Source organism: Notechis scutatus, chromosome Z (genome assembly GCF_049901735.1).
Source record: "Notechis scutatus isolate UNSWTSFEM ecotype Mainland chromosome Z, rNotScu1.2, whole genome shotgun sequence".
In the NCBI taxonomy this organism is placed as follows: Eukaryota; Metazoa; Chordata; class Lepidosauria; order Squamata; family Elapidae; genus Notechis; species Notechis scutatus.
This window is the reverse complement of record NC_142025.1, coordinates 139,382,274-139,519,911: the sequence shown is the minus strand read 5'-3', so window position 1 is coordinate 139,519,911 and position 137,638 is coordinate 139,382,274. Positions and strand designations below refer to the sequence as shown.

The 137,638-nt window shown below is 39.7% G+C and overlaps 4 protein-coding genes and 2 long non-coding RNA genes across 11 annotated transcripts; 3 read left to right on the top strand and 3 right to left on the bottom strand.

The window, feature by feature from the left end:
* Nucleotides 1-6,285: 6,285 nt before the first annotated feature.
* LOC113418598 (claudin-4-like) lies at nt 6,286-18,750 on the top strand. Of its 2 annotated transcripts, XM_026677580.2 has the most exons (3): nt 6,286-6,354; nt 9,910-9,963; nt 17,466-18,750. In XM_026677580.2, exon 3 carries the CDS (start codon nt 17,484-17,486, stop codon nt 18,126-18,128), a length of 645 nt encoding a protein of 214 aa, XP_026533365.1. In that variant the 5' UTR covers nt 6,286-6,354; nt 9,910-9,963; nt 17,466-17,483; the 3' UTR covers nt 18,129-18,750. The 2 variants fall into 2 exon arrangements, with proteins under 2 accessions (XP_026533365.1, XP_026533364.1); XM_026677579.2 differs by lacking the exon at nt 9,910-9,963.
* Nucleotides 8,016-34,893, bottom strand: LOC148129335 (uncharacterized). 2 transcript variants are annotated; one of them, XR_015746000.1, is made up of 3 exons: nt 34,622-34,893; nt 16,713-16,799; nt 8,016-11,225 (listed from the first exon to the last, which is right to left on the bottom strand). It is a non-coding gene; the product is annotated as an uncharacterized LOC148129335 (long non-coding RNA). The 2 variants fall into 2 exon arrangements; XR_015745999.1 differs by lacking the exon at nt 8,016-11,225 and adding an exon at nt 12,630-14,435.
* Nucleotides 29,436-34,893, bottom strand: LOC113418597 (claudin-9-like). Its single transcript, XM_026677576.2, has one exon. It carries the CDS (start codon nt 34,260-34,262, stop codon nt 33,606-33,608), a length of 657 nt encoding a protein of 218 aa, XP_026533361.1. The 5' UTR covers nt 34,263-34,893; the 3' UTR covers nt 29,436-33,605.
* Nucleotides 34,894-72,156: 37,263 nt separating this feature from the next.
* On the top strand, nt 72,157-114,527 carry GREP1 (glycine rich extracellular protein 1). 2 transcript variants are annotated; one of them, XM_026677567.2, is made up of 18 exons: nt 72,157-72,438; nt 77,996-78,052; nt 78,685-78,738; nt 80,065-80,109; nt 82,035-82,091; nt 82,985-83,014; nt 91,409-91,453; nt 93,360-93,392; nt 99,431-99,496; nt 100,863-100,916; nt 103,651-103,722; nt 104,268-104,348; nt 104,850-104,921; nt 106,886-106,939; nt 108,258-108,320; nt 109,128-109,211; nt 113,212-113,265; nt 114,077-114,527. In XM_026677567.2, the coding sequence occupies exons 1-18, from the start codon at nt 72,372-72,374 to the stop codon at nt 114,100-114,102; spliced, it is 1,014 nt and encodes a 337-aa protein (XP_026533352.1). In that variant the 5' UTR covers nt 72,157-72,371; the 3' UTR covers nt 114,103-114,527. The 2 variants fall into 2 exon arrangements, with proteins under 2 accessions (XP_026533352.1, XP_087802512.1); XM_087946386.1 differs by lacking the exon at nt 104,268-104,348 and having other exon boundaries at nt 72,162-72,438.
* LOC148129334 (uncharacterized) lies at nt 89,042-118,575 on the bottom strand. Of its 2 annotated transcripts, XR_015745801.1 has the most exons (4): nt 118,429-118,530; nt 107,094-107,183; nt 94,758-94,957; nt 89,042-91,525 (listed from the first exon to the last, which is right to left on the bottom strand). It is a non-coding gene; the product is annotated as an uncharacterized LOC148129334 (long non-coding RNA). The 2 variants fall into 2 exon arrangements; XR_015745802.1 differs by lacking the exon at nt 94,758-94,957 and having other exon boundaries at nt 89,277-91,525; nt 118,429-118,575.
* A 5,760-nt stretch (nt 118,576-124,335) lies between these two features.
* Nucleotides 124,336-135,885, top strand: PKMYT1 (protein kinase, membrane associated tyrosine/threonine 1). 2 transcript variants are annotated; one of them, XM_087946384.1, is made up of 8 exons: nt 124,336-124,550; nt 130,931-131,301; nt 131,825-132,315; nt 132,494-132,600; nt 132,780-132,952; nt 133,416-133,666; nt 134,712-134,810; nt 135,195-135,885. In XM_087946384.1, the coding sequence occupies exons 2-8, from the start codon at nt 130,933-130,935 to the stop codon at nt 135,421-135,423; spliced, it is 1,719 nt and encodes a 572-aa protein (XP_087802510.1). In that variant the 5' UTR covers nt 124,336-124,550; nt 130,931-130,932; the 3' UTR covers nt 135,424-135,885. The 2 variants fall into 2 exon arrangements, with proteins under 2 accessions (XP_087802510.1, XP_087802511.1); XM_087946385.1 differs by having other exon boundaries at nt 124,341-124,550; nt 130,931-131,100.
* Nucleotides 135,886-137,638: the final 1,753 nt, after the last annotated feature.

Genomic DNA, 137,638 nt, shown 5'->3' with positions numbered 1-137,638 from the left:
ATCTGGAGATCCGTCTGGAGAAGGTATAAAAGAGACTGTAACTTGGAATATCCAAGATGAAAAAATACAGATAATCCTTGACTTCCAGAATTACCCAACTAGCATGATCTATCCAGTTCTTGGTTTAAAATTTGTCTTAAAGGCTGGATTTACTCTGGAGCAGGGGCAAATTTCATATGTCTGCTCTTCTTCTCAAGTGGTCTTGTATAGGATTCTGTTACAGGTAGTCTTTGATTTAGACCACAATTGAGCCCAACATTTCTGTTGCTAAGTGAAGCATTTGTTAAGTGAGTTTTGCATTTTACAACCTTTTTTGTTACCTTTATTAAGTGAATCACTGCAGTTGTTAAATTAGTAGAACAGGTGTTAAGTGAATCTGGTTTCCCCATTGACTTTGTTTGCCAAAAGGTAAACCCCCGGGATGTACCAACCATCATAAATATGAGTCAATTGCCAAGCGTCTGAATTTTGATCATGTGATTATGGGGATGCTGCAACAATCATGAGTGTGAAAACTGGTCATATGTTACTTTTTTCAGTGTTGTTGTACCTTTGGTCACTAAATGAACTCTCCTAAGTCGAGGGCTACCTGTACTAAAGGACACAAATTCCATGTGAAATGAAAGAGAGAAAATGTAAACGATGTTGTGTGTCTGTGCAATGAAGAGGAGGAGGAGGAGGAGGAAGGACGTAATTGGTGTATATGAAGATAGTCTGCTTCTGTGAAGAAAAAAATAGATGGATGCAGGCTTGAAAGTGAAGCTGTATGTTTCATTATGAATGAAAGTGCTAAAATAGTTGCATAGATCATTTTCTATATTAATGAGAATAGGAATTAATTGATGGCTGGTGGTTTCCTATTGTGCTTTAGGGCAGGGGTCCCCAATCCTCAAGCCACAGGCCACTACCAGGCTGTGGCCTATTCAGCACCGGGGCCACATGAGAGTTTCAAAATTGTACATCATTTGCAACAGTCATTAAGAGAACCCATTGTTTCCTATGGGGCAATTTTGCCACCAATTAAAAATAAGTGCCAGTTTCCAGCAAAAAAAGTCATAAATTGTAATCACATGACCACGGGGCACTGCTAAATTGCCTTAAATGCCGGCCATTTGCCAAGCACCCAAAACGCAACCACATGACTATGGAGAAGCAGGGGAGAGTACATTAGGACTTCAGAACGGGGTCTTAAATAGATTTTCGGGTCTGTTGTAATTTCTAACAATCGCTAAACAACTGGTTGTAAGTCGAGGACTTACCTATAAGGTGTTTTTTTTTTAAAAAAAACAGATCCCCTGATCAAGAGGCAAAATTCTAGAGCAGTTTTTCTCAACTTTGGCAATTTGAAGGTGGGGTGGACTTCCAACTTCATGCTGGCTGAGAGATTCTGGGAGCTGAAGTCCACCTATCTTCAAGTTGCCAAGGTTAAAAAAATACCACCTCTCTAGGGATAAAAAGTTGTTTGTCTTTGAGTGGACTTTTTTTTTTTTTTTTTTGCCCTTATTCTCTCACAGAACCCATCGTTTGTTTTCAGTTTGAAAAACCCTGGGGTAGAAAGTCATTCTGAAAAAAGAATCTTGGTCAGCATTTCATGATCACCAGCCCTGGTCAGTCTTCCTGGAATTGCCTCTGAAGGGATCATTATGGCTTTATTTGTGATGCAAACTTAGGGGTATTATTTTTGCTATGGCGATTAATACAGCCACATTCCATGATCTTTTCTTCACAAACAAAATCTGATGTTTTTAAATTCTTGTTACAAAACAGAAAATAAAACTTGGTCCCGGGGAAAAATATAAAAGCTAATGTTAACTTTTATGTTTTTCCTGAGACCAATTTTTATTTTCTGTTTTGTAGCAAGATTCTGTAGCAAAACCATATTCGTGAGAAAAACGAAGTGTAGAGTTAAGTGTAGATTTAGGACTAACAAAATATTACAAAAGAACATAACCTCGTGTCATCTTTCATTAGTCTTGATGGTGAACTATGGAAAAATTGCAAGTTATTTCGCTATTCTGAGGCAGTTTAGTTGGTTTTTACCATTGGCTAAACATACTGTGGGTCTTAGGAAATCTCCTTTTGTTGATTTTCTCTAGGATGCTGTTGTTAAACCACCAGACATCCCACAGCTCATTCTCTGAACAGCTTCCACTTTTCTGTTCCTCCTCCTCCTCCTCCTCCTCTCCCAGAAATGAAAGGGCCGGATCTCTTAGCTTTTATACATTTGCAACATTCATTGTCATGCCCCAAAGGGGACAGTTTCACACCCACCAGGGGGGTTATTCAACTCCTGTGTGTGCATGCATGCTCTTGTGTATGTATGTGCACGCACGCGCGCACACACACACACACACACACACTTTCTTGTTCTTCAGAACCCCAAGAAACTGACACATTGGCTTGCATCCTGATCAAAGCCACAGTGCTACCTTTATCTAACCTAAGCTTATCACAAATACAAAATTCATAAATAAAGGATCCAGTGTTAAATCAATATTTCACTAAGGCAGGATTTGCACATTCATTCCGTGCTAAACCCGAACCAACCACGTTATGGTTCAACCGAATGAGGAAACACAATAACAATTTGGTACCCCTAAAGTCCTTAGCCTCATCTCAAAAGAGGGATATCTAACGTGACTCCCCAGTAAAGAAAAAGGAGCTATACTGGGTCACCAAGTATCAAGTGTTTTAACCTGCATATAGCTCTTAGATCCCTTGTTTGTTCCTCCCTGAAAAGGATTTGGGCTCCCAGCCCCCAACCTTCTTATTTACTTCCTTGTTGTCCCAGAAACTCAGGAATGTAGATCTCCAGTGGTCTCCAAGTTAACTCCTCTTTGTGTTCCTAAGCACACTTGAAGAATGAAGTCCCTTTGCAGTTCAAAAGAGCAAAGTGCTGGGGACACATCTTTAGGACTGCTCTCTTAGTTTCAGAATCCCCAGCCTCAAATGAAGGCTTTACCTGCTTTGATGACTTTTAAAGGGAGGGGATGGCTTCCAGCTATTTAAAGAAAAACTTCATGTTTGGAGGTAGAAATGAGAATCTCTAAGCAGGAGTCTTCTAGGAACCACTGAGCCTTCTGGAAGGGTTTGACTGGCTATAGATGTTGGATCAGATGGATTTTTGTCTGGTTTGACAAAGGTTATTTTTAAAAGAAGTAGGAAGACAAACTTCTTTTATTCCAGGGGTTTGCATACCCATGGATAATGGCATACCAATGGTAGGGAGGAGTTACTGACACACACAATTCACTTACATCTTCATATTTCAACTCACTCTCTCTCTCTCTCTCTCTCTCTCCCTCAGTCCGTCCCTCCCCCCGCCTCTCTCAAGACCTGCACAAGATATTTTGCTGCCTGAAGCAAAAACAAAGCACCCACCCACCCAGCTCATGCATAAAAGTTGATACCAACAGTCAAATCTTACTTTGACCATAACAAGTGGGCTGCCCAATTAGCCAGCTACCTTAGGGGCAATTTAGTGGGCACAGGACAGGCTACCTTGCTTTCCCCCCCAATTTCTTATTCTTGATCCCTGGACCCCACTACAGGTAGTCTTCATCTTACAACAATTCATTTAGTGAACGTTCAAAGTCACAACGGCACTGAAAAATTCAGATGCTCTGCAACTGGTTCATACTTACGACCGTTGCTGTGTCCCAAGGTCATGGGATCACCTTTTGCGACCTTCTCACAAGCAAATTCAATGGAGAAGCCAGGTTCATTTTAACAACCAGGTTACTAACTTATCAACTGCAATGATTCACTTAACAATGGTGGCAAGAAAAGTCGTAAAATGCAGCAAAACTCACTTAACAAATTTCTCCCTTAACAAGACGAATGTTGGATTCAGTTGTGGTCGTAAGTTAAGGACTACTGTATCTAACAGTAAAAAACTGTCCCATTTTGTCTAACGATAAGGCTGGACCTGATGACTCTCAAACCAATATTGTTACTGAAATACTTACGAATATAACCTGACCCATCACAAGACCCTCACTTGACACACCTGAAGCCCTTATGAACAGAAGAACACTGACATGCCCCCAACTTTGCTGAAGATGTTACCTAGTCTGGTAAATAAATGTTTGGAAACCAACCCACAAGTTCAGAGAACAAATCTTCACCTTCAAACATCATTACTATAGAGAGTTAGTTTGAAACATAAATCCATAGATTTGAACCTCCAAACTCTTATTTATACCTCTGCTCAATTCTACCATGTCTGAATAACAGTTCCTCTGAGCACATGAAGCACTAGAACTGCTGAGTTCCAAATCTTTTCTGTGCCATCAGTTAACCTGAAATATGGCAATAGCAGTAATATAGGGACATTTCTGGGAGGGTGGTGGTGGAGCCTTCGAGTTAGTTTTTGAGAGTGGGCAACTGTCTGGACAATTCCCTGCAGATTTTTTGGCCAGGCTTTTTTTAATTGGCCCCTTCCTAAATCTGAGAGATTGACTGGCCCAAAGTCATCCCACTGGCTTTGTACTTAAGGCATAACTTGAACTCAGTCTCCCAGTCTTTATATCCTGATGCCTTAATTACTCAACTCAAACCCCTTTTCTATAGTTCTTCTATAGAAGTACTTCTATAGTACTTCTACTTTTTCTATAACTCCTTCTCCTTTCCTATAGTACTTCTTTCCAAACGTTCTATCTACATGATCAAGGGACTTTTTTTCCCCCACAACCATCCTGTAAAACGGAACAATACAAGTACATTCATGCCGCAGATTGGAGAAACTGAGGCTGGAACAGTGACTTGCTTGTTGTCTGTACATTCAGGAGCCCTAATCTGAAGCCTTAGGCGAGGGGGCAGAGGTCCTTCTCTCATCATCTATACAAGGCAGTTTACCAAAACTCAATCCAAGGTTTTCTGACTGAAGGTCTCTTTGTAGCTGGGATGGATAGAAAGCTTTGCAAATAAATCAGTGAAATAACAGGACAAAGTCCCGAAGTGCCATTTATGGAATGAGTAGGATAAGAGCCATGTTAGTCTATAGTGACCAAAAAAAAAAAAAAAAAAATCAGGAAGTTCCTATGGCACCTTTTCTGGCTAATAAACTTCATTAAATTACCTTTTATTAACATTTGCTAGTTGGAAAAAGTGCGGCCAGACTTCTGATTTTATGGAAACTTTGGGTGGATGACAGATAGATAGATAGTGTTGGAAGAAATATCCTTCTGGGTTGAGTTCCAATTAGGGGAAAAGACACTGGAAACATGGAGGCTGTTTGGAAAGATAGTTTAATGGTAGACAGGATCACATGCCTTGGAGCTCTTGGCGAAGAAAAAGGGGAGAGACGCTGAGAGTCCCTGAGTTTTATGCCCTCTCTGCGCTTTGAACTTCCTGGGGCACAGGAAGAGTATCCTGATTGGTTGCTGTCAAAGGTCATAGCTAGCTTTGTAGATTGTCTGTGTGCTACGTTTGGTTGAAACTTGGTGGGTGATGCAATGAAGGGCAATTAAATGGCTCTGTCTGAAGGAGGTAGATCTTTGTTATGTAGAATTGACTGCCCCAGGCCTTAATGCCCATTATCAAAGAGGTTGGGGTGAGTTTCTGCCTGAGTTTCTACTTCTGTTTTAGGGGAAATATTCTGCCTTTTTAGTGCTTCCTAAAATATTTCATTGTTCTAGAAGGGTGGGTTTTAACTTCCAAGGATAGATAGATAGATGGATGGATGGATGGATGGATGGATGGATGGAAAAGGGGTGGCTGGGTAGACAGACAGACAGACAGACAGACAGACACACACACACACACACACACAAATAATGAACAGAAGTCATCTCAAAGGAAGAGGAGCCCCCCAAAAAATTGTAAATGAGGGTCATCAGAATTTATAAGTTTCAGAATGGCCATATTAACCTAGTGAGTCCAGTCGTGGCTTGCTTAACCTCGCTTATGAATAAAGATAACAGAGGACGTTCTGATTCAGCGCGAAACTAGTTCCTAGAAACGTCCCTGCTAACGATTCACTTGTTCCTTTTAATCTCTTCCTGTAAAGTTTTGGCAAGCCCCGCTGAAGCCCTGGATTCGTCCTTCGGCCACAGTCAACGTGAGGAACCGCGATACGAGTCCAAGCATGTTGCATCCAAACAGCCGACTCCCCCCGCGCGCCTCCCTCGTTCGCTTTAGGGTCTTGTTTCTCCTCTCGCTTCCTGTCCCAAGTCGCCAGTTTCACCTGTCGGTGACGTCATCACGGGATGGAAGGGGTGTGGTCTGGGGAGGGATGAGGGGAAAGAGAGGGATATATAGCCAGCCCCATATAGAAAGGTGCGTGCATTTATCCTTTGCAGCGTCCTATCCAGCTGTGGAAACGAACTTGAAACTTTACCTCTAACTGAACAGGTAAGAGTCGGGTCTTAATGAGGAAGACGGAATACTTGGCTTTTATGGTATGAACGGAATATATGTATATATGTATATATGTATATATGTATATATGTATATACACACACACACACATATACATATATAAGTAAAATATATACTCGAACCCGACACCTGCTTTTTTCCAGCTCAAAAGAGTTACTAGCGGAGCGTTTGGGACAACCTGCTGTTTTGAAAGTCAGGTAGCGCTCAAGCGCGCCCGTGCCTAATGCGCCTGGGTTGGTTTCTAAGGACCCCAAATGTACTTTGTGGGAGAGAGAGTTAACCTAACCAGCTGTGTTGGATATAGTCGTCGTTGATCTTCATTTATTTATTTCCTTCATATGTCTATTGATTTATATTGCCTCCCACCTCTAATTCGTGACTCTGGGCGGCTAGCAATATTCAAGATAATAAAAAGTATCCCGAAAAAAACACGAGGCCGCCGAGATTCAGGAATTGAAACTCAAGTGATCTTCCTTCTATAGGACAAAAACGGGCTTTAATCCCAACTAGTGAGTTTCGGACAATAGATCCTAAATGTATTCTCTCCTGTCCTTGGGTTTCTTTTATTTTCTCTTTCTTTTTTCTTCCCTTTTCTTTTAAGCGGATCCTGCCATAAAGCGGGAATAACGCTAGGTAGAAGGAGGAGGAGAATTTCCTTTCCTTTCCTGAGGAGTAAGAAACGACAGGTGTATGGGGGATCGTGCGGCGGGCAATTGCGTAAAACCCTGGCTCACCGCGTTCTTCTCTTTCTCCCATGGAAGAGACAGCCGTCCTTCCCTTTCTTGATCCGGGCGAGGGTTGGATGGTGCCCTGAAGTTTTGATGGCGCGCGCTAGTTTTGCAGGAAAAAAAGAAACCCTTTCGCCCTCGAGATGGGGGGAGGGGGCGAGTTTCGGTTGAAGGGCAAGGAAAAAGCCTGCAGGGCGTCCCCGCCCTCTTGTCTTCGCCCCCACCTGAGCCCCGCCCGAAATCATGCGTGAATCACTGGGGGGACCTTTGTTCTCTGGAGCGTAGCCACTCGATGACCGCGTGTCCCTTTTGCCTTGAAAGTTGGGTAGATGAACTAGTGAGATCGAGGTGACCGTTGGCGAAGGTTCCCTAAACTCCCTGTAAATAATTATTTATTTTCCACCCTAAGAAAATGATGCCTAAAGCTAAGGATGAAATCTTGAGTTTCTTTAGTTGCCTCTAACACACAGGCACAAACAGGCAGTGGCAATAAATAACCTATTCTGAATAAGTCGGGGAAAACAAAGGCCAGGGTCAATCCCTACCTGCTGTATTTGCACAAATGAAGGCGAATATACGTGTCCCAGGATAAATTGAATTTGGATCGGTCACCGGGACTGGAGATTTACTCTTTTGAGCTTCCAGGCTCATGCTGGAGCCCATTTTTCAAGGAACTTCTCTTGTATTTGACAACCTGTAGTGAAAACTATGTCAGGTTATTATTTTTTTAATGGATTTAATTGAGTAAACTGAATTCTGGCTAAGTGCATTTTGCAACTGCGCTCCTTGTGCCTGTTTGTAGTGGACTGTAGAGACTGTAGAGATGGTTTCAGAAAGTAAACCTCCAGGGAACAAATGCTTTGATTCTTCTGAAATATTTCAGAATCCTAAGGAAGAAATCCCGAGTTCTGTTCTGCAGTTATTTATTTAGCATATGGCATATCATACATGGACTAGCAAGATATATTAAGATTTCATCTGGATTAGTAAACACTCTTTTTCTGTTTTGCAGCTTCTCTGTTTCCTAGAAATGATGTTAGCTGGGATTTAAAAAGAACCAGGCATAAGCTCTTATATTAAGTGTTATACAGAGGTATTACAACAGGTGAATTCCTTTACACTTGTAGCTTTAAGCAAGGGCACACCTGTCTGAATAACCATCCTGCCTCTGAATCCTAAGCTAGATGAAAGACTTGGCCCAGTGCCTCTGTATAGCAGTAAAGTTCTTCCCATCAGAAATAACATAGCTTCTCTTAAATGAACTGCACTTTCTTCTTGAACAAAGGATGGTGACCATCTCTCTTTGTTACAAGCAATGGTTGCAAAGATGATATTACTGGCTCCCATTCTAGTTTTGAATTTGTCTTTTGATTTTTTTAACAATTGACCTTGCTCATAGATTGGATAAGTAGAATGGGATGCCATTCTAGTTACAAACAAAAAGAGATGACGTGGAACTGATCTTGCCACCATGAAGTAAAATGATACAATCTTGTAGCCTTAATTGAATTTTGCATTGACTATTAAGAACTTGAACTTGAGAGACAATATGAAACAGTGATTAAGAGACTGGGCTTGGTCCATGGTTCAAGTCTCCATTTAAATACTAAGCACTGAATAACCAGTATAGCTAACTCTAGCTTACCAACGTACCACACAGAGTTATTGTTAAGAGAGAAAAATATCTGAGTATATCTCATTGAGCTCCCAAAAATAAGGTTGGGTATAAATAGAATACAGTGGCAAAAGCAGTGGTTGTGTTGACATGACACAATGAGGCACAAGTTAGCCAACCAGTTTGTAACATATATGTTGTACAAATTGAAACCCATGTTCATGGTACAGTTCATGAGTCTAGAAATGAGATTAATTGCACAAAACCAAGGATGTCAAACTGGCAGCCTGCAGGCCAGATGCATCACATGCAGGCCACGCCCACTCCAGCTCCACGAATGGGAGAAACGTCACATGATCGCAACATGACCCTGTGAGTTTGACACCCGTGCATAAAACCATTATTCAGTTAACTGTGGGTATAAGCATGTTGTGTTCATCTTCTGGGTAGACAGCATTCAGTCTCTTCTCATATTAAAAAGAGGGAACCATTTTGAGCTCTATAACTTGATGTCTGCTTGCCTTTATATTTCTCTCATTTTCCTTCTTGGAAAAAATCTCTGGAAGAAACATATTAGTCAAAAAAAAAAGTGCTTCCAGATTCCTGACTTTGTGCTACCATGGTCTAACATGGCTCTCCTCACACAACGATTGGAACAAATTGGCAACCTACCTGGAGGAAGACTGGTGTATCTCAGCGTAGGAGAGGGGAAAGCGGGAAGATTGTAAATAAGCGTCTATCTTTTCTGTCCAAACACATCTACTTTCCACAGCTTTAACTGCAATTTTTAAGGAGTTTCATTTGCCACGAAACAACTTTGTTGAAGTTATTTCTTGAGGACAACTATAAGTGACCTGGGCATGGAGAGATGGAGAATATAATAATATAATTTCATTGCTATACCTGTGGGAGACAAACCATATGGACACAGAATGCTTTTGAGTGATGATAAGAATGCTTTATAGTCACCCACATGTGACTGTACATTCTGAGTAGCTTACAAAATTCAGAAACACAAAACACACACAAACACACAGCCCAGAATAAAACAACAACAAAAACCAATTATGTAGCGATGACAGAGACCCCCCAAATACAGGTAGTCCTCCACTTACAACCACAGTTGGAACCAGAACTTCCATTACTAAGTGAGTCGCAGCAAATTTTGCTACTTTTTTTTTGCAGTCATTTAGCAGATCTGGCATTCCCCAATAGACTTTATGTGTCAGAAGCCCCCAGGTAAGTCACAAATGGCAATGACATGATTATGGGTTCGCTGGGATGGTCATAAATGTGAGGGCCAGTTGTAAGTAAGTTCTAGTGCTGTCATAACTTTGAATGGTTGTAAGTTGAGGTTTACCTGCACAGGAATACACAAATATATAATCACTAAAAGGAACCACTTCTGTATATAAACAGCCTGAACAGATAACAACCCATAGTGGACTTTAGCTGTTCTTGGAAGTTAAGCAGCAGTATTAGCTCTGCTTAGGATTTGGATGGAGCTATTGAGAAAACAAAAAAATTCCTGGAAGAAAACTGAGGCAAATAACTAGATTATTTTACAGATTTTAAGGACTGCTTGCGTATATGGGTGTCTATAAACACTTTAGATAATGATGAAATCAGACCGAAGTATGCAGAAATTGAAGGAAAACTCACCACCACTTCTGATAAGGTGCAAGACACCTTATCTAGCACAGTGTTTTTCAACTTTGGTGGTTTGACATTGTGTGGACTTCAACTTTCAGAATTCTTCAGGCAGCCATGAATTTTGGAGTTGACATCCATATATCTTTAAGCCGCCAAGATTGAGAAATGTTTGTCTGGTAGATAGCAGTACCCTTGAAACAAAACTGCAATGTTATTGGTCTTTCCCCCACATCTCCCAAGGACTAAAGGCTTCAGTGGGAGCATGAGCCTTCAACGAGACATGTCACCCCAAAAAACAAACAAACCCCATTTTGTGCACCAGTGATTTTCATTGATAAAGTAGCCTGATTGCAAATCTTTGTCAAGGGCTCTAAAAGTGATAAAAAAGCAGCAGCAGAAATCATTCACTTCACAGAGTCCCTTGGTGTCCGTTTCCAATCTCAGTGTCAAAGAAAAATAATTAAAATCCAGGGTCATTCCTTTTTTTAAAAGTCATTCCACCCATTGATTTGGGGCAACCTGATCTTGGGGATGCGTTTTGTCCTGCCTGTGGTTTGCAAAGTTTTGAAACAAAGAAAACAAGTAGGACAATCAGTCAAACTAAAAAAAGAAAATGTGATTTTGCTTTAATTAGACATTGCAAATAGCCTGCCATAATGGGATACAACAAGTGAAATTGTCATTGTAGACATTGGTTGCTAATAAAGGATAATATTTGTAGACATTTGTTAGTTTTAACATTTCAGGGTTCAAGGATATCTTATCCATAGGCTTGTTTAAATATGTACATTTGTCCTCATCCTCCAGGAGTTGGGGTTGGTGGGTTTGTTTTTTTTGAGTGATCAGTTCTGTAAAAAAACAAAGGAGGACATTTTAAGGTGGAGTTATTTTCCCCCCAGCCTAAATCTTTTTTTCTGTTTTCACCATCTCACCTGAAATTAATTGTACTGCCAAATGAAATATGAGAACTATTTTTTGTAGTTGGTCTTATATTTTATATTTGAAAAGTGTTTCAAGTCCAAGGTTTTCTTATTTGGATGGGGGTGTAGAACTTCTAGATACTAGCCCCATCCTGATTCTTCTGCAGTTTTATTATTTTAAGCATATGAAGAGTATACTAAACAGGATACAGTACAATATGGCAGCTCAAATAAAAGTCTCCAAAGGCCCACTCCCGGCACCATTCATTTTGGATACTTGGACTATACTATTCTAGGAGTGTCATTTGCATAGATTACCAGAAGAATTTGCTTGTTATCCACCCTTGATCCCAGAAAGTTCATCCAAAGCATGGCTTTCATCCAATATTATTTATCGTGGTGTATTGTTTTTATAAATTTTGGGTGAGTCTTTCTTGCATAGTAGCATAGGGAAAGGCTTTTGGCCCACAGGATCTCTTCTTTTTTCTCTACATCCCTCAGCTGTGACAACTTGATACTGATATCAAAAGCAAAGCAAAACTCACAACAGCCAACATGGAGATGCAGAACAAAAGGGTTTTGAGAACAGGCTCAGCCTTAATCAGGTTTTCCTTCACTTAGTGTCATCCTGAAATATTTAACTACAAATATCATCAGCCGACTGATCTTAAGAATTACACCAAACATGCCTTGAAGATGCTTGGCTAGAACATATTTAGCCAATGGTTGAGTTCATGTAGTACATTAAGCCCAAACCAGGCCAATTATGTATATTAGGTCACTGGGTGAGAGGTTTTAGGGTTGAGGGACCAATTTGGAAGTCAAGGACCAAACTTAAGCAGGATTGACTATTTTTAAGAAAGGAAAAGGAGAAAGCCTCTGGCTGGGTATGTATCTCATGTCTAATAGCCAGGTCAACAGTTAACAGATACCTGCTATTTCCTCTGCTTAATGTTGCCAACCAACTCCAGATGACTCCCATACAGCCCTGAGGGCAAGGGATGATGCAGCTACTGAGACAACTTACAATGCAACTATCTTTGACCTGTTGCAATCAAAGGGGGGGGGGAAGGAAAGCTAATTGCACAAGAGCCATTTATATTCTAGGTACATGACTAATTGGAGGAAGAGTTAAAAAGCTCCTACTCAAGATGAGATAAAGAAAGAAAAAATAAATCAAGTGCCTGAGCTGGTCTTGGAACAAATGTTTGAGTGATGAGTTGGGGAAAACTTTGTATTTGAAGCCAAAACACATTTTTCCGCCTCCACCTTTAGGCTGAGTCAGACTTAGGCTGATTTCCCTGAGTCAAATGTCAACATCATTTTAAAAAAAAACAAACAAATTTTCCTCCTACAGGAAAAAGAAAGATTTAGCCGCCTGACTACCTTCCCTACCCATTTAAATAAATGATTCCAAATTTGTTTGGTTTTGCTGCCTATTCCTTTCTATATCCACTTTATTTTCTGAATGTGTTTTCCCATTCAATACTTCATTCTTAATTGTCATAAAATTATATTGGAGTGAAATTGTTTGCTAGGAGTGGCAGGATATCCCTATCCATTTAAAATGGCATCTAAAATGTTTTTCTGATCCTGCACTTTGGTGATCCACTAGACTTCACTTCCAGTGTTATAAGTGAAGAAGCAAAGTAGATTTTTTGCTATTAAAGGTTAACCTGACTCTCTTCCTATAAATCTACTATGGATGTGCATGAGATGAAACAAAAACAAGTAAGGAGGATAGAGACTTAGCACCAGGCAAAGCAAGCTACATGCTGATTCAGTTTTCTTCCAAGTCAACATTGGCAGATAGCAGTTCAGATCAACAGAAGTAAAAGAGTTTATTACTGTCAGGCCCAACACCACCTAGTGAAATCCAATCTGGTCCAAATCTGTATTTGCTTACAGCTAATAAACAGAATCTTGCCAAACTAAAGCAATAACCTTCTAACCTACTACATTTATCCTGAAAAATTCTAGTGTGTGGCTATCCATGAGTATGGATAGAGGTGCAGTGGTTAGAATGCAGTCCTGCAAGCTACTTCTGTTTTTTGCTGGCTGTCAGCAGTTCTGCAGTTTGATTCTCACCACCTCAAGATTGACTCAGCCTTCCATCCTTCTGGCATCAATAAAATGAGGACCCAGATTGTTGGCGGCAATATGCTGACTTTGTAAAACCACGTAGCAGTTTATGTCTTAACCGCTATTGCTATTACATATGATCCCCTGCCATGGTGATTTATATCATAAACTTCACAAAACTCACGATTTGTGTAAAAACTTAGTGATGTCTCCATTTTCTTTTTTTAACAATTGCAGCAAGTGTTAATTACTATTTCCCACTTGGTCAGTGATGATAGTAAAAGCCATGATAGTAAAATATCCAAATATCATATCTTTAATCTCAAATCTTTAATTCTCCATTTGTAGCAAATCTATGACCTACATAATTTGAGATCCTAATACTGTAGTGAAAAAAAACAAACCATTCCTTTCTGAATTTAAATTGACCAGGATCTAGAATTTTGAAATTCTTTTTTTTACAGTTTATTGATACATTTTCTCTTTACATACATAAATGATTTGTGAATTGCGTACTGTCTGGATCATTTTGCTTACATAATAATACTTTTCCAATTTCTTATAGCTAAAGAATTACAATTAATAAAGATGCTGGACCAGGAGCAGTAAAACCTGAGTTCAAATTCTCCCATAGGAATGTAACTAATTGTGTGACTTTGAGCCAGTCACTCTTTTGAGCTCTTGTAAGATCATTGGAAACCACTTCTTGGCCAAGAAAAAGTCATCAGGTGGTGGATGGACTTAAAAGACTACCAAAAAACCAGCAAAAAATTATTATTAAGTTCAATCAAAATGAGCAAAAGAAAGTGAATAAGACTTATGCAAAAGATATTTTACTTTTCCAAAAGAATTAATCAAGTAGGATGTTTTGAAAATCAGGAGATGGGTCACATAACCACAGAGATTATAAACTCTCAAAAGTATACTTATAGCTTTTTGGTAATTTGGACATGATTCTGAGACAGTATGATTCACCATGGGGAAAGTGTGAGCATAGCCTTGAAGAATTTAGCAGGTACTTGGCAAATTGACGAAATTAGCTTTTTAAATCATCAGCTGTGGGACATAATGCAAATTTAGAGAAATGAGAATGATGTGATGGAAACCCTTATATTCACATATACCCTAACTTTATTTCATAATCTGACTTTTAAAAGTTAGTTTGTAATTGCATCTGAAGTAACAGATTCTGATTTATTCTGCATTCTTGAAGGAGAATTATAAACCTAATTTAAATTTTTGGCTTGGCTGGGTGATGGGAGAATTTAAAAAGCATCATTTGTGGCTAGGATGCAATTACAGATTCATTTGCAAATTAAAGAGCAGGCAAATGGTTGAATTGGAGCACAGGATTTGCTCAAAGAATGGTAGAACAATGACTTTGCATGGCATGTGATAAAAATCCCAAATTTTTCAAGTTACAGTCTTACAGAGAAATGTCTACACTTTAATTGGAAATGGTTAAAATGTTGCCCTTTACCTGGGAAAATTAAGTTCAAATCTCACTTGACTCAGCCATTAATCTCCGTCATTGTTAGATTTACTTTTGAATCACCTTATGCACTTGGAGCCAGCTTGCACAGGGCCACAGAAGGTGATTGTTAAATGTTCAGGAATTTTGAGAGCAGGACTTGTGAGCGCAATGCCTAAAATGCCAATCAGCTATTTGATGATTTGCAGCCTAATGGTGGCCATGGAGCACAACCCAGTGAGGCAAGTTGGGCTGAATGATTGAGTGTCCTAGTGAATTCCCATGTTGAGCTGAGAGGACTTGAAACTGGGACTTCCATTATTTGCAAATACCACTGTGGCTTTACATGGCTAAGACTATTTATTTATACTTGCAATCCAGGTGGCTCCAGGTGGCCTACTGTACATGGCTTAACTACCTCCAAGTCCCAATAACACAATTAACATAAATAAATACCCAGAAACAATGATAAAACACATGCACACAAACCTAAGAAATTGGGAGTTGAATGCAGCTTCTGGCTATTCCAACTTTGTCTCCTCTAACGTAACATCTTTTTTTAAGTCAAAGATGCCTGAAACTGCATCTTTTACATATAAAATGTCCTCCTTGTGAAGGAACAATGGTTCCTGTCTCAAGGGCATATTATCAGAATGGGACTACTTATGCCAATGTTCAGAAAAATTCCTTTAATGGTTCGGTTGCCACAGAAAAGTTTATCGAATATATTTTCTAGACTTGCAAAATGCCTACCAGCTATCCAACTTTTAACCAGAACTGACTGGATCTAGAGTTGATCTCCAAAGGACAAGGAAAGAACCCTCCAGTTTCTTATTTATTTTTATTTATTTTATTTATCTGATTTGTCAATTGCTTACAAAATAATAGGTATAAGTATAAACATGAGTAAGAATACAGAAAATAAGTATGATTAAATGAGGACAATAGGACAGGGACGGGAGGCACGATGGTGCACTTATATAGATGCTTTATTCCATGGGAGGAAAAAGCAGCCTGGAATTTGGAGAATAAATGCTATTTTTAAAGAGTCCCTCCCCTGGGATGAGTGAGAGATTCTTAGTTTGCTGGGAAACAAACACACAGCTAATCCTTACTACTGTGGGGGGGGAGGTTGGCCAGGGAAAACCGGCTCTACAAGAGGGACTCTGTAACATTAGCATAATGGGCTCTGTAACTTTCACGAATATTGGCTCTTATGATCTCATCATTACCATTTTGTTTGTCTGAAGTTTTAGTCTTCAGTTTAATTATGTTTGCCTAGAGCAATGTTTTTCAACCTTAGCAATTTTAAGATAGGTAGACTTCAGCTCCAAGAATTACTCCTCCCCACACACACAGCATGCTACCTGGGGAATCCTGGGAGATTGTCCACCTATCTTAAAGTTGCCATGATTGAGAAACACTGTTTAGCTTCTCAAAGGTTTGCCACAAAGAAATTTTATTGGATTAGACCAAGGGATTTTTTTTTAACCTGGATTTAGGCCTGCCTCCCCAATCTGATACCCTCTAGAACAGGGGTGGGCAAACTTTTTGGCTCGGGGGCCTCATTGACTTTTAAAATTTGACAGATGGGCCGCCACCTGGTGTCAAAATGCCTGTCATTACAAGTCAAAATCAAATGAATGCAATCATTCAATCATTCACATCAAACCTTAATTCTGTACCAATCTTCAGCGGGCCGGATTAAAAAGACCAACGGGCCGGATGTGGCCCGCGGGCCGTAGTTTGCCCACCCCTGCTCTAGAAGCCAAAGACAAGATCCAAAAGCTTTACAAATCCCCATTTCTCCTTAGTAACAGAAAAAGGGAACTGTCCTACTGAACCCAAAGTTTTGGTCTTACCTCTTCTGGTTCACAGTAGTTGTGGACTTATCTTGTCCTGGATCCTCAGATGAGTGCATGCCAACATTCAATATTCTGACCTTTGACCTGGGAAGTATAGTAATGTGCATTATGCCCTAGTAATGTCTTTTACAGGATCATTTGGCATAATCTCCCTCTAAATCAGTAGCTAAATTAGTACCCACCAGCAAATCCAGGATCTTTTTACTAGATCAGATGCTGTATAGAGAAAACTGTGGGTGCCAAAGGAAGCATGTCTTGGTCCCTACAGCAGAACTGAACTACTTTTTATGTGGGGTAACACTTGACAAACTAAGAGGCAGTGATTGCAAATAGCAGCATTTGTGGGGTGGGAGAGACATCAAAATGATATTTGACTGGCCAACTGAAAGGCACAACCCTTGCACTGATGATGTTACCTAGTTAGGGTAATGAAACATCTGCAAGAAAACAAGCAAGCTCAGAGAGCACCAAGGACCCCATACAACCCTTGCACTAGATGCAAAGAAGGTAGGTTACATCCTGAAAATAAATTTGAATGAATTTTCCTGTCTTTTTTTTCTTTATTTGCATAAGATTATTTTAGATTCCTGTTAAGGGCTTTATGTGTTTCCTGTTTCAAAGTGGTGGGAAATCAATTGATAGTTATGGCAGCATCCTTGGCAAATATTACATGTAGTGATACGTTGCACTGTTATATTAGGGTAACATTTCACAAAATTCTTATGGTATATAATTGTTATTTCTCTTCAGGACTGCCTACCTTGAATCATGGTGTCAGCTGCTTTTCAGATCATGGGCATGGCCCTGTCTGTAGTGGGCTGGATTGGGGCCATCATCACGTGTGCCTTGCCTATGTGGAAAGTGACAGCTTTCATTGGTCCCAACATTGTGACAGCCCAGACCACTTGGGAGGGGCTGTGGATGAGCTGTGTAGTACAGAGCACTGGCCAGATGCAATGCAAGGTTTATGACTCCATGCTGGCTCTACCTCAGGATATGCAAACCGCCCGGGCTCTCATGGTCATATGTGTGCTTCTGGCCCTCTTTGGCCTGATGGTTGGCATCGTGGGTGCCAAATGCACCAACTGTGTGGAGGAGGAAGACACCAAGGCACGTATCATCATTGTCTCCGGTGCCATCTTTGTGACATCTGGAATCCTTTGCCTCATCCCAGTCTGTTGGTCAGCCAATACTATAATCCGGGAGTTCTACAGTCCATTAATTGTGGAGGCTCAGAAGAGAGAGTTGGGCTCGTCCCTCTACATTGGCTGGGCAGCAGCTGCTTTGCTGATCCTCGGAGGAGGATTGCTGTGCTGCAATTGCCCCAAGAAAGAGAGCAACAACTACAGTGCTCGCTACACAGCTGCTGTCTCTCAACCCCGCAGCGATTACCCCAGCAAGAACTATGTTTAAGAGAGTCGTGTCGTTGTGTTGATGCAGTCAGTTGCCATCCTGAAAGCTCATTACTGGTGGATTCCTTGAGAGTAGCAGAACTACGTAATGAACATCCCTATGGAGAACAGAGCGACCTGCTCCACAATTTCCCAACATTTCTGGCCCATCAGTATTTTTTTTTCTCTCACTGTTACCACTAACTAGATTTATTCCCACGTGTTTCAGCTCTTCTTTTGAAGAGAATCCTTGATTTGTGATAGAAGAATTCAGTATAGGTAGATAGGTATTGAATCAATGTCCTATTTTCAAGTAGTTTGTGATAAATGCCTCTGGGTGTTCTTGCCCCCTCCCCTCCATTGCACAATCCCAAATAGCCTGTAATGGCTTAGAGTCATATCCTGTTCAATAGGATGGTGTGGGGTGGGGTGGGGGGCAAAAATGGTTACTCTATATCTATGTTTTTGAAGCTGTGACATGTTGTACAGTATTTTATGAAGAAAGGGGGTGTGGCCTTTTAGACCTGTTGTTTTTAATTTTTTTGCAATTGCTGTTGCATGCATTTCATACCAAAAGCCAGTTTTTTCCTCTCTTTTTTTAAAAAAAAAATATAACCTGAATAAAATTAATGCTTTTGTATATAGCAGTTTGCCTTCGTCTTTTGTGTGCGTGTGTCTGTAACTCTGCTGCTAACCTGAGAATCTACTACTGGTGGGGGGAAGTCTTCTTTCTTTTTTTCAGGGTCATAGGCCCAAAACATTAATAGGATTCTTTCCATTTTATTGAATCTGAAGAGGAGGGTGGATGGTTTCACACAATAGGACATTCCCAAAGTAGAAAGGCTTGCATGGCAAGAGGGCAGAAGAGAAAGAATGATTTGTGTGGGAGGATTACACTCATACCAATTACATTTCTTTGCCCAACAGCAGGCAGAGAACCATGATGATGAATGGTTGAATGGGGACACCCCTACAAACATACTTTGTTGTGTTGGTTGTTATTGCTGGGTTCACAGATAAGTCATAATGTGATTTACAGGATTTCAACGTAGGTTGCCATGGCTGACTAGGAAATTCTGCCAATTGAAATCCACTTATCTTAAAGTTGCCAAGGTTGAGAAACACTGATCTAGAATGTTGTATGATCTTAGATATTTGAAGCTTATTCACTAGCCATTCCAGCCCAGTTAGGTGCAGCACCCAACCAACCTGGACTTAGCTCAAAGAGCTAAATGAGATTGATTCTGATCAGTAGAACCTTCATTAGATTGGAATGAACTATGGTCAAGAAAAGAACTGGTTGTGTATGAAAGCACCCAACCTCAGACTAATATAGCCTTACAGTACTTATATGTGCCTACTCTTCCTCAATCTGGGGTTACCCAGAAATGATGACTTGAACTCCCAGAATTTCCTAGGCAATACTGCTGAGAATTATGGGAATAATATGGAGGATGATCAGATGAGAGATGGCTGCAGTATATCACGAGTAGGCAAGCTGTTAATATCACATATGAGCCCAGTTTGAATCTGTTTACATGTTAATCCATGGTTTGTTTACTCAATAAACTACAATTGCCTAGGTTCACACCTGCTATGCTCTATGGCTGAATTTGCACAACATATTGCCGCAAAAACAAATAAATCTTATAGAAACATTCATAATAAATTACCATGATGCCAAAAAAATCAACGTGTAACGATATTGTGAATATGCTTCTGATTACATATTCACATTAGATATTACATAAGGTATTTAACCTTCTTTATTCCCTTGGAGTCATGCATGACCATGGATGTCTACAAAGTGTTGTCACCCAAACAATTCAAATTATATAATTTGTGGAGTGGCATTATGATGTAATGGCATCATCATATCTTCTACCAGTTTGCCTATGGCTACAGCTCTACTCATCCAGTACAATCATTGGGCAAAGTCTGGAGGTGATGGAAAGTATATTATGAAGACCGCTATGTTAGGTAAAGACATTTGTAGGTTACATCAGGAGCCCTCACTGAAAGATGTAATTTTTTGTAAAAGTAAAGGTTTTCCCTGTCCTGTCATTTCAGACTTTAGTGGGCAGTGGGCATCTCCATTTCTTAGCTGGGGGAGCCAACATTGTCTGGTTATGTGGCCATTATGACTACATGTTGAAATGCTGTTATTTTCCCACCAAAGTGGTACATATTTATCTACTCACATTTGCATACTTTTCAACTGTTAGGTATATAGGAGCTGGGACCATCATGCAGTGCACAGGTCTCAAACCTGCGTGATGAACTTTCCAACCAACAAGCCAGGTGTCTTAATTGCTGAGCCATCACACCCTCTTTTTTCATACATCACCCATTTTTTATACTGTCCACATCAAAGTAATATTGGGTTTTCAGAACTTTTTGGAGAATACCTTCCAGAATAACTAAATATTATCTATCAAGGGCATCTAGAGAGATTCAGGATAAAGAAGGCTAATTGAATTTCCAAATGAGGGAAAGTTCTCTCAATTCCAAGATTCATCTCTCTGCAAGAGAAATGGATTGAGCAAAAATCTGTATTACACTATATAGCAAGGATGCCCAACCTTTTGGCTTGTCTGGGCTGCATTAGGTGAAGAGCATAATGTACGAAAATATATCTAAAAATCACATAGAAATGTTAAAGGTTTACAGTCTTGTGGAGCTGCATTACAAGCTGTTCAAGGCCACATGCGGCATGGGCCATGGTTTGGACATGTCTGCTGTATAGCTTAGGATATTTGAAGATCATCATGTTACCAGAGGTTGCATTAAGTATTTTTTTTTCCATTTCTTTTAATGGGAGAAGCTTGCAAATTACTAGAATGGATCCTAGGGCTGGGAATTGGCCACAATCAATTCCCTAGATAATTGTGGTTTAATTAATTAATAAATCATGATTAAACAGTTTGTATAGTAGGACAGGATGCTAACCCAAGAGTTAGGTATAATGGTTATGGCCACAGATTAGAAACAAGAGATTGTGAGTTCTAGTTCTACCATAGACACGAAGCCAACTGGATGACCATGAGACAGTCACTCTCTCTCAGCTCTAGGAAGAAGGCAATGGCAAATCACCTCTGAAAAATCTTGACATGAAAGCAGCAGGAACTAGTCCAGGCAGTCAGTAGGAATCAACACTGCCTTGAAGGCACAAATTAACAAAAAAAAAATGTTAACCCAATCATTGTGTACAAGCTTTTGGCACCAAGGAGTCATGGATGGGTTACATGAAAAGAACTTTATCAGGCTTGAAACATTCAAGTTTATGGTAATGATTCTATTCCCCCCATGGGTCCCAGGCTAAGAATTTGGAGCACAATTTCTGAAGTACTAAACAAGGTCTTCACACAAGGGAATAATAGAAGGACAAGAAGTTCCAACAAGATTGCTGAGGTAGGCTTGGGTTCAAATGAATCTGTACATGGAATCTCAACCAGATGTTTCATCCAACAAGCCTTTCTCCAAGTGATACTCTACCAATTATAGCTTCAAAACTGTTGTTTGGAGGAAGCAGGAGCAAAAGAAGATAAGCAATCACATTGCCCCAAGGAAATATGTATACTCCTGATGAAGATACTAGAGTACAGTATGTAGCAAAACTACAGGAATGCAGAGCCTTGAGGCAAGGCTAGGTTTTGGAAGAATGTAGGGTTTTACCCAACATATTTTCACTAAAGTCATATTAATGACCAAGCAGAGATACCGGCATAAAGTGATGATAAGCACAAATAACAATAGAGCTAGTATGCACAAAATAGTTTGATTCACAGGAAACTACTGAGCAAATTCAAGCAGCAAAGTCAAGCTGGAGAACTAGGAATTGGCTAAAGCTGAGTATAGACAGAAAGGAATACACCAGAAACAACTTGAAGGAAACAAGTTGGTAATGGGGTTGAAGCAGGAACTTAAATAAATGTTGAAGACTGGAGTTCTTCATACAGGTATCACAGAACTGGGTGATTGCTGAGAGAAGACGAGAGAAAGACTAAATACCCATAAAATGAAAATATAGTTCAGAGCTGAAGGGGGGAGGGATTTTAAGTCATGCTAAATGTACCACTAAAGCAGCAGTTTTAAGCAACTGATTTTAGATGCCAAGAAAGGGCAGCACATGGTTAACTGTTTAACTAGTGGTTGTGTTTTTACTGCCAGGGAAGTGAAGCACTTAAAGATTTCTTGCCTCAAATTCCACAATGCCACAATGCACACACTTGAATTAGCAGAGATTGAATTTTCTAGTCTGCTTCAAGCAATAAAATGGCTCGGTCTAACCCCATGCTTTGGAATTGGAAAATATAATGGCTTTTAGTTTTGATGTTAACCTTCTCTTTTGCCAAAAAAAACGTGAGGTTCGGTGCCTCTCATTTTATCTTCAAGGAAATGTTATAAAGTAGACAAGGCTGAAAAAGAGATCTTGCCAGATTGCCCAGTAGGTTGGGTGGAGATTCAGGCTTGGAATTTTCAAATATTTCATTGTTGTTGCGCTTTCAAGTCAGTCTGACACCTGGCGAATGCCTGGACAACTCCCTACTGTTTTCTTGGCAAGATTTCAGGAGCGGTTTGCCATTGTCTCCTTCTTTGGGATGGGAGAGAGCAACCAGCTCAAATCACGCATCTGGTTTCATACCTAAGGTGGGACTGGAACTCACAATCTCCCAGTTTCTAGCCTGGTACCTTAACCACTGCACTAAACCGACTCTCATGATAACATTGAGCATTGGTGTTTTGTTTTTTTAATAAAGAATTTTTATTTTTAAAAACAAACATACACATACAAAACATAAAAACATAAAACCATCTTCCATTTTATATACATACAGTGTGTCAGTTGGTTGCGAGTCTTTTGTAGTAATTTACTCACAATTTATATCAGTTTTCACATTGTCGAACTAACATATGCTTATATATTTATCAGTTATTAAACATCCATGACTAAACTATTTATTCCATCATTTTATATGAGATGTTCCAAGTTTTATCTTAAAATTTATGTTAAACTTTCAACCAGTGGTTATATATGTCTCTATTATGTTTTATATCAATCTATTAAATTTCTATCACAAAATTATCTAGTCTATTACATTACCATGACTTTTTATGAACATTGAGCATTGTTGACATTGGCCATCATGAGAAAATTTTTTGGATTTCAGCAGGTAAATTTAAATGTAAATGTGTCAAAGGTCTTAGCCCAGCACCCCCAACCTCAGCACTCCAGAAAGGGGACTTCAACTCGCAGAATAATCCACAGCTGGGAATATGCAACTACTGGTAGTCCTCAACTTAGGATCACAATTCATCCCAAATTTCTGCTGCTAAGTGAAACATTTCTTCATTTTATGACCTTTCTTGCTATGGTTGTTAAGTGAATCACTGCACTTGTTAAATTAGTAACACAGTTGTTAAGTGAACAGTTATTAAGTTTAGTGTTGTTAAGTGAATCTGGCTTCTCCATTGACTTTGCTTGTGAGAAGGTAACAAAAGGTGATTGCATGACTCTGGGACATTGCAACCGTCATAAATATGAGTCTGTTGCCAAGCACCCAAATTTTGATCACATGACCATGGGGATGCTGCAATGGATGTAAGTGTGAAAAATGGTCATAACTCACTTTTTTCAACGATGTTGTAACTCACTAAATGAACGGTCACTAAATGAACTGTTGTATGTTGAGGACTACCTGAACTACTCTTGGGATTTGGCAAGCATAGGATGTTTTCAACCTACTACTGCTACGTGCGGGACTCAGCGTAGCAGAAGCAGAAGGTGGAATTAGAGGCAGTAACCCAACCATTGGTGTATTGGATGTAAACAACTAAGATGACATGGGACTGGCATTCCACCCCTCCTCAGTGCCACCCCCCTCAATTGTTTCCTGCTAAAGTTCCTCCCTTGGCAGTATCTTGTGCCTCACAAACCAACGTAGATAGAGGAAGCTGTACTCTATGCCAGGGGGGGCTGGCTTGTCCCTATGCGCCTGACTGTGGAAGGCTCAGCCTGGCACTGGAATGTACTGGTACCTCTCCAAGAAGCCAGGCAGGGATCTCGTCTTACAAGGGTCGACTTCTGGGCCCACATCCAAGAAACCTGAAGGGGAAGAGCGGGGGTGGGGGGGGAGCAAAACTATAGGTCTTGTACTTCTACATTCTGCTTAAAGGAAAGGGAAGCCAGTCAGCCAGGTTTTCTCCTCCTGGCCCAGATTCCTAGCATTTGAGTCTCTTCCAGAGAAATACTTCTAATCCAACTCCCCATCCTGGGGAACAGGATGTTTTGAGCAGAAGGATGTTTGGTAGAAAAGAAGCAGTCACCTGAATTATGGCATGATTGGATCAGGTTCTTCCTTGTATATTTCTATTAATTTTGGTAGATTAGCTTTTTTTCTCTTTGGCAACGCAGTGGAGGAGGAAAAGGATCAAACTTTACAGGTAGCCCTTGGGGCAAAACTGACTTAACAGCTTAGTAACAGAAAATTTAGGTTCAATTGTGGCTGTAACTGATGATTCACTTACGGAACCTAAAATTTCTCTTGCTAAGCAAGGCAGCTGTTAAGTGAGTTTTGCCCCATTTTATGACTTTTTTGCCATGATTATTACATGAATCACTGCAATTGCTAAGTGAATCATGCAGTTGTCAAGCAAATCTGGCCTCCCTCATTGACTTTGCTTGTTGGAAGCCATTTGGGAATGTTACAAGTGGTGATCACGTGACCCCAGGACAGTGCAACTGTCATGAATGCATTCCAGTTGCCAAGTGCCTGAATTATAGCCAGGTGACCATGGGGATAAGAGGTGGTATTCAGCAGATTCTGACTAGTTCTGGAGAACCGGTAGTGGAAATTTTGAGTAGTTCAGAGAACCAGCAAATACCACCTCTGACTGGCCCCACCCCCATCTATTCTCTGCCTCCCATTGAGTCCCAGCTGATCGGCTGGGTCTTCTTGTGTTTCCCTGCACAGGAGAACGGAGCTGGAAAGCAGGTTAGTGGGATGGGGAGGGAATGGAGATTTTGAAGTATCCTTCCCCTGCCACGCCCACCAAGCCACACCATGCCCACTAAGTCATGCCTACAGAACCAGTAGTAGAAAAATTTTAATCCCACCCCTGATGGGGATGCCGTAATGGTCACATGTTGAAAAACAGTCATAAGTCACTTTTTTCAATGCCAATTGTGACTTTGAACGGTCACTAAATAAATGGTTATAAGTCAAGGACTACCCATACTTATTTATTTCAGGAACCATAACCTGATTTGCTGTTTGTTTGATGCTATGTCCTCACTTACAAAGAAAAAGAAAAAGATGATGTGGAAGGCTGAGGAATTCTGGGAATTGAAGTCCACACATCTCAAAACTGCTGAAGCTGAGAAACACTGTTTTAAGGGATAAGTCTTATCTCTCGGTCCTAACAGTGGAAGCTGAAGAAAAAAATCAGCCCTGATCAGAGGTGCTATTCAGCAGGTTCTGACCAGTTCTGGAGAACCAGTAGCGGAAATTTTGAGTAATTTGGAGAACCGGCAAATACCACCTCTGACTGGAGATTTTACAGTATCCTTTCCCTGTCAGGCCCACCAAGCCACGCCCACAGAACCGGTAGTAAAAAAATTTGAATCCCACCACTGGTCTTGATTTGTGGGAAATGCAAATGTTCCTATAATTTACCACTCTCCCTCCAGCATATGAGGCTGACAAGATTTAGCTCATATTATATTTAGGTTCTCATGTTGTGTACTCTATAAACCAACTTTTGGTTTGGTTTTAGGGCATATGAACCAGCTTCATGTTAGTCATCCAACCAGGATTAAACAAACCAAGGTGAAGGGTGACGGAAAACCTGGCCACTCCTTTTAAAGGAAACGTTGCATTCTTTTATGCTCATTTAATTTCAGATTCTAGATTTAAATCATTCTTCTATGAAGAACACAGGAACTGAATTTTCTCTCCATGGGAAAAGCTATAGCTGGATTATCTTCCCTCTGCCACATATCAAGAAAATCCCTGGAATTCCCCATGAGTGTGATACAAAAGAATAGGTGTCATTGATGGTTATGCCCTGGCTGTTGAATGTATGAGAAAGCCAGGTAGAGACCAAGAGGCTTTGTGCCCCTTGGAAATCTGTGGAAGGGGGAAGAGGTCAGTAATCATCTACAGGCAGTCCTTGATTAGTGATTGGTTGCTTAGCAACCATTCAAAATTACAATGGATCTTGCCAAAAGCTACTTAGGTCCAGTTCTGGAGTTCTAATGACTGCATTATCCCAGTCTCATGAATGTACTGTGAGCACTCAGCAACCAGTTCATCTTTCCACGATCACCTGTCCATGATTTATAACATTTTTTTGCCAGTTTCTGGCCTTTTCAGCCAGTTTTCAACAAAAAAAAAACACCCCAAAAACAAAGGGAATACAATGATTCACTTAATGATCGTTACAAAAAAAGTCATAAAATGGTATTTGGTCATGTGGGTGGCTTGACTTACAACTGTCATGAGTTACAATGGAAATCCCTGACTCCATTACATCTGTAACTTGCAGACTATCTTTATGAAAGTAGGAAATGGCAAGATAAATGCTTTGATCTTAATTGCTGTGCCTTAGAACCAGCTTCAAATTTGAGCAAAATGCCTCTTGGTAAGTTCTTTCCTCTGTTAACCTGTGCTAGCAATGTGGCAAGCAGCAGTTGTGGTCTACACAGTGCCCTGTGGCTCTTTGGTAAGTACCTATGCATGCACACACATATATACTCAATTGCAATTTTCTATAATCATATAATAATTAATTATATAACATAATTATATAATTCTATAATAACTCTCTTTTCAGAATTGTGGGGAACTTAAAGAGATGGCAAAGAAAGTGAAACTCCTATGTAAATATTAATGGCCAATCTTGTTTGAGGGGTCACTGACAGCTATTCCAGTTATTATTTATGGTATATCATACATGGACTTGCAGCATATATTAACATTTCACCTAGATTAGTAAAACATAATAAATTATAAATTTTTAAAAGATTTATGTTCAAATATTAATGTCTGGGCCAGAGGTCTCCAAACTTTGCATCTTTAAGACTTGTGGACTTCAACTCCCATAATTCTCCAGCCAGCTGGGAGTTGAAGTCCATAAGTCTTAAAGTTGCCAAGTTAAGGAACCCCTGGTCTAGGGCTAGGCCATCTAACCATTGAAACACATCATTATTTATATTAAAAACAATCAATCAGAATACAGCTGGAAGGGGCCTTGGAGATCTTCTAGTCCAACCCATTGCTTAAGCAGGAGACCCTATACCATTTCAGATGAGTGACTGTCCAATCTCTTCTTAAAAACCTACAGTGATGAAGTATCCAGAACGGCAAGCTGTTCCACTGATTAATTGTTTTCACTGTTAGGAAGTTTCTCCCTAATTCCAGGTTGCTTCTCTCCTTGATTATTTTCCATCCGTTATTTCTTGTCCTGCCCTCTGGTACTTTGGAAAATAAATTGACCCCCTACTTTTCTTTGTGGCAGCCTCTCAAATACTGCTATCATGTCCCCCCTAGTTCTTCTATTCTCTAAACTAGCCAAACCCAAATTGTGCAATCGTTCTTCGTATGCTTTAATCTCTAGGCCTTTAATAATCTCTTTGCACTTTTTCCAAAGCCTCAATATCTTTTTCGTAATGTGGTGACCAAAACTGGATACAGTATTCCAGGTGTGGCCTTACTAAGGCTTTGCAATCAGGTACTGGACCTGTATATGCCCTCAACTTATAGCTGGTCATAATATGATCAAGTTTGACATAGGACTCTGCAGTCACACTGAGGGGAGGATACTACGCCCCCTTTATATACAGAGTCCCAGCAGGCACTATGTGAGGTGCAAATCCTATTCAGGATTATCCATTGCTGGTATAGTAGTTCAAAGCCTGTCACCTTTTTTGTGGGGTCATTTATATGTCTTCCTATGTCTGTTATTGGGCAGATGTTGTGCAAGTGCCAGTGGGGACTTCCTGATCTGATCTATTCCAGTATGGTTATGCTGATGCCATCCATGACTTATTGAGGTGCTCTTCTGAAGAACCAACTGGGAACATCACACACTTCACATTGTATATCTTTTGCCTGTATTTTATACCTTGAACACAAATGTAATTTAATCTGGAGCTCAGCTTCAAAAGTTTGATATTTGATCAGCTCTACCACCTTTTTCTTTTGATAGCAGGGCTTTGCCTGAAATATGCAAAGAATCAAAAGGAATGAAGTGTGCCTAAGTAAGCTTGAAATTATACCTGATTTTTTCCCCAAACTACCAGCCTCACCTTCTCTCTGTGGAGTGCAATATGTCTGTCTCCCTTTGCACCTGGAACCTCAGTCCCCCAAAGCACGTGCTGGGAAGAAATCCATTAGTTTTCAGGTACCAAGATTCTCCAGGTTCCTGCTCTGTACTTTTCCTCCTATATGCCAATCAACAAGTATAATATCTCTCCATTTGCATGCTCTGGTTTGGATAAATTGCTGGCATATTTTTCTACACCACAGAGTACAATCAATGGTCTTGGCAATTTGATATCCTCTCATTATGGTGCTTAATTTGAGGCTTGTTGCATTCTCTCTTTCCATCGTGATCAAGGAGCATTTTTCTCCTTTTTAAAATACATTCAACTTGGCTGAAAAGAAAGTGCTTCTGAGTATGTCCAGACTGCATTCAATTCTACTGAACAGTTTCAGCAGATTCAGGATTAAGAGTAGAACCAGTTTCAAAACCAGACCAAACTCCTGTATCTTTGTTGTTTTTTAAACAATTAAATGATTTTTACTTCCGATTCAATTGTGCAATTGCATTAGCCTTACTGTACATTCCTGTTTTGATTTGAAATATTTGAGGTTGAAACCGTAGGAGAGCTTAATTGTAGATCCACTATAAATACTCAAGATCAGGAACTACTAAGTCAAAAAAAAATTGCCATGAAATATTATTGTATTCTTAATATTCAGCATCAGTTCTGTGCAAAATGAAATACTGGGGGAAACACTTAACATTGGATGGCACCCTGCATGCCCATGACATACATAAGCCAAATATAGTCTTAAGGGCATGCGTTTGCCCAACGTGCCATACTTGGCTAAGTTTAATCTTGTTTTATTTTGTTCTGTTGTGGCTGCCTTGTGCAGACTGGTCCATTTGATTCAGTGTCCTGTGTCACTCTTAAATATGAGCTAACGTAAGTAAGCAAAATTAAGTGTATTCTGCAAAGCCTGCCCTCCATCCTTTGACAGACTTTTCCATTGATACCAAATCCTTTACTCCCCTTCCCTTCTTCAAAAAAAGTCAGGCACAATTAGGTTACAATTTTGTTTAATTAATCTGAATAATATGGTGGTTGTCGGTTAACACTTATACAGAACCCATGAAAAGGATCCCCATGATGTCTTCCAGCTTAAGATAATTGCCTTATTTGAGAACATCTTTGAAAAAAACAAAACACATAAAGCAAAACAAGAGAGAAATAAGAATCTTTTTCCAGGAAAAGTCCAACAGATTTGCAAGGCGGAATATCTCTGTAAAAGGAATGGAGCTTAATGCATTTGTTCAAAGTCCTATTTCTTTCTGATGAATTTTTTTCTATCCAGGTCTGAAGCAGGTGGTTGTAATAGGTAAAGATCAATGGTCAGGGAGGAAACAGACCCCTTTGTTTACCCAGGCCCCTGAGAATAGCCAAATCCTCCACTAATTATTAACCAAAGAGCAAATAGCGTCAGTCCAAAGCAATTTTAGGGTCAGGGTTCTTTCCCACCCACCCCCATCTGCTCAAAACAACTTTTTTTACTAAATCCAAACTAACTTCTTTGCTCCCAACTTCAATCTTCTTTTTCCTGCATCATCTTTACAGGGAATTCTGGCCTTTGTCCAACATTTACATCTTCCATGAATCATTCGTTATTTATGCAGGTTTGGGTTGGTTACCTTTTTTCTTCCCAGGTCTTCATGCATTCATTAAGTCTCCGATTCTTTTAGCCAGACATGCATTCATTCCTCTTGTGTTCGTTTCAGAATTAAATTCACCATTTTTCTTCAACTCTGTCTCTCTTTATTCTCTAAGTGCAGATTTTGACCAAAAAAAATGGCTTTTGTATCAGAGTAGCCAAAAGAGTTTATACAACAGCCAGTTCTTAGTGCCATTTTTGCTCCTCTCATTATTTAATTCGTCTGCTTCTTGGTCTATTCTCATAGCCTCATGCTCTTTGTACATCTGCCTACACAGACCCAGAGCTATATGTATTTATTTATTTGTGTATTTAAAAGGAAGACATCCAAGTGACTTTGAGCAACTTACATTTTAAAAAATAAGAAAATCATATAACAAGGGGGAAAATATGTACATTCAAGGGAAAAAATATATTAAGGAAACAACTGTCAAAGGATCTACATCCACCTTACCTCAAAGTCTTCAAAATATTTTGGAATCAGAGCCTTAGGGCAGGGGTGTCAAGCTCAATTTCACTGAGGGCCACATCAGACCTTGGGGCCGTGGCCAGGATGGGTGTGGTCTGCTTGACATCACTCATGTTGGGGGTCACCTGTGATGGCCCGAGCATTCTGGCAGGGAAAATAGGCTCTCGGGCTCCATTTTCGGCTATGACGACCTCTTGCAACCTTCTGTCAGCAAAAATGGAGCTCAGGAGGGCTGCCCTTGGTCCTTGTGAGCTCTGTTTTCAGCTGTGACAGCCTCCTGCAACCCTCTGTCAGCAAAAATGGAGCTCGGCAGATCTGCATGCAGCCCTCCCGATCTCCATTTTTGGCTGCAATGGCCTCCTGCAACCCTCTGCCAGTGAAAATGGAGCTCGGGAGGGCTGTGAGCTCTGTTTTCACTGGCAGAGGCACCACGGGCCAGTTCTTTGCTGTTTCCAGGATGGCCCTGAGGGCCACATCTAAGAACTCCATGGGCCCGATCCAGCTCCCAGGCTTGAGTTTGACACCCCTCCCTCAGAGATTTCTGGATGGGATGCTGTTCCAGAGGATAGGTATTGCAATAGAGAAGATATACCATATTTTTCAGACTATAAAACACACTTCCCCCCAAGAAAAGTGGGTAGAAATGTCTGTCCATCTTATAGAGAAAATACAGCCCATCTTTGGCCTCCCAAAGCCTCCGTGTGTCCTGGTTTTTCCCTCCCCAGCATCCAGAAGCACTCTGGAGACCAAAAGCTGGGGCATTTTTGGCCTCCCAAAGCCTCCGTGGGTTCCATTTTTGCCCTCCCATGGTATCCAGAAGCATTCTGCAGGCCAAAAATGGGCCTGCATTTGGCCTCCGGAGGCTTCCGGGGGTTCCATTTTTGCCCTCCCTGGTATCTAGAAGCATTCTGCAGGCCAAAAATGGGCCTGCATTTGGCCTCCGGAAGCCTCCGGAGGTCCCATTTTTGCCCTCCCTGGTGTCCAGAAGCACTCTGCAGGCAAAAAAAACAAGCCCATTTTTGGCCTCTGGAGGCCTCCGTGGGTCCCAGAGGGCAAAAACAAGACCCATGGAAGCCTCCAGAGGCAAAAAATGGGCCTGTTTTTGGCCTGCAGAGTACTTCTGGATGCCGAGGAGGGCAAAAATGGGCCACGCCAAGGCAAAAAAAAACCTTTTTCTTGTTTTCCTCCTCTAAACCAAGGTGCGTCTTATGGTCTGGTGCGTCTTATAGTCCCAAAAATATGGTACTTCTTAGGTTTCCACACTGCTTAATTAAATTGGAAATATATCCTCTCTGCCTAATCTTACCGGGTAGATAAAAATTATCAGAACAGGCAATTCATCAAATAACTAGGGTAATGAAAGCCTTTATAGGTAATAATCAGCATTACACCTAGAATTATACCTAGAAACAGACTGGGAACCAGTGCAGCTCACGTAACAACAATGATAAATGAGTAAATCATAGCATGAACATTACTACCTGCACTGCTGCATTCTGGAACAGTTGTAACTTTCAAGTGGTCTTCAAAGGCAGAGTGGTGTGCATCGTATTGGAGTAGACAGTTCATGGGCTGTCTAAGGAATAGGTGAACATCTAAAGGGCTTTCCAATCTAGGTATAGCAGAAATTTGTTCAACAGATGAATCTGTGCACAAAGACCCTCCTGGCCACAGCTTGCTACCTCTCTTTGAATAAGAGCTATGGATCCAGGATGATCCTCAAGTTGTCTATAGTCTAAAGTGGGGAAAGACTATCTCATATAAAACTAAAGATGGAAAGTCCCTAGATCAAGGGTGGGAGGGAATATATATAGGCCATTTGGTCTTGTCAGGATTTGTTCCTCCCCATTGAGACCTGAACAACCACTGTAACAGGACATTGACAGCATCATCTGAAGGGTCTGGGATCAAGATGAGTATCATCTGATACTGATGATATTGACCTCATGTTACTATTTCAGGTAGTTGCTGAACAAGCGGGGAAAAGCATCAAGCTCTGACACACTTTAGAAACAAGGAGCTCTGGATGCAACATCCCCTTCACAAACACTGACTGGAGCTGACCATTGGGAAAGAGGATAACCACTATAAAATCATGCCTCCCATCCCCAAACCCTGCAGCTGGTCCAGGAGGATACTGCAATCATTGGTATTGAAAAGTACTGAGAGATCAAGAGAACTTCTCTCATCCCAGCTTCCCCAAAAATCATCAGCAGGCACCACCAATCCCATCTCTTCTGTATATTGTTCTGTATTGTACTCTACTCTACTGTACTATACTATACAGCCTGAAACCTAACTTAAATGGATCTAAATAATCTCTTTCCTTCAAGATCCTCTGCTGCAGTTCCTAATCACTTTTCATTATGGAACATTCTATTCAAAAGTTAACTGGTTGGAAATTCAACTCATACTTCATCGTTCCTGATAGGCCCCCTTATGAGGACATCCAGCTGATTTAGAAGCCCAAGGCACACCTTGTGTCTCACAGTGCAGTCTTCCAAGAGAAGGAACAGCCTGAACTCTTTGAAGGGACAACAGGAAAAAGGAGAAGACCACTACTTTGGCCAGGGATAGCAGCAGTACTTGATTCTCCAGATGGCAAAGCCATAGCTACCATGGTGTTTCTATTCTTCTTCATCTACTTCTTTATTTCTCACCTCCACAAACATGTTATGCACTTTTAACTTATCCCTATACTTGTCCTAAACCTGCCCTTGTTTGTTCAGCTTCCCTACTTGTTCCTGCATTTCCCTTGAGTTTGCTGATGTATTCATCTCATTTAAAAAGATTTGTTCATTCTCTCACATATCCCTTTATTTGTTCACATTTCCTCAGTCACTCATATAACTCATTATACTTGTATACCCACACATACACGCACATATATATACATGCACTAACATGCCAGAATTGCCAGATATCATAGCTGAACCCAAACTGATGAGGTTGTCCTATCTTCTTGTTCCAGAAGTCCTTGGGCCAATAATGCCTATTCTAGTTTGGGTCTTGCAGTATCTGACAAATTTCATCACTACCTCACCACTACGACTGCTCATACATAATCCCGCTTGTCAATTGTACTGCCTGGTGGAGCAGTAGATCTGGCTGGAACAGAATATGCAATACGGCCTGGGTAACGGTTGTCCCGTGGTGGGCAGGAGCAGCACAGGAGTGATCCTCCAAGGAGTAGTAAGGCAGAAGCTGCCCAACCAATATATAGAGCAGCCCCCAATTCCCTTTTGAGAGGTTCAGCCACAATTGGATTGTAAAAGTCACGGATGATGGAGTTGGCAGACCAGCAGACAGGAATAAGAGTGAGAAGTCCTGAGACGATAAAGAAGGCACCTGAGGTAATAACAATACGTGCCTTGGCACCTTCTTCCTCAACGCAGTTGGTACATTTGGCTCCAACAATACTCACCAACAATGCCAGGACAGCAAGCACGACAGAGATAACCATGAGGGCCCGGGCAGCTTGGATATCTTGAGGCAGGGCTAGCAGGGAATCATAGATCTTGCACTGCATCTGCCCAGTACTCTGTACAACACAATTCATCCACAGTCCCTCCCAGATTATCTGAGCCACAACAATGTTATTTCCGATGAATGCTGAAACCTTCCACATGGGCAATGCACATGAAAGGATAGTCCCCAACCAGCCAAAGATACACAGGCTCATTGCCATGATCTCTAGCCCTGCAGATGCCATTATGGATATCCTTCACCTCGGCTATAAAATGCACACCTCGTTTTTTTCTTCTTTCTTCTGCTGCCCTCCAGGAGGGCCAAAGATGGTGGTTTATGGGCAGCTATACCAAAAGACAAGTTGTTCTGGGTAGAAATCAATGAAGACACAAATTCAAAAAATGCACCCTCTAAATGGTGGTATGCAACTTCAGAAGTCTATGTTTTCGCCCTGAAAGCAAACTCCTAATAAATAAATCCTAAAAGAATATTGCACTGAATGGCTGTCCACGACAAAGAAACCTATGGAGCTTTCCGGCAAAATTAAGTCTCTCCAGTAGATTAGTGAGCAGAACTGTTACAGAAGAGGCCTTCTTAGGTTACCTGCATATGGAAAGCAGCCTTGAAGATGGCAATCTATAGCTTCCGAGAGTCTGTTTTTGATGTAGGGTCATCCAGAAATAACTGTCTGTGAGGTGTCACTTTAGGAGCTGGGTTGGAGAAGGGTAGACCAAAGTCTGAAAGGTGAAGAACCCCTAAAGGGGAAATAAGGATAAATCCAGTGCTATTTTTCTCTGTAGCTCCGACAACCTGCTTGTTATTGCATTGTTCTCCTTCACAGGTACCTGTTGTCTAAAAGGATCCCAAGGGAGCCTGAGCTTAGGGACAGCGAGGGGCGGGTTATATGAACCCCCAACAGGTGGCTGGGAGGGGCATCAGATCAATCTGAGAAGGACATTGGGGGATCCATGGTAACCAAGGCCTGGGTGGTGGTGTTATGGAGAGAGTTTGAATATTTCTTTATTTTCTGCTGGCTAGTTGGGAAGCTGCCCATTCCAGAGGAGAAAGAGGGGGGAGAGGAAGAGGCCGAGAAAAACAAGCAAGGGTGGAAAGGGAGAGAGGGAGGAGGAAAGACAGAGCGATATAGAGGGAGTTATTGTGGTCAAATTCTTCTTGAAGAGAATTTTTTAAAGAATTGAAACTATTAGATATTCATTATACCAACCAGGCATAACGCCAGAGTTACATAGAAGTGTCACATCTACTATATAAATTACCTGAAAGCTTTCACAGGGATCCCCATGCATGCATGCGCATACAACCACCACACAAACATCCTGCAATTTTCATTACACAAATGCAACTCTCTCTAATAAATGCATAATTACAGAAGCTTTTGTGAAGTTCATTTCATAAGGTAAAATATTATTCTAAGTTGCATTGAAAGAAAGGACAGCACCAGTATTGTTAACAAAACGTTTGTTGGGATGTCAGCATAATCTGACATTAATATTCTACTTTAATGTGCATATTATTATTAAAAACTCCCACAATCTACTCCTAATTCAAACCAGAAGACAGAATTAATTGTTCTGATTATATGTATTTTAGTGGATTCAGTCCTGTTGTTAACTGCTTGAGTTTGAGTCGCTTTTGGTTCAGCGCTTTGGGAGAGCTCAGTGAATTTTTGTTAACTTAATAAATTTTACGTGGTAATCCAGTCATTGGGACTTGACTTACTGATGTGCCTATCCATATTGTGATTAGGGTTACTTTAACCCTCAAGCCCAGTTAAAGGGTTGCCATTTTAGAATTGCAATTGATCTAAATCCTGTTTTGGCACAATGTTTCTCAACTTTACCCATTTTAGTCAGTGGAGAATTCTGTGAATTGTGAAGTTCAAGTGTGCATGTGTGTGAAAGAGAAGGAAGATGGAACAAGTATCTATTTTAACTGCTTTTTCCTAGCCTCAGGATGTAAAGCTAAGACACTAGACTGGTCTCAAAATGGTGTCACTCCACCCATATAATCTCTGTTGCTTCTGCCTTTTTTTCCCCTTCCCCAGAAATACCCAGACAGCAAAAAGACGGCCACCAATAGGATAAATGGAGATTAAATTATATGTATACTTTCCTATTACTCCTAGGTAGTAATAGTCAGCAGTGCAGCCATTAGCTGTTAGATTCCCCTCCCTAAATTGACTAGAACAGAAACTAACTTAAAAGACAATTTCCACATGTCAACCCCTTTCTTCTCTTTGGCTTGATATTGTATCCCTACTAAGGGGCTCCCCTGGTTCTTTACCACTTCTATCTGTGCTGGGAAAACAAGTGTTAATTACTTTCCTTTTTGTAGGTAGGTCTCTCAGGACATGTAGACTTTAATCCACATCTCCTTCTGTTGACTTCCTCTCATACATGACACTTTTCTATCCAGTGAATCTATCGGTTAAAAAAAAAGCAGAGCAGACCACCATTTTTCTATTCTTCCTGTCTCTTGGACTTTAAGAAACTGGCAATGTTCTTGGGCTTTAGCTACAAGAAACTGGCAATATATTTTTCAAATAAAAATCCCAATAGCATCTTTTCCAACCAACCAATTTAATGGAAAGGCACTAACTTTCAAGAGCTGCAACTCATTTTATCAGATGCATTGAGCGCTAGATTGATGTGAGATTTAAATTGGGATAAGGCATGGGGGGAGGGGTGGAAGTGAGGGGACAACAGGTTAGCTATGTAGATGCAGTTTATTTGTGAGACAGAACACACATATCTTATCAACTAACACTTATAATGTGTTAAAAAAACCCTTTGTGTTTGTTGAAATCTTCTGAGATTGTCTCAAGCCTTTGAGTTAGCAGACTTTTGCTGACATGCTGTTGGTCTCTCCCCCCTCCCCCCCAAGAGGATCATTGTAAGGTCTGTCACAGAGGTTGAAAAGCTGTGATATTACTTTTTCCTTGTTTTGAACTCCTGACGTCAAAATTGTATCCATTCATTCTTTTGCAAAGTGTGTCCCATTTGTTCTACAAAGAATCTGGAGGATCAGAATGGGCAAGCAATGGCAATATATATCACATTAAAAGAAAAGCATGTGAAGGCACTTCTCAACTTATGTATGTGTTGGAACCTGCTGTTGATATTGATATGGGGACAAAGTAGACATCTGGGTCTGTGGCAAATTCCAATTTCCATATTAGCATCCCCATTCTTGTTGTTTGCATCACTATTTGTTGTTCTTTGTGAGAATCTGCTTCGGACTGGATGGTTGTCTGAATGCCAACTGGTGCCTGAAAAAGTGCAGTGTCGTTGTCTATTATGGATTGTAGCTTATTAACAATGCATTTGAATATTTTCAGCGGTGAGCTGTAAGAACCTGTAGTAGTCTGGCAGAATTCTTGTCCATTTCACCTTGTTAAAACCCACTATTTAATCAATGAACCTGGCAAGGGAGAGAGGGGAGGAAAGGAATGCTAGTGAATATTTTAAAAAAAAGTTTCTGCATTTCACTGATCAAAATCCTTTCAGAAGAGAGCAGAGCCTAGCAGGCCAGGACATGATGGCTGAGGAAAACAACAACAACCAGTGACCAGAGGGAGTGGCTATCCTTTCCACAGCCAGCACACAGTAGTAGATCGAGAGGGAAAAAATGAAACAAAATGCGGCAGGCAACATGGGAAGTGCCACTTATCTTGGAACAAGCAGATAAAACTTTTCATATGTAGCAAAAAGAGTTGACAGAGGTTGCCTCCCCAGTAGGTTGTGGGGGTGGGTTGTGGGGAAAACAGGATGGCACCAAGCACTCCTGTCCTTTCAGGGGCGACTGGTCACAAAGATCAACCCTAATCTCACTGAACACAAAGTGCTAATTTCTGAGTTAAGCATGTACCAGACTGTGTGGTATGTAAACTGTCACATCCCTGGATATGCCTCTTAAGGCAAGTCTAAGACAGTCAAATAAAGTAATTGGCTAGTCTAACAGGAGTTTTCTATCTCCAGTTGAAAATGAGGTATGTTGCCCAAGACTGATAAGGCACTGAGCACACATAACTCTGAAAAGAGTTGATAAGGTGGCAACCGCAGTTGATAAAGGAGATTATTGTTTGCCAGGCATAGCTGTAAAAGGAGTTGCCTCCTAACCCCTGGATGGCCTTTCTTTTTCCTTGCAGAACAAGTGAAAAAAAAATGGGGCTCCCTCCAGTTAATCCACAGTACTTGCATGTACTATTCAAAGCAGCATCTGGATTTTGCACTGGAAAATTCAAGAGCTATCAAAGTAACGGAGGAAATCTCAAGGGGAAAAAAAGTTCAGTATTTCAAGCATGAAAGCAATAAATATTTTTGTAAAATTTTAACATCTAAAATCCTTAATTATTATCATCCTCATTATTATTCTTATCTGTATTCTCTTTGTTCACTAAATTTGAGATGATATACTTGGCTCAATTATTCCAATAATCACTCATTACCACCTTGTGAGATAGCTTAGACTGGAGAAAGTGACAATCTGAAGTCTTTTGTGCACTTGATGGGATTTTAATTTTGACTTGCCTTCCAAAGCTGACCATTGCAGTATAGCCTTCACAATTTGCTAACTCCCAAAATCCCATATTGGCTGGAAGATTATAGCACAGAGTTATCCAACATTACATCTGGGTAGCACCAGGTTACAGAAGTATTCTAAGCATAAATTACTATTGAAAATATCTTGCTCTCTCATTATTCACAGCAGCAAGCTATTCTGCATTTCTACTGCAAAGTTTTAGAGCACTAGCAAAATACTGATTACCTGATTGTCTGGTACTCTCTCTCTCACTAATAAATCCTCTTTTCATCTTGTCTTACAATTTGAAGATGCCCAATCGAAATGCCATTTATCAGAGCTACTAAAATTATAATCCAGTGGAACATCTGGATCAGGGCTTTCTCACCTGCTACTTGTAATAGGAGAAAAACTGTCATTCTGGCAATGGAATATTGTAGGTTTTTTTCCAAAGCAGTAGCAGTCTTCCATCAGGCTGGGGTCAAGGGATAAAAATATCTGTGCTTTCTCTATTAAGGTTTAAACATGAATGACTTGTCATCACTATTCAGATGCTTATTTTCTCAGTTAAAAAAAAAACAGTGCCTTCACCTTAAGCCTATTGGGAGATATTAAATACATTCTGCAAATGCACAGGCAGTACAGTGCTGCGTAGTACATTGGATTTTATCTCAAAAGGTGTTTTGGAGCGTGTAAGAAAAAAAAATCTAGATTTTTGGAGATAACACCAAAAGTGCTCTAGTGCTGAATAGCAGTTGCTGGTCAAGGAGAAACAGCAAGAGATTATTGCTGCTTTGATATTCTTCAGGAAGTACCCAGCTGAGCACGATGTGATCTAGCAGACTAGATGGCTTGCCAGTTTAACCTATGAGAGCTGTTTTATATATATTAGAATAGAGGACATGCTCTATGATCTGCTAATCCAGTTATATAGGATTCAATCCTAGAGCTCCTTCCCTAGTGTGAAGGAAATATCATTTTTTATATAGTTTAACTGGAGTTGGCATTTTCCAGTTACAAGCCCCTTTTTCTGGATCATGGAGCCCCCTCTTGCTGAAACTCAACAGTGCAACTTCTACCATTTTTAGATTAAAAAGTACAAAAACACCATGTAAACTAAACAGGCTTCATACAATTCAAATGAACAAAGTCCTCCAAAAATAAAAAAGCTCACAACATTTTGCCTATTTTTATGTTTATGCATGTTTTTCTTTGCAATTGACACAATTACACACTTAAGCTAGCTAATGAAGATGCTGGACAAGATTATGCCTCTTTCAACAAATCTTGTTTCTTCCTTAGCCACTGCTGATTTTCCCTTTAAACATGTTTTCAAGGCTATTTGCTTCATTTTTCAAACTTCTACATTCTCAAGACATTTTGTCTTTACAGTCACAGTACTTTGCACATGTAGTCTTTCAGAATATGCATGTATTATAGCACTTCATCTTCACAAAAATGGCAATGCAGACTATGTTTGGATTTATATAGTATAATGAATCACAAATGAGTCATTCGCATATTAACTTAGCACACCTAAAATCCATCAAATAACTTTTGAGATTCAGTAGTTGGGTTTATATAACATGTGCAGCTACTATGGAATAAAGTTGTATATTTTTTGTGACTTAAATCTGGCACCAATCTAGCTATTTTTGTATGTTGTGTGAGAGAGAACATTTTGTTAAGCGATTATAATTCTATTTCATTGAACAAAGCTTACTGTACAAACATAACAATTGTGTTTCTGATTTAAATTCATTTATTGCTTTTCCATAAATTGATGTCTTGTGACCAACCATGTTATTTTCTGCAGCCATTTTGTTTATAGCAGCCATTTTGTGACCATGTCCACAACATGCTCTCAAAATTCCAGATGTTCTCATTATCCCTGTAACACAGTTGTTCTGCAGGGAGATAACATAGTTTATAAATGCACTGATTTAAGTTAGTATTTGGGTTACTATTTCTCAATCCAAGCAACCTCACAGAGTTGCTTTTATGGGGAACAACAACGAGAATACACTATGTGCATTACCTTGAGGGCCTAGAAACAATGCAGAATATAAATCAACAACAAATAAATAATACAACATTTTTCCAGAAAAACCCTCAAACACTGGTTATATAAAACATGAATTGAATGCAATTTCAGTACAAGCAGTCCTTGATTTACAAACACAATTGAGCTCAAAATTTATATTGCTAAGTGAGACAGTTAAGTGAGTTTTGCCCCATTTTATGACTTTTCTTTTCACAGTTGTTAAATGAATCACTGCAGTTGTTAAGTTACTATAACATGGTTGTAAATCTGGCTTCTCTATTTCTTTGCTAGTCAGGAGATCACAAAAGGTGATCACATGAGCCGAGGACACTGCAACGATCATAAATGTGAATTAATTGAAAAGTGTTTGAATTTTGATCACATCACCATGGGGATGCTACAATGGTCACAAATCACTTTTTTCAGTGCCATTGTAACTTCAGTCACTAAAAAAACAGTTGTAAATCGAGGACTATTTATATTTACATCTCACTCTTACTTTTGTAAATTTGCTGGACTATGTTTGAAATTATAATCAGAGCAATAAGAGTAAAGATCTTCATTAATATTCTCCAAGGTGCTCATGGAAAAGCATAAAGTCTTTCCATCCTTTCACTTGTCCTCACAACAATCCTGTAAGGTAGGTGATCTAGAAAAAAAGTATAGCTACTGCTCCAATTCATTTCACTTTGGAGCTCCATTGAGAAAATCTTCTGAGTCCAACACTCCAGCCCAGCTGCTCTGCACAGCATATCTGAAGCCTTGCCAAACCAAGATAGTAGTCCTGAGTGAGTTGCCCAGGTTGACTGGGGTGACCTGGGTCAGTTCCCAGAGGGAAGTTACTTGAAACCACCCCTGACTGAAAGGGGCGAAAGAAGGAGGCTGCTGGGAGGCAAGGGGTGAAGCTGCTTTCTAGGTCATTGCTGCGTGCAATAGTGCCCACATGTTCCCGTTTTGCAGAAGATAGGATCGCGTTGCCAAGGGAGACGAACTGGCCCGGGGAACAAAGGCAGGCAGTGAAAGGAGACCAGGGCCAGCTCACCTGGGAGAGATCAAATGTCCAACCATCTTGTTTCCCCGCCACTCAGACTTCAGGGTCGCCACCTGGCGGCCAATGAAGAAAGAGCGCTCCTTCCCAAATTGCCTCTCGCTTCCTTCCACCCACTCACCCCTCACTCAGGAGCGCTGGTTGGCCGGTTTGAACAAAAAGATGATTGTGAGAGTTGAGCGCGTGCTTTAAGTAGAAAATACTTTTCACTTCTTAGGACAAAAGAGTCGATCTCAAGTGTGAACCGCCAAACGCAAATGAGCAGGTGTTTCCTTCCCCGCTTCGGTTCTTTTCGCTTTGCTATGCGCGCAATCGGTTTGTAGCTTCCAGTGTCCTTTTTTACGGAGATCCGTACTGTATTCAGCCGGGTAACTCCGGTTTGTGCAAAGGCAGGTTGGGAATCACGTATGTTCACCAACAGGCAACCCGAAGGAAGGGGCCATTGCTTTGCCGCGCCACGATTCTAGGGCCAAAAATTGCTTTCTGCCTCTCTTGCCATTACTTCATGCTGCTTGAGGCTCGCTTTCCTTCGCTACATTTTCTTTTTCTTCTATTTTTTATTTATAGTTAGCTGTTTTTCGCCCATGTAAAATCCAAGAAAGGTTAATTCTTCTAATTAAAAAGCAGTTCTTACAATATAATAGCTACCATTGAGATGGTACAAAGCCTCTGCCATGATAGTAAGCATTTTTAACTTGGAGCTTTTGCATTTTGACAGGATGTGCTGAGCTCATGGATGTCAGGGAACGCTTGCTTATTCTAAAAGTGACTGTGGCAGTGGGCACAGTCAGTCACAAAATACATATTAACCAGAAAGTGAATACAACCCAAGATAGACCAGAAATCAATACTTTGCATTCACAACTTAGCATTTTCCTATTTATTCCCTTTTGGTTTAAAATCTCTTTCAAAACCACCCAAAGGCTGGTAAACAGCGAGGGAAAATATCTGAGAGTGATCTCATGTTACTGCTTACCTCTGCCCTGGTTTATAATTTAAGCCAAAGCTAATGGCTTTGGTTTAAGATGCTGCACATGTGTGTTTTACCCAGGGGATAATGCCAAAATTGGAACAGTCCAGTTAGTGACAAATGAGGAAGATTTAAGAGTTGAAATCCATCCAATGTTAAACATTGATTAACCCGTTGACACTCAGCAGCTATCAGAACGGAATGGCCCTGACATAAAACACTAGAGTAAGCCAAGCTAAACAAATACATTTGTCACACACAACTAGATAATGGATTATGCAAAAATCATAACACTTAGGAAAGAACTCACATTCCAAGGCCAATTCAGGACAAAAAGTGTCACTCTCCAAGGAAGATGTCAATTAGAGCAGAATATTCTAGGATCCAGGTGGCACCTGGACTGGGTTTGAGGCCAGAGGCTAATACTTAGTGGCACTGTAAATCTCAGGACACACATTTTTCAAATAAGTATTGCCTATTTGTAGTAATCTGCATAAATCGTTCACAGCAGTGGTGGTATTCAAACAATTTTATTACTGGTTCTATGGGTGTGGCTTGGTGGGCATGTTTTAGTGGGTGTGGCAGGGGAAGGATACTGCCAAATCCCCATATCCATCTCACTCTAGGGGAAGGATACTGTAAAGTCCCCATTCCCTCCCCACCCCACTAACCTGCTTTCCAGCTCTGTTCTTCTGTGTAGGGCAACAACGATCAGCTGGGACTCAATGGGAGGCAGAGAATAGATGGGGGTGGGGCCAGTCAGAGGTGGTATTTGCCAGTTCTCCGAACTACTCAAAATTTCCACTACCAGTTCTCCAGAACCTGTCAGAACTGGCTGAATACCACCTCTGATGCACAGGGTAAATGTGCAGCATGGAGTGTTTATATCTTTTGAAATGAAGTTCTCCTAATTAATGCTTCTCTGTTTCTTTCTGGATGCCTGAACACAAAAGGGGGAAGGGGAACAGAAATGCTACCAATATTTCCACTTGAACTTCCTGTTCCTGTGCAAGAACATGTATTCTATTGGCTGTTGTAGGGGTTATGTAGGTGTCATAGCTGGTTCTGTACGTTGTCTGAGCTCCCAGGTTTGGTTGAAGTTTGCTGCTGAGATGATGCAATGAAGATACTTGTGCTCTGAAAGGGTGTTGGGCAATTCCTATTATGGTTTAATGGCCTTGTCCTGGTTTGGATCTTGAGTGAGGGCTATTTGCTTATGAATAGAGCTGGGTTGTTGTTGTTTTTTGTTTAGAAACTTGTATTTATTTGATTTGTCAATCTCTTACAAGATACAGGTATAAGAATAAGTATAGTTTTGAATACATGAGATAGATACTTATAAGAAAAATAAAAAAGCCCAATAGGACAGGGATGGTCGGCATGATTGGTGCACTTAATGCATTCCCCCTAGTCATCTTTTTATCTCTTGTGCTGACATCTGCTGTGGACTATTAACGAAGGTGGGGGCAGCTTTCCAAGATCACGTTTCTCCATTTCTCATCCAGGGAAATATTCTGCCTTTTTAATATTTTTCAAAATATTTCATTCTTCTAGAAGAGGGATGGGTGCTAACTTTCTACAGCAATAATATGTTTAGGACTGCATTGTGTGACCACACCCAATTTTTCAGCATTTTTGGTGGCAGTCGTTGAGCAAATCCATTTTAACTAATAGGTATTTTTTGCCAGAAATGTAGGTAAACTCTAGAAAGCAATAAAAAATGTAAAAAAAAAAAATCACAGTCATATGACAGTGGGACACTGCAACTGGTTATAAAGATGAGCAGCTTACCAAGTGCTTGAAATGTCATTGGGATTAGAACTGTGAAAATTGTTGGCCAATTTATTAAACCAATATAGCTTAGATCTGTTTTGAACTAAAATGGAAAAAGCAAACTATGTCTTAGGGTGAGCACTTTATCACATTTTTAAAACTCAGAGAAACCTTCCCTTTGCTGGCTGGGGAATTCTGGGAGTTGAAGTCCATGTATCTTAAAAATTGCCAAGGTTAAGAAACACTAATTTAGACTCTTTAGGTAATCTTGAAACTTTTGTAGAGAACCCAGGCACTCTAAACATGCTTAGAAAACTACAAGGCTCTGAGCATTGAAAAGAAATGGGAGAGAAATGGAACAACTCGCCATGGCCAACTCGCCAAGATCATTTTTCCATGGTCAACCTGTTGCAAGATAGCTTGCCGGGACCAACTTGCCACAGGACAACTCACCGTGAGACAATTCCACACAGGATTACTCAATGTGATAAATGTTATCCACCATTGTTTCTTTGACAAAAATGTAATAATTTATCACGTTGAGTTATCCAGCATGGAATTATCTGTGACAGGTTGTCCCACAGCAAGTTGTCCCACAGGAAGGGGACTGCGGTGACTTGGCCGTGGCAAGTTGGTCATGGCAAATTATCCTAGACTCAACAGGGTGTAGGAAGTTATCACCCACCCCTCTCCTAGAAAATTGAAATATCCTAGGAAATATTAAAAAGGCAGAATATTTCATCTAAAAAGAGTAGAAACTCAGAAGCAGAAACTCACCTCAGAAGTGGAAACTCAGCTCCCCCACCTTTGCTAATGGGCCATTACTCTGGCTTAGGCCAGCCTATTTTACATAACAAAGATCTCCAGATAGAGCTATAAGAATTGCCCAAAGCCCTTTCATTACATCATCATCCAGCAAGGCTCAACCAAGCCTGGGACTAAGGACAGCCTACAGAGTTGCCCCTGCCTGACCCCATAAGAATCTGACAACCAATCAGAGTATAAGCTCAAATTCAAATCCCAACAGAGGGTATAAAACCCAGGCATTTTCAGCATCTCAGCCCTTCCTTCTTTGGAGCTCCAAGCCATGTGATCCTGTCCATCATTAAACCATCTTTCCAAACAGCCTCCATGTTTCCAGTGTCTTTTTCCCCACTTGGAACTGAACCTGGAGGGATAATTCTTCCAACAAGAGCAACAGTGGATCCCTTCTGCCATTAGTACCCACCCACCAACTTTTACAACCCACCACAGATGAATTTGCTTGGTATATAGAAAGCCCCCGAGGGGAGCAAAACACGAGGATTTTTGCATAAATAGGAAGGCTATCAAAGGACCTCCCACCCTGATACAAAAGAGGCCAAACCTTCAAGACGGTGATGATGGGCCGTGATTTGGGCTGAGAGCCAGCATCGTTGAGCTGAAGTGGTTGAAAGCTAGACAGATTTTGCAAATGGAAATTTTAGGCACAGCAGCTGATCTGTAAACTCTCCGCTTAGTTAAATAGGGCTATCAATGCCGTCTCTATAGTCTTTTTTAGCTGGAAAGGTAAATTGCTTTTTTCCAAAATGTTTGACAACTGCTAAACTAGATTATGTTTGGAATCTTGCTGATATCTGCCAGCAAAGTTTGATAGAAATAAACTTGCTTCAAGTTTCCTTCTTCTCCAATGTGTCTACTCTATTTCTTTCCATGTTTTTGCTACCCCTTGAAATATTTAAGTCTGCTAATGTTATTACTCAGATTATTGCTAACATAACTGAAAACAAACAAAGGGTTTCAGATTTAGCAATATTTTTAATAGGTCCATTGAAATCAATGGTTTTTAATTTACTCATGAGTATTTTAATCCTGATTACAGTAGGCTTATTCAAACATACTGTTAAATTTGGAACCAGCCCAAGTGAAAAAGTCACAACAAAAGATCATCTGTATGCCATTGATTTTTTAAAAATTAAACAGGTGAAAAGATGTCACCAGAAAATCACATTGAAAAGATGACATATTTCTCAACAAGTTTTTATTGAAACTTTTAAAAAAGATGTAAACTAATACAAAGTAAGAATAAAGAAAGAAAAAAGTACAAAAAAGAAAAAAGTTGAAGAAAAATGAAAAAATATACAAAAAAGTGGCTTTTGATATTCTTCACAACAATGATAAATACAGTACAATTATATTTAATATCATTCAAAAATTACATTATAAAACCATTCTTTCTTTACAGTAATCTATCATTTGTTGATTAACAAAGACATAAAGCACACGTTCATTTTTTAATTTCTACATAAAAGGTCCATAAGAGATTTCTAATCACCAATACAGATAATCCTCAACTTAACCGCAATTGGGTTCAAAATTTCTGATTTTAAGCAAGGCAGTTGTTAAGTGAATGATGCCTGATTTCACAACCTTTTTTGCAATAGTTACTTAATAGTTATTAAGTGAATCATACAGTCAATTCAGTGAATCCGCCTTCCCCCATTGATTTTGCTTGTTCGAAGATGTTTGGCTAGGTTGCAAATGGCAATCACATCATTCTGGGGTGCTGTAACTATTATAAATATGCTAGTTGCCAACCGCCTGAATTTTAATCAGGTGATTGGGTGGTAGATGCAATGGTCATAGTGCGAGGACTGGTCATAATTTAATTTTTTCAGTGTCGTAACTTTGAACTGCCACTACACTAATGGTTGTACTCGAGGAGTCTCTGTAAGCAGTCTGTAATCAAAGAACTTAATTTATCCATCTTGACACGATGGTGACATATTTCCCAATGGAAATCAGCAATCTTAACAAACCAGTTCAGAGCACACAAAGATATTCATTTGTATAAGGAAAGGAACTCTGACAAGCCGTTGAAGGATCAAGTTCGATGCCAATAAAAATGGGAAGCCAGTACATGTTTGGCCAACTGGTTGAACCCAATACCTGTGAGGAGGAAGGTAGGGACTGTTCCTTGTTCCAGCTGTGGTGATGTAACTAGACAGAGATATAATATTTAGTTTGGGACCCAACCACCTAAACTTTGCTTTGCCTTGCCTTCTTTGTGTCTTGGCCAAACTTACAGATCTGAGAACAAGGTGCGTCTTGGATTAAATCAGACCCATAAACAAAGAAAAGGAAGAAATAAGGCAAGGAAGGGTTGAGATGGATGGTTCTGGCACTAGATCGGCCATTAACAATAATTGTAGGAAACATGTAAAAACCTGTTCAGAAGCCAAGATGAGCTCATGTTCGCTTGTTCTGCCCTCCCCATTGGGCCGAGCATCTAATCCACTGGACAAAAATTTATTCTATGCCTTCCAGTATTTCACAGACAGAAATAGAATGGTGTTTCTAACCCTTTATTTCTCCCAGTCAGAATCCTTGATGTACCCGGGTGCTTTTGTTTTCCCCCATCTTTTGCTATTTAGACAGTTTGTTCTGAGGAGTAAATTAGTTTTAGGTTTAATTCAGTTCTAAAGTAAGAATTCAACAGATCTCTTGCTGTGTTTGGGAATACTACCGATGAGCTAGACGCTCATTGCGGGGTAGAATGTTCATAAAAAGTCAATGTGGAAACTGCCATCCTTCAGTCCTGCCCCTTTTTTAAAGTGCGGCTTTGATGCCATTTTAAGATTTTTGACATCCAATTGACCTCCCAGTTACTGTAACAGAAACTCCACTGTTTAAACCAGGGATACAAATAATGAGGCTGGGAGAGGCATATGGAGTTTGATAGCATATGTTGTGTGATTCCAGTGATTTGGGTCAACATTTTTTGTTATCTCTCTCTATTTTTTTAATCTTTGAATTTGTTTTGGAGAGGGATTCAGGGGTAATTTTCCATATGTCCAGCATTCTCAAAATGGGAAGGGCTTTCTTTGCCCATGCTATGGAAAGTCTGCAACAGTCCTTAAATAAAATGGGCCTATCTTAGCTTACACCCTACCTCACAGCAGTCTTCCATCTGCTTTTAAAAGCAGGAAAGAGGTTTGTGTTAAAAATAAACTAGCAAAAAAATGTCACTATCTTACAATGAGTTATCAACTGTTCAATAAACATAACACAGCTCAATGGCCCATTCAGTCTTGCAAAAATAAACTGCACACATTTCACATTGACAAGAATATTAACTACAGTTAGATGTAGAATGTAGACATATGTCCATTATATACAAAACATTAAAATGCGCAGTAGTCAGTTAATGAATCTGCCAGAAATTTGATCGGTTACCCACTCTCATCTATTTTCCTTGTAAAACTGAAGATGGTAAGTACTACGGGTAGGCCTCAACTTATGCCTAGCAACTGTTCAAAGTTACAATAGACACTGAAAACAGGACTTATAACCTAGTTTCAAAGTTCTGATATCCCCTCAGAGCCATGTGATCAAATTTCAGGCACTCTACAATCAGCCCGTATTTATGGCCATTTGCAATAAACACATTAACATGATTTGTGATGTTGTTGCCAAAACATAAAATATTAGGACAACCTATAACCTGTTGGATTGCCCTTTGAGACAAAAATAATGCAGTCTGATATGACCAGAATGAGCATTAAAATTTATGCTAGTTGAAAATGATAAATTATTGTTATTTTTATTTACTATCTTTATTAGAGTGGCCATCCTCTTGTGCCACTAATGGGAAAACATCTGGAGGATAGATAGCCCTCATGAAAAGATGATCCACTACCTAGAACTAAGATAGATAGATAGATAGATAGATAGATAGATAGATAGATAGATAGATAGATAGATAGAAGATAGGTAGGTAGGTAGGTAGATAGAGAGATAGATAGAGACAGATGGAGAGAGAGAGAGAGAGAATCTGTCTAGTTAGTTATTGATTTGTTGTGTTTGTATAATGTTTACCCCCAAGTTAATATTGTAAAATTATAATATAAAAGAAGCCCCCCAATAAAAAATAAACTCACTGGGAGAAAAATAAGAATCTCAGGTTGAGGAAAAGAATTGAATGGTTATCCTAGCCAAAATTAGAGATTATTCCAGGTGTGTTATAGCATTTCCACTTACTTTAAAATGTTATTGTTAGCTCAAAAAACAAAAAACAAACAAACAAAAAAACCCATTTTGTAGCTGTGTGCTGGCAGATGCAATGACAGTCCCTGCCTTCTCTCTAGTGGTAATATCTTGTATTGCATTTTCAAGAACATTGGCTGTCCAATTCTAAATGATGAGAGAGATTCAGAAAGAGCTCTTTCTTTAAAAGCAATTGTGGGAAAAGGAGGGATCTTAATATTTTCCCACTTGTTTATTTGCCTAACTTAAATCTCCACTTTCCATATGCCATGAGAGCTATAACATTGCTTCTATATTATAAAATTATCAGCTGTCTTTTCCCAACTTCCCTTTTGCCGCAATTAATAGTTTCTGCAGAATTGAAAACAGGAAATTCCATCTTATACAAATATTCTTTGCACCAACTCACCTCTACCTTATCTGAAGCAAAAAAACACATAGTCAACCACTTGATCTTCCCAACATTGAATACAATATTTTTTCCTCTTACTTTCTCTTCCATAAATATGCCACTTTATATCACAGTGCTCTGTCTCTTGTCAGATCCATTTCAGCTGGATTTATCCCAATGATTTAAATATAAGTTTTTAAATCTGAAAAAGAAATTAGTGAACTGGTAAAAGTTCAGCGTCATTAACTAAAGTTTCATCAATCAAGAAACAGTCCTAGCTGATCCACACATGGGAGATGATAGTATTGATTTATTTGCTAGATTTTAATTCTGCAATTCCTACTAAGAAATTCAAAGCACATACGGATGTGACATCTCTTGACACAGGCTAGAAAAATAGTGGCTGTTCCAGTGTGGGCAAATGAGGTTGATAGGGAAGTTGAATCTGGATCACACCAGGTTGTTTTCTTAATATCAATATATCTCTTATGAAACCTCTCATGAAACAAATCTAAAATAAGACCCTAATTACAGTGTGGAATATTCTTTATTCCATTATTCTTGTAAATCCAAATTAGAAATAATCTAGTTATTTATTAAGGAATACTGTACACCTGGGCTGCCAAACCCCTAGCTGGATGAGTCACACGCTGTCCACCCCCAGGCCCGGTTTAGCGAAGGGAGGGGGGAAAGTCCCTATACATCATGTGACACCAGTATGACGACATGAGTTTGACACCCCTGCTGTACACTTAGTGTGTTTCAATTGAACCTGAACATTTTAGTCATGGCTAAAAGCACCTGGGGCCAAATTGTGAAATCAGGACCTCTTTTAATTTAATTCCATATGTTTTAGGCCATTCAAATCCCTCTGTAACTCAGACAGTTTAACATTTGATTGGCAATAACCTGATAAAAAAATATTAACATCCCTACTTAATCATGATTTATTTTAAAAAAAGGATTTTCAGGATTTATAATAATTTATTAGAGATCTGCAGTGCTTTGGTTTTGATCTCCAAATGAGGCTTCATTGTGGATCTATCTGCATTACCTTAAGCAGCCACATTTTTTTAATTTTGGGAAATGCCCAGCTAATAATTCTCCCTGGTGGCTCACTCTCTCTGGAACATCATTCCCCCAGAGATTAGAATGGCCCCCTCTCTAATACTCTTCCGGAAGGCACTGAAGACCTGGTTCTGCCAGCGGTCCTGGGGAACCCAGAGCGGGATGGAGCCCATCAAATGGCTCGTGTGATCTGCTGTCGTTGGGGGGGGGGGGGCTGGGAGACAGGGGGAGCAATTTATTTATTTATTTTCCCCAGATATTGTTCTATTGTACTTTATTAATTTATTTTATTCTTTTTCTTAGTTTTTATTGTTTTTTTGTTTTAAATATGGTTTTACATTCTGTAAGCCCCCTCAAGTTGCCATTGGTGAATAAGCAGCAATATAAATTCAATAAATAAATAAAATAAAATAAATAATTCACTGTGTTATGACAGATGCTATTTTCATGCATTCCCATGTTCTGAAACATCTTTTGGAGACTGTTTTCTAAATGCTTAAATGAGAGTTACAAAATTCTCCAGCTACACCAACGCAGAACTTAGTCTGCACTAACCTTTCAGTTGTTTATATATATATTTGAGGAATTGGTGTTTACCACTATACCTTGCATTTTATACTCCTATCTTCCCCCTTCCCCTTGCCCCTTCCTTGTTCCCCTTCACTTCTCATGTGAAATTCCTTTGCTTTGCCTTTCCCAGACTGAAAACAAAAGAGGACGGTAAGACATCAAAGAGGAAGGCAAAAAATAAAATGGTTCACACCCTTTCATGTCACATCAACCCTTTCCTGCCCACACATATTCTTTTCTTACTGGTTCACTCTTCTTGAGCTCAAGGGAAAACATCTGTGGGATGGCTAACCGCGTGCAACCATTGTGCAAAGGGAAAACATTGTCCCAGGCACAAGGCAGCAATTACATCAGCCACCCCCAAATTCACGAGATCATATATTACTTAACCTAAATATTAACACATGGCATCAGCCAGTGCTCTAGAGTTTAGCCTGGATAGAAGTCGACATCTATAGACAGAGAAGCAAGGTTTTGGGGTAAAAAACAGAGCCTCTGTCGGGTCTCACAGGAGGAGGGGAATAGAGATGAAGAATAAGCCAAAAGCTGTCTACATTCCACCAACATGTTAAATACAAATTACCCAACCCCATTATAATCTATTCTAGTATATTGTATGAACTCATTTATATTTGCAAGCAATTTGAGACTTGTTTTGTCTGTGCTTATGTCCATACAATGCACTAAAACTAAATCCATACTGTACCAAATAGAAAATCTGATAAATATGAAATGAAATATGTTGGGATGTCTTGTTAACATTCTATTACTGGGAATTGCTTCAATTGTCATTCTCTGGCCATCTTTGTTCACACAATATATCTGTGGTGTGCCTAGCCATGGTTTATTGAAATAACTATAGTGACCTGCTTCAGAGGAGACACTTTTATTTATTTTAATTATGTTTAATGCATTTTAAAGGCCTTTTCACCATTAAATGTTGCCATTAGCAAGTAAGACAATGTTATTAATATAATATCTGAAAAGGAACACTGTAATTATTGCTAATGCTGTACCTAGGGCTGGAGAGTACCTAGACGTTTTAGCTCAGGGGTGTCAAACTCATGTCATTCCGTTGGCGTCACGTGATGTATTGGGACTTTTTCCCCCTTTGCTAAACTGGGCATGGGTGTGGCAGTGCATGACGCCTCCGGCCCATGGGCCAGGAGTTTGACAGCCCTGCTTTAGCTGGTGCAGAATATAGTGTCAAGGGGCAATTATATATGTCCTTAGAAGGCACATGTTACATCTCTGCTCTGTGAGCTGCCTAAGTTTGCTTCTGGGTTCAATTTGAAGTGTTGGTTTTGGCCTGTAGCAATAGCAACAGCACTCAGACTTATGTATTACTTTACAGTCAGTCCTCTCTAAGCAGTTTGGCTGTCAGCTCTAAATAGCATGAAGCTGGGTTACTTGAGGAGCTGCCTCACTTTGATTACATCTACCCATCCTATCAGGTCTGATAGAAGCAGAGGTGGTATCCAGCCAGTTCTGATAGTTTCTAAAGAACTTGTAGTTCGGACAACTGATAAATACCACCTCTGGTTGGCCCTGCCCCTATCTATTCTCTGCCTTCCAAGTCCCAGCTGATTGGCTGGGTCTTCTTTTGTTGCCCTGTACAAGAGAACGGAGCTGGAAAGCAGGTTGGTGGGGTGGAGAGGGAATGGGGATTTTATAGTATCCTTCCCCTGGAGTGGGGTGGAAATGGAGATTTTGCAGTATATCCTTGCCCTGCCATGCCCTCCAAGCCATGCCCCCCAAACCATGCTATACCCCCCAAGCCACACCATGCACACCAAGCCACATCCATAGAACTGGTAGTAAAAAAAATAGAATACCACTACTGGATAGAAGAGGTATGTTGCAGGTGCTGTCTGCTAAGGAGCTACACCTGGTGGAACCCAGGATATAAGCCCTTTTTATCATAGTAACCATCCTTTGGAACATCTTCCCCTCACCCTGAGGTGAAAGTCTGCCAGCCTTTCAGAAAACCCTCAAATCTCTCAACAGGCCTGAGGATTGCAGCTGAATGGCATTCAATTGAGTGGTGACTCCATTGTTTGTCATATCAGATGCCTTCTCTTAGCTTTTTAATAATATTAATTTTTGTAGTTATTGACTGTTCTTTTAATTTATTTTTGTAGTTTGCACACCATTCAGAGACACATTTTATGAGGCGAGCAGCCATATTAATATGATCAATTCATAAATAAAGTTAGATCCGAGTTAAGAGGAAAGTGGCCTAAAATTCTGCAGGCTCTTTTTGGATCATTGATCATTAATTCCTTTGTAGTAGCCTCTAACCTCCTTCCCCCAGTGTCTGATGATTAGGAATTGTAAAAAGGCAACTGCAGCTAATGGGGCTGTGTAATAATAATTATATATTTCCAATGAAACTAGAAATGTGCTTAGAGAGGCCAGGAAGTTGAAGAAGTTCAGCCAAAAATAAGAGGAGAAAATGTATGATGCAGGGAGTGCTGTGGAAGAGACGGTTTAGGAGACACATTTTGGCAAGGGAAGAAAAGAACTTAGAGGGAGTTAAGAAACAAACTCCTATCACAATTTTTTTTTCCTGCCAGAAAGCACCATTTTTATTTTTCCTTTCAAGGTAAATTCCCCTCCAACATTCCTAAATGCCTAGACGATTCAGAACCTGGAAAGCAGGAACTGCAACCATGGGGTGTGGGGCAAACGAGACATTACACCATTTTTGCAATTTACACTTGCATGAATAGATTCTAAAAATAATAATAATAATAATGAGCAAATTGGCCTTAAGGAAGGGTTCAGACTAGGACTTTGTAGTAAGAGTAACATTAAGGGGATTTCCCCCCTCTTCCTTGCTATAACTCTAATTTAGAACTTATTACAAACCACATGTACCAGGAGGAAAAATCCACCTAATGTTCGTGGGAGTTTTCAGGCAATTTAATTTCAAACTCTGCACTCTTGTAACTCCCAAGTTAAATCTGATTAGGTCTTCTGTAGAGGATCTTTTACTTCCATGTTAGAATTTTGATCTGAATTCTGCAGCATCTCCTTTAAAAAACATGAATTCATTTGACTATAATCTCCAACTGGTACTGTGAAACATCTATAAGAAGCTGTCCAAGCCAAAGCCAGGCCATTTGTGCACCCAGCTCAATATTTTCAGCACTGATTGACAGTATCTCCCTGAGTTTTAGACAGAAATTCTACCAGCTGTAGCTATGTAGAAACTAAGGCCTGCATGCAAACCCATGAGCTAGGACTTGTCTTATAATGAGAGAGGTAGCAGAGCTACCAGATATGGACTGCAAAAATAAAGTCAGTAACTAGATGGCAGCCAAGACAGAAAAAGATCTTTGCTGCCATCTGGTGAGTTTCCTGTATAAATCTATAGTAGTGAGATTTATGAGAAAATAACCGTTCTTAGAGTAGACCTATAGATGAGGGGTAATAGCAGATTCATAATTAGTATTCTAGCTTTGGCCTCATAGAATTAGCTTTTGTTTTCAAAGATTCCACATAGAATCTCTAATATCTAGTAATCTCTAGGTAGACAAAAAAAAAAAAAGAAGGTATCTAAATGGAGGTCTAATTTGGAATAAAGTAACAGAACTATTATTTCTTATGAAATAATTCTTAAGAGATTGAATTGACTATCTTTTCATCCATGTAGTAGATGATCAACTGAAATATATATCCTTATGTATAATATGAATCTTTATTTCTTCCTTCCTTCCTTTTCCCAAAGACCAATAAGTAGAAAACAATCACAATAGGGAAACCCTAAACTGGATTTTTTTTCTGTGATAGCCTAGTTTCCAACTTCAGATAAATGTAAGAGAATCTTAAAGTTGACCACTGGTGGACACATCACATGCAGGATGGGGTTTCACATCTACCCTAGATTATAGGGTATAATTAGTTGCAGGATTTAAATAGTTAGGATCAGTCCAGATCAGCCCAAGGCAGCTACTTACTGAAACTAAATGTATCCATATATATTTCACTTAAGATGCTGTTTCCCTCCATCCTCAAATGATGTTTGTCTATTAAAAAATTGGTTCTGTTATCAAAAAGTATTTTGAGGAGAATATTTATTTTTAGGCAAAACAATATGTCTGTATTTAACATTATGATAAATTTAAAACTTGAACCCCCATTTGCTATACATGGAAGAGTGTCTACTCTATCATTTCCTTCCATGGTTTGGAGGCTACAATTGCCTGTGTCCCTAACCAGCATGTCTAGCTGAACATTTCCACCCCTTCCCAATACTTTTTCCTGATTGAAACCTATCAATTCCTATCAACCCGAACCGTCCGCATCTTATTTTGACACAGGCCAGTGACTTTTCATGAGCTGTCTCCCATATTTCAATATCACTTTTGAAAGCCAGAGAACTTGTATTTATATAGAAGCCACCTTATTTTTTTTCATAATCTGAATTCGTGGACTGGTTGATGCATTAAAGGGAGAGATTAAAAACACTTTGCACTTCTTATATGCACAGTATGAGGGGGTTGTAATCATGTAGACATCTGAAATATAAAGTCATGTCTGGATTCCTAATTTCTATTTTGTGACAAATGGATTATGTAAAACAAATGGCAATTATAGGCAGCTGATCCAACTTACCGATGGCTCTGAAAAACATAACTGTGAAGACAAATATTATTTCTCTTGCCCGGAGAAAATTTGTGGCACAGGCTTCACTTTTTCTTCCCATAACAATGCTGCTTAAAAACTAAAAAGGCTGATTAAAGTCCCTTCGTTTTTTAAGATTCCTGTTCCCTATATGTTGATGTTTCTAACTACCTGCTTTATACAGCATATGAAACATGAAAACATGATAGTGTGTATATGTTGACAATTTTACAGTCCTGTATTTATGTAGTTCATTGTGCAATCAATAATTTTGTACAACAAACCAATAAGATCTCTTTTATGGAACTCACACAATGCATCAAGCCATGATGTAGCTTATGGCTTACGATGTTGGATAATGTCAGTTGTTATTATTTGTATGACTTTGTGTGAACTTAGCTACCAAAAAACAAAGTTAAGAAAATTAGGGATCGGTATAGAACAGGGGTGGGCAAACTACGGCCCGCGGGCCACATCCGGCCCGTTGGTCTGTCCAATGCAGCCCGCCCCTGAAAAAAAATCACTGCCATTGGTCTGTCTAATCCGGCCCGCCCCTGAAAAAAAATCGCTGAGCGTGGCGTAATTGCCCTGTGCCGCGTGGCCCCCAAAGCTGCAAAACAGTGCGGAGCGATCTAGGGGTAGGAAAGAAAAAAATTTGCAAAGACCTCGGCTGGGAGTTCGAAATCACCTTCGAGTGAGACCTCTCCGAAGGTGAGTCCCCGCCGATCCCCCTTTTTTTTCCGGGGCTTCCAGGCTTAAACTTTGCAAAGGCAAAGCTTGCAGGCTGGAGCGTCTTCCCGCCGAGGAGCGGGAAGGGTTCCACCCAGCGGGCGGGGTGGGCTGCTTGGAGCCACCTAAAGCTAGGCCGCTGCTGGTGGAGCTTTGCCCTGCCTTGGTGCCCCGTTTCCCGGCTCGGCGGTCCTGCTCGGGTGGCACTTTAAAAGCCTGCTCCCAGCACCCGAGCAACTTCCCAGCAACTTTCGCTTTTTAACTCGCGGGCGCCGTGCCTGGCCCCGAGCCGCGCGGCGGAAGGGAAGCCCGGCGGGCGGGCGGGCAGGCTGCTTGAGGAGGCTCCGGCTTCCCTCCGCCAGGCACGCAGCGTCCGTGAGTTAAAACGAGCCGAAGTTGCTGGGAAGTTGCTCCGTTTCTAGGGCTTTGCAAAGGTAAAGTTTGCAGGCTGGAGCGTCTTCCCGCCGAGGAGCGGGAAGGTTCCGCCCAGCGGGCGGGCGGGCTGCTTAAACTTTGCTCGGGTGGCACTTTAAAAGCCTGCTCCCAGCACCCAAGCAACTTCCCAGCAACCGGCTTCGCTTTAACTCATGGGCGCCGCGCCTGGCCCCGAGCCGCGCGGTGGAAGGGAAGCTCGGCGGGCGGGCGGGCAGGTTGCTTGAGGAGGCTCCGGGCTTCCCTCCGCCAGGCGCGCGCGAGTTAAAACGAAGCTGAAAGTTGCTGGGAAGTTGCTACGCTTTTCCAGGGCTTTGCAAAGGTAAAGTTTGCAGGCTGGAGCGTCTTCCCGCTGAGGAGAGGGAAGGGTTCCGCCGGCGGGCGGGGCGGGCTGCTTAAACTTTGCTCGGGTGGCACTTTAAAAGCCTGCTCCCAGCACCCGAGCAACTTCCCAGCAGCTTTTGGCTTCGTTTTAACTCGCAGGCGCTCACGCCTGGCCCCGAGCCGCGCCGCGAGAGGGAAGCCCGGCGGGCGGGCGGGCAGGTGGGCTGCTTGAGGAGGCAAGCCGGCGGCACTCCGGGCTTCCCCTCCGCCGTGCGGCTCGGGGGCAAGGCGCGAGCGCCCGCTAGTTAAACGGTCCGAAAGTTGCTGGGAAGTTGCTTGGTTTTCCGGGGCTTTCCAAAGGCAAAGTTTGCAGGCTGGAGAGTCTTCCCGCCGAGGAGCGGGAAGGGTTCCACCCGGCGGGTGGGGCGGGCTGCTTGGAGTGGGCTGCCGTGCGGCTCGGGGTGAGGCGCGAGCGCCCACGAGTTAAAACGAAGCTGAAAGTTGCTGGGAAGTTGGTCGGTTTTCCAGGGCTTTGAAAAGGCAAAGTTTGCAGGCTGGAGAGTCTTCCGCCGAGGAGTGGAAGGGTTCCGCCCAATGGGCGGGCGGGCTGCTTGGAGCGGGCTGTCGTGCGGCTCGGGGCCAGGCGCGGCGCCCGCGAGTTAAAACGGGTAAAGTTGCTGGGAAGTTGCTCGGGTGCTGGGAGCAGGCTTTAAAGTGCCACCCGAGCAAAGTTTAAGCAGCCCGCCCGTCCGCCGGTGGAACCCTTCCCGCTCCTCGGTGGGAAGACGCTCCAGCCTGCAAACTCTGCCTTTGCAAAGCCCTGGAAAACGGAGCAACTTCCCAGCAACTTTCGGCTTCGTTTAACTCGCGGGCGCCGCGCCTGGTGGACGGAAGCCGGAGCCTCCTCCAAGCAGCCTGCCCGCCCGCCCGCCGGGCTTCCTTCCGCCGCGTGGCTCGGGGCCAGGCGTGAGCGCCAGCGAGTTAAAGGAAGCCGAAAGTTGCTGGGAAGTTGCTCGGATTTCTGGGGCTTCCAGGCTTAAACTTTGCTCGGGCGGCACTTTAAAAGCCTGCTCCCAGCACCCGAGCAACTTCCCAGCAACTTTCGGCTTCCTTTTAACTCGCGGGCGCTTGCGCCTGGCCCCGAGCCTGCGCGGCAGAGGGGAAGCCCGGTGGGTGGGCAGGCTGCTTGGAGGAGGCGACCCGGCGTGCTCCGGCAGCAGCAAGAGGCAGTTCCGCCCGGGCTCCGCTCAGGTGTCCGGCTGGGGCTGTCAGGAGTTGGTACCGCCGGCGCAGCTTGTGTGGCTGCAGTCCGCGTTGCCTTGGGAAGGAAAAGGCAAAACCAGGAGCCGCTGAGCCTGAGCCTCCGGTGCCGCTGCTGCCGTTGCAAACCACCGCCGCGGCTCTTCCTTTTTGCCTTTCCTTCCCGAGGCAACGCGGGACTGGAGCCACGCGAGCCCGCCGGCGGTAGCAACTCCTGACTCAGAGGGCCTCCGAGGGGAGGGGAAGGAGGAGAAGAGGGGGAAAGGGGGCGATTCCCAAAAATCTTGTGCTGACCCGGCCCGTCTGTCAAATTTTAAAAGTCAATGCGGCCCCCGAGCCAAAAAGTTTGCCCACCCCTGGTATAGAATGTGAACCTGAGTTTTTATTTTGATCCTCCTTTTTTTTTTTTTACTTTGATCAGCGTAATTTTTAACTATACTGCCTTTAGTCTGACAATATTGTTTTGAAGAATATATTAGCAACTTGAGATATTTTTAGTTAGAGATGACATGCCTCTTGCTATATAAATAAAAATACTTATTTGATAAGCCATATCATCTATTTTCAAAAAATGTTATACTCTAAACCTAATATCAGTACTAAGAGCTTTAAGAAGGGATGTTGAAGTGCCTATCAACAGCTATCCGAAAATTATCTGATCACCATATGATTGACTGTCTACAGATAGTCCTCAACTTATGACCACAATTGAGACCAAAATTTTCATTTGTAAACAAGATGGTTATTAAATGAGTCACAGCCGATTTTATGACCTTTTGGCTACAGTTGTTAAGTGAATCATTGTAGTTGTTAAGTGAATTATATAGCCATTAAGCAAATCCCACTTTTTTATTTTGCTTGTTGAAGGCTAGCTAGGAAGGTTGCAAATGGCGATAACATGACACCAGGATGTTGCAACATTACAGATACATTGTACCTGCTTGGTGCCTGGTTTTATCACGTGACTGTGGGAATACTGCAACAGTCATAAATGTGAGGACCAATCATAAGTCACTTTTTCATCCTCCCTTGTAGCATTAAATGCTTGCTAAATGAATGGTTATAAGTCAAGGACTATTGAAATCATTTAAAGGTTTGCCAATGCACGTTTTATAACATCATTTTTTGGAAGAGGAGAAGAGTGGTGTTTTTCCACTTATGGGCAATGCATAAATAGGCACATTATAGAGGTAAGATATTCGGGACCAAAGCCATCCCTCTCAGCATCCACTCTACTTGAAAGCAGTTCTGCTATTTAGCATTTTCTGCCAACTTGGCATCTTCCAGATGCGATGGGGGTACAAATCCAAGAATTCCCAGCCAGTACAACTGTGGAATTACAGTCTGGGGAAGAGCTATTCCATGCTCTGGATTTTAAATGCCAACACTATTGGTTGCTGTACTTTCTCCAAGACCAAGCAGTGGTTTTCAACAGGAGGCATATCTGAAATCCCAGAACTTAATGTTGATGGCCAACAAGAAAGAATGCAAGGTGTGCATGTGTGGTTGCATTCATAAAGTGTTGAGTGTGGGGACGTTTTGCTATTTATTCCCTTGACTCACAAGACGGAGCATAAGGACTCATTTAGCAGCACAAACACAACCATGTTTCTTTGAACAATAGGGCCGGTTTATTCCATTGACCTAAAGTTGCCCTTGAAATTTCTCTACCTTTCTCTATTCTTACATTTCTCTAGAATTATTTATTTTTTGATTGAGGTTAGAATGTCATTTTTTGATTGAGCTTAGAATTATCACTAAGAAAAAAAGTAAAAAACATATATAATGTTATCATAATTATGATGCACAGTTATCTTCTGAATTTTCTTTGCATGTGTTATTGAACAACTGAAGGAGAGAAACAGAAAAATGTATGTTGGTCCCATCTATACCTTTCCTGTTCTTCCACCTACTTCTGTACATCCAAACAAAATTTTAAAGGAGGGGGAGGGGTGAAAGTAGAAGAAGAAATTGTAATTTCTGAGTAAAATTCGGTGAATGCAATTGCACATCTTCCTGCATATATTTGAGCAAATGTGGGAGACAATTTCAAAAGGTTAGATAAATCTATATGGGGCAGCTTTGAAAAAATAAATTTCAGCACTTTCAAAATGTTCCTGTAGGGGCAGCTTTCCCTATTAAAGTATCCTCTATTTGCATTGAACTACAATTTCCATACTTTCATTTTCAATACTGACTAGCAAGCAGGGAAGGCTAAGGTACCATGTTGGAGAAACCATGTTGGAGAATATAAGTCTAGATCAAGATCAAGGGTTACTTTATGCTAGCACTAAAGAATTCTCTCCTGGTTAGATTTATTCTTCATCCCAAAATTATCCTGTTTAGGACATCTGTCTGGATTGCTGGGTTACTCCCTTTCTTATTCTATTGCCTTGATCAAGTGTTTTTTGTTAATTAGCATAGTAGACTCTTGGTGTCTACTCATCATACATTAGTCATCTAGGTTCATTTTGATACTGTAGGAAGCCCCCTCCGCCTTCCCAGATTAAAATATTCTTCATTCTTAATATTAAAAAGAGGCAGGATAGAATATTTCCCCAAAGGAGAAATGGAGAATTTTTTTTAACAAGGGCAGAAAGTAGCCCCTGCCATAGGAAAACAGCTTCAAAATAAGAAGCTTGAAGACGCTGATCTTTAGGAATGCAGATTTTGTATCCATTTAGAAAGACTAGGCCAATGGTGGCTAAATTTTTTGGGCTCCCGTGCCGAAAATTGCTCATGCCAGCACCCCAAAGGCCCTCGCCATGTCCCCCTGCGCATGTGCTTATGAGCCCCCCATGCACATCACATGTCTCTGTGCATGTGTGCGAGGCACCCCCATCTCTGTGCATGTGCATGCATCTCCCATGCCCCCCCACACCCCTGTGAATGTGTGCTAGATACACGACAATCAGCTGTTGGGCAGGCAGCGAACATGCGCATGCGCATTGGGGCTCTTCCAGGTAACCTTTCACATGCTGGCAGAAGTGGCTCTGCGTGCCAATTCCGGCATGCGTGCCATAGATTCACCATCACGGGACTAGACCACCCTAGTCCTTCAGCCAGACTGAAGTTGATGGGATCAAGAATTTACATTTCCACACCCAAATTCTAAGGACAGGACAGGACAGGATTATGAATGACCTTTAGGACATAATAGGATTAGCCCACCACCATTGAAGTAGTAAAAGACACAAAGGCTCACTACATTGCACAACCCCCTGGAGCATCTCAATCACAAAACCCCAGAACCCTATAAAGATCCATCCCACTCACTCAGCCATTTTGTCAGCCACCCCAGAAACATTGCTGCTGTCACTGAAGTTTCTGGAAACAAAATAAACAGATGCCATTTTTCCTTGTAGCCAGCCTCCATTGATTTTTTTTTTCCTCCTGTCTTGGAACTGAACTGGATTTTTCTTCCAACAATAGTTACCCATAATATTTTACAGAAATTAGTTATAGGAGCTTTCGTGGGGGAAGTAAATTATAGCAATGGCAGCCATTCAGCTGAATCCTGGCCCCATTTTTAAGCATGTGTTGCATATCTCACACATATAAAAATGGGGAGGAAATCAATCATGCAGCCATCTTGATATTTATTCCTTCCTTTGATAATGTTCCTAGACAGTTGTCTTATTTGAAGAGCTGACAGATGTCAATTCTGTTCTGAATTTTTTTTCTCAGTTTGAATGACTGTCCAAGTTGAACACACACACACACACATTCTTAAGAAAGGAAACTCTTCAAGATGCCCATCAGTATTTGGAATATAGGTAGCATACTTAGCAGGAACAGAAATAACCTATTGACAGTTTCTACATTATGAAACGTTCTCATAAAAGCATAAAAGAGATATTAAGGGTTCTGTCCCAAACCACTGATATAAAGCAAATATTGCAATAAAGCAAGTTACACATTTTTTTTTGTTTCCCAGTGGATATGAAAGTTACATTGACACCATACTGTAGTCTATTAAGTATACAATAGCATTATTTCTAAAACACCCCAATGTAGTAGCTTAATTAAAAATGCTTTATTGCTAAAATGCTAATCTTCATTTAAGCATTCAGTTAGTCATAATCTTTTTTGCTGTGGAGGGTCTTGTAAAACAGCATAAACAAGCAAGGTATGCCTGTAGAATCGTTATTTTTAAACTTGCAAGTGCATATTTACACAGACTTCTTTCCTCCTTTTTCTACTTTGTGATACATTTTTCATTCCAAGATAGGGCATGCTTTTGTTGAATAAGCCCTTGCTGTATTTTACTGGAGCCTCCCAGGATGCCAGAACAAAATGCCTTTGCACTGGCTCACATCTGTTCTTTTTAACTCTTATTTTTTTCTTTTTCCTGTATTAAATGTCATACTAAATAAAGGCAAGGTATAAATCAAATAGATAAATATTTCAAGCCCCAAATTTCCCAAGACTTGTTAACATAACAATGGACCCAAAATCTAAAGTCGGACACCAAGTAGGGAGCTGAGAATGATGCTCTTTGTGTCTCTTGTTACTGGTGGTCTCACACCTCAGGAGTAACAGGAAAGAGAAGACAAAAAGCAATGACAGCAAAACAAACAAACATGATCCTAGGTCACTGCATCAACTAACAAGACCAGGACAACTTGGGAATTGTAAGAGCCACTACAATGCCATCACCCAGAAACAGATTCCTTCTCAAACCTGGAAATGCTTAATTTCACTTGCACATTCTAAAGACTGCCTTGTGGTCAGTTCTTTTTTTTAGAATAGAATAGAATACTTTATTGGCCAAGTGTGATTGACACATAAGGAATTTGTCTTGGTGTAAATACTCTCAGTATACAGAAAGAAAAGGTACATTCATTAAGAATCAAGAATCATAACGTACAACACTTAATGATAATCATAGGATACAATCAACAATCAAATCATAAATACTAGGAAACAGTCAAGTGGGAGGGGGTGGGTGATAAGGAGTGGTGAGAAGATTAACAGTAATAGTAGTGTACGGTTTGTAAATAGTTGAACAATGTTGAGGGAATTATTTGTTTAGCAGAGTGATGGCTTTCGGGGAAAAACTGTTCTTGTGTCTAATTGTTCTAGTGTGCTGTGGTCTATAGCATCGTTTTGAGGGAAGGAGTTGTAAGAGTTTATGTCCGGGATGTTAGGGGTCTGTAAATATTTTCACAGCCCTCTTTTTGACTCGTGCAGTATACAGGTCCTCAATTGAAGGCAGGTGGGTAGTAATTGTTTTTTCTGCAGTCCTAATTATCCTCTGAAGTCTGTGTCTGTCCTGTTGGGTTTTAGAACCAAACTAGACAGTTATAGAGGTGCAGATGATAGACTCAATAATTCCTCCGTAGAACTATATCAGCATTCTTTCGGTCTCTCCAATAGGTTATCTTACTTGATCTTGTCCAGCCTCAAAAGAACCTTTGTTGTCCTCCTGTGGAAAGATCCCACTCTTTTTGCATGCTTGTCCATCCACATCACTTGTCGTGGCCTACACTCCCTTCCCCAGATTTCCAAACATTTCATCTGTTTGCTACATGCCTTTCCTGGAATGTACCTGCTGTTTGACTTTCCCACGAGAATAGTCAGGTTCTGATGGCGCTTCAGAGGAACTGCATGTATTAGCGTGACAGCTGATCCCACCCACCTTGATAATTCAAAGTTTTTCTCCCACAAGCCTGGGTAGAGAAAGTGCACACATACACACACACACGCACACACACAAATATTTGATAAGCTGAACAATTAAATTTTATAAGAGGTTTATGGATTCTTTCTGGTAGCATAAAGGATGAGATGATCACTCCTTTGCTTATTTAGTTCTAAAGACATTGGAAACTAGTGGGATTGATTTCTGAACAATCCATAAAATCCATGAGAAGCAACCATGATTTGCATTCAGAAAATGACACTTCTAAGCACAAAAGTGCCCATTTTGTGGCCCACCAATCCCTAAAAATTCAGTAGGGATTCTCTTTATTTTAATTTAAAGAGGACTTGTAAACATTTGTACTCATTTCAGGAGCATTAGTTAAAACAGATGCAGAATATCCACTGTTGACCAGATATGTACACTGAGGTTGAGAATACTATGAGGCAATAATTAATGCAATAGTCATCCTGATATGCGATAATGGGAGTTGCAGTGCTTTTGAAATGCACTAAATTGAGGGAGGCTGTTCATTTAAGTCATTATATGTAATGCTCTAAAATGTCTTCTTTCATTTATGAAAGCAGATAAGGTGTGAGGTGAAGTTTTCTGGACAAATCACCAGAGATTTTATTTTGTTCTCTTTCAGAGAACCCAGAAACCTTAACTATCATTTTGCACTGGATAACTTGTCAACGTTTCTCAAAATATCTGACAAAACTGGCTCCCAAGACCTAGATATTCTTTTTCCTCTCTGAGCATCTCAGCTCCATTTTACAACATGCAGACAAAATTCAGAGTTATCAAAGGATCTTCATCTCCTTCAGTTCACTTTCTGGTTGGGTGCCAATCCTTCTGTACCTTTCCATTCTGGTCCTCAGATGGACTAGAAATTAGATTTATTGCTGGTTTCTGGCACTTTTCTCTTTTCAGGATAATCTGTCTTTCAAATCTGTCCTGGAATCACCTCACTTTTGATTTTTGGAGTACAGCTATTTTAAGCAAGATAAATTCTCCACAGCAGTTAACCAGAACAGTCACAGAATAAATGCTGGAAGAAGTACAGTAAATGACCAAGAAGCAACAACAGACTGGTTTTCCATTCATTTGGTCAAATAGACTCCAGTATAGTGAGAAGTGCAAAATCAGAGCCAACTGTAACTGAGACTGGGAAAGACAACAGTAGAAACAGAATTGGGACGTGGAGAACAATAGCAGAGCTGACTAGAAAATTAGGAAAAACAGATGTGTGATACATTCCCATGCTAAGCTTAGAGACTTAAACATATTTTATTCTGCTTTATAAACCAGGAACAGTAATCATATGGTGATGTTTTCATTGTTAAAAAAATACCTTATGGTGAGATATTTTATCCTATTTGTTATTTAAAATCACGCAGGAAATCATGCTGGGATTTCAACACTTCTAGTCAGGGCAGCAAAAAATGGGATTGGGGCCTTATATGTCCTGGCATCAGAACGTCTACAAACATAGGAATTTATTTTTAGCTCTTTGCTGAAAAAAAGGGGAAAAAAGGAATCCAAATTGTAGCCATTGACAATGAGAGTATTCACATGAATATATTTCAGCAGGGGAACATAGAATAAAAACATCCCTGCACAGCAGACCCATTTCTCTGCAGTATTCTAGGCCCTGTATCTTTTTTCTAACCTTACTGTTAGTCAAAATGAAGACATTGATGGAGCTCAACTATTTGTAGCCAATCCCTCAAACTCTAATTAGACAAATTGCAGGTGTATTAATTATTCCTTCTATATATCCAGCCATGAGGTGGCATTTATTCAATGTTCTTTCTGCCTGCATTTTATCCTGCTCAACATTCCAAAATAGATTAGGCTGAGAGAGAATGAATGAAGTACAGTCATTGAGCGGACTTCCAAGCTGACTGGGAATTTATAGTACAACATTGGAAATGCTATTCCTCTACAAAATGTCATGACTCAGGTGCTGACTCTGAATTTGAAGAAACTGTTCTAGCAGAATTATGGAATACCAGCCTCAAGAGACCCAAAACCAAAAGTCACCAGAATTTGGTTAAATACAGGTACCATCTGAATAGCTGGACTAGTCAGATGATGATGATGTACAATAACATCTCTAAAATCCATAACTTAGCAGAGTGAAGAACAGAGCAAAGCAAGGGAATGATCTCTGGCTCATATAAATGCTTTGTATAAATGCTTCTTATGAAATTCTGATCCTTGGACTGGCTGACAGCCCTGACCTGTCTCTTGGAACTTGGGACTGAATTTTGAATATTTTTATGCATATTCCTGTTAACAATAAAACCACTCAAGCAAGTTTCTTTTACTTTACATTTCTTGCTTGCTGTTATCTCCTTGACATTTAGTAAACTGCTGAATTTCCATTGCAACTATGTGTGTGAGTGTATAATGGAACCGTAATGAAACAAGACACAAATACCAGTACTGATTCTCTATTTCTCACAGTAGTAACAGATTTTAGGAGAATTATCAATATCAATATCATGTTAAGTGATATCATCAGGGCAAGATTCAGCAGTCCATCTGCATTTAAAAGACAAAGGCCATTCTTTTGAAAAGCCCACATTTTGGACAAAGGACCACTGGTTTGAAATAGGAGTCAAAGAGGCCATCTATGTTGATCTACAGGTGAATCCAAAATTAAAATATAATTCCTGGTTGCTATTATTTGATCTACCAGTAAGCAAATTTTTTTTTGATAAAATGTTTAGGTTTATCTTTAGCTGGACAATTAAAAAGTATCCAAACCCCATTACTGACTACCAGAATTGTGCAGTATCCTTCAGAGTATTCAAAATCTTGAAATTAAATTACCAAGTTATAATTTCTGTTTCATCTTTGTTGTAAAAAGATTATATAATGTTCATATAAATCTATTAGAAGGAAGAAATTCTTGAATAATGGGAGCTTACTGTATGGGATATAAATAGCTTTTATCCAGAGAAAGTTGGGTTGATCATGTTGGGCCATTAATGTTTCAGGAAGGATCATGAGAATGTTAAGTATGTCTAGCAATAGATGCAAGGTTTTCTCCACATCTGGCCTGAGACCTGTAATATTTCTAGATCAAAATGGAATGGACTTTGAAGCTTCATTCCAAATTAGTACTTTTAACATTTGTGAATGCCCTCTAATTCAGACTTTATACGGTCGTACAACTTGTCTTGGTTGATACTGTAATGTACTCACAATCTAATTTATCTTTCTAAAATAGATCTACAGAGGACGCTATAGCCATCACTCTTCACACTGCTCTGACTCATCTAGAACAGCGGGGGAGGGGGCTATGTGAAGATGCTTTTTGTGGATTTTAGTTCTGCATTTAACACAATTCTTCCACATAGACTAGTGTCTAAACTTCTGGACCTTGGGCTTTCTAATTCAATCTGCCTTTGGATTATGGATTTCCTGTCTGGCTGCTCACAGAGGGTCAGATTATGTAATCATACCTCTTCAGCCCTTATTCTTAACACTGGTACACCATAGGGTTGCGTGTTGAGTCCCTTACTCTATACTCTTTATGTGCATGACTGCATTCCCACTCACGCTAGTGATACTATTGCTAAATTTGCAGGTGATACAACAGTGGTGGGACTTATCTCCGGGCGGGGATGAGTCTGAGATGAGTACTGATGAGTACTGAGATGAGGTGGACCGGTTGCTTTTGTGGTGTGGAGACAATAACTTGGTCCTCAACACCAATAAGACCAAGGATCTTATAGTGGATTATAGAAGGAACAGATCAGACATCCAACCCTTGCTTATCAATGGAGACCGAGTAGAGCAAGTGGCCAGTTTTAAGTTTCTGGGTGTTACCCTAAAAGAGGACCTGACATGGGGTGCCCTGGTCAAAAGGGCCCAGCAGGTATTTTACTGCCTGAGACTTCTCAGAAAACAACAACTGAATGAAAAACTGCTGGTGACCTTCTACCGCTGCACCATAGAGAGCATTTGAACATACTGCACCTCTGTATGGTTTGCCAATTGCACAGTGGCAGATAGGAAAGCACTCCAGAGGGTTAATATCATTGCCCAGAAGATCATTGGTTGCCCTCTCCCGTCTTTGGAAGAGCTTTATAGCTCCTGCTGCCTTAAGAAAGTTCAAAACATTCTCAAAGATCCATTTCATCCTGGGAACCCTTTTTTGAACTATTACCATCTGGCAGACGGTACAGAATAATAAAAGCAAGGACAAATAGGCTGAGAAACAGCTTCTATCCCAGGGCAGTAGCTTTTTTAATACTGCTGTATAGTGCAGTGTTAGTGTGGTGTCAGGGGTTTCCGATTCAAAGGGTGAAGGATGTGTGTTTGTGTTTATTTTCATGGTCATGGTCATGATGTGCACTGAAGATGGTGTTTGATTTCGTTGTACGAGGTGCAATGACAATAAAATAAAATAAAATAAAGTGTTGGAATGCAAGTCCCAGTATCCCCCTGGGGGAACACATTTTCATGCCTTGTAGCAAACCCCATTTACTAAGTCAACTAGTTCAGTACATCCTCCATAGCAACTTAGCAATTGTCCAATTTCACGCAAGATATGTTTTTCCCTGCTCTAATTGAAATTGTGGGGATTGAAACAGACAAGATAGCCAACTACAAACTATCCAAAAGTATAGTTTTAAAAACTGAACATTATGTTAACAGTTCCAAACTGTTCAACTGTATTCCCTCCTTAATTGTAAGTTGTCCTTTATATTTTCTTGCAGATTGTGTGCATAGTGGGATCCCAAATGTAGCACCGTTTTTGCATGCAGAGCATGTGGCTTATTATGGAACTGCCTTCCTTTCACCAAGGTCATCTTGTCTTTTTGTGCAGTTGCAGTGTATGTACTATACTCTATATAAATGAATCCATTAACTTTTCTCATAGGCCTCAGGTTTTGGAATGGCTCTCATAGCCTTGATCACCTGAGGTTTCTAGATGTCATGGACTGAAATTCCCATCATCCAAGGTCATCCAAGGTCAGTATAAGTAGAATGATGTAGAGTAAAGATGATGATCTTGATGGAGATATGCAAGCTTTGTTACCAAGGCAACAAGGGGGGAAAACATATCTTAAGTCCTTAATCAGCCATATAATGTTCATGAATACCTCAGAGAGACACCTCCCTTATTCACAAAAATACACCACAGTCAGATTGCAAGATTCTGTTATTGTAGCCAATTCCCCCAAAAGTAGTTTTAGTCTTCCCTTGGAGTTGATTTCTTGGTCTGGTCTGGTAGGCTACAAAGTTGGGATGTTACTGTCTTGCAAAATCTGTCTAACTTGGTTAATAACTTTTGTGTCTCAGTTGTGTCTTTCTAGAAAGCTGGTTTAGTTTTTTCCCAATACAATCGGATTGAATAGAGGAGTATGGGAAGCATTTATTCTCTTTTCCTCTCTCTCTCTCCCTCCCTCCCTCCCTCTCCTCTCCCATCCCCTCCTGCCACCGCAAGCATTCCCAGACAATGATTTCTGGAACTTAAACACTGCAAGAGGAGAAGAAGTAGATTTGTGTATACACTTAACCAACAGACCTTCCAGCCCCAATTTGCCATGTATGTTTGCGGTAAAGCACTCCATTCTTGTGGCAATTGTTCCTCTTTCCATACATCAAGATCTTTTGGATCAAATCACCTGCAGTTACTCTGAAGATAGAACAAGTCATGGGCCAAGAATGCAGATGCGTTTTCCAAGTGTCAAGAAAGCAGGAAAAGGCTATGTATTTGTTGGCCCCCAAATCAATAGGAAGGTCATTCTTACACAAGGTGTGTGTGTACACATTGTGGCAGGATGCTTCATGGGTCACAGCTGAGAGTTAGCAAACACCAGAAAGATCCAAAATGAGCAGAATGGGAAGAGAGCCAACTCCAGGTTCCTCTAGCTGAATCTTAAACCTGATGACCAGTGATATAGTATATCCCAAAGGTATTCATACATTTCATGCACATCCCTATCTTTCAATGGTACATACAACCTTGTATAATTGGCCAGTATTATTCTCCCCATGTTGCAGCTATATGTTTCCAGATCGTTAACAACTATTTAGCAAGAACATGACTCATAATGCAACCAAGTGGAAATGACACTCAGAAAAGATCATCAGCTAATATGCTGCTAAGTAATATTAGTCCACATTAAACATTTTTTCAAAGGCTGCACCCCCCGAACTTTCATCACGAGAGCTGGAGGCATCTTTGGGAACAAGACCTGGCAGGAAACCTAATGTTCAACAGCTGAGACTGTGTCTATCCCAGACAGTTTAAACATGGGCTAGCGGGGAGAAATGAAGAGGAAGAAAAAGGGGGGAACTGGGAGGGGGAACATTACACAGCTGGCTGGATACAAAAGTTTATGAAACATCCTGGAGGATATGTAATAAATTCAGGGAGAGAAACCAACCCAAGTATTTATGTTGGATGAGGAAGGCTGATTTTGCAACTGGTTAACAGAGTTGTTCTGAAGAAGAAAGAACAGGTAGAGCTCATCCTATATTCCCTTTTTTAAAAGCCAGAGAGGGTCTGTGCCTTCAGCAAATGTAGCATTCCAAGTAAGAAGGTGCATTGTAAGGAGGGGAGAGAGTAGTTTCCCTTGTTATTGCTTCTGAACTTTTCCTCCACCAACCAAACCATCCCCCTTTCCCTTAAAAGACATCTGTTCCACACAATCTCCCCTGTTTCTGCTAAGCTAGCCTGCTGACTTAGTACAGTGGAAGATTCAGTCAGCAGTAACAAATAGCCAAATTCTAGCTCAGATGACTTCTGTATATGGAACCAAGAAATTTCGTTTTCATACTTTTATAGAATTGTGACGTGCGAAAGGACCACAAGGATCATGTAATCTACTCTTCAGCATAGTTTGGAAAACCCACTTAAACCATCCTTGAGAAGTGACTGTTTAATCTCTTATTTAAAAACCTCTCAAGATGGAGAAGCTATAATCTCCATAGGTAGACAGTTTAGTGGAGAACTTCTTTTTCATCAGGAAGTTTTTCTTTATGTTTAAATCTAGGTAGCTGTAACTTATTACTCATTATTTTTGGTTCTAATTTCTGTGACAGTGAAAAATGGTTCCTGACCATCTTTTTTGTATCCTATTATGCTCCTGAATACTTAGTATATATTCTCTTAGTCTTCTTTTCTTCAGATTGAATTTCCCAAGTTCCTCCAGCCTGTCCTTACAGGGCACACTTCAGTTTTGTTACCTTTTTCTGAATCTATTCTAACATCAGTATCCTTCTGAAAATCTGATGTCCAGAAATGTGTACAGCACACTGTTCCAGGAACAGACAGAAAGAAAGACGGACAGATATTTTGCTCAGCCTGTTGAGATTGTAAAGCATTGTATGTTTATGTATAGATATTTAAGGTGTTTATACAGTAGATGTTTACAATTAAAAATCCATCAAATTATGATTGAACCATTACCAACAAATTACAGCAATTAAATGCACTGTCTATGTCTAAAAAAGGTTCAGATCATTTCTACATCCAAAAGGCATACATTATTTCTATTCTGCAAAAACAACAATAAACTCAATATACTTAATAATTCCAAAATATAATGCAACAGCGATATTCGTATTTCTGGGAGCATGGTCCCTGCAGATTGTACAGACAAAACTGTCATGTTTTTTGTTTGGCAGCATTTGTTGCAAATCAATCTGAGATAGCTGAACAAGGAGGGTTAGACTATTGTAGCCTATAACACTTTTTTTGGAATTCTGCTCAAAATCAACTGGGTCCAGTAAAGGAAGGATCGTCTGAATAGTGAATGAGTAAAGAAGGTGTGAGGTGGGTGGAGTGAGAAGAGGGGATAAAAGCAGCCATCCCTTTCCCCACTCAACATTGTGTGGCACCTAGAGGCTTTGCAAAGGGACTGCAGCATTTCACAATGGCCAGGCTGAATCTCTGTCTTATGCTTCTGCTCTTGTGTTTGACCAGGTGCAGCCTGCAGGGAGGTAAGTCAGACCATTGTGCACGAAAAGGAAATTTATGTAACATGTAGGAATGAATGGAGAATCTGATCTTTTTTTTTATCACAAGTACGGGCCCGTTTACATGAGGAAAATAGGACATAATTGGAATTTAAAAGCAAATTTTAAAAAATGCAGTAAGTACAATGCAACTTTATAAAGTTACAAAGAGAATCAGAATTCATGGTTGTCATAGATAGATAGATAGATAGATAGATAGATAGATAGATAGATAGATAGATAGACAGATAGACAGACAGACAGTTAGTTTTGTTATATACAAGGCCTTACTGTTACTTTAAATAAAAAAACAATCCAACAAAGTATATCAGCTACATGACTTTGCAGTGGGTGAAACTACTGCAAACAAAAATCACATCAGATGACTTGTTTCTGACCTGTTCATCTGGTGTGATTTTTGTTCAGCAGTAGTTTCATCCACTGCAAAGTCATATAACTGACATATTTCGTTAGATTTTTTTTTTTAAATGAAACAGTAAGGCCTTGTATATAGCAATACAACATATTTTGGTTTGGGGAACTCAGTGAGGTGGCTCGAAAGCCTGCAGGATCCAGGTGATCAAAATGAATGGCTTGTCCCTCATTTATCATTGGATTTGCGCATGATCAGTGCAAGTTTGCTGGTAAATTTCAACCTGTGTTCATTTCCACTAAACGCTTCAGGAAAAAGGAAGAAATGGAAGTGGTTAAGGTAATAGAGATGAAATGGGTGATAAGTTCTTCATAGCGTGTCATGGAGTCAGGGAAAGATTGGTAGTTTGGGGAAGGCAGAATTTGAGGTTCTATTCAACAAAATGTTGCCTCCAAACAAAGCAGAGCTGGATTATCTAACGGAAGAGATTAGGTTAATCCACCTTGCCAACAAAAGCCTGGCAGGAGAAGGACTTGCTTAAATTTTTATTTGGAATGTAAAATCATCTAAACACAGCACTAAGTGGACATATAAAGTCTTAATAGAATTTTTTAGCTGTTGCAAAATTTACCAAGGCATGCCATATATTTTGATTATAGGATTAGTTTCATTCCAAATCTGCTTATGCCTCCAAATTAAATCTTTCTTATGATTACACATTTTGAGGATTTTGTGTGCTGTATATTTATTTCCAATGGGGTTCAACAGAACAAAGTTCCTTAGAGTCTACCTTCAAACCTCATGGCCTTAATTTTATCACAATGTTATTTTAATAAATTCAGTGAAGAAGAAAAGCACCAAGAACCAAAAAGGGAAATCCTCCAATTACTGTTGAAAACATGTTTTTAAGATGAAACTCAGTGTGTTCCTAGCTAGGCTCTTAAAAATATTTATAAAGTCTCTCACAAGGAAAGTGATTACAGTTTGCTGTAGGTGCTTTTCATAAAAGAATTGAAAACAATAAGAGGTTTTGAAGAAGACAAATTCCAAAATGCATTAGGCTTCATATTAATATATGAAGACAGAGAGAGAATGATTATAGAAGTTCTTCCCCCACTTTTTTTCTTTTATGATAAATACAGATTACTATTTGAATGTATTACACTATTTTCAGCCCTTATTCCTTATTTCCCCACCTTAATGAGAAAATTTTATATCCAGAAAGATTTTGTAGCAGGCAAAAAAGAAATAAAAGTCCTATTTTCATTGGCTGAAGATGACCAAACAAAAATAGCAGATGCTACTGTTACATATTAGAAAAAAATCCAAAATAGCATTATGACAACACTTTTGTTAATGCCAGTTAAATAAAGGTTCTTTTTAAGATTCTTTCACTCTAAATCAGGCCAAGAGTAAATGAATTCAAATGTCAAGGGAAACAAAGGGCATTTGTTGAGAATTATTTAAAAAAAATATTTAGTCTGCAGATTAAAATTTAATAAAGCAATTTCAATCAGCAGACTCTTTCTCTGAATACATTGAGACTATAATGCCCAGAATATTCAGCAAATATAGTCAGTTGGTATTTCTAGGAGTTTCATTGCCAGCACATTTGGAGAAGCTGTTATATTTTATCTTGCAGATTCAATACTGATGCAATTAACATTTTGGCTTACAAAAGATTTTTTTTGCTCAGATTTTGTATCTTGCAAGCTTATCCTCTGTTTTGTTATTCTAGAATTCCAAGGATGTGCCTTCAGTCTAAATCAGTGATCCCCAACCTTTTTTATGCCGCGGCCCGGTATCCCCAACCTTTTTATGGCGCGGCCCGGTACGCGCATCAAGCAGGCCCGCCATCTTGTTTGATGAAAAAGTGCTTCCGGTGAGCTCACCGGAAGCACTTTTTCATCAAAACAAGATGGCGGCACCCAGCAAACCAGCGGCCCGGTAGGACTTGTTCCACGGACCGGTACCGGTCCACGGACCGGTGGTTGGGGACCCCTGGTCTAAATGACAAGAGATTTCAGGCAGATTTTTAAAAAGCATTTTTTTCACACCAGACCTAAGATTTTTTAGGAATGGCAAAGAACATAAGGCCTCCAAATCTTGTTAACCAGCCTCTAATCAATGATAATTAAAATCCTAAAATATCAAGAAGATTTCATTTCCCTAGTATGGATTTACAAAATTCAATATGATAGATTGTGATAAGGTGATGAGGCTTGAAGGGCTGTCATACTTTTTTATATTTAATTTTAATATGTTGCTTTGTTTTATTAATTTATTTTAAAATATATGTTTATTCCTTCTCAATAGAATTTTATGAAGAATTGTAATTACAATAGTAAAAACTAATACAAACTAAACTTAGAGAAAGAGAATTGAAAGAATAAAGACTTTAGGAAAAAAGAAAAAGAAAAAAAGAAAGAATGCAATAAAGAAAAGGAAAAATATATAAAAAGTTACCTCTAACCACATCACAAATAAATACATTTAATAATTCTTCACTCCCTATAAGGTTAAACAGATATCTCTTCATTCAATATTCCATCCCTTATCTATAAGCAAATCCATAAAACATCAATTTTTCAATCTTAGTGTTAACAGTCTATAAACGTTTGCCATAATATTGCAAAAAAAGTTTTAATTTAACCTTGATCAAATAAATGTACTTTATATTCCTTCCTTTTACTTCTAAGAGTCAATCTATAATACAATCAAATATCTTCGTAGGATTTTATTTCTCTTCAGCTCTTCCTTATCCCATCACACAAATTTCTTCAAGGCTTTAACAAGCTTTTCTTGTAGATCAACATAGAAAACATTTTCCAGATCATTCTCTTGGTTTATAATTTTAATTTTCAAAACTTCAGTTTCTTTTAAATATCCAATAAAGAGTCTTTTTCACAAACCATTCTCTTGGCCTATTATTTGTAGGTTCATATTCTGTACTTTCTGTTTTGTCAGCTCCACATCTGTCATTCCTTCATTAACATATTTTACGTATAGTCTATCCATTGAAGCAGATATCATTACAGCTTTGATGAGCCATGGTGGCACAGTAGTTAGAGTGCAGTACTGCAGGTTACTTCTGCTGACTGCCAGCTGACTGCAATTTGGCAGATCGAATCTCACCAGGCTCAAGGATGACTCAGCCTTCCATCCTTCTGAGATGGATAAAATGAGGACCCAGATTGTTGGGGGCAATATGCTGACTCTGTAAAACCTCTTAGAGGGCTGTAAATCACTGTAAAGCAGTATATAAGTCTAAGTGCTGTTGTTAGTACTATTTGATGATGTTCTTACTCATTTTTGGCTCCATTTTTCAAATATCTGTTTTAACAGTTTCTATGTTATAATGTTTGTGTCATCTTTTCAAATTCTAGTATTAACTGATATCAAAAACATGCACTCAGATTGCAACCACTTGGCCATGGAGATGCTGTGATAGATGTAAGTGTAAGGACTAGCCATAAGTCACTTTATTTGGCGCCCCTGTAACATTGAACTGTTGCTGAAAGAATGGTTATAAGTAAAGGACTACCTGTAGAGTGTTACAACCCATCTGGCCTTCCAAATTTCCCAATTAAACTTCCCACTTCCCAGCCAAACTTTCTTTGCCCCAAATCTATCCAAAAGGACCACTCCGTGTGAGAGTAGGAATTTCCACACTACATCCTATGCCACATAGCTATCTGGCCTAAAGATGCCAAATTCCTCTACTTCTCTTGTCCACCTTCTGCACACAAAGGCCTCCTTAGTGCCCTCAGTAGGGGGGAAAACATTGAAACACTCTTGCAAAGCCATAAAGGGAGGCCAGCCAACTCCCTATGCCAGGAGACACTGCAGTTCTAGGTGGCTTAGAAATTCGAAATGCTTCCCCACAGTGATTAAATAATCCTTTGGCATCAAAGATTCAGGCTCTGAAAGCAGCTTTATGAAAAGGCCCAGACTTGACCCGACCAGATTTGTCATGAAAATAATGATGGATGGTTTCCACCAGATGCAACAGGAAAATTGCTCTCTCAGCAACCAAAATAGCCAAGTGTTATAGCAACTTGAAGTGCTACAGCACACAGCATCAGTTGAGGATAAGTATACATGTGGTGTACACTACTATTCCATCACTTCCAGGGAGCAGGGTCCACGGTCTGGGACGATGGGAATGGTAATTCAACAAAATTGGAGGACCTGAATAAGAAAGGATATTGTGTGAGTGTGAGGTTGGATGATAATGATGATTAATTTAACCATCTGATACAGGGATGGGATTCAAATTTTTTAACAATCGGTTCTGTGGGGGTGGCTTAGTTGGTGGGCATGGCTTGGTGGTCATGTGACTGGCTGGGTGTGGCACGCATCTCCTTGTCTGGCCTCTCATGACTGTGGGGATGCTGCAACAGTTGTATGTGTGAAAAACAGTCATAAGTCACTTTTTTCAGTGCCATTGTAACTTTGAATGGTCACTCCACACGAGCAAAGTACCAGCAAAGGAGGGGAAAAAGCTCCAGAGAAGTTCCAGAGACAGGAAGTCTAATCTTGCCAAGAATGTAATAAGGGTTAACGGAGAGGCAATTTCTATACTGCAATACTGCAAGCTAGTTCTGCTGACTGCCGACCCCCAGCAATTTGGCAGTTCAATACCCACTGGCTCAATATTGACTCAGCCTTCTGTCAGTCAAATGAGGACTCAGATTGTTGGGGGCAATAGGCTGACTCTGTAAATTGCTGACAGGGCTGTAAAAAAGCACCATGAAAAGGTATATAACTCTAAGTACTATTGCTATTGCTATTTTTTCTCCTTGCACTTTAAGCAAGGCATGAATATCCAATTACCATGAACTGAAACGTATGAACCCAGCTGCTTTGGTTCAGATCATAGCAGTACCAAAAAGAATTTGGCCCCGGGTAATTTGTGAATATGTCTATATAATTTTCTTAGGAATATAAAAAAAAGTTTTCCATTTCTTGTCCTACATGATTTTTTCCCCCTTTCTTTCAAATTTATCACTTCAACCCTACTAGTTTCTACACTGCTTAGTTATTTTAGTTACTTTAGATCTGTGAAAACAGGCTAAGTCTTGCCACCTAGCTGGGCTAGCTAACAAATTGTGATTTAACCTGATATGACTCCAGTCTCATTCTCAGTTTTTCCCCAACTTATTTTAGGAGTGAAACCTCAAGTAAGTGGCCATGGAGGAGGTTACTTTTCATCTCTAATAAGAGGTAAATATTTTGGGTCATTGCCTCCCTCAGCCTTCTTAGAAAGGAATAATGGAATGCTGTTTAATTGATAGAGGTCCCTTATTGCCAAAACCTATTCCAATGAGTGTTTTAAAATTTTGTACATAGAAATTGAACTAATTTCCATGCATTCATAGCACAATGTGGTTCTTTTGGAAGAAGTAATAATATGGTGACAATCATCCACTATTTGTTTCTTCCTGTTTCAAGGAATTCATTCCTTTTAATCAGCTTGGTTTATAGCTCAGCTGAACTCTGAAACTTAACTTAAGGAGGAAGGGAGGTCTGTGCAGTGGTGGCATTCAAATAATTTAACAACCGGTTCTCTGCCTTAATGATTTCTTCCACCAGTTCACCAAACTCCTCAGAAAGTTAACAACCAGTTCTCTCGAACTGGTGCAAACTGGCTGAATCCACCACTTGGTCTGTGGATGGGTCAAAAATGTCCAAAGAGTGGCTATCAGTGCATGATTGAAAAATGCCCCCCTTTATATGAATTGTGCACATGATACATATAAAAAATGATGGGGGTTCAGTCATAGAGTTGCAGCTGCCATTCTTGACTCATGGATGTCCCTGACTTCAGCTTCCCTTGTTTATACCCTGACTTTCAGGTGCAGGAGCCCTACAGCCAGGAGCTGGAATGGGACCAGCTGGAGCCAAAGCTGGTAAGTTGGATAACAACAGCAAATTGGGGGAGAGGTTCTCTTTACAGGTAGTCCTCACCTTACAACAGTCATTTAGTGACCATTCAAAATTACAACAGCACTGAAAAAAGTGGCTTATTTGCTCTTTTTCACTCTTTTAATAGTTGCATGGACCACGTGATCAAAATTCAGACATTTTCCTGATGGTTGCATTGTCCCAGGGTCATGTGATCACCTTTTATGACCTTCTGACAAGCAAAGTCAGTGTGGAAGCCAGATTCACTTAACAACCGTGTTACTAAATTAAGAACTGCAGTGATTCACTTAACATCTGGGGCAAGAAAGGTCATAAAAATGGGGCAAAACTCTCTTAACAAATGTACCTGTATTTCAAAAGAGGAATAAAATGAAATTATTATCCATTCTGTCTCTATTCAGTTATTATGCATTGTCTTTGATCTAGTATCAAATACATTTTGTCTCTTTGTATAAAGACACTGGGATATTAGGGAACTGCAGCTTGAGGTGTTAAGTTGCTCTGAAATGTGTTTAGGACAAGGTTCATCTATCAGAGCCATAGATGGGAAGGGGACAGGATGAATACCTCTTCAATTTCAATGGTGGCATGATGATCTTTTAACCACAAATGTTCTCTCTTTTTGTCTCTCTCATAAGTCCCAGAATTCTTAGTTTAGTCCTTGCCATTTTATTGACAGCATTTTTGGAAATGATTTGCCCTTGCTTTCTTCTTAGGGCCAAAAATAGAGAGAGTTGGTTTTATGGATAAAGTAGGACTTGGTCTCCCAGTTTCTAGCTCAGTCTCTGTAACCTCTGCCTCAAACTGGCTTTCTTATTTGATATTAATGATAATTGATGATTGTATCTTACAATTTATGATCTATGACTTGTCACTTCATTGTTTGTATGTATACTGAAAGCTTATGCACCGGAGATAAATCACACTTAGCCAATAAAGAATTATCTCCCCTCCCTTCCATTCCATTCCATTCCGTTCCATTCTGTTCCATTCCATTCCATTCTGTTCCATTCCATTCCATATTACCCTACTATTAAGGAGTTGAAAGGATTAAGCAGGGTGATCTCACCCAAATTATCCCCGTAACAGCATTTTAAATTAAATTGAGGCAAAGTTGCAAACTGATCTGTAAAACCAGTGGGTTTCATAGATGAAAAGGCACAAACCCAGGGTTTTTTTCTCCTGGTTCATATTATATTTAGCATATGGTAAAAGTTAAAAAGCAATATCGGTCATAATTTACATAGTATACACTAACCTGTAATCATCCTTCTGTTTACATTTTACATTTTTGTCTTTTATCATCATAGGAAAATACTTCACCTTTGGGACCCAAGGGCTTTCTGCAGGACTAGGTAAGTTTAGATGGATAAATGAAATAAACCTTAGAAGCATAAAACTTTTTGGGTGATTTTTTTGTTTTTTTTGTATTTGTGGGCTAGAGTTTAATGACTGAAACAGGCAAACTTGTATTTGCCTTCTAAAAACTTGAAAGGAGTTTGGTGAATTTGTTGACAGAGTCAGCTCTTGAATATATGACAAACACCATAGAAGCAGAAAGCTAAAAAGAGAATGGAAAATGCTACAGTTTCCTGATGTGCCTGAACACAAGTAGCCCTTGACTTACACTACAATTGCAATGGAACCTGCCCAATATAGTTGTGATGATTGTAAAGTAGGTCACCATGTGATCAAACCAGAGGTAGTATTCTGGAGAACCGATAGCAGAAATTTTGAGTAGTTTGGAAAACTGGCAAATACCATCTCTGACTGGAGATTTTAGAGTATCCTTCCCTTGATATGCCCACCAAGCCATGCCCACAGAACCACTAGTAAAAAAAATTTAATCCCACCACTGGCCCATTTTTATGACTTTTTCCGCATGACCAGATCCATTTCATGACCTACCCACCCCCGCAATGGTTGTTAAACAAATGCAGCTGTCATAAAGTGAACCCATTGTTCACTGTGGGCTGTTTTTGCCAAAACAGAAGTGAATGCCTGTTTTGAACAAAAACAGCATACAACATGCTCAGAACATTGCAGACAGCCATAAATGCAAGCCAGTCGCCAAACATCCAGCATTTGGACACATAAACTGGGGGTGGTGGTGCAGCCATTGGAATTTAGAACTGGGTCACAAGTACTTTTTAGATGGGGTGGGGTGTCTATTGTAACTTTGAACAGTCATTAAGCAACTGATCATAAGTCAAGGACTACCTGTACATTTTAGTTGTTTGCAGACAGATATTTATGTATTAATATAGTTATGAAGTTTTCAAAATATGTTTTACTGATGTTAAGTAGTCAGCAATACAATAATATTCAAGATGGCTGGTATGGTGTTTTGCTGGTACATGTGTAGGTATGCTTGTAGATACCTATACGTGCAAAAGAAGAGGGGCTTGTATTGTTATTCAGCATCCTCTACCTTGCAGATTTTGATCCTCCCTGCAGAACAGAGGTGGTTCAGCAAGTTCTGACCAGTTCTGGAGATCTGGTAGCGGAAATTTTGAGTAGTTCAGAGAACTAGCAAATACCGCCTCTGACTGGAGATTTTACAGTATCCTTCCCCTGCCACGCCCACCAAGCCATGCCCACAGAACCGGTATTAAAAAAAATTGAATCCCACCACTGCTGCAGAAGCCATTAAGTCTAGTCCATCTTGGTATTTAGACTGAATGTAGTGCCAAGCATTTCTAGCACTCGGGGAGGGGGTGTATCAGATCCCCCACCCCTCCGAGAAAGTTTGAAGTTAGAATTTTCCATTTTGATTCATTCTGAGGGTTCTGAGTAACGTAAGAAGGACTATTTGGGTACAGACCATTTCCAAAATGCTTTAAACGCTCAGATTAGGTTGGAAGGTTCAAGCCATTTATGGACCATTCCAAACAACCCACTGCAATCTTCAAACATTTTGCATATGCCTACTAACAAGTTCACAATGTGGACCTCTTGATTTTAAAGTAATTGTTTCATTTTTTTTTTCATCCCATTTTTCCATCAGTTAAAGAGTGACTTGTTCTCTCTCATTCAATACTTTTATCTTAATAGCAATATGGCTAGGATTTCTAGACCAGCACAGTAACAGTGATTGATAAGACCATTCTATTTCTCTGCTGATGCATTCATCACAGCTAATCTAAGTCTGAAAGAACTGACGGAAAATTTGGACTCCTCTACTTTGCCAATACAAACATAATGTATGGTTTGAGGAAAATTACCTTAAGTCTGCCTGCAGTCATACACAAGTTTTAGCTTTCCTTGTCTATCCTTGCAGGAGTTCAAAATGGATTTGGGACTGCACAAGGTTTTGGGGGCAAACCAGGGAAGCCAGGTGAGCAATGCCTTTGTTGACAGCTGGATTCCAATCTGTCAGTACAAAATCCTATATTAACAGTTTGTGTGCTAAATATACATCAGAGACTATGATGCCTACTTAGGATAAACAGAGTAGTTGATTCCTTTTACTCAGCGTAATGCACCCAACTCTGAGCATACCTACTCCAAGATGGTTGAAAAGGTAAAGGTTTCTCGTGTCCAACTCTTGAGGGCGATGCTCATCTCTTTTCTTAGCTGAGGGAGCCAGCATTGTCTCAAAATGCTTCTGTGGTCATGTAGCCAGCATGAGTATATGCCAAGACGCACAGAATGCTATTATCTTCCCACTGAAGTGGTACCTATTTATGTATTTGCATGTTTTTGAGCGGCTAAGTTGGTAGGAGCTTACCCCATCATGCAGTCCTTGGGTCTTGAACTGCCAACCTTCCAGTTGACAAGCCACTGTCTTAATCACTAGGCCACTGCATCCTTTAACAACCAGGCTCTTCACCAGATATTTGCCATAAGGGGATTTTAAAAAGACTTAGCAGAGATGCACAGTTTTTTTGGAGCTGAGGACCTCCACTGCCTTTTCAGTGGCTTCAGGCCAAAAAGGGGACAGGGCTAGGAGATTACTACCCATTTATTTAATCATAGTTTCCTTTTGTGACAGCTCAGGAAGGAGCTTGGAACAAACTTGGAGGAGCTTGTGGTCCTGAGGACACAGATTTACATACTGTGTGAACAACAATTACTGCAGGACTTTAACAGCAATCCCTCTTTGAAATAATAGAAAATACTTCTAGCTCAGGTTTTAGATTTTGGCAATCCCTCTTTTCCATTTTTTTCCAAAGTGATTGAAGTTACTATCTAATGCTTTTCTATCTGAATCTTTCTACCTCTCCACAGGTTACAGAATGCCAGCTGGATATGGAACCGGTAGGATGGGCGTTTCTTGTTTAGTTTCAATGCATGCATTGTCCCATGTTCAAAATAGACATTCAGAGTTCTCCAAGTTCAGTAGCCCAACATAAAAACAGGCATATTCTGAACATTTCATATTGTCAGTCTTCCTAGGCAGACCAGACCAGACAGGAGGTATGACTAGCTGAGTTAATTCTACTTTATAGCAAAAGATTACTGTTTAATATTTTATTAACAGAATCTTGTGAATCTGAAAGTACAAATCTCTCACCCGTTTTACAGACTCAGAAATGACTGAAGTTCCTTTCTGAGGTTCTTCCTCTGCCCATTATGCAGCTGCAGGCTGTATTTTCTCTTATTTGATCATTCCCTAGGGAGTACCTCACCCCTCAATCCTCCCAATGCCATTCCCACATACCATGATTACACACATTGTATTACTTTTGGAACATCTAAAGCAGCCAAGGTCACAATGTTCTATGATGGCACATTTTACACACACCTACTTAAAACTCAAATGTTGAGCTCAATATCATGGGAAGGTTAAGAGATAAGGATTGGATTTTCAAAGTCCTCTCACCACTGAGTTGAAGTTCTCTACTTCAGGGGTCACCAACCTTTGGATCTCAGGGACCACCAAACTCATAATTTTAAATCCCAAGGACCACTAACCGATTAGGTGGGCATGGCCTAATTTGTGGGGTGGCTTGGTGGTCATGTGATTGGCTGGGCATGGCTTATATGTAAATATTATAAATATTGATATAAATATTGATTTTTTTATAAAAACGAGCAACTTTTACCCAAAATCAAAAGCAGGGAGGCAGATTGAGTTGCTCACAGAATCACATAAAGATCTGTGTTTCTGCCATTGGCTATCTGAGTCTGCACTGAATAATAGAACCTTCAGTCCTAAGGGAGGTTCGGCTGTGCTTAAAAGCAGAGCCAAAGATCTAAAGACCATTTCCTGCTTCCTAGCTAATCTAAATCTCCCAGCACAGCAGAACAGCTGATGGTCGGAAAAAGGAAAAATAGCAATTTAGCAGGCAACTTTTCCATGTAAGGAGTGAGTGAGCGGGGAGGGTTCCCGCGGGCCATATAGGCGGCATAGCCTTGTGTTTCTGTGCAGCCTGGATTAATTGCTTTGGGGGGGTACTCTGGGGGTGAGATTTCTCTGTGGCCCACCAAACTTTTCTCATGGACCACCAGTGGGCTGCAGCCCACCAGTTGGTGACCGCTGCTCTACTTCATCCTTTTTTTTTAAACAAATTTTATTCAGTTTTTCACATTAAAAACAAGAATCTCTTTTTAGTGGACAACATATTTCCGGGTCATCACCTTTACATACAAATATGACAGCAATTATACATTCATATATGCATACTTAATTCTATTATTACCTTTTCCATTCCAAATTTTCAGTAAGGAGAGAAACAAACACATTAATTCTAGCCTTTTTCATTAATCTCAATCGAAACATCTTTTTGTTTCATTTCAATTATTTCAAATATAATCCTTTAATATTTATTTTAAAAATAAAGATAAACAATATGTGTTTGCCTAATAATAATAATAATAATAATAATAATAATAATAATAATAATAATAATAATAATAATAATAATAATAAAGTTACCAATGTCTCTCCTTGCTTTTAATAGTCTATATTAACTTATTAATTTAGTTGGTTCTTTAGTCTGTCATATTCCCTTTCCATTACACATTCTTTTTATAAATTCTAGATTAATACACGTTTTAACACACAAAAAAACAAGTGTAGGTTTCCCCCATGCTCTACTTCATCCTTGAGTCAACAGAGGATTATATGCACATACAATTTGCTAGTCTACTGATGATTCCTGTTCTGCTTCAAATGGCTTTGTTTTCAGTTACTGAAATCAATTGATTTCTCTTCAAGATAATGAGGGATGAAATGTAACAAATTTTCTATACCATAAGGCTGTCCTTAGATACTATCCAGATAAGGAGGGAAAACCCCTACTTTAAGACTGGAATGACTTAAGTCTGTCTCGCTTGTTAACAAGAGGATAAAATAAGAAAAAGATGTTTTCAATATGTTTTGGGGCTGTAGTTAAATGTATGTGAGACAAAGCCCATAGAAATTCATTTGGTTATTGGCAGCTTTTGCACAAAACAAGTGTCTTTCCTTTTCATACTTTGTTAACAAGGGAACAGAACTGTAGGAAAAATAAGTGGTGAACTAGTTTATTAAGCCTAACTGCTTTTGCATTATTACTTAATGCAATTATACGGATTTTTGTGCCCCAAATAATTGGACTGTATGCACAAATAAGAAAAACTATGTTTTCAGACTTGACATGTTCCTTTGGAAAGAGAAGAGTTAAAACAGATGGAAAGGAAAGTGAACTGGAAAAAGCAGAGTGAATCATCAAGATAATAGGCCCATCCAGAGAAAGGGTTGGTGGTAGAGGAGGACCATTATCTGTTGGGACTCTGTAAACTAGAATTTCCCAACCTTTCCTAGTTAGCGGCCCAGAACTGAGGGAATGGTGGGAAAGAGGAAAAAATTTTGTGGGAGGGGCAAGTATGTGTGCATGAGCATCTGCTGCTTGCACAAATGGAGCTAAGAGCACCTGCGACCTTATGCGAGTGGGGTCGTGAGCCCCTACGATGCTCGTACAAGGGGCCATGCGCATGCATGCATGGATGCCCACCAGCTGGCTGCTCCCACGGCCCAATTGTGAATAGGCCATGGCCCACAAGTTAGGGACCCCTGCTGTAAACTGAGAAGACTGTTGAAAGAGCAAACATGACCTTAGTTACATATTCTTTCATATTCAATTTCATATATATCATTACATTTCCCGCTTTCTCTAAGTTTTCTCTAATATTCAATTCATATCTTAGCTTGTTTTATTTTTCTTTAAATTTTCTCATGTTTTCTTTATATAATATCTGAAATTCTTGTTTCTTATTCTATATTCGTTAAATTTTATACTTTTATATGTCACATTTGCAATTTCATCGCATACTCTTATTTCATTATTCAATAAGTTTCATCTTAGTTCTAACAATTCCAAAGATTTCCCCCTTTAATTACCAATTTGAGTTACCACCCCTTTTTCTTATACATCACTCAGTTTACTCCCCTTTAATTCATAATAATGATTAATTACTTTTTTTAATAAAAGTTTTATTTAAGTTTTCACAAAACATACAAATACAAATAAAATAATTTTTTTTGAGAACAGCGTGGCCCCAGGTTATCACTTCTCCATACAGACATAAACTCAATACATATTTATCTTATACATTCTAATCCATATCTTATAACTATTTTTGCAATTTTTTCAATAGCTTTCCCCTTTCTTTACTTCCTAGAGCCTTATTTTAAATTATTTCATTCCTTTCTTAATTCAATTACATATCTTTTTCTAATTTTTAAAATCTTTCTAATCAATGTTTTTATACTTTCGTCTGTCCTGTTTACAATTTCATATTATATTTTCTCATAAAACAAATTTTCCCCTGTAATTACTAGACTGGAGTGTAACACCTTTGTATCTTTTTTCAAATCTTATTTAAAAATTTAAGTTACATCTTTACAGTTATAACATTCATTTTCTAACCTCTATTTTATAACACATACCTCTTTTCAATCGAATTCTGCTTGGTATATTCCCTTAAAATACACACTAAATTCTTAAAAGGAAAAAATATGTATGTATATATATCTGTGTATATATGTATAACAATAGTAAATGGAATAATTATTCTATTCAAGTACAGCTCTGCCATTAATATTAATAACAATCTTTTACATTTCTATTTCTTTTAACAAACATTACCTAGTAATATCAGTTGTCTTTCACTTTAATCATCTATATTTCATATTTTACTTATTACTGTCTTTAAATAAAAAACCAAACAATAATTAACAGTAGTCAATAAAGTTATTATTCTTATTCAGGTTCATCTTGTCAACTGATAAAAATCTTCTATGTTTCTTTTCAATTTTTTTAACGTTCTTTTTAAATCATTGAGAGCCTTATTCTCTTTACAAACAAATATTCCACTAACATCAATAGAAATCTTTTCTGTCACTTTAATCATCTAACATATTTTCTAACTCTTTTCTATTTCTAATATAACAATGTTATCCCATGCATCCTTGCAGAATCTTCTCCTTAAGTTAAATTTTAACCATTGTCTCTGTGTCTTTTAAATAGGTTTATACCTTTAATTCTTGTACGTTTTTCCTGTACCTCTATATCTTGTTTCTGTCCTTTGTAGCCTCTTTTCCTTTCTCTCTTCCCTCTCTTCTTCTCCCTCCCCTTTTTATTCCCTTTTCTATCTGATTCTCCCTTCTGTGATCCTCCCTTCTGCTTCTTCTTGATATTATGATTACTTTTCAAATTACTCCTTTTTTTTGGTTGTTGCTTCAGTGCTTAAGTTTTTAACTCCCTTTCCCCCCTTTCCCTTTTTTACCCCACTTAAAATTACTTGGTCATTCTTCGTTGTTCTGCCCTTCTTGTTCTGCCAGCATTTCTTGTTGTTTTTCATAGTTCAAAATCTCCATTTCTAAAAATTGAAATATGAAGCCAAAAGATCCTCTTCCGTCTTGTGGTTCTTCTTTTTGTTCTTTAAGTCTCATTTTTAACTCTTCAAGGAGTGATGCCATTTAAAAAAAAATTTAAACAACCCCCAATTGATTTTATTTTGTTTCATTAGGATCCTCCATCCAAAGTTCCAGGAATCATCCAATAATATGAAACTGTTTCTTGCTTCTTTTCTCACTTTCTCTTTCCAGGGGCTTTGTTATCTTGTAACAAAGTTTCAGCTACAATGTATCTTTTGAAAGCCTTATTAAAATTCCACTATCAATTTTTTTTTAAGTTCCAGGTGGTCTCCTCCATTTTCAAGATTCCCCCCTCTTTTTTCCTTTTTCCCTCCACTGCTTTCTTTCTTTTTTTTTAAAGAAAGTTTTTAAATTATCCAAGAATCTTTATCCCTTTGACACTTTATTTTCAGCTAGAAATAGCCTATTAATGTTAAAGTTGATTAGTATCAATTTCTTATTCGAATCTCTTCTTCTTAATGTTCCAAGTCAGTTAAAGCTGTTGATGTTAGAAGAAAAAAAGCCAATTCTGTTTCCTTTCCCTTTCTCTTTCGCAGCTTAAAATCTTTTTTAGGAATAGTATTAGTCTTTAAAATTCAGGTTCCAGGTACCTTAAATTGATGTTCTCCATTCAACCCGGTCAGTCAAACTTTCTCCTTTAAACTTCCTCCTGCACAATCTTGTCAGGTCGGGTTCTTCTTTGAGGTGGCCATTTCTGACCACCGCTGCAACTGCCTTTTTTAATTTTCACTTTCTAGGTTAATGACAATAATCTCCTAACTACTATATATCACACATATGTTTTATGCCAGATTCTACATGGTATTCTTTCTCTTGATTAAATTCTAAATCATTTTTTGTTTCAATTACATTATATTATTCAATTAATTATAAAGACTGATATTAATCTTTTTATTACAATTCTCATAGCATTTAACTATATTCTTAATTTTGTTGAATATAATTAACGTTTTTCTCATACCTTCCCGTTTTCGCATTTATTTCAATTATATCTATATATAATTTAGTTTAATAATGATCCTTAAAAATAGTCAAATATAAAACAGAAAACAACAGTCAGTCTTTTCATTTTAAAGATCTATATTTTTATACATCACTACCCATTACCTTGCAGAATCCCCTTCACTATTCCTTATCTCTAAGTCTTCATTATCTCTAAGTCTCCTAACTGTATAGTTTCTTTTTATTTTTATTCGCTTTCTATAGCCCCTTCTTTTCTGGTCCTTTCTCTTATTCCCTTTTTCCTTTATTTTTTCCCTCCATTTCTTACTCCAGGTTTTATCCCCCTCCCTCTCTTGAGCTTTCTTCTGTAATTCCCTTTCCCTTCTCTTTGTTTGACTTTCCAAACCATTCCCTCTTTAATTATCCCCTCAAACCTCCAGATTTTAATTTTCAATCTTTTTTCCCCTTGTTTTGTTGTTCATTGTTCCATTTGCTCATTAAGGCTGGCTTCTTCTTTGATCAGCTCCTCCCCTTCTGGGTCTTTCTGTCCTTCTTTGTTCTCCAACATCACCATTTTAAGTTCTTTTGAAGCAATACTGCACAGTTCCACTCCTTCATGTATAATTTCCTTTATAGTTCTTAAATCCAGTTTTATTCCAAGTAAAGTTCTGTCCTTTTTGTGCACCTCTTTTAATTTTTATTTATTCCTTTCTTCAGTATTTAAGCCAAGTCCAATTAACCATTAGCTTACTTCAATCAGCTTCTAACAATCAATTTCTGTTAATTCCTTTTTGAGTTTTTTCCAAGGTCACCAAATAATCCAATGTCTATAAGGTTTTTAAATTCCTTCTATTAAATTCTTAATTTTTCCCAAAGTCACCAATTAATCCCAGGTTTCAGCCTTCTTTCTTCTTCCTTTATGATTTTCTAGTTTCACTTTTCAGAGTTTCTGTTATATTGTAACAAAGTTCTCTTATTTTGTGTCAAATTCCAATTTTAAAAGAACCAAACACTTTTTAAAGATCCACTGAAATTTTTCCTTTACCATTAGGTGGCACTCTCTGTTATATCCAAGTCCACCCTTACTTTTCATTTTCTTTTCTCTATTTAGGGCTTTTAAGCTTCAATAATCCAATGAAGTCCAATTATCAATTATTATTTCTTTTGACACATTCAAGTTCAACTTTTAATTGTGCCTGTTTAGTGCCAAAATCATATATTTATTCAATTTAAGCAAATATTTTTCTTCTGGCTTCCTCCTTCTATTGTTTGAAGTTCAAAGCCACTTTCATTTGTATCCAATTTTTCTTTTCACTCTCTCTAGTTGCCGCTTTTAAAATCTTTCTTAAAAATTTCTTTAGATCTTAATTCCGGGATACCTTTATATCCATATATTGCACCTGGTTTGCCTGGTCTCCACAATGTCCACTCCTTCACCCCTCCTGCACAATCTTTGTCTCGGATAGCCTTCCGTCTTCAGAGTGGCCACACTACAGCCCATCTTCAGAGGGAGTATTCCTAGCCAGGGAGGGGAGATGCGGCTCCCCTCAACCTGACAGGAGATCTCCCCTTCTTCAACACCCCTTCAAGTGGTTCTGGCCCCATTTGGAGCCCTCCAACAGGAGAGCATGGATCAAAGCTGCGAACGATCAATCCGTCCACAACGGAAACACCACCAGAAGTTGAAAGAACAATGGTATTGATGCCTTCTCTAGACCTTTGATGGAGGAAGATAAGATAAAGGAAAATTAATATATATTTGCCTGCACAAAGATGAGAGGTGGTTGACATTTTAAAACATTATCTTCAAAATCAGAGATTTGCTTGAATTTTATAATATTCCATGCCAGGAGTGGGAGCCAGCTGGCTCTGTTTATCTAATGGTAGGACAGACCAGCCATGGTCAATTTGCTGATCATGTTTGATTACAGCAGTATTTCTAATAAAAACATGAAGAGATATGGCCTAAACCCAGAGCTCTGCCCATCTTTACAGATATGGGAAGGAAGCCACCTGATCTGTGTTTTGAAGAAGTACACAGATCCCCTTTTTAAACCATTTTGCAAAATTAGGCACTAAGTAAAGGCTAGTAAACAAAAACTATGTTTGCTTAAGTGCAGAGAAACATCAGGAACTATTTCCCAATGATTTGAAAGATAGTTGTGAAATATTTTGACCAAACAGGTTGTCTTAAGAAAATGAATCTACTGTCCGGAATTTTAAAAAAATCTGAAATACTCTGAAACTTATTTGACTTAGATCTGTCAGAAATGGTGTAGGGTCTCCTGCTTGGGCGGGGGAGAGGGTTGGACTAGATGACCTATAATGTTCCTTCCAACTCTTAATCTGTTCAAAAACAAACTTAGCATAGACTGATAACTGGCTATGAATTTGGGAAGTCATCTGACGTCTTTAACATTGGACCAGCATCACTTTCACAGCCCAGGGCTCTTATGATGCTCTAGCCCCATGTTGGCGAACCTATGCCATGTGTGCTGCAAGTGGCACACAGAGCCATTTCCCCCGGCACGTGAGAGGTTGCCCGGAAGAGCCCCACTGCGCATGCATGCATGCTGCCACCCAACAGCCGATTGTCAGGTATCTGGCACGCATTGCCTTCTGGGTGCTGGCACACAATTATCGGCATAGGAGCCGAAAAAGGTTAGCCACCACTGCTCTAGCCTATAAGAATATCTAGATGGAATCAGATTAGGGAAAGCTGATTATCTAAAAATGCATTGTTCAACTAGAAATGAAATATGACCATTATTAATTTAAATTGGATTCAAAAGAAATAAGCATCGTCCAAACTAGGAATTAGCTCATGGTGGATCTTTGCTTTCCAGGCTTCAGAGGTGTTGGTTATCCACAACAAGGTCTCCCCTTGGGAGGTAAGAATCCTGTCTTGGATATTTCTTCTTCATTTTATGACTCTTCTTCCCAACTGAAGAGGCACTTGTTTTCTAAAATGTTGGGGAAATAAAAAATAAGATACATACACATTAGAAAATACAGATATTACATGGAAAATTTTTGCAAAATAATGTAACATTAGAACATGATACAAATTTCTAGAAGAATCATCTCTCACACTAATAAATCCAACTGAATTAAAACAAATGTAAAATTGATTTTGACAGTTTAACACCTTAGCATTTTCAAAACTGTTATGCTTAACTATAAAAATAAAATTTCAGATTAGCTGAGTGATCTATACAGTAAAACTAAGCAATCATCGTCAACAACTCTTATTTTAAGAGAGCACAAACCTCAGATAAGGCAGCAAATCACATACAGAGTTATGATCCATAAATAGTTTAAACTGAAGTTGACTTTGGACTGACAAAGTGTTTCTACATTTTTTTTTTAATCTCTTAACCTTTCAGTGCAAAACACATCTTGCTCAAAGTATGCCATTTTACAAGCTTAGGGGCATTTCTTGGTTAAAAACAACCCTTTTTTTGCCTGTGTTAACTTTCTGGAAACAGTTGGGTGCCTCTTTCATTTTAAGATTCTTGAGGATCAAGTCTTGTAATGATTAGTTTGCTGATTTTTCTTTCCTTTTATGTGAGATCTTAGATTGTTTGCTTAATTGATAGCTCCTCTTGGGTCCATCTGACTATTTTGATTTTTATTCATAACACTTGGCAGCAGTCAGCCTAATTAGCCAATTATTTCTATGTATTGTGTCAGATTCTTTTTAAAGTGTTTTTCTTATGCAAATCATGTTTTCAGTTTCTTCTTTTGGAGTCTCTCTGTGTGTGAGTGTATACATGTATACATGACTATAATAATCTGTTATTAGTGTGAATGCTCAGAATGTCATTGTTTAGAATTTCAGCTTGTTACTAAAAAAAAAAAAAAAAGATGAACAATGCCAGATATGCATGTATTATTAACAAAAAAAAGTTGTTGTTGATCTTAGAAAGAGCCAGCATAGTCATACTACACTTTGTACTAAGGCTCTGGTTGCAGAGATGGTCAATATTAATAAGTATCTGGGGGTGCAGATAATTAACTATTTGAACTGGTCTCTCCACACATCATCCTTAATGAAGCATGCATTTCCTGTGTCTGCATTTCCTGTGTTGGATAAGGAGAGTACATCTTTCTCCTTCTGTCCTGGCCACTTTTTACAGAGGCACAATTGAGAGCGTTTTAACAAACTGCATCACTGCTTGGTTTGGTGGCCTCAGTACCTCAGATAGAAAGTCCCTACAGAGAGTGGTAAGGACAGCTGAGAAGATTATAGGAAGCTCACTTCCTGTTATTCAGGATACTGCTTATAAGTGCTATGTGCTTAGAGCTCAAAGCATTGTTAGAGATCCCATACACCCACTTCAGTCTGTTTCTGTTGCTCCCCTCTAGGAGGAGGTTTTGAAGAATCTATAGCAGGACCGCTAGATTCCGTAACAGCTTTGTTCCTTATGCCACCCATCTTGTAAACTCGCAGGATTCTTTTCCCCCCCGCCATGTATATGTACACATTTGAACTAGATTGTGATGTTTCTCTGTGTCATATATGTGTGTGTGTGTGTGGGTATATGCATAATGGTTATCTTTTGAAAGCTGAATGCAACAACAGTTCATTTTAATGTGTGCTGGTTAGTGTACATTTAAAGTGACAATAAAGTTTCTATTCTATTCCAGTTCTATTCTACTCTCGTTCCTGTTCTGTTCTGTTCTGTTCTACCCTATCCCTATCCCTTTTCCTTCTCCTTTCCCATTTCATTCCATCCAAAAAGGTCCATCTGCAGAATATATAGAGGTCTGACTTCTCACTCTGTCATCCCACAGGTCTTGGAGCAAGAGGCAAGCCTTCCAAAGCAGGTAATAGGATCTCAGCTTCCCCAGTAGATTCCTTTTGGGAAATAGATACAGGGTAGTCCTCAGCTTGTGACTGCAACTGAGACCAGAATTTCTTTTGCTAAGCGAGATGGATGTCCAGTGAGTCCCACCCAATTTACTGACTTTTTTTGTGGCTATGGTTGTTAAGTGGATCGCAGCAGTTAAATGAATTATATGGTTGTTAAGTGAATCCAGCTTCTCCCATTGACTTTGCTTGTTGAAAGCCAGCTGGAAAAGTTGCCAATGGCAATGACGTGATCCCAGGACACCACAATCATTGAAAATACATGTAAGTTGCCAAATGCCTGAATTTTGATCACGTGACTCTGAGGATGCTGCAGTGGTCATAAATGCAAGATTGTGAGTAATGTTTTTCAATACTGTTGTAACTCCCAATGGTCTCTAAAGAAATGGTTGTATAATGAGAATAACCTGTATGTCAAGCACCAAGAAAATCAGGTGATTCAGGCAATGTAAATGAATATAAAGCTTTATTGCAAGCTTAAGCTCTCTACAGGAATCTTGAGCTCCTAATGGTCAAGGGAAATGAGAAGGAATTAAAAAGGCATTCAAGGTGGGCTGAATTTAGATGTATTGTGGGCACGCGGGGACTTATGACACGTGTGACCCCTCCCTTAGGCTTAGCCTGGTCATCTCCTACGCCAGGGGTGTCAAACTTGCGTTGCCACGTGCCATATCATGACTTTTTTCCCCTTCGCTAAACCGGGTGTGGGCATGGGCAACGTGTGACACGTCTGGCCTGCAGGCCACAAGTTTGACAGCCCTGTCCTACACTGTATTACATTCCAACCCAAAAAGACTAAGCTAACTTGCATACAGCAGCTCACATACTTACATTGCTCAAATTGATGCTGTCTGCTTAAAACCAAGAGCAAATTTTCATCTTGTTACCACGTATGGTTTTTACACTGGTTAAGTCTGTACAGAATATTCCAGAGCTATTTTTAGCATCCAGCCTGAAAAACCAGAACCTTCACAGTATGTAAAGTTGGGGCTCTTTGTTTACACCTTTCTTTGTTCTCTTCTGAACTCTACAGAAGTAGCATCTCCTGTTTGTTCCTCTCTCTCTCTCTCTCTCTCTCTCTCTCTCCCTCCCTCCCTCCCTCCCTCCCTCCCCCCTCTCTCTCCTTTCAAGGGAATGCCAGAAAGGTGGCAGCGAAAGAAGCCTTGCCTTTACAGGCCTATAAGAACTAGGGTTCTTAGCTCAGGGCATCTCAGAGCCTGTTGCTATCTTCTCCTTTCTTGCAAGACACCTGTTTAGTTCTTATTAGACTATCCAGAAGTGCCAGCAAACTTGGTATTTCAGGTTGACATTAGCTTTATTACCTTTCCATAGGACAAGTCATCCTTCATTGTTTCCTGACAATTGCAGCTTCTGCCTTCCCTTTGCTCTGTGAGGTATTCCTCCTCATCTTTTTCATACATTCAAAGACCACTTTTAGTGGACTTTATCTGGCACTTCGTGTTCAGTGGGCAGTTTATTTTTATTCATTTATCCATCCATCCATTGCTGCAACTGCAAGACTCTCAACAGGAATAAACACAATAAATAAACAAAGTAAATAGATAGCAGCCACTGTCAAATAAACGAAGTAAATAGATAGCAGCCACTGAATTTTTTTTCCTCTTTTTTCCTCAATAGTTTCCTTTAAGAAAGATGTGCAATTATTATGGACTTATGGAAAGGCACCCATTTACCATCCTAATCTCTTGCAAGTTGGTCACAGTAACAATTACACTTCATTATGATTTGGCTAGAAACCCACATCTTATTAGAGTACACAATCATTCGATGAGAAACATACCTTAGCCTCAGCAGCAGCCTTTTCTCCGAGTTGTATTTTTTTTATCTTGTAGTCTGCCACGTGGTTGCACTTTTCCAGTTCATCAGACATTACAAATTTGCACCCTTGGTCTCAGTAAGCTTTTGGCAAGCCAGTCTTATCCTTTCTTGATCTTTTGCACATCTTTAGGTATGGTAACATATGACTCTCCTGTATGTATTGAATCACGTAGTCCATGATGAAGAACTGGTTACTCACCCATAACTATGAAAACCCTATATACCATTTCAGACAAATGGTTATCCAATCTCTTCTTAAAAATCTCCAGTGTTGGAGCATCCACAACTTCTGGAGGCAAGTTTGTTCCATTGATTAATTATTCTAACTCTCAGGAAATTTCTCCTTAGTTCTAGGTTGCTTCTCTCCTTGATTAATTTCCATTCATTGCTTCTTGTCCTGCCTTCCGGAGAATAGCTTGACTCCCTCTTCTTTGTGACAACCCCTGAGATATTGGAACATTGCTATTCTTAAATATGTATAAATGTTGTGTACGTAAGTGGAGTCTGCTGTCAGATTCCACTCATTGGTCCAACCATTGGTGGAAGAAATAAAGTGTAATCAGTGGCTGAAGTGTTGGACAGCACTGGCTATAAAAGCCGATGCCTATTGCAGCCCACTTTTTCTTCCGGACTTGAATAAAGACTTTTCCTGCAATCTCCTGTCCTGCCTCTTCAATTCAGCGCACCCGTTTTATAGCTATCATGTCATCCCAGTCCTTTTTTTCGTTAAACTAGACATGCCCAATCCCAGAAGCCATTCTTTATAGGTTTTAGCCTCCAGTCCCCTAATCATCTTTGTTGCTCTTCTCTGCACTCTTTCTGGAGTCTCAACATCTTTCTTATATCATGGCGACCAAAACTGGTTGCAGTACTCCAAGTGTGGCCTTATCAAGGCATTATAAAGTAGTATTAACACTTCACATGATTTTGATTCTCTCCGTCTGTTAATGCAGCCTAGAACTGTATTGGCTTTTTTGGCAACTGCAGCACACTACCATCTCACATTGAAATAATTGTCCACTAGGATTCCAAGATCCCTCTCCCAGTTTCTATTATTGAGCAAAGGACCATACCTATGTATTTGGTTTTTCTTGCCTAAATGTAGAGCCTTACTTTTTCCACCACTCAATTTCATTTTGTTAAATAGTGCCCAATGTTGTCTGTCAAGACCCTTCTGTATCTTAAGCCTATCTTCTGAAGTGTTGGCTATTCCCGCCAACTTAGTGTCATCTGCAAATTTGATGAGTCCCCCATCTATCTCCTCATCCAAATTATTGATGAAGTTGTTGTACTGGGCCTAAGATAGAGTCTTGGGCTACCCCGCTGCATACTTCCCTCTGTGCAGATGCAGTTCCATTGCAGTTCCATGTTGAGTGCGATTGGTCAGCCAGTCACGAATCTTTCTAATGGTGATGCTAACTAACCAGGGGTGAAATTCAAATTTTTTCCCTACCGGCTCTGTGGGCGTGGCTTGGTAGGACTCAGTCTCTAAAAGGAAGAAGGTGGGTGGGCATGGGGGTGGGATTTAGTCTCTAAAAGGAAGAAGGCAGGGCCAACTATTTCAAATCGTCCCCACCACCTCTCCGAACCGATTCAAGTCATCCCTACCACCTCTCCCGAAGTGGTGCGAGGTGGTTGAATTTCACCCGTGTCTAACCCACGTTTTTCTATCTTATCAAGTAGTAAGTTGTGGTCTACTTGATCAAATGTGGTCTACTTTACTGAAGTCCAATAAATTATATGCACAACATTTCTCTGATCCACTAGTCAAAGTCAAAGAGTACAATAAGAGTTGTCTGGCATGATCTGTTTTTGACAAACCCATGTTGGCTTTTGGTTATGACTTTGTTTGCCTCTAGGTGTTCACTGATTCGTTCCTTGATTTTCTTTGAATTTACCAAACCAACCTGTCCTTGTCACTTGGATCCAAAAATAATGTATCGTGTCTTGTAGTTGTCTTTGGAAGTGAGGGAATAGTGGAAGTCCCACCATGATAAGCTATGCAAAGCAAGAGAAGGTAAAGCTTCAAACCAATGCTAAGGTGTGAGAAAATTCTGAATAGGTTAAGCCCAGATGCAGAATCTGTCTGTATGTATTCACAATCGACCAGGGACTATAGTTGCGTAATTAAGTTGTTCTTCCTAGTTTAGGATTTTCATCTGCTACATTTGGCCCTCCGTTTCATAACATCCCCTTGCTCTTCTCTAAGCCACGTTTGTTGCAGGCTGACTTCCTCTTTGTTTGTTTGTAAAATTTATTGGCTGCCCATATTACCATGGGGCAACTTACAATCTTAAAAAGATAAAAACTATACAAAACCTAAAAGGCAAATAAAATACTGTAATATCTGTAAATATCTAATTACTGAGAGACAATTAAAAGATGGGGAGGGAGGGAGTAGGATGAGAAGTGGGGAGGCAGGATTTGTTAATCTGTTTTCTAATTTTTACTTTTGATTCATCTTTGCAAAGATCTTCCTAAAGAAGGATTATTTTTTTCCTTCTGTGTCACATATCTCCACAGAGATTCTCCACTTTGACGTTTCCTTCTCCTTACTTATAAACATGAATTTTCCAAACATGAACATAATGAATAAGTACATAATGTCTTTAAATGTCACATATTTAAATAGGTGATCAGCAGTGGTGGTATTCAAATAAAGTTGCCACCGGTTCAGTGGGCGTGGCGTGTTGGCTGCGCTTTGCGCACATGCACACTTTGTGTGCACGCGCGCACCAAACACATACTTTGCGCAGGCGCAGAGGCGTTCTAACTTGCCTCCTGCAAGACTGCACGATGCTGGTCGCTGCAGCAGCTGCCGTGCGGCGCTATTTTGCACCACACAAAGCAGCTGCGCTTTGAATTCTAGCCATAAAATTGAATATGGGAGCCCGGGCAGGCGGGTGGGCCAAACACAGAGCAGCGAAGAGAACCAGTTTGCTCTCCACTGCTCATCGCCGCTACCATCTCTCCAGAACCGGAGGGAACCGGTCGAATACCACCACTGGTGATCAGAAGCTTCACTCTTTGATCTTGCTCCGATGGAATTTTAAAATTGTGCAGAAAGCAGCAAAAAATGTCCATTAGACATGCTGGGTTCACTTAATGACCACATGGTTCACTTAACGGCCACATGATTTTCTTAATGACCACAGTGATTTGCTTTGTGAGAGTTATAAAAATGGTTTTAAAACCAAGTTTAAATAATCGCAACCACTTACAACTAAAATTCTGGACTCAGCTGCAGTCATGAGTCAAGGACTACTTACATCAGGGAAAGCCACAATGCAGTGTTCTTGAGCTTGAAATGCTAATGTATCCATGTTTGTCATAAAGACAAGGAAGTCCTGGGAAATCACATTCTGTGTGCTAAGTTCTCTAGCATAACAGTATGACACATTGCTGTTGTATTATTACTCAAAGGATTAAGAAAGGAGCAAAGGATTGATTTTAGGGATCGATTCAGCCAGATATTCATATTGTTACTAGTGCCAGGGAAATAAAGAACAAAGGTGGCAACAAAGCAGGATCTGAGAAGATTATCAAGGGAAGCATTCAGAACATTCTTAGCTTCTGATTACCGTGAGCGAGTTACAAACAGGGCTTATTTCTGAACACAGCTTGATAACCTAGGAATTAATCCACAGGGGGTTTAGCTGCAAAACTGTACAGTCAGTGGGAGGTTTTTTTTTAAAGATTTCTCTCTCTAAAGGGAGATGTTTAGGCTCACTTTTCTTTTTTAAAACATACCTTTTAGCTATTCTCTGTCTCTCCTTATCTGAACAAGAGAAGTATTTTACACATTTTTGGAAGTAATTGTTTCCAGTTTTCCATGTCAACCCTGCTATCTGAGATTTAAGCGAATGATAAGGAAAAATAGCAATAGCACTTAAGGTTATATACTGCTTCACAGTGCTTTATAGCCCTCCCTAAGTGGTTTATAGAGCCAGCATATTTCCCCCAACAAACTGGTCCTCATTTTACTGACCTCAGAAGGATGGAAGGCTGAGTTAACCTTGAGCCGGTGAGTCAGCAGAATTAGCCTGCAATACTGCATTCTAACCACTGCACCACCATGGCTCTTAGTAGGAAAGAGGGGGGGAAAATGTCTCCCTCTATTTGTGTCTTGGTTTTTACAGTATATTTTCTTCAGCAGGATATATGGGTGGTGTTGGAGCCGGAAGCTTCCCAAGCAGTGGGATGCAGAATGGATACGGCAATGGTAAGAAAGCTACACATGTTGTCACACAGGATTGTGGCATGTAGGTACTATGCAAATAGGCTCCTTCATAGAGTTGCACTAATGATACTCTGTTGTTCGTGGACTTGTATGCAAAAATTCAGCATGTGCCAACATCTAATCACGGAACACCGGTAGGAGGTGAGTCAGAGTGACTACTAAAGTAGTGGGGCAATAAACATGTTATAAAGCAGCTTCTTTGGACATACTATTATGTACAGATTTTCCTTTCAGTTTCCTCTTTGTTCCCATTTCTGCCATCTTCTTTTGGGATGCTTGAGACAGTGGTAGTCCTCGACTAATGTCCATAATTGGGACCAGAATTGCCATCGTTAAGTCATTGAGATCATAAGTCAAGTCAGACTCAATTTTACAACCATTTTTAAGTGAATCACCACAGTCATTAAGTGAATCCAGGTTCACTAGGCAAACATCACAGTTGTAAGTGCAAATTCACTCCTCCAAATGGGTGGGTTTTTGCCATAAATCAACACTGCAGGATGCTGCAATCAAAATGTGAGTCAGTCGCCAAACACCTGAGTTGCAGTCATGTGAGCATTGGGGTGTGTGCAGTGATGGGATTCAAATTTTTTTACTACTGGTTCTGTGGCCATAGCGTGGCTTGGTGGGCATGGCAGGGGAAGAAAACTATAAAATCTCCATTCCCAACCCACTCCAGGGGAAGGGTATTGTAAAATCCCCTTTCTTTCCCCACCCCACTAACCTGCTTTCCAGCTCTGTTCTCTTGTGCAGGGCAACAAAAGGAGACCCAGCCGATCAGCTGGGACTCAATGGGAGGCAGAGAATAGATGGGGGTGGGGCCAGTCAGAGATGGCATTTGCCAGTTCTCCAAACTACTCAAAATTTCCACTTCCAATTCTCCAGAACTGGTCAGAACCTGCTGAATATACCACCTCTGGGTAAGTGCAAGGACCAGTCATAAGAGTGAAGTCTGGATATTTTTCAGCAGCATCATAACTTTGAATAGTCACTAAACAAATGGTTGTAAGTTAAGGATAATCTGTATACAGGTTTTTCACAAAGCAGATAAAAATCATGGCTGCATATCTATTTTGTGCAAATTGTTCCCAGTTCTCTGTGGTATCACTAATTCAGAAACATAGACAGCTGCATAAGTGAAGAAGGCCAAAAACATTGTTGCAGATCGCTTGCTGCAATAAATAGGTATGTCCAGAATGTGGAGCTGTTGACCAATGTATTAAAAATAAATAAAGCTGTCTTCTTTATCTGAATTCAGTTGCTTTAAAATACACAACAGATAAATTCAAGGTTGATAGCTTGATTTTCTAGCTGGCTAGAAATATCACATCTTCTTTTACTTTTCCAGGCTATGGAGCTGGACCTGGAGGCAATGGATTTCCTCTCGCTGGAGCTCAGCCAGGTGGAAATGAGGATGGGTGACATTAATTTCTCACATTTGTTTTCCTCCTTTCCTCCAAAGAATTTAGAGAACCGTTTTAACTTAACAACTGATAAGGGAGGGTAGGCTAACCAGATGGCAATCTGCGTAAGCCCTCTGGTCAAGTTGATGACAAAGGCCGTATTTGAACATTGGTTGCTCATGTTCAAATTCAGCGGCTTCCGCCACTGCACTATATTGGTGCATGGGAAAATTCACTTGGGACTAAGATAGTATGAAGAAACCAAAGAGTAAGAAAGAAGTGAGATACAGAAGTTGTTATCAGTCAGGGTGAAAACTTATTTTGGGTTATTGTTTCAGCCAAGAAAGTATGTCAGGGAGCAATTCATTTGAGCTGGTGAAAGTGTAAGGAACATTAGTTGCAGTTGCAAGGCAATTTATTTGAGAACCGGACAAATATACCAATTCCCTTCAGTGTAGTTCAAGGTTCATGGCAGTAGTCATGATCTTCTGAGTATGGCTCATGTAGGATCGAGTAGTATACTAGTTTCCCATGTTGTCTTGCAATTCTTGCAATTGTAGTCCCACCCTATCTAGAAGGCAGAAGGAAGGAATATCTAATATTCAGCTAAAAGAGATGGCCTACTGCGCTGCAATGCTTTCTTTGTTCTAGTGAGATTTATAATTAGATGGATCAGCATTTTGCAACAGCAAATGTGTCAATTTCACACATTATGCTAAGCCATGATTCCTTTCAATCATGGTTTTTGAACAAGCCACATTGGGCTAAGTCATAAACCACTGGTTCCAAATGTCTGTGGCGTTTACCTCAGACTAAGCGATTAAATATGATCTGCTATACCAGAGGTATCAAACTCAAGACCCGGGCCCGACTTTGGCCCACAGAGTGCTTAGATCTGGCCTCCAGGGCCGCCCTGGAAACAGAGAAGGACCAGACCATAATACCTCTGTCAGAGAAAACAGAGATTAGGAGGGCCATGGGTAGCTCTCCCAAGCCTTGTTTTCGCTGGCAGAGGGCTGTATAAAGCTGTCGCAGCTGAGATGGAGCTCAGGAGCCCATTTTCACTGAAAGAGCGCTTGAGCCACCACAGCAGAGATGGTATTCGGCAGGTTCTGACCAGTTCTGGAGAACCGGTAGTGGAAATTTTGAGTAGTTTGGAGAACTGGCAAATACCACCTCTGATTGGAGATTTAACAGTATCCTTCCCCTGCCATGCCCACCAAGCCACGCCCACAGGACCGGGAGTAAAAAAAATTGAATCCCAGCACTGCACCACAGGCACCTCCAACATGAGTGACTTTGAGCTGGTCATGCCCCCTTTGGCCACACCCACCCCATGGTCAAACGCAACCTGACACGGCCCTCAATGAAATCCAGTTTGACACCCCTGTGCTGTACTATACTAGCTGAATGCAAACTACCTCCAAATCAACTTGATTATGGCTTAAAATGCTGTGCAGATCCAGTCAGTCAATCTGTTAATTTTAATCAAGGCTATAATGGGAATATAGCCATTTCTTTATTGTACCAATTTCTAGTTTGAAATTATCCCAGTACCATATAGACCTTCTCTGTTTTATGAGGCATTGAATAGCTCCAAAAGGAGAAAATTGGATCAAATAATGACATAAATTATGGTTAGTCAAATACTCAACCAGATGTTCAGACTGAATTTGGCATTTTTTTCCACCTATCAAAAATTATTATTATGTTTTATGTATTTGAATTTTTAGCATCAAAGAGATTCTTATGCCATCGCTACTGTGGTTTCAGGTTGAAACAAGCCTCTTCCCCTGTAGATATATTGGCTTTAAAATACAGATCTTATCCCAGTTCTTTCGCAACTAGCACGGTGCAATGGCTCAACAATTAAATTCCTGGGCTTATGAGCTGGAAAGCTGACAGTCCAGGTTCAAGACCCAAGCATCACATGACGTGGCGGCTCCCAACCCTGCCCCAGGCTCATGCCAACCTAGGAGTTTGAAAGCATGCAAATGAGAGTAGATAAACAAGTACCACTTTGGTGGGAAAGTAACAGCACTCCATAATATCCTTTTGGCCACATGACATGGAAATGTCTTCAGACAGCTTTGGCTCAATGGATTTGAGATGGAGATGAGCATCGCCCCCTATATTCAGCAACAACTAGGGACTTGTTTATTGTTACTCTCACAACTAGTATTCCCACTTTCTCCTATCATTTACAACTCTGGATTTGAGGAGTGAATACTTTCTTCAGTTTGAAGAAAGTAAATTTTAGGAAATATGTATATTTGTAAGAAATTAATCACAATTGATCTTGAATAATTGAATCAGTGCTGAGGTGCAGGCTGTGTTTGCAGACAGTAGCTAACCATGTTTTAGCCTCACTTTTGTGCAAATTCAGCCCATGTGGTTTGTTTAAAGCCATAGTGACCCAGTAGTTAGAATGCAGTACTGCAAGCTAATTCTGCTGATTGTTGACTGAGCTCAGTTCGGCAGTTTGAGTCTCACTGGCTCAAGGTTGACTCAGCCTTCCATCCTTCTGAAGTTGGGGGCAATATGCTAACTCTGTAAACAGCTTAGAGAGGGCTTAAAGCACTGTAAAGGGGTATAGAAGTGTAAGTGCTTTTGCTATTAAATTCCAGGCTGTTATGCAAATTCAAAAAAATATGTTAATTGAACAAATGATAGTTATGATGTTGGCTTAAGTGTGTCATGTGAACACAATCTTTAGACCTGTTTCATTCACAGGTGCCCAGGTTCCATATGGCGGTCAACTAGGCGGTCCAGCTGCCGCTGCTGCCGCCTCCACCAAGTATGGAGGTGAGTCTCCAAGCTATGACAGAATGAAGAACAGTATTCCTCCACCACTCATAGGCAACTCAACAAATCTTTGTGCAGCTTGAAGTCAGAGAAGTGGACTTTGCCATGTGCTTAGCAAGCTCTGAGCACCAAAGATACAGCCTCGGAATTGCCTGAGCAGAACTACCTTGACCGTTGTTCTGGTTTTACAAAAACTTCTGTAATGGTTTCCTCCAAAAATAATCCTATCCTTTGAGGAAGGCAAAGATAATTTTTTTTGTTGGAGAACCACACATCTCCTCAAGCTTCTTTCTTAAAAGTGATGTCCTTCCAAGGTACTAGACTGAAAGTCACTGTGGATGATGGAACTTCTGTTCTATTAGCAAAGTACCACATTGGGGAAAGTTGTCTTAGAGCTTCAGATCCTTGGAGAGTGGGAATGCCTCTTCCATTTAATTGGAAATCAAGGTGTCGTGTGAGGGCACTTGCTTCAAGACGTGGGAAGAGTGCGGTGGCTATGGAGGGAAGGGGCAACCTTAATCTTCTGACTACCATCTCTGTTACAGGGGCTGGGCAACTTCCATACAGAGGACAACCACAGCAACCAGAAGCTACTGGCCTGGGAGATTATGGTGCTGGCAGATATGGTGTGTGTAAAGCAGAAATCGATTGTAGTGGGGTTATTTATGCACTATACAAGAATAGAAAAATAACATAGATTTAAATCTAATGCTAAATAACTCAACATTTAGTCTTTTTAAAGATTCCAATTTTAAAAGGTGTTCTGCCTGTAAACAGATAAGAACATTTGTAGGCAAAGAGATTTTTCCCCTACTAGGTAACACTTTGAAGAACAGAAATGATTATCCATATCCATATAGGACGTATCTAAATATGTCATATATGCGAGTAGAGCTATACTTTATCATCAATAGGGGGAAGAAGTTCAATATGCATGGGTGAAAAGGATTATACCAATTGAATTCTTCTTCTGGTCAAAGAAAATAACAATAGAGTGGCATTTCTAGAAGATGCATTAAAGAGTTGTCTTCTTGGAGAGCTGAACTGAAATTCAGGAGTAGATTACCTGGTGTAGAACATCCATTTCTTTGTAAACCACATCTCTTGCACTAAATATTTCCTTTTAGGAGACCCCAGCCAGCTGCCATATGGTGCTCAACCTGCTGGTCTTGGAGTAGAGGGTAAACCAGGACCATTTGGTAAGACTTACGGAATTTTTTTCTAGTTGTTTTGTGATTGTTTTCCAGAGTTCTAAATTATCTTTGATGGATCTCCTGCCCTTGATATAAATTTTTTTTCAGAGACCTGGATCAACTTATGGTTTAATGCTTTCAATGTGGCATGGTGGGACATAGCAACTTCCTTTTCTATGCTAGTAAAATTGATTAATACAAGAGTGATCAGGGCGCATCCAGCGTCTCCTCCCCTAGAATCACTTCATTTTCTTTTCTTCTTCTTTTTTTTCTAATGTCCTAAAATTAAATAAGGGAATGGGAACAGCAGGTTTTAGGAAGCGAACTGCTCCTTAAATTCCTCCAAAACACAAAACACATGAAAGGAGTCTCCAGATGACAATCTGAAACAGGGTTGTTTTTTTTAAAGGATACCCCTCCCTTAAATAGGATTAATTTGTCCCCTAGGGCAGTGGTCCCCAACCATTTTTGTACCAGGGACCAGTTTCACGCAGAAAAACACTTTTTCAAGGACCGGGGGAGAGTCGAGTTTGGTGGTTTTGCTTGCAGACGTTTTATTACCTGACTAGGTAACATCTGATGTTGTTACCTAGTCGGGTAATAAACGTCTGCCAGCAAACCACCAAGTCAGGAAGCCAATGCCTCCTCATTGCAACCCTGAGCGACAGATATTCTCTTCTATTTGAACATTTAAAATGGAGGTTTCAGCTGCAGATTCAGGAACTGCGCCGGGCTGAGGAGCGCCTTCAAAACTGAGCGCTGGGCGGCGGCGGCCCATGGCTGTCTCCGTGGCTCAGGACAAGTTCCTGCAGGACGGCTGAGAAGCCCCGCCTCTCGGCCCTGCCTTCCTCAACCCCATCCCTCAGGTGTCTCCCTCCCTCAGCCTCATCCCTCAGGTGTCTCCCTCCCTCCCTCAGCCTCATCCCTCAGGTGTCTGCCTCGTTCCTCTCTCAGTCGCTCTCTCGCTCCTTCACCAGCCCAGGAAGAAACTGCTTCAAAAGAAGCCGGCAGGGTGGCTTTTCCTGTTGCCGCAGCTCCTCCGAAGCGCCCGTTCACCCCACCCGCCGCCAATCAATCCAGGTTCAATCCAGTGCTCCGTTCTGCCTGCTTGCCTGCCTTCGTTTCTGGTGGTTTCGGAGCAGCTTCGCTGAGTAAAAGAGGCGAATAGTTATTATTCTCAGCCAAAGCTGCTCCGAAACCACCAGAAATGAAGGCAGGCAGGCAGGCAGAACGGAGCACTGGATTGAACCTGGATTGATTGGTGGCGGGGTGGGGGTGAACGGGCGCTTCGCGGGAGCTGCGCCGACAGGAAAAGCCACCCTGCCGGCTTCTTTGAAGCAGTTTCTTCCTGGGCTGGTGGAGGAGCGAGAGAGCGACTGAGAGAGGAACGAGGTGGGAGGAAACCAAAGCCACTGAGCCAGAGAGTAGGACAGGCTTTGGTTGCTTCCTCCCTCCCCTTCTTTCATTTGTGTCCTTGATCCCTGATCCCAGCAGCATTCACCGAAGGCGAAGAAAGCCACCATTTTTATTTTATTTTTTATTTTCTTTGCGGCCCGGTACAAAGTGATCCACGGACCAGTGTGGTCTGCGGCCCGGTGGTTGGGGACCCCTGCCCTAGGGGGTCCTTTTCTCACCTGCTGTGTTAAAAAGCAAGAAAAAAAATAGCATATGGTTTCCTGTAATGGCCCCAAAAGTTGGGAGACTGTGTTGCAGCCCCCTTCCCTCCAGGATCAGGCCATATGATTATTCTTTGCCAATATGGGCTTTGGAAGGAGAAAGCTCCTCTTCCTGCTTAGTAGAGAGATAATGCTTGCAGGCCAAGTCCGCTATGTTGCAAGAAAACCTCTGTAGATATGACACCAACCTCAACATCCCTGGATTACGTCTGGAGAGTCCTGTGTAATATGAAAATTTCTTGTATCTGTGGAACTAAAAATTCACTTTCCTGCTTTTTGATCTCTTTCATCCAGGTGGGCCACAAGTAGGATATGAATCCCAGCCTGCCCAGGCGATAGGGTTGGATGGTAAGAAATTGAATCTTTACAAGTTAGGATGGAAATATGAATTTAGCAATATCTTGAAAAGGCAAAAGTATTCATTATTCATGTCTTCCCGAGAATCTCAAAGTGTGAGTGATCAAGTTAGAAAACACTTATGATTGACATAATAAAGAATTACCAATTTTACTGTTCCTCTGTTTCCTCTTTTTTTTTTCCTTTCATATCCCAGAGCAACATTCTCAAATTTCTGAGGAGCTGTTAGGCTAGCCTGTTAAAACAAGTCCAGAAAGAGAGATTATTAAATGAATGATGTCTTGTACTAAGATATGGTTCAGTTATGTTTTCTTGAATAAACTGCAATCATCTAAATTTACATGATACATGCTATAAATCTTGATTTGCAAACCAAAGTGGTTGAGTATATTAAGCCAGGGGGAATCCCTAGCTGACAGAATGTAACTTCTGGTTGCAGATGTACAACTTTTGACATGCCCTTTGTTAAAATACAATTTAAATAGCAAAATGGTTAGGCTTAATGTACCTATTTTGTCTCAAAAGAAATAACTTTCTCACCCAAAAGTACTATAAACTGTCAGAAATAAACAGACACATACATGACTGTCTACATAAAGCTTCCACTCTGCACACAATTGTGTCATATCTTTAGATAACTAGTTGCTAGTGACAGCACAACTGGACCATTCAGAGAGGACAGCCTGCTCAGTGCTCCTTAAGTGTTGTATTAGTTATGGAAATATATTGTACTGTATACGGTTGAAGAATAGTTCTCAGATTGCCAGCAAAGTATTCCAGGAGACTGAAATATACTTTCATTGATTTTCAATGATCCTATTTTAAATGGAAAACATACAGGTTCTATATAGGTGAAGGTCATTATCGGTAAGCAGCAGGGGTGGGATTCTACCAGTTCAGCCCGGTTCAAGTGAACCAGTAGCTCCGAGGTTCAGCTGGGAGAGAACCGGTTCTCCAACGATCAGCTGTTGGGCCCACCTGCCCGCACTGGCTCTAGTCCATGCTTTATTTCCGGGTTTTCCAGCTCAGCTGCTTCGCGCAGCAAAGCGGATTGCCATGTGTCAGCTGTTTTACACACAGCAGAAGGTGAGTTGCAAACGCTGCATGCATGCGCAAAGCACACGCTCACTGAACCAGTTGTTACACCGGTTGAATCCCACCCCTGGTAAACAGTGGTCAACAATACTACCTAGATTCCCATTCCAACCATCCAAATTTACGGGAAGGAAGCATAGTGACAGGGCATTTGATGTGATTTTCTATGTTTCACATTTTCCCCTTTCCCTTTCTGTTTCTCCATCCTTTGCAGCCAACGGAAATGGACTAGGATATTTGAACAGTAGAGACCTTCAAGCTAATGGACTGGGGGCAGGTAAGGTTTACTCCACCCCCAGAAAAAGACTCTTACATCTTTATCCTGCTGCTAGTTATGTAATTAGCATTAGAGTGTTCTGACACTCCTAATTGTAATCTTCTCCCTTTGTCACATGATACTAGCTTTATCTCATCCTAGCCCATGATTTAAGCAAGTCTTATGCTGATTTTAACACTAACTCTGCTAAAGCCAACACAGAATCATGATGGGCAATCGGCCTTTTCTGCACTACCCAGCCCCTTTTAAATGGGTGTATTTATTTGACCAGAACAGCTTTGATCAATGGATCCTGGAAAAGTCCCTGTATTTTAGGTGAGATGCTATTAACTATTCATCAGCCAGTCAGCAAATATCCTCGCTACTATCAATAAGGACATTTCTGTAGCCAATCAGAGTGCTAATAAGAACCAAAATAGCACATCGGTACTTCATCAGGACATCAATATAAAAAGAGCATTGGCTGAGCTAAGTTAAGAAGCCGTGGTGGTGCAATAGATAGAATGCAGTACTGAGGCTAATTCTGCAGACTCCTAGCTGCCTGCAGATTGGCAGTTCGAGTCTCACCAGCTCAAGGTTGGTTCAGCCTCACATCCTTCTGAGGTTGGTAAAAAGAAGATCGTTTGTTAGGGGCAATATCCGGACTCTGTAAACCACTTAGAGAGGGCTGTAAAACATTGTGAAGCAGTATATAAGTCCAAGTGTTTTTGTTTTTGCTATCAGCAGGGAGGAAAGGTTCATAATACTATCAAAGATTATCTTGTCTTTTCATTGTGTTTAAATTTTGCCTCTTCTTTTGTCTGGCAGCTGCGTATGGCCCCCTCGCTGCAGGCCAAGCTCCAGGAGGATATGGCAGTCTGCTAGGCCCTGGACAGCCACTAGGAGGATATCGTAAGTGGCACCAAAAGTCTGTTTTCCCATCTTTTTTACTTGTTTGCTAATATCCTAACAGTGATTGGCCTAAAATAAAGAACTTCCAGATTTTTGGAGTGACCAATTATTATTTAAACTGTGTGTCTGGGTAATTCTGGTGTCTTTCAATGTAAGATCCTTAAGAACTTTATTCTTTAACATTTGTATGTCTAACTACCTGAAGTGGAAGGAATCACCAATCAATTTAATAAACATGAATTCATAATAATCAATAATGATATTAAACAAAGCATTGTGCTTTAAAAGTTTTAGTGTAATAACAAAGGAAGCTTTATGGTGATCAGTAGGAATTCTCTTTGGAGAAAGCAAGTGTTTGTCACTTAAATAGAAACATACTAAGTTTTTACCAACTGGTCAGTTCTAGAGGAGATCAACCCTAACTGCTCTTTAGAAGGCCAGATCCTGAACATGAAACTCAAATACTTTGGCCACCTAATGAGAAGGAAGGACTCACTGGAGAAGAGCCTAATGTTGGGAAAGATTGAGGGCAGTAGAAGAAGGGGACAACAGAGAATGGGTTGGACACGACTTTGCAACTAACAACAGCAACTTTCTAATCTAAGAACTGTTGTTAAGAAGGCTTGTTTTATATAGCTACCTTTAGCATTTTGGACCCCTTTTAGTGCTTACCTGAGTTCATGGTCTAGTTTAAGGCACCAGGCTAGAAATCAGGAGACTGAGTTTTAATCTAGCTTGAGGCATAATAGCCAGCTGGGTGACTTTGGGCCACTCACTCTCTCTTAGCCCAACTCACTTCACAGGATTATGGTTGTAGGGAAAAGTAGGAAGATTTATTTATTTTATTTATTTGGTTTGTCAATTGCTTACAAGATAATAGTAAAAACATAGTTATGAATACATGGATACATATAAGAAAAATAAAAAAAATAAAAGAAACAATAGGACAGGGATGGTATGCACGTTGGTGCGCTTATGCACGTATTGTGTACTGTACATTCACCTCCCTGAGTTACTTCTAAAGTAATAAAGATGGAATAATTAAACCCTACAGATTAAGGCATAATAAATAAGTCCCTCTATCCATCAGCATTCTGCAACCAATTGTATAGCCAGTGAAGCAGTGGAAATCAGAGCATCATGCTCTTATTTGCCATCACCACCCATATAGGAACATAGTTCAAAAATAATCAATTTACAAACACTTTTTCAAATACATTCCTAAATAGAGGATGTCATGAATCTGGATGTTACCAAAGCATGAATGATAGGACCCCAATCTGATGGTAGACAAGCTTCCATTAAAAGCACTTCAGCCTCCTGTGACTGGGAAAGATTTGAAAATGTACTTGGCATGTCATTGGGAGATCTATATGGCCAGAATATTGAACCCTATTTACATCTTGTGTTATCCTAAATATGGGCCAGACATCTCTGCAGACTTCCTGGGCATTTTTGGAAGGCAAATCCAGAAAGAACAGTTTTCTGAAGGCAGGTTCTCTTCCCTGAAAGTTTTCTTACTACTATGCTGCCTTCCGAAGATGATATGATTCCAACTTACAAGCAGTTTTAGATAGTTTTAATTGCTATATGTATTCTTTTTTCCCTTTAAGATATTATTTTTAACTGAACAAAAATATGATTTCAAGAATCATAGTGACTTAGCCCTCCCTTAGCACAGAAAAACAACCACCTTAAACTCAGAATAGAATAGAATGCAATCACTCACTTAACAACTGTAGCAAGATTGGTTGTAAAATGGAGCAAAACTCATTTAAAACTGTTTTGCTTAGTGATGGAAATTTTGGGCTCAATTGTGGTCATAAGTCCAGGACTACCTGTATAACAGGATATCTAGGGTATTTCTAAATAGCACTGTTTCCATTCTGCATTCCCACCAAATTGCTTTGAAATTTGCTGTTCAAATTGTCTTCATAAATTCAGACTTTGGAATACATGAGCCAATCAGGGCCCTGCCCCAATTTACTATGGGTCCTAGAACTCCCTATACCATTTCTATTGCAGTGAAAATCATATTGTAATGATGAGAAAATAGCACATTAGCTATTTCCCTCAGCATCTGTTTTTATGGGTGCACATTGCTAGAGATACATCTGTTGGGAAGGAAAATAATGCCATTTGTTTGACCATTCTGATACATAGTCAAGATCTTTTTGAAGGGTAGCAGTATTGTCTGTGGTATTGAATAGCTTAACATCATCAGCGAAGAGAATGCAGTTGCTCTTAATGTGATCACAGAGGTCATTTATGTAGAGTATGAAGAGAGTTGGTCCTAGAACACTGCCTTGGGGGACACCACTATTGACAGGTACAGAATTTGATAGGACATTCCCAATTTTGACCATTTGTTATCTGTTTGTCAGGAATGCTTCTATCCAGTTATGCAGTTGTCCAGAGATACCATAAGATTTTAGTTTTAGGAGTAATTTGTCATGCACCAGTGAATCAAAGGCTTTACAGGAGTCTATGTATATTGTGTCTATTGTTTTGCCCTGGTCGAGTTGTGTAGTCCATATGTTTTTGCAGTGTAAGAGTTGCAGATTACAGGATAGTTTTTTTCTGAAACCAAATTGTTTATTAGAGAGTAGGTTGTTTGTCTCTAAGTGGAGGATATTGGATTGATTAATAATTGATTCCATGACTTTACAGGTGATGCAGCATAAGGAGATTGGTCTGTAATTTTCAACTAGGCTGGGGTCTCCCTTTTTGAAGATGGGGATGACCGTGGCTTGTGACCATAGGTTAGGCAAGGAGCTGGTCCTGAAAGATTTTTCAAAGATTATGCTTAGAGGTTCTGTTATGGCAGTGGATAGCTTTTTTAAGGAGTAGGCACATATTCTGTCTGGTCAAATAGATAGAGGTGGTTTTAGATTGCGTAGTGCTTTTTCAACATTGTCTTCTGTAAAATCGATATGTATTAGATCATTGTAGTTGTCTGTGGTTTGACTAGGAAATACTGGACATGATCCATTTCTGTTTACAAATACTGAGCCAAAGAATGTGTTAAAGATGTTGGCTTTAGTGGTGTCATCGTTGCAGTCTTTCCCATTAGGTCCTATCAGGGGTGGGATGGACCTTGAGTCTTTTAGTTTGGTGTTTACAAAATTGTAAAAAGCGCGGGTGGAATTGATGCGTAGGTTTTCCTTTTGTTTAATGTGATAATTGGTGCATTCAGTTTTTATCTGGTGGCATAAATTTTGGTATCGGCTTTTAAAGTTGGCAACATAACCAGATTTGTTTTTCCATCAGAGTGATATCTTTTTGGATTGAAGTTTCCTTATTGTTATGGGTAATCTGTTTTTTTGTTTTGTTTTGGGAGTTGTTATTGGTACATATAGTTTGATGACTCTTTTGACTTCAAGTAAAAATATGTTGTAATGGTCTTCAACAGTATTGCATCCAGCGAATAGAGATTGCCAATCAAGGGATGAGAGATCGTTGTCTATAAGATCATAGTTGCCTTTTTTGAAGTTATAATTGGGGCTTACATCATTGTGATGATTTTTGTGTGGGCGTATGTTGAGACAAAAGTCAATCATATTGTGGTCACTGTTGGAAAAGGGTTCTTTAGCACAGGGGTCCCCAACCACCGGTCCACGGACCGGTACCGGTCCGTGGAACAAGTCCTACTGGGCCGCTGGCTTGCTGGGTGCCGCCATCTTGTTTTGATGAAAAAGTGCTTCCGGTGAGCTTTTCCAGGTAGAAAGCTCACCGGAAGCACTTTTTCATCAAAACAAGATGGCGGTGCCCAGCTGATGTCGGTACCGGGCCGCGCCATAAAAAAGGTTGGGGATACCGGGCCGCGGCGTAAAAAAGGTTGGGGATCACTGCTTTAGCACACAGATATGAAACAGTTCACTAAACAGTTACTAAAAGAGTTACTAAATAGTAAACTTATTGCTTAGAATTATATAAAGAAATATTGTCAATCAAGAATATGATGTTAACATTTTTGATATATTTTTTTCTTTTGGTTTAGGAGGAAAGGAATCAAAGTACAGAATGAATGGATACCTGGGAAATGGCTATAGAGGTAAGATTTAAGGTGAAATTTGTATATTTGCTGTTACGTTGATTTTCATTTCACCTTCATACCAGTGGTGGGATTCAAAAAAATTTTCTACCGGTTCTGTGGGCATGGCTTGGAGGGTGTGGCAGGGGAAGGATACTGTAAAATCTTCAGTCAGAGGTGGTATTTGCCGGTTCTATGAACTACTCAAAATTCCCGTTATAGGTTCTCCAGAACTGGTCAGAACCTGCTGAATACAACCTCTGCTTCATACCCACCATCAATCAAAACATGCATTCTGTCCTCATTTCTAGGCATTTATGTAAAATTAAAAGTTCCACACGATCATCAATAGTTATATTTAAATATTTGCTAGATTCCCAAGTTATAAAGTGGTTTGTTTATTTATCTTGTGGGTGAACCCAGCTATTATGAACTGCAAAACATGTTAATCCAGTCACTGTCTTTCTTGAAGGCTTTGGGATTTCAGTTTAGATGAAAAGTATTAGGGATTGCTAACAGAAATTAGTTATGTATTTCGTTATGTATTTCAGTATCATTTGAAGAAAATAATGACAAAATATTATTACCTGTTTAAAACAATATTTTTGTTTTTGACTATTTTAATTTGTTTAAAAAAACTGTACTGGGTTATGGGAATTTATGCAAGGAAGGTGAATAACTCTGAATGTTGGGAAAATGGCTTCCTAGCTAATTATGTGGGGAATAGGACAGACATTTCCAAAATCATCTCTTGATGTTCCACAATCAGTCTCTGTAAATGGCAATGCTAGAAAATAAAATAATGGCTGCCTTTGTCTTCACTTTTCTCTAGGTCGCTGCTCTTCTGGAAAATGCTGAAAGACAATACTGCTCTGCAGAACTTCCTACAGCAAGATCTGACATCTCGGCAATCTTTGGTGCTAAGTTTAAAGACCAACAATTGCGTTTCCAATATAAATGGCTGTGTCTTTTTCCTTCTGTATGTTTTATTTTGTAATTAGACGTGTTTCATTTTTTAAAAAAAGAGTGAAAAACATTGCATGTTAGTTTTTAAAGCTTTGGTCAACAATATTTTCCAAGGAATAATGTTATGTTTGTGACCATATTACACAAAGAGTTTGAGAAGCTAGAAACTGTTTCCCCTCCACCCCACCCCACCCCAAGACATACCCCGTGAATTCCACAGATTAGGAGGCAGTCTAGAGATGTTTTTCATCTAATTACGTGTCTGGAGGCCCAGACACCAATGTCTTTTTGCATAAGAATAAATCCACCATTCTCAATGTCTTGCATACTTGTGGTGTCCTTCTTCACAAAAAACAAGCTTGTGTATATTTTTCAAAACTCCCACTGAATATCTTCCATTGCTGTGGTTTCCATAAACTAAGTATATTATGCACAGTGGTGGGTTTCAAAAAGTTTTACGATGGGGATGGTTCAATGGGCGTGGCCTGGTGGGCATGTTTTGCATGCGTGCACACACTGTGTGTGCGCACACACGTCAAATGCACACTTTGCGTAGGCACAGAGGCATTCCAACTCACCTCCTGCAAGCCTGCACTCTCCCCATCACTTCAGCAGCTGCTGCACAGCACAACAGCTGCGCTTCAAAAGCAGAGGATAAAGATGAATATTGGAGCCCGGGCAAGCGGATGGGCCCAACAGCAGAGCAGTGGAGAGAACAGGTTCAGTCTCTGCTACTCATCTCCGCTACCAGCTCGGCGATACTGGGCTGAACCGGTACAATACCACTACTGATTATGCAGCAAACTAAAAGTTTACTGCTTAGTTCAACATTTTCTGGATGCTAGATAAATGTATTATATTATTTCTCAACAAGGTATTCTGATCCTTTTCTCATGCAAAAATGGATACTATGGTAGTTAGAAATTGATTTTAAAAATAAGTTGAAAATATGGATGAATGTTGGCATCTTCAGTTCAATTATTGGATGATAAATCGTTATCATTTCTTACAATAAGGATAAATATTATTTGCTTACACTAAAGGATAAATATTTATATAAATATTTATCACCTCCTTTTAATGACCTGGGTATAACGACTCCTTTTAACAACTTGGGTACCTGGAGTCTGGGCAACTGAATGGAGCTAGCAGAGTGTTGTAATGGCTGGATGCCCTTTCTGTCACCAATGCGTAACTACCTCAATTCCAACTACAACTGGCCTTAAATGCAAGCTACTCAATGCAAGAAGCCTTGTAAATAAAATACCTGAATATCTCCTCTTACTAAATATGGCTAAATTCAACATTATATGTGTCTGTGAAACATGGCTCAACGCATCTCTCCCTGACTCCATTACCACAGTAAGAGACTCATGTTTACCGATCAGATTGCGAAATCTGTAGAGGAGGTGGTGTTGCTATCTTCTATAAAAAGTCCTAAAAAACATCCAAAGTTACCCAAGAGCTTGCTCTTCCTGAGACCATCATATGTGAACTGTTCTTAAATATCATATTTTGATTCTTACTATGTTACAGAGCCCCTGATTATGACATCGAACATGTAAACAAGTTAAATTCACTACTAACATGGGCAACATCCTGCCCACATGCTTTTATCTTTCTTGGTGACTTCAATCTACCACATATTAACTGGACCCTAAATGAATGTAAAACTGAACCCATACATGCTACCTTCTACAATGCTGTAACAAATCTGGGACTGGAACAACTAGTAACCAACAATACTAGGCTTAACAACTGCCTCAATCTCATCTTCTGCAATAGTGGGATTTCAATTTACGGAATACAAATGAAAGAACCCTTTTCCAACAGTGACCACAACATGATTGACTTTTGTCTCAACATACGTCCACACAAAAATCATCATAATGACGGGATCCCCAATTATAACTTCCAGAAAGGCAACTATGATCTTATAGACAACGATCTCTCATCTCTTGATTGGCAATTTCTATTCACTGGATGCAATATTGTTGAAGACCATTACAACATACTTTTACTTGAAATCAAAAGAGACAACAAACTATATGTACCAATAACAACTCCCAAAACAAAACAAAAAATTACCTATAACAATAAGGAAGCTTCAATCCAAAAAGAAATCACTTTGGCGGAAAAACAAATCTGGTCACATTGCCAACTTCAAAAGCCGATACAAAAAATTATGCCACCAGATAAAAACTGAATGCACCAATTATCACATTAAACAAGAGGAAAACCTTCTATGCACCAATTCCACCTGCGCTTTCTACAATTTTGTAAACAACAAACTAAAAGACTCAAGGTCCATCCCACCCCTAATATTCTCAGTGTGCCGAGAGAGAGAAATATCTGCCTCTATCTAGGATCGAACTCACAATCTCCTGATTATGAGGTGAGAGCTTCACCTCTAGGCCACTGCACCACTCCAAATATATAAATATTTATATAAATATATAAATGTGTCTATTGCCATCATAATTTGGACTATTAGCATTTTCAACTTCAGAGATACTTAAATGATTAGAAGAGATGATTAAATCTTATAAGCCCATAATTAGTCTTTATACATACTGTTTATTAATTAATCATTTTGATACGCACATTTTAAAAGGAAATGTATACTATTTTATTTAAACAATAGGAAACTGTCTTTATATCAAAATTGTCAATACGGTAGATCTCAATTTACAAAATATTTAGCATTCTTTATAAAATTCTTTATCGGCCAAGTGTGATTGGACACACAAGGAATTTGTCTTGGTGCAAATGTTCTCAGTGAAGATAAAAAAAAAAGATACGTTCATCAAGAGTCAAGAATAATAAGGCACAACACTTAACAATAGCCATAGGGTACAATAAGCAATCAAATCAAATCATACTAGGAAACGTCAATATAAATCGTAAGGATACAAGCGACATAGTTACAGTCATTCAGTCACAAGTGGGAGGGGATGGGTGATAAGGAGTGATGAGAAGATTAATAGTAATTGTGCTGTCCAGCCAGTTATAGTTAATGGGAATTGGTATAGTTAGTTACGGAAAACCACTAAATTTTCCAAAATTCACCTTTTGCTAATTTGAAGCATGGCAACTTCTTCCTCCATGACAGATGTCTCTGATGTACCAGAGGACTCGAATCCTCCACCCACCCTTGATGTAACCATGGAGCTTGGTTCCCAAAACCCAGAATTGGTGGTCCACAATTATGAAGAGGCAACGGGACCTCAGGAAGCCTACGACCTCAGAATAGCAAGCTTACCGAACCCATAGAACCACACTTGAGGGAGGATTGGGAAACGCAATATCGCTGCTACGCAGAGTCATGGTTGGAGCTAGAGGAGATCTGCGAACCTCCCAAATGCAAGTTTGGGAGAATTCCCCTAGAGAATCCGCACATTGCTAGATGTTCTAGATGCCCTTCTTGCACAGTGGAGAAACAGCGAAGATAAACTCAAGTCCATCCAGTCAAGACTGGGTGACCCAAAACTCCAAGCACATGTCCAATGCTTTGAGGAGTTTCACAAGGAACATGAAGACTGCATTACGAAAGGCAAAAATGCCCTCCAGGCAGTGCTCAATAACACGCTATGGTTGGAAGAAGTGTCAAGGGAGCAGGGCACACCCGACATAGCTCCTCGATCACATGTGTCTTCCTCCCACTATTCTAAGAAAGCCTCCTCCCTCCATCCCAAACTGGCTAGATTGCAAGCAGGTTCCAGTGTCTTACACCAATTCTCTGCTGCTGGATCTCACCATACCCGACTTCAAGAGGTACTACCTGCATATGTGGTGACGGATAACGACCTCCTCATAAAGTACTCTGAGGAGAACCACGTACTGTCCACAACACATGCCCTCAAATCAGAAAGCTATGCATCATACCAAGAGATGACCTGCCCTCACAGAGAAGTAACAGAGAACCGTCACTAAGATGGAGAAAGTTGGACTTAGCAGCTAGCGGTGTGTACAAATTCAACGACAAGCCAGGCAGAGAATACCTACTGTGGAAGAACATTTTCACAAGTACCATTCAACCCGAACAGCTGCTTCCCAGTGAAGAACTTAAATTTCTGTTAGCATGGCTAGGACCATGGTCTAGTTACATGGTGAAACACATTTACACAGGCATACTCAACAACCCAGGCACTGCTCTAAAACGAGCGTGGGATGCTTTGGACCAAAAATATGGTGATGACACATTGATGGAATACTCACTTCTAGAACGACTTGACCGTTTCCCGTATATCGCCATCCATGAAACCCAAAGACTGGAGGATTTTTCCAACATCCTTACAGAGCTGCGAACAGCCAAAGAATGTTCTGACTTACCAGGACTGGCTTGCCTTGATCTGTTCATAATGCAAGAAGCAATCATTACCAAACTCCCAAAAGAAATTTTGCAACAATGGATTGTTTTGTCTGATGCCTTTCTGGCTGCAAACTGCAAAAGAGAACCACCTTTTGCCCTTCTCCAAGAATTTGTTGTTTGGCAAACAGAGACCTGCAACAGCTTGAGAAACCTCTGCCTCAGACGCAGATTCCTCCCAACTAACAAAGAACACAACCGAACTCTACACCTCTCAAGAGTATACTGCAAATCACTAGAGATCACAACCACATGACAACACATGAAACAGGGGTCACGACCTCCTCCATAAAGAGTTTGGGAGAGGATTCATCAGAAGCAACCCAATTTAAGCCTCCAACTCCAAAGAGAGGCCAGTTTTGCCCATTGCACAACTGTCAAAACTCCCTGAACAGGTGCCAGGGTTTTGCAGTGAAATCCCTGACCCAAAGGAAAGATTTGATAAGGGAGTCCCAATTTTGCTATAAGTGTTGCGAATCCAAACACCCAGCCAAAGACTGCACAGCCAGGGTGCAATGTCATCTATGCCAGTGATCCCCAACCTTTTTGATGCCGCGGCCCGGTACCGGCATCAGCTGGGCGCCGCGGCCCGGTACCAGCATCAACTGGGCGCCGCCATCTTTTTTTGATGAAAAAGTGTGGCGCCAGCGCTTCGGTGAGCTTTTCAGGTAGAAATGGCTTTCTACCCGGAAAAGCTCACGAGCGCATATGCGCGCCATCTTTTGATGAAAAAGTGCTTCCGGTGAGCTTTCTACCGAAAAGCTCACCGGAAGCACTTTTTACCAAAAAGATGGCGGCGCCAGCAACCAGCAGCGGCCCAGTAAGACTTGTTCTGCGGACCGGTCCCGGTCCGTGGACCGGCGGTTGGGGACCCCTGATCTATGCAACAGCAATGAGCCCCCAGCCGCTCTGCATCCAGACTCAGAGCCACCACAGCAGACAACACATAACCCTCCTCCAGCCAAGGAGCCTCAATGTGCTACAGAAGCACACGCGGAGCCAGTGGTGAATGTCAATTGCACGGCGGTGTGTGATAACACACCATCCCCTCGCTCGTGTCGTCAGATCTGCTTAGCCAACATCTACCCCGAAGGATGCCCAGAAGAAGCAGTGAAGATGTTTGTAATACTGGATCCTCAGAGATCGCTCGCTGGCCAGGTCTGCATTCTTCGACCTCTTTGATGTTCAGAAGGAAGAGGTGCACTTCACAATATCAATGTGCACTGCACCACGAAGCATGGCGGGGAAGAGAGCTACTGGACTCTGCATAGAGTCATTAGATGGGAGTTCCCGATTCCCACTGCCGCCTGTGTTAGAATGGGATGGGATACCAGACAACTGCAGCAAGATTGCAACTCCAGAGGTAGCAAGCAGCATACCTCACCTGCAGCACGTGGCTTGTCACATTCTTGCTTTAGATTCTGAAGCCAAGATTTTGCTCTTGTTAGGAGTAGATGCCCCTGATGCTTTAGCTTACATTGAAGTAGTCAGAGGCCCTAGGGGCACCCCCTTTGCCTTCAAGACAGAACTGGGATGGAGAATCTCAGGAATAGTCTATGTCGATCAGATGCAAGCCTCAGCCCAGGCAGATGCCTTCACACCACCCATCCCGACAGCCTTCTGATGCTCTTTGGCACCATCGGAAACAAGAATACAGGTCCACCCTAAAAGGCCGCTGGCAACCAGCAGACTTTCACTAAGAAACACTAAACAGCCACCAGCGACCAACAGACTTTCACTAAGATGCTCTACACAGGCAGATGTCTTCGCAACATCCATTTCAACCACTTGTCAACACCCCTTAGAATTGTTGGGAGCAAGAGTACCTGTCTACCCTAAACGGCTGCCAGAAGCGACCAGCAGACTTTCACAAAGTCGCTCTACACCAGACCGATCACCAACCTAGTGTTGCTGCGGAGAAAAGCTGAACTTGAAGATTGAACCTCAAGCTTTGCATGCTTTGCTTTGTTTGATAGTATATTACTATTTACTTTTTCTCTTAGTTATATAGTTAACTGTTTATCTTAGTTATATAGTTAACTGCTATTCAGTTAGTATTACTCTTTACTGTTCATCTTAGTTATACAGTTACTTGCTCTTTAGTTAGTAGTGGAATTTATAATTCCAGGTGGGGAGTGTGCTGTCTAGCCAGTTATAGTTAATGGGAATTGGTATAGTTAGTTAGTAATTGGGAGCTGTCCCCTTAAGTGAATGCATCATGGTAAATGTAATTAAGGTATCCTGGGAAATGTAGTTCATGTCATGTGGCCACATCTGTAACCCTGATTGGTCACTGAATTGACCCTTGGTGGGTTGGGGGAGGTTTCTTCACTCTTGCTTGGATCCCAGCAGCATGCTGGTGCTTCATCCTTTGCTCCTTCATTATCGGGATGAGAGATAACCATCTTTTTACCCAGAAAGACAGATATGCAAAGAATTGGACACTGAGAAGAATCTCATCATAACTGTGAGTTATCTTGAGGATGCCTGATGAACCAATAAAAAGACTTTGTGGAGTTATCTATCTGCCTTTATACATTCAGTCAGTAATTATAGAGGACAGAATAGTAATAGTAGTGCAGAATTTGTAAATAGTTGGGCAGCGTTGAGGGAAATATTTGTTTAACGGGGTGATGGCATTCGGGAAAAAACTGCCCTTGTATCTAGTTGTTCTGATGTGCATGCTCTATAGCGTTGTTTTGAGAGTAGGAGTTGAAACAGTTTATGTCCGGGACGTGAGGGGGTCTGTAAATATTTTCACAGCCCTCTTTTTGACTCATGCAGTACACAGGTCCATGATTGAAGGCAGGTTGGTAGTAATTGTTTTTCCTGAAGTCCTATTTATAAACATTTACAGAAACATTTCATATGTATTACCTCACTGCATTTGTACAGAACAGGAATAAGTAAATCATCATGGTAGAGATGAAATGCTTCATTAAAATAGGCTTTTCCAATGTTCTAAAATTTTTATAATTTGGGAATCAGTCATTACACATGAATTTGTGTCTGAGACAGAATTTAACACTTTCATACAATTATATTCTTTTGATCAATATACCTGTTATATGGCAATAGATGGCTGAAAACATATCTCGTGCCTTTCTTATTGCTGAGACATCATTCAAAACTGGAAAGATACCTTTATATATACATTAGCACGCGCGCGCACACACACTCACACTTATATTGTTTATATACCAACTCAGTTTACCACTAGGAAGCCATCCCACACAAAAGGAAACATTTTGCAGTCAATGGACAATTAACAAGTAAGGTAATTTTGGAAAAGAACAATCTATAAAAATACAATTTTGAAGTGTAATAAATACCCATAGTATAGTAAATGTTTTCAGCTATGTTAGCCCACTATGTTGCAAACTGTTAATGTTTTTCGAAAGTTTTTGAGGACTTTTTGCAGACAGTGTTTTATGATATCAAACACCAGTTGAGCAAGCTGGAGGACATTGTAAAATATTCTGATTTCAGATTTTTTCCCCAGAATTATTGGTATAGGACAATTTTACTAGTTTAACTTTCGGAATAAGTGTTCAGATCTTAGTATAAACCCAAGCGATTCTGAAAAACAAAAAACTGATGACAAAAAAGCATGTCAATTGCCTAACTTGGGACAAATGGTATTTACATCATACGGTATTATTATATATAACTCAAAGGGCCTTATATAATGTTCCTGCCTAGTTTCCATACAACAAACTGGAGGTGGATTGGGATGAGACAGAGAGTGACTAACCCAAAATCACCCAGCTAGATTTCATATTGAAGAGAGAATTTGAGCTCACTATTTCTAATCCAGCACCTTAACAAGTACACTGAAGTGGCTCTTTCAAACTTCTCATAATATGCAAACTATCTTAAAACTGCCAAAAGAGCATAGGGTATGCTCTATTTTTTAAAATTATTCTTAGGATTTATACCCTAAAGTCTAATATGTTAATTTTTTATCAGATGCTCTTTTTTTCTTCTTCTCTTTAACCATGTTTAATCAGGTTGATTCTCAGAGGCTACTTGGCAAGTCTCTGGTTTTCCTGGCAAGGTTTTTCAGAAAAGGTTTGCAATTGCCTCCTTCCTAGGGCTGAGGAAGAAAATGACTGGCCCAAGTCAACCAGCTGGCTATGTGCTTAAGACATCTCCAGGTTTCTACCCTAATGCCAGAACCACTATACAACACTGGCTCTCAATCTGGTTCCAACTACCTAGCAATTGTCAATTGCTGTATTTCTTTTTCATCCACATAAGCTGTTATCAGTCTAAGATCTATACTGCAGATAATATATTTTAGAAATAAATATCTGCAATTTAAAAAATTAATAATACAATCCTAAACCCTACTGATACAAACTGATCTATTTTTTCCCAGAGACAAGACATAGCATAAATATTGCAAAGACTTTTAGATATTTTTTTCATGGTATTAATATTTAACATAAATGACCTCTGTGATCATATTAAGAGCAATTGCATTCTCTTCGCTGATGATGTAAAGCTATTCAACACCACAGATAATTCTATTACCCTTCAAAAAGACCTCGACTCTGTATCAGAATGGTCAAACAAATGGCAACTTCAAATCTCAACAAATAAATGCTGTCTTACATATTGGCAAAAAAATCAGAAAATAAAATACAAGCTGAATAGTCAAGACCTTGTTGATGATCCAAACTCTATCAAGGACCTTGGAGTACTCATCTCAAATGATCTAAGTGCTAGAGACCACTGTAACTACATAGCCAAAAAGGCATTAAGAGTTGTTAACCAAAACACACTACTAACTAGAGCAGCGGTTGCCCACCGGTGGGCCATGGCCCCCTGGTGGGCCTTGAGAAAATTCTGGTGGGCTGCAGAGAAATCTCACCCCCAGAGCACCCCCCAAAGCAATTAATCCAGGCTGCGCAGAAACACAAGGCTGCTCTGCCCACATGGCCAGCGGGAACCCTCCCCGCCCACTCACTCCTTATCTGGCAAACTTGCCTGTTAAAATTGCTATTTTCCTTTTTCCGACCATCATCTGTTCTGCTGTGCCAGGAGATTTAGATTAGCTACCTGACTCTGTGGTTTCTTCCCCAAACCCCAAAAACTTTAACCTTAGACTGTCTACTATTGACCTCACCCCTTTCCTAAGAGGCCTGTAGGGGGCGTGCATGAGCGCACAAACGTGCCTACTGTCCCTGTCCTATTCTTTTTTTTTTCTTATATGTATCCATGTATTCATAACTATGTTAATACTTATACCTATTATCTTGTAAGCAATTGACAGATCAAATAAATAAATAAATAAAATAATAACGAAATAAGGCTCTACTGAAACAATTAGAGCCAGCGCATCAAGAAATCAAACCATTTTATTAAAGTTTCACCACAGACAACTGAGCACAGCAAACGTTTTTCTTTTAATTAAGGCTACTATATTTATGTAAAACACATAACTTTTGGCTCTTTGCCGCCACCCTGTGATGGTCCTGAGTTTTGCAGCAGACGATAAAAACAATATAAACACAGAACGATGGCGCCCGAAATAAATAAATAGTTGTCTTTTAAGAAGATGCGCGAGACAAACGAAACAAGGAACACGCGAATCTCAGGCCGACCGCAAGTGGCATTATAAAAGAGGGATTCAGTTGCCAAGCGTGCGGACATCAAGTCTCTTTGGTGGAAGGGTTTTAGGGGGCGGGGGGAGAGAGAGAGAGCGCGCGCGAGAGAGCGGACGTCTGCCCATGCGCATACGCGTCGCGTTTATGATGAAAAGTCGGAAATGGGTGAGGCCATTTGGAATTTTGGCGCGAGCGCGGAGCGTTGGGTTCCCTTCTCGAAGTTTGGCGCGCTCCTCAGAGAAGGGAGAGGAGGAGGAGGTGCGGTGGGGGGGACTGAGCGGAAAAAACCCGGGATTGCTGCGTCTGGGAGCCCACGGAGAATCCGAGCTTTTCTTCTTTCGCGACTCCGAATTTAGGAGGTAGGAGATTCCCCGACGTTTTTCTGAGAGGGAAGGGAAGTGGTTGGTGGAATCGACTATGCTGTTGAGGAAAGGGTGCAAACAATCTGCCGGAGGCTCTTTGAAGAAGATATAGGGGGTCGCTGTGGTTGTGAAGGGGAATTCGGCAGGTTGGCGAAGGGTGGTGGCTGTGATTAAATTATTAGGACGACCCTGCTGCCTCAAATTTTAGGCTTCTTTGTTAGCATTTTAAAAGGCGATATTGGTACATTTGGTGTGTGTGTAATGTGTGCCATTGTGTTCACAGAAAAAAGTGACAATAATGGTTACCTTATCTTATTTAATATGACAGTCTGGGCCTCCTCAATGTGTAAGAAAGCATGTTTTTCCTTTTAGACAAGGTCATTTCTTTTGGCATGGGAGAACTTGCCTTTTCAGCAGCTACAAATAGAAAGCATATTCTCATTCTCAAAATTCTTGAATACACTTGCAACTTTCAAAGAACGATATTAACCTAGCTGGGGAAAAGTAATCTAATCCATAAATTTGTCACTTGTGAAATGTTTTCCAGAATCAATGTTTCCCATTATTCAAACTTCCCAGGCAGTCAGTGTATTTTACTGATTGATCGTTTACTTATCAACATATCTCATATACTGAATATATGTATCATTTGTTCCTATATTCTATAAAAAGACTTGCCACCACCACCCTCAGGTTCTCTCCCAAATTCAGGTCCACACGCACTTAGATTTGTGAATTTTGAGACAACACCCAGCTGCAATTCTCCCCTTGGCCAAGGAAATACATGGGCCAATAATTGCCTCATTCCAACCTTTCTCTCAGGGTTGCGGTGAGGTAAAAATTGGTGGAAGTTCTTGGTGTACCCTTGAACTCCTAGAGCAGGAGTCTGCAACCTTAAAACACTCAAAGAACCATTTGGACCTGGAAAAAAACCACCAGGAGCCATAAAACCTGGGTGGGCGTGGCCAACTTGATGTGACTCAATCCTGCCCAGTCACATGACCCCCATAGCCACATCTATTCAGCCACAAAACCCTTCTCTTGCTCTATGTCTCTATCTCTCTGCCCCTCTCTCTGTCTCTCTGCCCCCCTCTGTATCTCGTTCTCTTTGTAACTCCAGCCAGTGATGGGACAGGGAGTCATAGCACAGGGCCCAAGGAGCCACATCGACACCTGTCCTAGAGCAGTGATCCCCAACCTTTTTATGCCGCGGCCCGGTACCGGCATCAGCTGGCGCCCGCGGCCCGGTACCGGCATCAGCCGGGCGCCGCCATCTTTTTGATGAAAAAGTGCTTCCGGTGAGCTTTCTACCGGAAAAGCTCACCGGAAGCACTTTTTCATCAAATAATGGCGGCACCCAGCAACCAGTGGCCCGGTAGGACTTGTTCCGCGGACCGGTACTGGTCCGCGGACCGTGGTTGGGGACCCTGTCCTAGAGGAAAAAAGGACAAGATAAATGGGCTCACAGTTTATCTACATATGTAAATAATGCTATTCTAATAAGGTATGTGTTCCATTCCCATTGTCTCTTTCAAATACAGCCACAATCAGGTTGGCTGCAGATGACAGGAACTGGAGGCTTACTCCAGCTTTAGGAATTCAGCTGTGTTACATAAGTTATATTATCTATGTTTTCCCTTATATATTAGACCTTTTCAATTTGGTGTCATTCAGACCGCTAGACGACAGCTTTCACCATTCCCAGTTAATTGCCAAATGGCTAGGATGAAATGATGTTTGTCCAATACTTCCAACAAAAGGAAGTCAGACTGTTGAAAGTTACAATTGGAATATTGTACCTAGCAGAATTTCTTATGTTTTAGTTAGCAGATGTCAGTGTTTGCTTGACTTTGTGAAGACTTGGAAGCTGATCTGCGGTTGTTCTAGTTAGTATTTGTATGGGAAGCTATTAAATAGTACTAGAGTTGTTGGTTAAATTGGAAAATCTTTTTTGAAAAAGGCAATGGCCAACCATTTTGGAACTATTACTAAAAATACTGCAAGGATTCGTGTTCTGTAGTCATCAAGAGAAGCTCAACGCAAAGGTAATTTTGATTTTGTGTACTGTCACAAATTGTAAGTCCACTTATCTTCCCAAAGAAATTTATAATCAAGATTTAGAATAATATAAATTTTTTTAAAATAAATTTTATTCAATTTTTCACATAAAAACAAAAAACTCTTTTTAGTGGACAACATATTTCTGGGTCATCGCTTTTACATACAAATATAACAATAGTTATATATTCATATATGCATACTTAATTCTATTATTACCTTTTCCATTTCAAACTTTCCGAAAGGAGAGAAGGAAGCAAATTAATCCTAGTCTCTTACATTAATCTCTATCAAAACATCTTTTTGTTCCATTTCAATTATTTCAAATATAATCCTTTAATATTTATTTTAAAAATAAAAGTAACAATATATGTTTGCCTAATTAAAAAAAAGTTACCAATGTCTCTCCTTCTGTTTAATAGTCTGTGTTATCTTATTAATTTAAGTAGTTCTTTAATCTGTCATATTTTCTTTCCATCACACATTCTTTCTATAGATTCTAGGTTAATACAAGGTTTAACACACACACAAAAAAGAAACAAGTATAGGTTTCCCCCCTTTTACTGCTTTGAGTGTGACACCTCAGTGGTTAAAATATACCTTTATTCCCTCATCTTAATTCCCAATAAACCATTATTTTTAAATAGTTACAATAATAATCATTACATCTTTTCATTTGGATTCCACAACATATTTCCCCCCCTTAATTTTATTTCTAATTTCAAAAGAAGTAAAAGGGAAAAATTGACTATTCAATTTCTGGTCACTGATATTAACTTCATTTTTAAATATCTTCACATCCATTTCAATTATTACAATATCTTCAATAAACCTTAACTTTTGAGAATAATCAAAACTAATAATTTCTTTTGAGAATAATCAAAACTAACTAATAAAAGTTATTAGTATCTATCCTTCCTTTAATAATCTATATTACCCTATTTTCTAAGTATTTTTTAAATTGCAAATATATTCTTGTTACCCCTTGTCACCCTGCAGAATCCCCTTTTTAATTCAACCATTATCTCTGAAAAAACTATTTCTTTTCATCATTTTACTATTTCCATAGTTCTTTATTTCACGCACCTGTTTCTTACTGCCTCTCCTCGCCTTCTTTTCCCCATATCTTTTCTTATTCTGGTTTATATCCCTCTCTTTCTTGATATCTTCCTTTCCCCTTTTCTGCTGGAACTTTCTACCTCTCCTAATTTCACAGGTATTCCCCTTTTTGATTACCTTCTTAAATCTCAACTTTTTAGCCTTCCTTCTTTCCCCCCGTCTTTGTAGTGTTCTTTGTGTTAATTGTCTATTTAAGATGGTTTCTTCTTGAATCAACTCCTCCTCCTCTAAAGTTCTTTCGTTCTTCAATCGCCATTTCCATTTCTTCTAACACAGAGCAAAGTAATTCGCCTCTTTCCTGTAGTAGTACTCTCATATTTTTAAGTTCCATTTTTAATTCGCGAAGAGATATCATTACACACTCTTATATTTTATAATCGTTGAAGTTCACAAAAAACACTTTTACTTTCCTTCTTTCTTCTTCCAGTTTTCTAAAGTTCTCAGTTGTTCCAGCCCGGGGTCTATACCAAAAACGTCAATCAATCCCACAATCAGTCTTTCCTTGCTTCTTTCTTTATTCTGGTTCAGCTTTCACTTTCTAAGATTCTTACTTTGTTTCAATATTTCTTTAACATTTTTTTCAACACAAGTTCATACAGAAACAGGATGCTTTCCCTTTTGTTTGAGTTCAAGTTTTTGTCAGAAGATGGCACTCTCCGTTATACAAAGTCCTTACCTTTTCCCCCTATTTTTTTATTTAGGGTTTTTCGAACCTCAATATTCCAGCACAATCCAGCCTCCAATTCGTAAATTTTATTATTATTATTTTTTTGACAATTTTAAGTCCAGCTTTATTTTATGTCTGTTTATTGCTGAAATATTTTAGTCCAATTTAATTAAGTCTTTAGTTCCGGCTTCTTCCTTTCCCGGTTTGAAGCCCCGCTTAGCTGTCAAAATTATTTTCTTATTTTTTTTTCCTGTCCCTTTGTATTTCCGCCGCTTACTTTTCTTTTCTTAAAAGTTCAATGTTACCTTAATCCCGGGGTACTTTTTGTTTAGTTGTTTCACCCAATTGTCCCGGTTCAGATGTTATCCACCTCTTTCTTCCCTCCTGCACAAATCTTAGTCCAGCTGAGTCCTCCTCTTCGGGGTGGCCATTTTGGACCACCGCTTAAGTCGTCTTTGTGGGGAAAAAGACCAAGCCCAGGAGCGGAGATGCGGCTCCCCTCAACCTGGCTTGCGGCTTCCCCTTACTCCACCGCCCCTCCAAGGCAGCTTCAGCCCCTAATCGCAATGATTGGGGCTCTCCGACGAAAGAGCACGGACCATAGCTGCGGACAGTCGCGATCTACTGTCTATCAGCGAGGAGGGCTCAACCCGGAAGTCCCTGAATAATAGGAATTTTAGAGGAAGAGAATGCAAATTAAGAATGGCTAGTGGAAAATACACATGTTTCAGTTTTGCTTATTTACCTTTAATCACATTAGAGGTTGGGATTAAAGGAAATTAAGATTTCATGGAACATAGCTTTGAAAACAGACTTACAGAAAAAGGTGAGTCAATATATATTCACATAATACATTAGCCAAACATATTTTAATCAAGCCAATGTTTTGGTTTTATTTTTGAAAACCCACAATACAACTAGAATTTGTTAAGTAAATCAGAATCAGTAATGGGACAGTATATTTTGTGAATATAGCAAGAGGTATTGGGAAGAATTAATCCCAAGTACATTAGCATTAATGCTGATGGGTAAGAATCGTGCAAGAAAGCAGAAAAGTTTCAAAAGCTTAGGACTGATGTATTAAGATTGGAGAAACAAATGTTCCTTTTTCATTTGATGTGTTATCGATGAAAAAGTGGGCTGTTTGTGGGTGCGTTGGATAAATTTTTGGTTTTTTTTTCAAGGGGAATAAATAATTTATTGAGTGAATGATTTCCTCATTCTGCCTTTATTTAACTCTTTTAAAAAATAGAGCACACAGTTCTTGTACAGAGGAATTCAGTTTTATGTGCATTAGAATTTTGTAAAACAATTCAGACTTTAAAAAGTGACCCATGGTCATAGGGTAAGTTACGGTTCTGGAAAAATCTATAGCCCATACCCCATTAGTCATGTGGGCTAGAATACCGGTCGTCTCCAACCTACCTTAAAGGAATCCCCATTATTTTCAGTACAACATATCGCAAAAAAGCATATATGATTTCTTCTTCTTTTTTTTAATTTAAGTAACTTATGATGGATTATGTAAGCAAAGAACTGGTGGAATAAATCAATATCTGAAAGTTTTTATATTCTCCAACTTGTATTCCATTTATTGTTTGTTCAATTTATATTTCTGCTGACAGTTGTGCTTTGATTGCCTCTAGAAACTAACAAATCATATTTGTTAGTTTCATTTGAATGTCACATGTGTTATCAAGAATCACTAAGAAATTTCATGACAGTTATTGATGGATCCTGGGTACCTGCAGCAGATAGATGAAATCCATCTTATCTGAAATACTGTTCAAATGGGCAGGATTTGGAGATAACAGTGTCAGATGGAAATCTAGTACTGATTGAAAAGCATGATTGTTACTAAAGCTTTTAGTTGATAAGGATTTTTTAAAGAACAAAATAAAGAGAATCTTACTACAAAAAAGAACTGAAAGCATAGAAATGAGTAATATCAAAATAAAGGTTGTTTCCAGAATTGTAAGCTAGAAATAAACAAGTATTTGTTTGGCCCATAATATCATTAGAAGTCTTTCATCCTGTAATGTTTCTAAATATGCTACTACTTACTTTATTCCTTCTTTTTAGCCTTTTAAGTGCATCTAACTAAGGAAGAGGTAAACAAAACAGACAAATGCATAGCTAATAGGCTTTATAGGTTTGGTTATTTATATTAGCTCTATGACTTTCATAGTTTTGTTAAATATATTTACTTTCATACAAGTTAATGTAAAGAACTTAAGAATGCTTATTACATTTTATTGGTTTTTTGTTTTTTAACTTAGGTCACTGGCTGTAACAATATCTCTCTCTTTAATATGTTATTACGTTGTTTGAAAAGATAGTTTAAATTCAATATATGTCATGATCTATATTATTCCAGTTAGGTTAAATATGAGGAATACTTTGTGACCATGCCTACATTCAGTTTTTATGACTGATGAACCTCAATAGCCTAGCACCAAAACTTGATGCTTTCTGGTTTAGGCTATAAAGGAAAATATTGCATAATCTTACTCATTGCACTTTCTACTTTCAGACATGCCGGTACCTCTTGACTGTTCAGGTGCTGTGTCTCAGTTGAGCCATACTCCTTTGCCAGTGCCTGCCTACTTCAAGGAAGCAGAATGCAGTTTTTCCATCAAAAAGACCCGCCAACCACTGAGCTATACCCTTCCTCCACGGCCACGCCACAAGAACACATTAACTGTGAGTCGAATTTTCTCTGATCGCCGTCTGCAATCTTGGACAAAGCTTCAGCCACGTAGTGTTTCCTTCCATGGCTTGCACAAGCAGAAATTGCCTCTACATAATCATCTGTATGATGCTTCTAAAAGAGAGTTGTTTTTCAGGCAATGTTTTCAGAAACTCAGCTATTTGGGAGGAGGATCTTTTGGAGAAGTATATAAGGTAAGGAATAATAAAGTAATTATTAGTGGCTGAAAATAAGATTACATAAATTAATGGAAATATATTAATGGATTGTAGTTGGGACAGCTACATGGAAATTCTACATTCTGCAGGCCTACGTAGTGTCTGGAAGAAAACTATTGGGATCATATTCTACTTGCAAACCTTTTTGAAGCATGTGGCAGACAAAGAAACAAAATGAACTTTTGTTTAGGCAGCAGATAATTAACCTATAAGTGTAATTTGTGTAATAGTTCGTTTGAAAGTACTTGCAGAAATTTTTGCATTTCAGATGATGGTATGTTAAATATTTGTGATTTAATTTTGGCTGGCTTAGCAATTAGACCAAATGGAAGATTTGCTGTCTAACTACATAATATAAAGATTACTCCCTGTCAGAGAAACTTAATGTTCTTGGCACAAAATTGTACCACTCCTCACTTGGTTGTTGGGATTATCAGGTAGGGTTTGTAATTTAAAGCATTTCTGTGGATTGGCCAAGTTCCTCACTCTTCTCTTATAGGTACGGTCTCATGAAGATGGTCAGTTGTATGCAGTGAAGCGTTCTGTGGAGCCTTTCCGGAGTGAGGGTGACAGGCAGCGCAAACTGGCTGAGGTGCGCAAGCATGAGCATGTGGGGCACCATCCCAACTGTGTGAGCTTTATACAGGCTTGGGAGGAGCGTGGTCAGCTGTACATCCAGACAGAGTTATGCCCGGGCACCCTGTTGCAGTACTGTGAGGAATATGGCCCTCTGTCTGAATGGCAAGTTCAGACCTTTCTTTGGGATATGCTTCAAGGACTGCGCCATTTACATGATCGTAATCTTCTACACATGGATATCAAGCCAGCTAACATCTTTGTATCATCAACCAATATCTGCAAGCTGGGCGACTTTGGGCTAATGCTGGAGTTGGACTCTGGGGATCTGAGAGATGCTCAAGAAGGGGATCCACGCTACATGGCCCCAGAATTGCTCCGTGGAGAATATACCAAGGCTGCTGATGTCTTCAGGTGCGGGATGTGATGAGAAGATGGGAGCTAGATTTTCTGGTACTAGGAATGGCCACTCTTGCATAGTGTTTGCTCCTTTGCCTCAAATTTTGGTAACAATGGGTATTAAAAATCAGTGATATGGCTTAATAGTGCTGCCTACTTCAGTTACTTGATCTATGTCTTTCTGTCTTCTCAGTCTTGGCATAACTATCCTAGAAATTGCCTGTAATATGGAGCTCCCCAATGGAGGTGAAGGTTGGCAGCAACTTCGACAAGGTTATTTGCCTCCTGAATTCACTGCAGGTAAGCAGTGGCAAAGAGGACATCTGTGTGTAAAATCTACAGTGCAAGAATTCTGCTGGCAATCTTCTTAAGCAGGCAAACTGAACAGCAGAACAATCAAGTGAAGAAGCTGCTGAAATGAAAAATTCACTATGCCACACAATTAAAGATAGGTGACTGAATCTTCCTATCCATTTCAGGTCTCTCAGTTGAACTGCAGAAACTTCTAGTTGCCATGTTGGAACCTGATCATCTTCTCCGGCCCTCGGTGGAGATGTTACTTAATTCTAGTCTCATGCAGAAAACTCAGAAGCGACGAAAACTTGTGCTATTAGCACAATCTGGGATCCAGCAGTGTGTCTCCATGTACAAAGTAAGCATGAATTTAACTAGATATTGTTATGGTCCAAATTCTACAGCAACCTTTAACCACATACTCTTTGGTGACTGTTCATTTTTATGTATGTTTGCTTCAAAATTGGTTAAACAACATTTTAAAAATAAGTACTCCATAGGGCTGCCAGAGCACTCTTTTCCGTATAACTGTATGGTGACTTCTGTTCTGTACTTGTTACTTTAGTACTGCTACTAACCTGCTACTTTTACCTGTGATTGAAACTGAACTGGTTCTATTTCTCCTTGAATTCTTTGATTTCTTTGGCACATATTAGTAAATTCACTGATTTATATGAAATATTATTTAATACTAGAACCCTTTCCTATATTCAGTTTTAATGTCAAATTTAAGATATGCTACATTTCATGATTTTTTTTCTGCATAGTGTGTCTGCTGATCTCTTTCTCAGTGTTTGATCTGTTCCTTTTGCTTACTCCAGACTCTCCTCAGGTTCATGCAATGGCTCTGGAGAGCTGTGTGCAGTCCAACTCAGTGGTTGCTCTTTTGGCATCCAACTGTTCCAGCTACACCACCACATTCACCATATCTTCTTCCCCTGGAAAACAGCAGTGAGTGGGATGGAGAAAATAAGGGTGATGAAGAGAGCCTTGGTGAGGATGTGCTTGAGCCTTCAGAGATAAGTGAACGACATAATCACACTTGCCCTGTGAAGCTGCAGTCCTTGGATAAGTAAGTTAAAGAGAGGCTTTTCTACCTATCTCAAAATGTGGCAGAAGTAGAAAGTGAACATGAACAAGTGGCCTGCATCAGGATATATTATAAATAGTGGTAGACGAATCCTAGTGTTTAAGGTCAGTGAAGTGCTTGCCTAATTTGAAAAACAAATAAGGTCAAATCTCAAAAATCCATTGGAAAAAATCTTTTCTGATACTGGAATTGATGAATTAATAACATGAAGTAAATTCCATTCACTCATCTTTTTTAGAACTTCTTAATTCCCTAACGCTTCAACTGCATGCAGTAACCTTATCTTTGGTTTTAGCAATCTCTGAAACCCAAAATAGAGGACAGCAATTAGGCTTGTGAAAAGCATTTGAAGAAGCATTTTGTAAAGAGCCTTACCCAATTTATTGCCTGGAGCATAACTGACAAGGAAGAGCTTCAAATTGATAGCACCAAGTCTTTGAGAAACTGCCTTACTATTCCAAGTAGCAGTATCCTCCATTGTTTTAGTTGTCATAATGATTTTTCCATAACACCAACCCAAGCCTGAAGGCAACTTACGACATTAGTAAACTTACCCAATTCTGTTTTTCATATGAGAATATATAGCTCTTTTGATATTTTCTCTAATTATTAGGAAATACTTTTAGCTTATGAAATGCTGTCATCAATTATTGCTTAAGCATTAAAAAATCATTGAAAGTACTCATCCAGCTTTTCAACAAAATTTCATCTTTAATTGCTAAGGATAGCTAACTGTCCTATGGAAAAATAATTATCCCCTGATAATTCAAATTATTTCTGGCTAAAAATTCACCTTTTGGGGGAAATTACTTGCTTTTTTCTTGAAGGACAAAACAGCTGTTATACACCTAGAGCTTGAATGATGAATGAAAGGAAGAGGGAACAAATGACTAATATAGCTTACTTGTTCAAACGTGTTGTGCATCATTTATTATATGTGTTAGTCTGAACTCCCCACCCATTCTCCAACATTATCTTTGTCAGAATTCTGCTAAGCCTGGTGGTAAAAGCTCCTATTTTCTTCCAGACAGCCTGTTTCCCCCCTCCTTACCATATCCCCATGTGCAAGAAGCACCTCCACTCCGCGGCATCCCTCACCCCAACAGACTAGTTTCAGGAAAAGCAGGTGAGATTTATTGAAGCAATGACTATAAAAAATATTTGTTTTCATATATGTATAACCAAATATAATCTGGTTTCTTTTGATTTACAGGATTGTGTAAAAGTCCTATTATTTAAACCAAGACTTATTTTGTCTAAAACCAGTCAGTAAATGTCTGGAGACTTTTGCAGTCACCTGCAAACTGAAGATACAAAATAATAATAAGAATGCTTGATGACTTAGCCAGGCCTAATACTTCAGTTGCATGTTCAGCTCTTCAGTAAAAGATAAAAGTATGGTATTTTGAAGTTTGAGACTGGAGAGGCCAAATATTTTAGTTTCTTTCTTGCCAAGTTATTAGGTTTCCATAATTTCTTCTTTTTTTAACTTTTTTTTAATCATTCACAGGTCTTTTACACTCCAGGGAAGTCCCAACCTTAGTTGCATTAGTCTAAAGTCCTCATGCAGCAGCCCCACTTCATCAAATATGTTACCTGTGAATACATTGCAACATACACCAACACATGATGAAGATGAATGGGAATCTGTTTTACATCAATGCTCCACTTTTGAGCCAAAAAATTTGCTAAGCTTATTTGAGGATTCTCTGGCATCTGAGCAAAAATGTCAGAGCTGATGGGGAAATTATATTTATTTGCTGGTTCGCTTAGGCCCTTTTTTTGGAACAGGAAGAAGCTCTTGTCATTAGCATTATGCTAGAGGTCAATATGCTGAGCGGTACCAAATTTTGACTGAGTTCAGACTAGCAAAGGAAAGGCAAGTTTTCACAGATGCTTTACTGTGTATAGATTTTATCTATATATGAGGCTGTTTTTGAGATATTTTTTTGCTTTATAATTTAAGAATATTATTTTGCTGGCAATCAGTAGAAAGCAGATGACTCTGTTACTATTTAATAGAAAAGGCATCCTACTTTTATACAAATTTAAGGATTGAATACCTTCTGCATACATTTATAAGTTTTGTGTTTGTATCCCAAAGATTTTTTGTCATTTGTGGAATTGGACTACTCTTTCATTCTGGGGATTTACAAATGTGGTAGTTTAAGTCATGATAATAAAAGCATTCAGAATTTTCACTAACTGGTCTGTTTCCTTTTTAAAAAATATGACTATAAAGTAAAACTCCTTTACGGAAAAAAAAAAAAAGACTTAAAGGAGATGTTATTTAAAGCCAAGTGTAATAGATGATGAGGGAAGCTATTTGAGTTTCTTGTTTAATGGAAGAAATCTTGAAAATACAGACCTTTATAGAGAAGTGACTGTAAACTCTGCACAGTATTATTAGCTCCCCATATTTTGTCTCTTGGTTTCGGGATTTTCCAATCAGATTATATGAGATGCCTACTCTTACTGAGTAGAGAAAAAAGTGACTGGTTGATTAAAAATGTGCTTTCCTGGAAGCTTATTCATTTTACTTTAGTGAGCTCCTATTAGGATATAATTAGGATGCATGTATTCTTATTTTATAATATCCAACTGTAGACTCATGTAGGCTCCTACAAAAAAAATTACAATGTCAGCATGAAATTTACCACCAGTTTCCAATACCTGTCCCATTTTTGTGGTACCTATTCTGGCTCACAGAATAGTTTGGTTTTATGTATGCAATACCTCACAACCACAGCAGATGATTTTTCTGGTGCATTTTACCTTCTGCATATCTGCTAGTAGGAAAAATAGAAGAATGGCACTACTTTGATTTTATGTATGCAATACTTCACAACCAAAGCAGATTATTTTTCTGGCTGTATTTTCCCTTCTGCATATCTGCTAGTAGGAAAAATAGCAGCCAACCAAGGCACTACAGGAAGAAGAGAGGGACAATCTGGTTGCAGGCAGTATTTCTCATCTGTTGGCTGACTCTATATTATACTGTAACCCAAACTGAAGTTAAAAAGTCACTGAATAAATTACTTTTTTCTTTACTTCTTTTCCCTTAAATAGGCAATATATGTGAACTTTCAGATTGCCCTATGCTATTTAATCAGCAAAGGGGCAAAAAAGTACACTGATGCCATCATTCTGTTATTAGATGATTTCTGTCTGACATTAACTTGGTAAAAATGATAAGGTTACAGCATTGCTAGCTAAGCAGTCTAGTTTAGTTCTGCTATATAATTCTGACAAACCACCAGCAAGTACTGCTATATCCTGCTTTTTAGAGAGACAACAGAAAAGGTCAGCAGGAATGACCAGAAAAGAAGGAAAAGGACATGCCTAAATAGCATGAAATGGGCAATAAGCATCTTTTTGTTTACATCAGTACTGACAAGCTGATTTAACCTCTAATAATAAGTGACAAAGCATAATAGGTTTTATACTTTGTGGCTCCTATTGGGAAATCTCTATTTCTTTTACATAGACAAAATGAATGTGTCCATTTATTGGAATATACAGATGGAGTTTTCCAGTGCTGATTTTAAATTTCAGTAATAAGTTCCAGGATACAAAATTTAAAGTAAAAATACCTTAAATACCAGTCACAACTCTTTCAACTAATATGTTCAGGAGCTGATTTTGTGTCACTGTGTTATGTTAATCTATTACCTAATGAAGAGATCTTAGAAATTCCAAAACTAGCATCTCATTTTCTAAAATTTAAGTTGATCTAATAAAGTTCCTTCTACATTTTTTTCTTTTAGCCAATATAACTGTTTCATAACAGATTTAATTCTTATTCTCTTAGCCTAGATTGTAACAGGAATGAGCTGTTAAATTTTTGACCGGGCATTGAATTCCAGAGTCTGAAATTCCACTCAAATATATGTAGACACTTTTAAAATATAAAAATATGTAATTCTAGTTGAAAACCAAAAGTAAAATTTCTAA

Coding starts and splice junctions, on each gene's coding strand:
- LOC113418598 (XM_026677579.2), top strand. CDS start 17,484: ATGGTGTCAGCTGCTTTTCAGATCATGGGCATGGCCCTGTCTGTAGTG.
- LOC113418597 (XM_026677576.2), bottom strand. CDS start 34,262: ATGGCATCTGCAGGGCTAGAGATCATGGCAATGAGCCTGTGTATCTTT.
- GREP1 (XM_026677567.2), top strand. CDS start 72,372: ATGGCCAGGCTGAATCTCTGTCTTATGCTTCTGCTCTTGTGTTTGACC. Junction 82,092..82,984: donor GGGCAAACCAGGGAAGCCAG/GTGAGCAATGCC, acceptor ACCTCTCCACAG/GTTACAGAATGCCAGCTGGA. Junction 108,321..109,127: donor AGCTAATGGACTGGGGGCAG/GTAAGGTTTACT, acceptor TTTGTCTGGCAG/CTGCGTATGGCCCCCTCGCT.
- PKMYT1 (XM_087946384.1), top strand. CDS start 130,933: ATGCCGGTACCTCTTGACTGTTCAGGTGCTGTGTCTCAGTTGAGCCAT. Junction 132,316..132,493: donor AAGGCTGCTGATGTCTTCAG/GTGCGGGATGTG, acceptor CTGTCTTCTCAG/TCTTGGCATAACTATCCTAG. Junction 134,811..135,194: donor ACTAGTTTCAGGAAAAGCAG/GTGAGATTTATT, acceptor AATCATTCACAG/GTCTTTTACACTCCAGGGAA.